General features: G+C 41.9%; 1 protein-coding gene across 1 annotated transcript; it reads right to left on the reverse strand.

The window, feature by feature from the left end:
- Positions 1–4,335: 4,335 nt before the first annotated feature.
- ELOVL6 (ELOVL fatty acid elongase 6) lies at positions 4,336–77,861 on the reverse strand. The gene is made up of 4 exons (XM_030238909.2): positions 77,654–77,861; positions 28,496–28,627; positions 8,855–9,006; positions 4,336–6,991 (listed from the first exon to the last, which is right to left on the reverse strand). The coding sequence occupies exons 1-4, from the start codon at positions 77,740–77,742 to the stop codon at positions 6,567–6,569; spliced, it is 798 nt and encodes a 265-aa protein (XP_030094769.1). The 5' UTR covers positions 77,743–77,861; the 3' UTR covers positions 4,336–6,566.
- Between the last annotated feature and the right edge of the window lie 66,318 nt (positions 77,862–144,179).

Raw genomic sequence — 144,179 nt, forward strand, 5'->3', positions numbered from 1 at the left:
ATGCCAAGTCACTTCATTGATTTGTGTATATAGGGCAACAAAGCTTTTCCTTTATAGCCTGCTTTAGCTTAACTCCAAAAAAGAGCAAAACCAGCCATGAACTGCTCTTGCTGTGCAGAGCAGGGCTGGCTGTGTGTCCATCACTCAGCAGGGGTGCCTGTCTGCACAAGCCATGCTGCTGGCAGAGGGATGGGTAGGTGGGACATTCAGGGAACAACAGATACAGGATTATCCAGAAAATGGCTGGTGAGAGATGCTGCAGAGCACTCAGTGCCATCAGTACAACAGCACACTGCTGGCAGGGATCAGTGGCAAGTGCTGCTCTGCTCTCATGCTCTCCCTGCACAGATGGTACCATGGTGGACAGGGATTCTGTTTCTTACCACAGATGCAAAGATTAGGATTCCCAAAATGTAGGCGTGTACAGCCAGGACATTTAAGCACCTGTATGATACACGCTCTCATCACACAGATGCATGTGATGAACACAAAAAGAAAAAAACCCAAGTGATACTTCTGTGTGGTGCACAAAAATATGAACTTGGCAGGGATCTGCTGGGAAGTGACACAGTAGTCATGCTGTAGTCTCATATCTGGGTAATGACTTCTCTTTTTCAATAGATGGACTTGGTGCCAGTAGAGAGAAAAAAATGGATGCTACAGATTAATAAGACACAGAGACAGATTTTATTTTGAACCAAAAGTTAAAATTTATTTGGAATATCAATATACCCCCAAAAATAAAAATAAAAACTTCCTTTTATGTAATGAAATAGCCATTTGAAAATGGTAAAATAAAGATATTTATCATACTATTCTCTTCTAGTTATTGTACACATATTAAGGTTGTTTTTCTTTTTCTGAATACAAATCTAGCTTGAGCTTTAAGGCTCCAAAAAGCCTAAAGCATGTAGTGGCCCTTTTGAGAAAGCAGATAAGTCAATCAGAGCTGCATTTTTTCAGCAGACAGGCCTGTTTGAAGCTGTCCAGGACCGGACAGAAGGGAGATTTCTCAGGAAGGTCACTGTTTCAGGGAAGTATTATTTTATACCCATTGGGAAATACACTCTAACCCCTCTTCATGCAGCATTTTACATTATGATGTCCTGGGGAGGGCCCTGGTTACCCTTAGCTGTCAAGTTAATGTGCAGATCCAATCTTATTTGTGTTGGTACAGTTGATTCAATTTAAGAAATCAAATCCTACCCTGTGGTGTTTGCTCTGCTAGAAATTAAGTCAGTAACAAGACCCTGGTCCTGCCTTTGCCCCTGTAAGCAAAAGCCTGTGTATGGTGCACTGGCTGCAAGGGAGCTTTCATGATAGCAGGATCAGGGACTTGTCCTTTGGCTTGCTTTTAATATAATAAATGGAATGGAAAATGTATTGAAATAAAACAGTGGAAACCCACCAATAATTCTGAGTTACAATTCTTCCCTTATAGAGGGGTCACTGATGCTGGGCTGGAAAATATGACTGAAGACCCACGTCAGAGCTGAGCAATGCCCCAGATGGTTCATGTCACCACTAGGCAAAAAGGGAATTTAGGTCTTACATCACCCTCTGCAACTGGACTCCAGTGGGCTGAAACAAAGCTACCTGAAGTCACTGGACATCTCACCAACAATCTCACTTTGAGCAAGCATTGGAATAAGTCCTGAACTAACGCAGTATCGTCTGAAATTGGTTTTGACTTTTCCCTTGATCAAAGCCATCTTCATTACTTTATGTCTGTGTTTACGGTTTCTATACAAAGATGCTGTACTTCTGCTTCTGGTTTTGAAGTACACAATGGGCTACGACTACTAGAGATATTACAGCACCACTGCATTGTATCTGGCACTGCTTACAAAGGTTGCTGTTTCACAGTCACAATAACTGTCCTCTTATGCTCTTTGTTGCCTGGAACCATCTGAATGTTGCCTGAACCCTAAGGTACCACTGTTTTCAACTAAAATGTCCCATGTTTTTACTTTCAGATAAAAAGAATAAAGTACACCCAGGACTTGAACAAGTTATCAAACCATGGATGTTCCTCCAAACAAATCCACAGATTTGTTTGGAGGAACATCTGCAATCAGGGAGCGACTGCCTAATTAACTTCTCCAGGAGGGACCCCTACATGGAAGCTTTATTCCACCAGCCACCCCATCCTGAGCACCCAGCACTGTGCAGCCCACCCTCCTTCCACATTGCCTTTCCTCATCTTGGAAAGGAGTGAGTGCTCACCCTGGAAATACTTTGCCCTGGGATACGGAATAGATCTCCCTCTGTGTCTCTCCTGCAACTTGTGTGCAATATTCCATTCCTGCTACCTTGCCTGACTCTTTTGAGTGATTCCTTTTGCACACTTTGGCCCTTATCTTGTAAAAAACCTGAATCATTTTACTGTGAGATGCTGGTGAGAGGTCTCTTTTGGAGCCAGCTGCTCCTAGTTGGGTGTTATCGGTGAACCCAGACATAAATAATTTGTGATTCAGTTACAGAAGGTCTGTAAGAACCAGGGGTTTCCTTCTCATCACAGGCAGTTTAAGGAGGCTGCAGAATTATCCAAGCTTTTGTTCTTTCACTAACTAGTTTAAAATATTTTCCTTAAAGTGTTCAATACACAGAAGTACTTTTAAGGAAGAGCCAAATTCTGCTGGCAGCTGCCTAAGCATAAATCCATACTGACCTTTCTGGTTTTATTTCAGTACATTGGATGAATGCATCAAAACATAAAACACAGACATTGACCCCAGTAGAGTGACCTCATCACCAGTGGAACTTTCCTGACTTTAACAATGGATCCCATAACAGCATTTCTAGCACCTCTCACGGCTGTCACAGGTCCTATAATCCTGGGTAAATTTATATGAATTTTAGGTTCCCCATGGCATGTGTGAATGCAATAGATTTACAGATGTCTTTAAAATAATTAGGGAAAAAAGAGTTCTGGTACTGGACAGAAAGATCTGAAAATATGACTCCAAGACTCAAGCCAGGGGAAATAAGCAGGACCCAATTAGCTCTGTTTGTGTCTTGTGGCTCAAAGGCTGGAACAGCAGGAGTACTGCTGAGGTGTCATTACATGACAAGCTCAGTGTTTAAGAATTTGGGAAGTGGATTAAATGTGATGCCTAAATGTGATGCACGTATGTTTCAGGGGAAGAAAAGTAAGAAAAACAATGTCAGCTGTATTTTGCCTTTGTGTCAAATTCTGTAATGCCAGTTAGGCCACTGGGCTCCAGTGGGAAACCTCAGAGGAAAAGCCCAGTGGTACAGTGGGCCATAGGACCTGTGCAAATGTGTGTCTGATGTTATAATTTCCTGAAGCAAATGGCAGTGTCACAGCCAGCTCCCAGGGTGACAACAAATGCTCCCTAAGTTGTCACTGTGCCTTACATGTCTGATCCTGCTGCCACATCCCTGTAAGCACGCTTGTCTGCAGCCCAGTCACCTGCCAGGATGCTCCCTGCATTTGGTGCTCAGCTTCCCCAGCACACCAGGGGCACATCTGCACTGCCTGCTGAGGTCACTCTCACAAGGCTGGTTGGTGACTGCACTGGAGCTGCTTCCCAGGCAGCAGGGAAGCTGCAGCAGGGAAGTTGCACCAGGGAAGCCGCAGCAGGGAAGCTGCCTCCCTCACACCCAGCCTTGTCTGGGAGGGCAGTGGGCATGATGAGGAGCAAATGCTGGGAATGTTGCAGAGGTACCCATGAGGGCTTTTGGAGATGGGGAAAGAGCAGGTGAATTTCTTGCTCTGCTGAAATCAGTGTTGGCATTGCCAGCATTGCAATCCAGCACCTAGAAATGTGGGGGTTTAATCCCATGCAATTAAGGAAAACAGAGTATGAAAGAGGGCAGATTGTTGTTTGCAACCCACCCTGCTTCATGCCCATGTTAAAGTTGGGCAGCAAGTTCTTGCCATGCTGTGATGTCACTTGTCATCAATAAAGGTTTTGAGTCATGAGCCAGAAGCCTCAAATTGACAGGAGATATGCAAGGCCCCTTCCCCTCTGCTCAGATAAAGGCAGTCAGGCACACTGGCTCTGTTAAAAGCACAGCAAAGCCTCCACTGACTTCAGGGAGTCCAAGAGGTCTGCTCCAGCTTCAGCTTCAGCCACTGGACCACTTTCCAGCCCCTCTTGTTCTGTCTGAGAGACTTAAGACACACGGGACTGAGACTCTAAATGGCACAATGGTGGGCTCCTACTAACACTTTATCAGCTAATTGCAGTTAACTTTAATTTTGCCTTTTCCACTCTTTACCAGTCTTCTTAACCTGCTTTTTAGCCAGGGCAAAATTAAACATGAGGAAAAAGGCTTATTCAGCATTATAATTATCTACTCCCAAGCTGTATAACAAAATGGTTTACACATTTAATTGGTTTTGTCTAATATTTCCACGTATACAGTAGTCCTATTAATGAATATCATAGCTTCATTACTGCATATCACATTTTGCAATGGTTCGTACCATAAAATAATGTCAGCACATCAATAACTTAAATAACACAAATGTAAACTCATTTTCTGCTTGTTATAATTACGATTTGAGCCTGAAAAGGCCTTTGATTTGTAAGACCATTCACATAATATGGAATGTAACTTTATTTGCTTTTCTTTTGTATATAATGAGACACCGAAAGCCCTTGTCATCTCTTAACAGGATACTAAAGCAGCTCCGTTTCATGAATGACAGCACAATTAAAGCTAAAAATCATAATTAAAAAAACCCCTTTGTACTGTACAATCTCAAATTAAAGCAAGAAAGATAATGACAATCTTTTGCATTAGCCAGGAAATGTGATTCTCTGCCACTGGGCTGTTTTTTCTTGTTGACAATTCACAGAATGTGGATATGGGTGTAGTTATAGGTGTGTGTATATTCTATGCAGAACAGCAGTCCCTATTTTGTTGATCTAGTTCTTCTAATTGTTTAGTTAAACTACCTAGCTGTTACAATTTAGAATACTACATTAACACATTTAACATCAAGTTTACATACTTGCGTCTTTGAAATACTAGGAACTTTTACACATTTTATTTGGCTTTGTAAGGACTGGAATATCACAGATAATGCAATCTACTTGTCTTTGAAAGAATATGGCTGTTCTCAACTAACTCTCTAAGGTTCAGAGTGAAATACATTTCTCTTTATATCTGTAGCTGACTTCAGAGAAGAAAGAGCATCTTCTTAAGCAGTCAGTCTGATGTTACAGTACAGATTCTGCAGAGATATATTTATTTAATGAAAGATTACTCTCTCTGGACTTTAGAGTCAAGCTGTTGCAGCAAAATTACTTCATTTAGACTAATTCTTTTCTACACAAATCTCAAGAAAAACCTATTCCAGGTATGTTTCGTAGTAGTATCTCCACATGACCAGAGGAGGGCACTTTGAACATCTTTGCACTGCCCAGGAGGCAGATGCAGAAGCACAGTGATACCCAATGTCGCGCAGTCCTGCCACCTCTCCCAACTCAGGCAGGCATTCTCGTGTCTGCAAAAACACAGAATCCAGATTGTACCACAGGGCTCTGTTCTGAAAACAGTGGGCAGATAAATCACTCTCTTCTCGCTAACTGTGATTTCTCCCGATTTCCCCCATTTAATTTGGTGTTGCTGCGGGCTAAACTAAGAGCAATGGATAATTCCTAAAAATCTTGCGAGGGGAGCTGTCTCCCTCTCCTTTCTGAATATCCCTCCGTTATTAGCCCCTGGTATATTAGCAAATATTGATTGATTTAACCCTCTATGACTTATCCTGCTTCAGAAATTCCTTGCCTTTAACTGAAAAATGCACTTGGAAATGCACTCTCTGAGATATGTATTGCAACAGTGCATCTTTTCACATAAAACTCTTGTAAAAATACTGCTCCTTTCTACCTTCTGAGGGAGGTCACTCTGTATCCCAGATCTGCTCTCCTGGCAGAGTACATAGCAGAGAAATCAATCTCTTCTCTTTTCCATACATAAACACAGTGTGGAGTTCAGCCAGTTTCCATGCAGGAAACATCTTTTTGGGCTTCATTTTGGCTGAAGGTATTAACCTTCTATGGAAAAGATTTTAATTCTGCAATCCTGTTGTTATTATAGACAGATTTTTTTTTTGTCACCTCTGCTTTTTTTTGTTTGTTTGTTTGTTTAATGCAGAGAAATTATTAGAAAGGATTTAGAAACCTTTTTTCTTTTTTTAAATAGAAGTCTCTCCTCCACCTCGGGGAAACACACTGCTTATTAAATGTACTTTTTTCTCCCCCCTTAACATTATTCCATTTCTCTTTTCTTCTCTCTTTTTTTCTTTCTTTTTCTTGATTTTTCTCTTCTTTTTTCCTTCTTTTCTAGAGCAGAGAGGTACAAGAAGGAAGTTGCCTTTCATCAGCAGTCCTTTGAGATAGAGTAGAATTCAGTGAGTCCTCACCATGATAGGATCATAAACTTACTGGGTTAAACCATGCTAACTTTCCCTAAGCTGCCAAGTTTTAGCTGCACCATACATTTATGTGTTTCCTTGTGCCTTATTTTTTTTTCTTATAATTTTGTTTTTCTTGATGACCCTGAGCTATGGCTTCTCGTTTCTACCTCTAGTCAACCTTCCTTTCTTTTCTGGTTTTGCCGATATAGGCCTCAAAGAAAAAATGGCAGAAGAGCACAAAGTAGCTGAGGTACATGAGAGAGGACCAGATGATGTTCTGCACGTGGGAATGGCACTGGCCATGCTGCATCCAGGAGAAGACCAGGTAATTGATCACGCAACCGATCAACATCTGAGTGATCTGCGACAGGGTGATGAACATGGCGAACTTGCGCGAGACCCTGAAGCCGGCAGCCCGCAAGGCATAGTACGAGTACATGACGGCGTGCACTCCGTAGTTCATGGTCATGAACCAGCCCCCGCCAGCCACCATGTCCTTGTAGGAGTACCAAGAGTAAAGTAACACAGTAATGTGATGGTACCAGTGTAAGAAGATGAGCTTCTGCTTCCTAAGAATAATGAATATTGTATCACCTGTAATGAAAACGAAACACACACAAAAGAAAAAAAGAAGAAGAGGGGGAGGAAATGAGAAACATATCAAACAATTCCATAATTAACACAGTGCTCTCTTGCCTTTGCTGGAGTATGTACTACTTTAGAGCATGAAATCCACCTCAGCTCTAGATCTGAGGGCCTGTCTGAGAGCCAGTTTGGCTCCTAATCCCTATGCAATCTTTAGCAAACCAATGCATTGACATTTTCCCGTATAGATAACCCCATCTGAAAACTCCACAGGTTGACTTGGTTGCCCTTTGCTGCAAACATTATCCACAAAAGTCTGGGGTGAGGTAGGTAGATGTATGTGTATCATCTCTTACTGTGAGACTGCCCATTATATACTGTGACTGGAAGAGAAATGCAGCTTGACAGAGAGCAGAAAACCCAGAGGAAGCAGCACAGTGTCCTCTGGCTCAACTGTCTACGTGCAAACTGAACCTGGTTAAAATCAGTAGAGCCTTTTGAAATAATACACAAAAAAGCTGTTGCATATGCAACTTACCATAATGAAAGAGATACTTCCAGGAAGAAATTTGGGTTATGTTGAAACATTTCTTTTCTGCAAATCAATCTCACTGTTGTAGAAAAGTATTATTCATCTTTCCTGCTTTTTTTTCTTCTGTCTGCTTTTCATGATTGCAATGAGCATCTCAATTAGCTACCTGGATATATATGTATGCTACTTGTTTTCCACTGTTATACACACAGTGTTTCCAAAAGGATCCCTGAGATTTGAACCGGGGGGCTTAGTTTGATGTGTAAATATCCCAGGAAATCTAAGACTTGAATGTTAGTCATGGATGGAAGCAAAATTGCAGTGTCTTCACAGGGTCTGTAATAAACCGTAACGCTGCTGTTCACTTCATTAACTGCAAGATGTTGACTCATATTTTAATGAGTAATCATACGTTCAATGTATTGTTGCTGTGCAGTTCTAGCTGATGTTCCCCATTTTTAACAACTAAATTTCTGTGGGTTTGCAGCAATTTAAGCAGCAGGAAACCCAGGGATCCTGACACAGTAAGGCAACTGGTGTCTGTCTCATTCTAATTTTAATGCTGATGAAATTGCTGTCCTCTAATTTGCTGAATTAAATTACCTGCTGAAAGGTACAGTCTCATTTTTTGCTGTACACCTGAACACAGTGTGCAGTCCTTTGGTGTTTAATAAGGGCATCCTCTGGAATGAAAGTTGGAGGGCTGCTCCTTTCCATTAAAACAATCCTTTCTTACACTAATAAGCCATGGATGAGAACACATGAAGCCTGACTTTCAAGTTGGCTTTCACATGGTAAGTACCCTTATCTAGAAACCGCTGGAGAGATTTAAGTTTACAAAAATCAAGACTGGAAAAGCTAGGGATATTATGGGAAATTGGTTTCTACTTGGAGGAAGCAGACAGTCACAGCTTTCATAGTCTAGGGAGGAAGCACCTTACTGCTCATAATTGTACACTTAGATGTGTATTAAAGAACGAAAGCTGCAGAATGGAGGCAGAGCCTGACTCAAAGCTTCTTGCTGACACAGCTGCTCTAGCCCACCCTCCACTTCTGTAGGGTGTGTCACTGCTGATTATGCCACTCCTATTTGCCTGCAAGTAGTTCAGGAAAAGGTAAGGACCAGATTGCTTTTACTTCTTGACTGCCCTGCTGTGTATAATCACTGCAGTTTATTCCTGGGCTAAAACATGTAGTTTGGGCTTGGTTATGCTTACTCAGTTTTTCTGAGACGTAAATGGGATTTTGACAGTGATGAGACCCTTCTTGTGCTTTCTGCATGGACATTTCTTCTCTAAAAATACACAAATGCTTATGAGAGAAAGAGAGAGGGTACTCACCTAATTCGGGTGCTTTGCTTAGCACAAATGCATATGCCCAGAATTTGCTGACAGGTCCAATGTAAAAACTCTGGTCACACACTGACTGTTTCAGGCCTTTGGTCATCAAAATGTACAGCATATAAGCACCAGTTCGAACAGCACCGAATATACTTTAAAAACAAAAAGAGAAAATTAGGAAAGGTCAGTGGACATTTGAAATCACAATGCCGTCACTTCAAACCATTATGAGGAAAAGGCCAAAACGTTGCTGAAAGAGTAAGTTTGAGACAGCTTGAAAGTTGAAGAAGCTCTGCTGGCTTCTTGGAAGTTACTCTCAACTCAGACCTGTAAACTGGACTGCAGCCACATCTCCTGGTGCAAGTCTAACATCATGGAATGCTAACATCAGTGTTTTTTATTTCATTACGACAGGAATGATCCTTCAGCTTTCAGGAGCAGGGAAACATTCTATTTCAGCTCAAAACAACATGCAGAGTTTTAATGCTGATGGCTGGGAAAGTACAACAAAATGGGTTGACAAAATGTTGTATTAGCAATATAATCAGGACCAATTCACTCTTCTGGTTTCCTCGGAGTTTCCTCTCATCTCTCCCTGTACATGCTACATCCACAGGAGCTCTGAGCACAGCCATACCTAGGCACACAGATTTTGATGAGGAATCTCAGTCAGAGCCAGTGTTTTGGAGCACATGCTTGACTTCATCCCTGAACAGATCATTGTTAACAGAGGAAACAGGTGATTAAATCAAGCTGTAAACAGCAGATTCACCTTCACCTCATCAAAGTGAGATGCAAGATAACAATGTTCTGTAAATGAGAAACTTCAACAGATTAGTAGTATTAATTACTGCAATTACAGAGGGGATAGGTTGACATCCAGCTCATATCAGGAACAAAGGCTTCTGTCTCACTAGCAAGGAGCTCTGCAGAAGGAGCTTTGTCTCATTGTTTCACAGCAAGAACATGCCTGCCCATTGTCTATTACTGCAGCTTGGTGCCCTGCATAAGTTGTGATGAATACTGGGTGAGGGAAGTAGCTTTCAAAAAGAAATAGAGCAAAGACAGACACAATCTATTTAGGGGTTGAGTATATCTTACTTTATGCCTACATCATACATCCTCATCCCTCTACCCAGCTCCATCTTATTTCCCCTCTAAGTTCTTTGTGACCTTGACCTAACCTGGTTCCCACTCTGCCTCACTGTCTTTCATGATTATTACATGGCATCAGGCAAAACAACCCACCTAAAGCTGGTGTATAAACACATGTGGGTAATGCAAGCTACCATTTATGCAAAGTGTGTGAAAGAAGGAACAACTCCTCTGAAACTATAGATTCTCTGTTACTTGCCCTTGTCTTGTGAAGTCAATATTCTGTAAAAAACTACTGTTTTACAATCATCAAGGCAACCTCGAAAGCTGAATCTGATGGCAGTTTTTATGCTTCTTGGTCAGACTAGATGGTTCTAGCAAGCCTACTGCACATTAAATCTGCCACCTAACTAATATATAATATGCACAGAATATTCAGATTTCCAAATCTGCAGCATTGCTACACCCAGCCAAATCTGCTTGCTGCTAAGGAACAATGCAACTTGCTCTCCCCTGTCCCCTGCATGGAATCTGCAGCCCAGTGGAGTGCCACAGTGCCTGCTGCTCTTTGGATTGTCAGTGGCACCACAAATGAGGCTCTACAGCCAGGTCATACCCACGGAGGAGTGCTGCATCCTGGCTCCTGCACCATTACCTTCTGATGCCTGAGGTTTCACTGCACCATAAGGAAATTCAGACGACTGTGCGCACTTACAAAGCTACTATTATTATCTGCTATTTGCTCAGTGGTATTTGCTCATTGGCTCTGCTGCCAGATGAGTCTTCTTGTGCTATGTGCAAGTAAAAAACCATCCTGCTGTGGTTTCCAAGTGTGCTGAAGAAGTTTAGCCGAGTCTGTGTTTCCCATTAGCATTGCCCAAAGCAATGCACATATTCCCAGGCTTAGGCAAGGGAGCCACTGCAGTCTCCCACGTTCACCCACCCTGCATGCAGAGGAGACAGTGGAGAGATCTGAGCATCCACACAGCTCATAGTGCATCCTCTCCATGTAGGGTGGTTTCCTCCCAGAAATGTTCTCTCAGCACACTTTTCTCATGTCTTTCAGGTATCGGTCATTTAAACTCAGCAGAGTGCCAAAACCTGCAGGAAGAGTTTTGAAATGAGATACAACTCATTCTGTGTCTTCTCTTTGGTGTTTAAAACAAGACTATTTTTTTTCTTTTTTTTTTCTTTTTTTTTTTTTTTTTCTCAGGATCTGCATTTCTCATTCCCAAGAAGACAGGAGATCCTGACAGAGATGTGATCTGATCACTTCCTGAGGCAGTGAACTCCTCAGGCTAGCCAGGACATGCTGCTGCCTGCTCCTATGTTTTGGGTGGTTGCAAAACTGGGTGGAGGAAGATCAGGCAGAATACCTAATGATACACTGGTTTCTCCCATTAGCAAGTATCTCAGCGCTGACATTAAAATGGGGGAAGAAAAGGAAATTTAAAATAATGAAATCAAATAGCTGCAAGCAATATGTCTTTCTCTATAAAGAAGCCGTATTGCTTTTCTAAAAAATTGTTTGCTACTAAAGTTTTAAAACCAAAGAGAATTCTGTACCATGAACAAATCTGCAAATAAGAAGAACACTTGTTGGAGCAGCAGGCAAACAATGATCTAACTGTGATTGGGTATGGACACCCAGGGATCTAACTCAGACTGATAACAGAGCCACAGAGTGTGTGCCTGGGGACATTACAGTGTTCCTTTGCTGTCTTTGAGATTATATTAATGTAATTCTGCCTGTCTTTCCATTTTGCAGCTACTGCAGAGCTCTCCTTGGAGCACACACACACACTGATGCACACTCACACACTTTTCTAAAATTCCACAGGATGGTGACATCCTCTAGTTCCATGACTTTAGAAGTGACCCCAATTACAGTACTACACAGTGCGAGTCAGACTAATCTGTATTTTTTTCCTCAAAATAGAAATCAAGTTACCTTTTCCCATAATTCACCAAGGAATGCTTTATGCAAAAGAAGGATAGCAAACTCCAAGTAACTGATTCAATTACCTAAATAGACATCATGAGCAGGTAGAAGCTTATGAGAAGCGGTGCATGCCAAAACACTGCCTTGCCAACAAGTATGCGCCAACTGAGACTGAAAAAGATCTAATGCATGCCTGCAAATGTGTCTTGGAGCCAGAGAAATAAGCCTGCTTTCTGTGCCTCTGCCACTTAATCTTGTTTGTTCTGTAAGTAAAATCAACCAACAAATTTCTATCTTGCAAAGGCATGATGTGCAGCAGAGTGATGACATTGCTTACTCAGTAAATCACTTCTGCTTCATTCTGTCCTCGCCCTGCTCTCTGCTGTAGCTTTTGTGAGGTATTGAAGTGAACTGCTTACCAAAGCAGTCTGTCTGGTGGGAATCATCTGCAGGGATTTTCAAAATAAGGTAGCAGTGAATTACTGTACAATTACAGTCTTTTACAACTAGAGAGACTGATCAGAAACTGCATCATCTAATGCAGCTTTCTTATCTATTCAGGCTCAAAGTGCCCTACATTCTCCTCGCTCCAGGCAGTGACCTCTCTGGTAAGTTAAAAAATTGATATTTTACTGTCCATGGTATTATCAAAATATATCCATGGGTAAAATACAAATGAATATTTTTCCATCTCAAACTTGTTTTCACACGGGGGTTGGTGGGTTGACCTTGGCTTGCCAGGTGCCTACTAAAGCTGCTCTATCAATCCCCTCCACAACTGGACATGGGAGAGAAAATATATCAAAAGGTTCCTGGGCTGAGATAAAGGCACAGAGAAATCATTTACCAGTTACCATTGGGGCAAAACAGAGTCAACTTGGGGAAATTCCTTTATCACCAATCAAAACAGGGTAGCATAATGACAAATAAAAACTAAATCTTCAAAACACCCCCTGCCTTCTCTTCTTCCGGGGTTTAGCTTTACTCCTGAATTCTCTACCTCTTCTTCCCCACTGGCGAGGGGAGGAGGGGGATGAGGAATGGTCCTCCTGATACCAAAACCTGGCCACAGAAATCCAGTACTCAGAGGGCCTCAAAACACATCCCATGCATGGGTTAAGTGCAGAATTAAGAAGGGCTGGAGAGCTGGCTGATGGGAACACAATGCAGGTGTTATTGTATGAAGCCTATTGCTACTTTCTGCTGTCTCCATCCTACCTGCCAGTAGGGAGTGAAGTATGTTTTTGTCAAAAGTCCAAGTGAGTAGCAGGTACCTCAAGCCTTCAGACCAACCCCAGGTGGCATTTTAGCAGGCTCAGCTCCTCCTCACAGTGGAGATCACTGCACATTTTTGCTAGGGCTGCTTTCTATGGAGACCCATCCTTGCACTTGGCTCCTGACACCTCTGGACACCCCAGTCCAGCATCAACACTGCAGAACTGAGCAGGGAATGTGACTTCCAAACAACAACAAATTGACAAGTGCAGCACGGAATATAGCAACGTGTCCTAAAGGATAATCACAGAGTGGAAGGTCTCTGCTCTGGTTTTAATAAAACTTAACCAAACAAACCATGCAAACTTTATATACAGTGCCCAGCTGGTTCAACCAGTTTCTGATGTGCTGGACTACAGTGTGTTGGGCCAGTCCAGCAGCAAGCCAGTCAGCCACCCAGACAGAGCTCCCACAGGTCCAGCTCCAGCTCCCAGCCTGAGGCCCAGCTGGAAAAGAGAAAAAATATTAATTCTGCCCCAATCTGCTTACAGGGTGACTCACGGGAGTTCTGGCAGGTAAGTCTGTGCCCTGGAAGCACAAGGCCATGGCAAAAAGCACAATGTCCTCCTTTGTGAAAGCCACATTGAGCAGACAGTGGTCCTGGGAAAGCAGCTGAGATGACCACACTGACTGCAGCCTGCTTGTACCATAACAGCAAGAAAAGCAGGGAAGCAGGTTCTTTAGTTGTTTGTTGACTCTTTTTTTTTTTTTTTAATTTTACCATGTGAAATATTTACAGAGGCAGAACTCTGAAATGTCTAAAGGGCAGCAGGTGAAGAATGTGAAGCTTCCTACACCTTCCTTCATGACCAATCAAACCATGTTCACCTTCCTGTTCAGGTCAGCAGCAGTACCTTGGCAGTCATTCCAAGCTTCCCCCTTCTGCTGCTGAAGAGTTATCTCGTAACACAATAAAAAGGCCCTTCTGTGCCCTTCTGATTTACATCCCACAGTCCTCAGGAGAGAGGAAGGAGTTGCACTGCTTCAGCACAGGAGCGTGGGAAGTACAGTGACCCCTCAGTCTGTCAGTTCCAAGCAGCAAGAAGGTCCTGAGAGCACACCTGGAGACAGCAGTACCTGTCCAAAGGGGCAGCAGAGTCCTTCTGTGCTTAGCCAAGCAACAGAACACACACAAACCATGAACCAATGCTGGGATAATGCAGGGAGGAAGCATGTATCAGGAACAGCTCTCTGAAAAGAAACGTGGCTTCATCAAACACTGCTGAAGTCTCCCACAGGACAGTAGTCAAAAGAGTAAAGAAACTCAGGAACTCCTGGTATTACAAAGCACCAGGAACTAAGGTGGGTGCATCTCCATGTCAAAGAACACCTCACATCATTCAGTCGTTCACTTGCTGTGCTTTTAACTCATTCCTAAAAATAAGTTTGTATTTTCAACGTGAGTGGTAGGTTTGTTCTGCAGTTCTCTGGAAGCACTTATAGTTTTTCTTCTCTGCCTGGTAAGGGTGAGCTTCTTTCCAATCACTCTCTTCTTCTGCAGTCTCAGAGTACCAGCCCATCAAAGATGTGCACCACAAAAATAACACAGCAGACAGGGCTAGGTGACAGACCTCTTAAGAAACTGACAGATTCTGTTGCTGGAAATTAAGCTGTTTGTAGGAGATTTCTATTGGTCTCCCATAAGACCCTGCTTTGGCCATGTGAGAAATAACAGCAGTTTTGGCTGACTCAATAGACACTGGGGCACCTCCAGAGGATGCTGGCATTGAAGGGGGTCCTTGCCAACCAGCAGAGGAAAGGGTTTTTTCCAAATTTGTATTATTTTTTCCTAGGTGACTACAGATAAAGTTGGCAGACCAGTGTTGGGAAATGGCCTATTCCAGGGAGGAAAGACATGATGATAGTTCCTACCTAGCAAACAGGGCAGTTCTGGGAAATGTGCATTTGTATGGCAACCACATACTAAATATATATTTACAGCTGTACTGTAGAAAGATAAACCTAAACTCTTACCTGTGTAGACAGGTGAGGTAGTCAGATCACAGTGTGCTTGCTGTATTGCTATTGCTGTGGTGATTACACTATCAGCTCAGTGGGAAAGATGGAAGATTTAATGAACCATTGGCCTGCCCCTAATCTAAAATCTGTCTTTATATCTCGTGGTAGTTTCAGGTCCTCTAGGAGCAGAGCACTCTGTGAAACTTCCAACCTTAATGGCAAAAAGAGAAGGCAGTCAAACAAAATTTTAGCAGTTAAATCAGAATGCTTCTGGGAGTCTGCCCTCATCATCTGCAAAAAAAAAAAAAAAAGAACTGCATTTTTTTCAGTTCTCCCAGGATGTGGCTATAGAGAGGCTAGTTTCTTTTTAAAGTTGAGCAATACCAAAAGGTAATGTCCAGGTTAAAGCATTTATCTGGGTAACAAGTGAGGAAAGGATACACTACAGTCTGTTTGTGCTGACCAGAATTATGGACCAACAGTCTACTGACTTTTACTGGTGCCTGGGTTCAAAGACTATTGTTCCAAAAACTTTTGTGGGTAGACGTGCCAGACTGTTTCAAGGCTGGGAAATGAATTAAGACCACAAGAGAAGCCTCCTTAAGAGTCTGTCTGACAGAGACAGCATTCCTTCCTCCATTGATAAGGGATGGTGAAAAACCTGGTCACACACTAACCTTCCAGTGTACTGAAGCAAAGGACAAGTGAGAAATATGTTTCCTGGCTAATTAAGTTTCCCTAAACTTTTGTGTCCATGGGCACATGTTTACAGGGTATCACAGAGAGAATGTGGGTTCTGTGGGCCCCACTTTCTAGGGGATTGACATGTGCAGGAACATGGTACAGAGGCAACACAACCCACCAGGAACTTGCAATTGTTTTGATCTTATTTCTGATACCCAAGCTGCTCTTGGGTATTTGTGGATTGTCTGGTTAGATTTCATTGTAGCTGTTCCTCCACTTTTTTTTTTATTGATCACCTCTTATATCTTGTTATGACTTTTTTTTTTACTGATGGACATATTTGTCCACATCTGGCCAGCTCTGCAGGGGGAAGAGAAGAGCAGCACCAACTTCACTGGACAATGTGAAATATATGATAGTGCAGTACTAAAAAAAAAAAAAAAAAAAAAGTTGGATTTTCCAGAGAGGAAAAAATCTTGGAACAAAAAAATCTATGGAACACATCTTCTAAAAGAGAGAATGATCCAATTATGCCTACAAAAATCTTAATATATAGTGTCACAAAAAGGTTGTCAGACCACCTAAATGTTATCTCAGATGTGACTCCTCTCTTAGTTTGTCTTGATGGTATTCAATAAAATGTAGGTTACATAAATTCCATGAACTGCCATAAGTCCTGCATCTTCCTGTATTTCAAATGGTGTAGAAACTAGATGGTTTCTTTAGACTTACCTTTGATTGCAAAATCATGGTATTTGTACTGTATGATGAAAAGCTGATCATTAAGCACAAATTAAATGTGACCAATGACTGACTGAAAGCTATCATTTGACTCTTGTTTCACATAGTGACCTACATGGCATTAATGGCTCTTATTTTGATTTCACAGAGTTAATGAGATCTGTTGTTAAGTCACTGCAAAATAACGAGCCCTCGAAACTCACAAAATACAGCCTAGAAAAGGATCTGGCACCCAACATCCTAAAAGGTCAATGTGACACAAGGGCAGCCTATACAAAATATTCATTTGTATTAATAACTGACTCGAAGAACCAGCTTTGTAAGTCTTTGCCTAGTTATTAAAAATATTTTGTTAGGTTTGTGGGAGAGTGTTTAACTTTCCAAATTAAATTAATCAGTCTCTTGGTCCATGAAGGATACACAGTGATATGGTACTCACAAAAAAGTCTGAAAAGAATGGTACTGAGTATTGATTTGGTCACTCTTAACTCTAAATGTGATATTTTTGAGGTGTCTTATTAGCATTTAAAAGATAGGACTTTGTAACAGTGAGTTATGTTGAAATCCTAGAGAGACACTTGTTCAAATCACAGCTGCTGAACTCAGCCCAACTGTAATTTTGCAAGAAATGGCAAACAAAATTAATGCAATTAGGCTATTGTTTCATAGTCTTTCAGCATTTCCAAAGTGCTTTCAAGCAATGCCAAGGTTTGTGATGAAGAGGGAGACCTGATCCTGCAGAAAGGCTGTTGTTTTAAGACATTTGTAAAGCATTTCTGTTTTACCTCCTAGAACTGATCCGGGTACCTCCCCAGAAGGCTCTGCCTCCTTACTGAATCCACTTCAGATGAAAAGAGCACCTCCATTCTCTCCACAGAGCAGACCTTTCTCTGCCATTCCAAAATCTTGGTCTTCTCTGCTTGCCAACAGCCAAGACCTACCACCTCCAGCCTGGGCTGTCCCAGAGTTACCAACCTAAATAATATTCAGGCCAGCAACTGCTTTAGGTCAGACACTCCTGTGTGAAGAACTGCTAAGTACAAAGCTGTTCATAAGCTGGGGTCTATTCAGGTAACTTCCTTCCGACTTCTGTCTGTGTTGGCATCTCCAAGGCCCTTAAAATTTTATGTAGGAATTCCTCACAGAATTTGGGAGGAATTTTATGGCCTTTACTTATGTGATAGCCTTGTAAGGTGGTTAAGCATAAAACCCATTTCAAAGAGAGGTGAGGCAAACTGAATTTTAATTGTCCTGTCAAAAATCTGTATCCGAGTTGGGATAAGAAATGATGTGCAACTTCATGAGTCCAAGGTTGTGGGTTCAATCCCCATATGGGCCATTTACTTAAGAGTTAGACTTGGTGATCCTTATGGGTCCCTCCCAACTTGCTTAATCTGTGAATCTGTGAGTTGTGGTTCACTGCCCTACCCATGAGGTCTGTTTGATGTAAGCAGAAAGAGGTCTGACCTCACTCTGTATCACTGAAAACAGCATAGCTGAAAAAACAGTAAACACACTCCACTAGGAGGAATTTTCTTCAGAGTCCTTTGACCTACTGCAGATTTTCTTTTAACTTTTTTGAAGTTGCTCTCTAAACCTTCAAGTCCAAAGTCCTTCATCTTAATTACCCGAGGTACACCTATACCTGTCAAGATAAATAGTTTATAGGCATAAAAGCTATTGGCACACCTCTTAACAACACTTCATTGCTTGTACATTTGATATTTTGGCAGCACACTTTCAAGATCTAAAAATACAGAGTGATGTGCAGAGACATACAATGCAAATTTACGAAGCTGTGCTGTCCTAAAAACACCCAACAGCTGAAAACATTCTGACCTAGCCTGAACACCAGATGTGCCTTCCACAGAGGCAGTCAGACCCTTGCCTTCCCTCTGTTTTCCCTTAGGAAAGGACGTTAGGCAAACACCAGGGTAGATTTGGACTGACACAGCTGGACAGAAGTGACAGAATATGTGAACCTACGAAATGAGATTCAAGGGCATCCATGCTTCTACCTCCTCCCCACTGTCACGCCTCCTGAGTTTGCACAGGACCAGACTGCAGCATCTGACCTTAACTGTAGCAGAAAATACTTGGATTTTCTCTCTCGTGGAAGTTTTGCAGCTGTTTTAACTACTGTCATTGTTTTGCACCAGTCAGCTCCAGAATTAAATCAGGTACAGATCAGAATCCATGAGGGGGTGCTTTACTGCTTGTGACATGAGCAGATAGAAAAGTGAGGTGGAAAATTCAATGGCAATATTCTTAAAAACTCCTTTACTTATGCCTTCAATTGATAAAACTACAAAAATGGAGTTTTAATCCTATTCATCAGCAATGGAGTATGTGGAAAATCCATTTTTAAAAGGCTTCTATCCAGCCAAATCTATGAAGGAAAAGCCTGAAGACACAACCAGTTTGTCAACTATGGACAAAAACAGAACCCTAAACTTTCACCCTAAAATGAAAAAATCTGATTATTTCTTTCAGAGGACTGCAACACTTCTTTTTGTATGCTTGGGATTTAGGACCATCATAACATTACCAAGCACCTAACCTGAACTCCCTTCTGCTCTACATTGTTTGCATTTTACTGGGGAAAAAAAAATCACACTGGCAATAATTTTCTCACATTTTCCTTTAAGAAAAGTAGTTTTGGGCACAGATGTGAAAAAATGTTACCAAGTTTTCTCTGGTGCTGATGAACTATCTAACTATTTACATGCACATTCTATATCTAGCAATTTTAATGTAAAACTGTCAAAACAAAGAAAGAAGTTTTTGCCACCATATTTTACCCCTTGTTAACCGTGTTTAGACAACACCTTATTAACTGTGTTTAGACAACCATGTGCTCAGTTACTACAATTCAGTTGCAGCAGATAATTAAAAGCACAGGAACAACAGGAACAACTCCCTCATGCCTGTGTCCTTCAAGGCCTAGCCTATATATAAAATAATTTGGGACCATTATTTATTCTTTTACAACAGGCAGGAAAAATAAAAAATAATGGAATAAGCACCCTGGTTCCATGATACACTTTTTTCTTATGGTAACTGAACACCTTTAAAAACACTTATTCAAAAATTAGCATGACAGACATTTAACAGCACTTATTTTAATCTCATTCTTTAAAAAGAAGACAGTACACATCCTTTTCATCCCATGTGTCTCAAAGGCTACAAGGTATCTATAAAATGACTAAATCATTATAATCAAGAGCACTATTTTCACAAATGTTTCCGACTAGAAAATGTCTTTAACTTCCTAAACTGCCTGAAAGCTTGCAATGACTAATGCCTTTGTTCCCACTTGCAATTTTACCTTTCCAGTTGAGAGAGGAGATGGAATGCACTATTAGAAAATGTTGGCTTTCTCTGGGGAGGTGAATGTGATTACTAGCAATGGGCATTCTCCATGGCTCTCCTCTGCTCTAAGCTCCTGTATCCATGCACTCCACCCATCCAGCCCTCTCCTGCTGGAGCTCTCTGATCCCTCCACCCATCCCGCAAGCAGGTGCTGCCTGCAGTGCCCTGCTGCTCACCCGCTGTGCTGCTCTGGCTGGCTCCATGGCCATGCCATCTACCTGGACTGCTGAATGATGCAGCTAAAAGAGTCTCTCCTCCATTTCTTAATGACATGATTTCATTGCTCTCATTCATTGTGGGGAAAAAAACACTGGGAAAGGCGGGAGTCTTTCCAGCCAGCCTTGGCACTAGAGAGTTCAAAATGTAGTGCTGTGCTCTGAGCAGCTCTCTGCTCTAGGAAGCCACTGAAAAGGAATTCAAGACAGTGGTTGGCATCTCTGATGGATCCTGTTTTAAATATGCTCCTTTACAGGGTGACAGAAAATCCCAGGAGTGATTCCAAAGCTCAGAAATACACAGGCTATAGTTGAGAATAGAGCAGGAACTGTACCAATGCTGTATGAGGTACCATTATGTTTATTACAGACTCTTTTCTCTATAATCCACGGCTCTGAATAAGAGAAATGGGTCCCTCCAAAACATACACAAATGCAAAGGCATGAAAACACCAAGAATTTAACAAGCCCCAACAGCGAAACCTTCCTTCTGATGTTTTGCTGCCCAGTTGCTCCTCAGCCTCTCCTCCTGACCATTTCCTAACTGGAAAGGAGAACAAATCAATCTTGCAGTTCACTCACACAGTCATCCTTTATCAGACTTGAAGGTGAAGGAGACTCATTCAGGGTGAAGTCCAAGCCACAGCAATGTTTAAAAAAAAAAAAAAAGGTAGGAATAGGGGAACTTAAGGAATAACACTTTTTTTTCAATATGGTGCCTGCTTATCCTAAAACCTGCTGGTTAGCAGTACTGAAGTACTTTATAATGAGGTTCTCTGGCTCTCAGGATCATGTGTGTGAGCACAACTTGTGCTGATCTTTGCAGTTACCATCAGTCTTCTTGGCAGAAAATTTCTTGTTGAATAAACTCACACATACTTTGAGGTTTGGGCTCAATCCTATCAAAACCCCAAAGCAAATTTGAGAGAATTCCCCTTCCATTTCTAAAAAAGATCCCTAGCACTGAACCAAGCACACAAGCCTTGCTTTTCAGACCTGTCTACTGTAGTGATCCAGATGCCTTTCTAGAAAGCTTTTCAATGAAAATCAACTGAGTTTTCAGATGGGACCAAAATCTGAAGTCAGGCCAGCTCTGACTGATTTAGAAATTGTGCAAATATTTTACAGGGCTCCAAGAAATAATATATCATGTGTACAGCTATATAGACCCATAAGCATATGCATGCATGCCTGGGTGGTGTTAGGATGCCATGTGATAAATTTTGGGGAAGGTAATGAGGTCTATCAAAGTGATGACTTGCTCTGTGGTTTCCAAGTGAGGGCAGTTACTGTGCCTCCTGCATCTGCCTTTTTTTTTTCTTCTCACAATAAATTCCTCAGTGTGGGGCCACTCCCTTCAGCCCTTCCCTCTTGTCAGAAGATTTCTTAGTCACAACTCACCTGGCTACCCAAACCATTTCTTTGTCCTTTTTATTGACAAAACTGGAAGGAAAGCCAGACCTAACTTATTTCTTCCCTCCCCAGGGACCTTATTAAGCAAAGCAACCAGTAACATCTCTGCAGGGCTCCCGATCAATGGACACTGTCATCTGGAGATTTTAATCACATTAACACCACAGCAGAGGAAAATCCACCTGACTCTCCCTTGCTAAAGCAGCAAACTCAACAATTCTGCCAATTGCTGCAACTACTACTTGTAAAGCTTATTTGTATGTGGGGAAAAAATCAATCTACCACAGGTATTGCCTTCCAGTCTCTCGTCATGGAGCCTGAATAAATGTAGTTTGATTCTCCAGATCTGCCTTCCTTATGACTGGGAATAGCTATATTCAGGCAATCCCAAGAGCAGAGCACAAAACCAAAAAATCAGTAAGTGAAGCTTTGTGAGCTGCTGGAAGAACTTGTTAAGGACTTGCAGATCCCTACCAGTAGTCTGTGCAACAGAGGGAAGGATAGCTGGTAAAAGTGAAAAGAGTTATTCTTGCATGGAGAGCGTTACCCAGAGCACTCAGCAGCTATGCAAGGCCCACTGGGTTTTGGCAGAGATAAGCAGGGAGCAGTGGTCAGGCTGAAGGGCAGCTGCACTCAATCATCGCCTGAGAAACACCAGAGGGACACTCTTGTACCCATACACTGCCAAAAATCACATAACTCTTTTCTTACAGAGAATGAAAAATAATTTTCCAGCTCTAACCATGCATCCTTGCATAGCCTCTTGGTTTTACCCATTCAGTGTGCTGCCACCTGACATTGCTTCCTGGTGATCTAGCACATGGAGGGTAGGAAACTGCAGGAACGATACTTCCTGATGAAAGTTGTTACTTGTTGAGCAATACCATTACTAAATAATAACTGGACTTTGGTGTAGCTGAAATTCTCTGGCACCATGTGAAGGCTGCACACTCAATGAGATATTTTTCTTTCAAGAAGTATTTCCTAGTTCTTGGATATTTATTTTGACAAGTTTGGACTGTGGCTCAACTACCAAAAAGGAAAAAAAAATCAATTTTTGACTTAAGCCTTGTGTTTGGTGCAAAGTCTCACAGGAATTAAGGAATCCATCTGAGGATTTCTAAAGCAGCCCATGAGGATTCATAAGCACAGTGTGCCTCTTAAGCAGTCCTTAATGAATGCATCAGGGGCAGCATTTGCACTTGTTCCTGAAATTATTCTCAGCATCCAACATCATCTAAAGGCAATCTTAGAGTAAGTACAGAATTGCAGTGATTTAAATGATAATCCAAAAAAGTGGCATTATCTAGTTCTGCAGGATAAATTAAAGATACTTACAGGATCAAAAGTATCAAGTTGGCAGAGTAACAGTCATGTATAGCACTGAAATTTATGTATTCAGGAGTTTGAAATTATCCTATGCAAATAAAGCCAAACAGTAATAAAGTGAAAGATTTAGCAAAGAATCAAACCAACCAATGAAGCTGGCCATCAGTAAAGCTGTAAAATTGGCAGATAACAAAGGAAGAAAAATCTAAGTTATAGGGAAACACTAGCATTTGACAGAATAAAGGAGGCTTAAAGAAGCTAGAAGTTATAATACAGTTGTAATGAGCTGCTCAGATCCATAAATTTAATACCAATTGCTGGCCTGGAGCCACTGATCTTTTTCATTCTGTCCTCATTGGGGTGATGCTCCTGCAAGCACCTAAAGAAGTTCACACTTCAGGGATTCTCCTACAGCTGGCAAATAATGTATTTTTCTTTTTTAATCCAACAGCCTGGGGGGAGGATGCTGGATGGCACGGGCACAAGGAGACACATTTGCTTAGAAGAAGCTGAACTTGTGACAAAACCGTGACTCTGCTACACCGTGGGCCGACACTCGTGCACAGCCCAGCCCTGCGTGCGAGCCCTGCTGGCTCTGGCAGGGTTCACTGACAGCCTGGCCATGGACAAAGGGCTGGATTTGACAGGTCATGCAAGTTAACACCTCTCAGGGCTGTATTCCTGCTGCCTCCAACAAACACAAGCTGTCAGGGACTTACTCAGAAGGAAACACATGGAGATACCAGTTCCCCAGGGATTTCTGCATGGAAGAGGCCCTTTTACCACGCTCATGAACAAAGTGTTAAGGCTGAATACAATGCAAAGTGCCACCACATGGGCAGAGAACTTGATTGATGGATTTGATTGATTCCTTTTAAATTAATTATATACTTTCTCTCTAGTACAATTCTCTGCTTAAGCCACCAGACAGATGTTCTTTATTCTTCAAATGTGCACTTCAGTCTGGTCCCTGTATAAAACTGAGAAGCAAAATTTCACTCTCAGGGGCTTTGCTTTGGGTATTACTCATGCTGGGTGGTGGGTGACCTGTGAGGGCTCCTGAGGCTGGGACAGGGTGAGCCCATGAGAAAGGTGTAATTCAAGGTGATACACTGAGTGTCAACACACTCATTGATTGTGAGAGAGGGGAAGGAACAGGGGCAAAATGCGCACAACAACAGTTTTTCAAATGATGTGCTGAATTCACTTTGCTAAGATGTCCATTTTCCAGCAATAAAAGCAAGCAAGCTAAGTCAGAGAAAAGAAAAGGTCTTAAAGAAAGGAGGCCCAGCTTAGCACTGAGAAGAGATTTTTCATAATAATTTTTAGACAGTCCTATCCATATCTCCTGCAAAGTAGAATCAGCCAGGTCTCACAGCTACTCTTTGGTTTACTTCTAATTAGGCCTGAGTAGGTAAAAACAGTAAAATAAGCTTTACATTCAAAATTACTTTGATGGACACAGGAGTCTACAGGAGTAACAGCAGAGTGAACAAAGGGGTGAGATTTCAGGAGATGGGCACAGCATTTTGTCACATGGCATCAGTTACAAATCTGGGAATAAGGTTAGTTAGAATAAATAAGGTAGATATTGGAGATACATCTTCTTGGCAGTTCTTTGTGACAGTCTATTGTTCTTAGTCTGTACATTTTTATCACCTCTACACAGTTTTTTTAATGACAGCTAGCATCTGTCTTGCACTGTGTAAATTCACTTTACACAATGCTGTTTCTCTTTTCCTACTGGAATTACAATAACTTATGGAAAAGAAACTTTTCTTCTTAAACTGTTAAATCTTATCCAATGGATTTTTGTCTTCTCGTCAATCATTCTGAATTTCTACTGTTCACCCAACATTCAACTTCATCTCCAAAATGGTAATTATAAAGATGTTTCTTTATCTGTCATGTAAGAAAATCAGGTAAGTATGTAAAGATGAACATGGTCCTATAGAAATAAATTGTTAAGTAGGTGTATATTAAGCCTTTTACTGATTTGGGTTCTGAGAAAGGTCCTGAGAATAAGCATTACAAATACTTTACAAATATAGGGAATGTTTCACTTTGAATTAACTCACTTTTAAATTTATAAGTGAGAAGATTATTAATTCACCTTAAATGTGCTTATTAATTTTAATGTTATTTGGCAAACATTCCTCTTTTCAGTAATTTTCTCTTTGAATGAACTGTCAGGACCTTATAAAATTTCAGAGTATTTTAAGATTTTGATGTGCTGCTCAGCAACATGTGAAATTAGGTTGTGTTTAAATCTCCACAGCAAGAATCTGTGACCAGCAGTTCTTATGATGGGACATAAATCTCAATCATCTTTGATCGATTTTCCTACTTACACACAAAAAATTAGAATGTATTTCAGAGTCACAAATCCAAGCAACTGAAATATTTTCTTTAAATATATGCTTTGTCTTTTCTGTTTAATTCAGCTCAGAATTGAGCTCTTCACATAAAGGCATGTCTCAAATTTCCTTGTCAGGAGCCCTCTGTGGCTACAAACCCCTCTACACGTGCTGCCATGCTTTCAGTAGGAAATCAGTCAACACTAGTTCTGTAAAGGCAAAGTGAATCACCTTCCTTTAGTGTGTCTTTTTGGGGTTGTCTTTCAAGTATAACACCTGTAGGTAAGGGAATTACTTTGCTTTTGAAGCTCTGGTTAGGTCTCTAGCAAGCAGGTAGCAACCTTTTAGCTACATTTGATGCTATTCCTATTGCTTAGAGAAAGTGGAAGGAAGACATCTGGAAACCCTGTACTGACATCTACTCATTTCCACCACAGCTACAAAGCATAACTGGGTTTGGATTAGAATCTAAGTGATCTCAGGAGATGATAAGAGCATTACAGTGGTGTGGCTTGGCTAGATGAAGAGATATTCTTCCTCTCACTGCACCCACCAGCCATAGGCAAGCTTAGCCTCTGCCTACATATGATTGCATCATGTTAGATCTTTTAGCTTCTTTGCCTCCTGCATTGATGTGACAGCACTCCCTAGGGAATACAACCTTCTACTATTATTAGTTTGAGCCTTGACCCTGAAACTTCCGTTGTAAGCCCCTTAAGGATGCATAGGAAAATGGTGCCATGCTGCAGTCCTCTGTGAAGACGAGGAGATCCAACATGTTCAAGCTCCTTGAAAGAAAAGCTACCCATACACAGACTCAGTGGTCTATAAAAGGAATTACAAAAATCCATCCGAGGTGTAATAAAAACATGAATCAATGAATTTTATCCTTCTGTGAGTCCTGGCCTCAGCTTTGATAGACTCCAAGTAAAACATTCAAAGAATGCCCTGACTTTATGTTCTAAGTGTCATGAATATAAAACTGGCAATTCAGGTTTGATGTGTTTTGTCCCCAAGAAATATTCAGAAATACAGGACTGACTGTCACTTTAATTGCGTAGGTGAAACATCAATGGCTTCCTTGGGGTCTATTGGGACTGAAGAAAGACCTTCTGTAGACCTTCTGCCTAACAGCAGGTTCCTGTTAGCACAGAGCAACATGGTTCTGCTTCCCAATGACCTCAGTACATAACCAGGCTGGGTAAACACACTTAATTAAAGTGTAGAAAACAAAAAAAAACCAAAACAGAACAAATCTTCCATGACTGAAACAAGTCAACAAACCGGCTAGGGACCAGAAGACCAAACCAGCCCAGCAACCCCAGTATCTCAAAATGATTTCTCAGCCAAAGATTTCAGGAGATTATGTTTTCAAAGTGGTTTCCAAATGAAAAGCAAGATTTACTGTCATTGCTCCTACTAAAGTTTTCAGTGACAAAATGTTGAAAACCAGTCAATGCTTTCAAAGGGAAATAAAGCTGCTTTTTCTCTCAGAAATCCTGTCGGCTGCCAGTGTTGACACAAAACTTGCTCTTGACCAGGCTCCTGAATGCTCAGCAAGCTCAGCAGGGTGGTGTAATTGTTTTGTTTATTTATAAGCGTGGCGAGTTTCCTACTGTAGCAGCTACCACATTTAAATGATCTTGGCAAGGGTGAGGGCATACAGGATACCTTCTGAAGAAGGACCATGTGATTGCCTGGCAGGCAATTTCCTTTTCTTTTAAAGCCCAAAACACATCTTTTCAGCCTCTGCTAAGTGTTACTATTTCTGAGGATATTTGAAGCAGGTAAAATGGTAGGAGTGATAAAAGGTAGATAAACAAGGAGTCCAGAAAAAAGCCTCACACTGACCTTGAGGCAGAATACTGAGGGCTCTCCAAGAAGGCTTATCTTCCATTAAAGCAAAGTGATGTAAGACACACAGCCAGAAATGCAGCACCAAGTGCAATCAAATGAAAACTACAAATTTCCACAGTGTTAGAACTCGCTCTCAAAGTTATCCAGACCACTATAAGTTTTGTCTGCTCTGAGATATTCTTTGATGTGCTGATGAACTATTAAAACCAAGCCAAAATAAAGTTCTTTTGTTAGAAACCCCTAGCTATTAGAAATACAATTTGTTTTCCCCTGCCAGAGTATTGGAAAGTTTCAAAATGATACAATTTTGGAGAGCAAAAGGAAAAGCCATGAAAAAATCCAAACTTCCCCATTCCTGCTTTATTTCACTCTGTAGAGTCTCTCAGCAAAAACTATTCCCATCCTGTGAAAAGCAATGCACCATTCACACCTGCTCAGTAAGCAAACATGTTTTACATAGTTATGAAGTAATATAATCAGTAAGTATTATACTGAAATTAGAAAGATACGAGAAGCAGTGTCTGATAATGGTTTGTGGGTGGTCTGTATGTTGTTCAGTGAGCTCTAACTTACAGTCCCAATAGTCCCTGATGTGAAGGATAGCCCTCAGGTTATCTGTGTACTGTTACTAGTAATTTGTACAACAATTCGTGTGTTTGTAAGGGCTATTTTTATAAGCATTTGTTTATTCATTAATTTATCTTCAGCCTCATTAAAAATTAGCATATTAAGCATATAAAGTGGAGTTCATATTGGCCAATTTTACTTCTGACTTCAACAACTCCCAACAATCCAAACATGACATTCCCCATACTAAATATGGAGTCAACACATAGCCAAGAGATGTGCGTCACTAAAAAACAGCCTTTCCCTGTGGAGCTACCTTTTTCCTAGAGTCACAAGCAATTTGTGATGGAATAACCAGAAGTCAGCTCCTGATATCAGTTACAGTGGTCTAATTGACCTGTCATCAAAGCAGTGGCTTTTGTTTTACCTCACTGTAGTGGGGACCAGAGTCCTGACTAAATATTCCATATATACACACCACATAAACATAATACTACTAGCATGCAAGACAAGACTAACATCTTCATGTGTTTATTGCCATTTGTAGCTTGCATGGCAAATGTATTGCAATGGTAAGCACTTTTTCTCATGTCCTCCTGTATTTTCACCTTTGTTATCGATTTCTCCCCCCTTCAAACGCTCTATGATCTGCTAAGGTAAAGGGGATAATTTCAGCGTTACAGAGCAGATCAGGACACAACCCTGAATAGCAGAAGCAAAGAAACGCCACTTCTGTGTGAGCCTGTTGCTTCATTAGCAGTGCTGCTGTAGGTGAAGAAGCCCAAACCTCTTCAGGGCCTGGTGTCAAAGGCAGGTGGTGTGAAGAAGTGCCTACCTGAAGACGGCGAGGCTCAAAGACCAGAGCACTAGCGGCTTCCTCAGTTCAAATTTTGCTCGTTTGTTCATTAGGTGCCGACCACCAAATATAAAGGCAGCGTACAGAGCTGAAAACAAGAACGATTTCTTCCTGCAAAACAAAACCAAAAAACACCTGTCAGATGTTTAATTAGTATTAGATACAAAGCAGAGTCACATGCAGTCATCAGTCATCACTGCCAAGGGCTTGTGCGCTTCCTTGAAAGGAAACTCTTTCAGAGACATTCCTGCATCCCAGCTGAGCTTATCATTTCTGTATGAAACTACATGCCTGCACACACTCAGGGCTGGGTGCAGGCAAAATTGACCCTGGGGAACTTCTGGAAAAGGACAGACAAATTTGGCTCCCAGTCTTCACCAGTTTCAGAAGACTGAACTTCTGTGAGGAATAGAATAGATATGGCAGAGCCCAGACACACTTCTGCAAGCAAAACATGGCTGGTACTTGTACCAGCTGATCACATTCTGTGCCTCACTTATCTTTTTCATACAAATTTTTACTTCCTGGAGGATCCTACCTAAGTGGCAATTTAGTTTCCCACTGTTTCCCCTAAAAAGACACTTAAAGATCGTCAGCACTGCAGCACACCATGATGACCCTCACAAGAAGCACAGGATCAGCAAGGAGAGGTCAACAGCCCCATTAAGCAGCAGGACCATGCTGGTTGCCATGGCCCTGTGGCATCGCCCTGCCCGTGACTGCTGGTTCAGGAAATCCAGTGCATTTGCTGAAAGGTCAAGCAGAGCTCTCTAAAGGAACTTCAATTATACTCTTCAAATTGCCAATTTTATTTTTAAAACTGCCTGACAGTAGTCCAGCTCAGCAATAATCACCAAATATTTTAACTCTGCTACTATAACTCGTTTTAAATCAACCATTAGAGGTCTAAAATAGACTAAGCCTGGGATTCCTTCCCACACAGCACAACATCATACTGACTAAGGCTTAATGATGTACAGCATTAATGGTGGCCTAACTGGAAGGGCATCTATTCAAGAATAGAATTTTCTCTACATAATTTATCATTACATTCACAAATATAGGGGGGACTATGGTTTTGAACCAGGAGCTTCTGGCTCCTATTGTACACCAAGAAAGAATGACAAATACTCTCAAGAAGAAAGGTAACTACTTCATTAACATGACTGAGAAAACATCAGCTACAGGCTACAAGACCTTTATTTCTTTCTGACACTGGAGGGTAGCAGTGGCAGACAGGCCTATGATCAGGGCATGGCACACTGCCCATGCTTCCCATTATGGGAGAGAGGCTCACCCATATTGAGGTCTTCAGAGTTTTCACAGGATTTTCAACTGGATGTTTAAATACCAGTATGTTGCTACGCCTCAAGATAAAAACAAGTATGTGCCATGGTGTCACTACTGGCACTACTAGATGCCACCTCTTGGCTCCTCCATTGTGACTGGCCAGCTGAGGTTACCCCATGGCAAGGAATCTGTCCAGCACAGCACAGCATGGTCCTGAGGGCCAAGCAGTGTGCACAGCACAGCATGTGTCTGTGCCTCCTCAAGGCAGCTGGTAATGGATCACAAGACCCTCAATGGCCAAGGGTCTTCCTGGAAGGTTAAGAAGAACTATGAAAGCTGCAGCGCATCTGACTGGAAACACAAAGAAAGCACATGCAACCTTCAATCAAGATGAATGAATTGAATTTTATATAAGTTGGAAAGCTAAGTAAAAACTAACCCAAGACAGACAGATGCATATAGTAAGCATTCTGCAGCATGCCATTTTCTGCCCACTGAGAAACTCTGTTTCTACTGATATATTAATAGCTCTGTGTTTGCAGGTAACTGCATGAAAATACACCTAATGCTCTGAGAAGGGAGGACTCATGCCTGTAATCCAGTGGGTAAGCTTTAGCATCCATGCTGGCAAAAGCCCCAGGAAGACCCAGAAGCCAGCACCCTCTCCCCTTGTGCATTGAGATGATCTATTAGCCAGGTTGATGGTTATCATGCCCACGGTTTGAAAATGACAAAGGGTCGGCCCTTATTCATAAAATACAAGAAAGAAGCATTTATTTTTACTTCACTGGTCAGGGAAGGGACAGAATCACCAATTTGAAAGCATGACTGCCTTTAACTAGGCTGGACGTCAGTAAATATTTGTTAACCAGTCTGGGTAATGATGAACCACCTCAAGCTTGCTTGTACTGAACCAACTAACTGTTTACACAAGATTTATGGGTTGAAAGATAGAAGCAGGCTCTTAATATGAGTCTGGATTGCATTCCCATCTCCTTCCCTCTGCAGCCTTTGCAGCAGTGTGAAGCCCAGCCCACTGCCACCCTGGGTGTGGGTGAGGTCTGTCTTGCACTGATCTCCAAAGCAACTGAGAGCAGTGCAGATGACATCCCAAGTAGTGCAGGGGAAAAGAGCGCCATGCAGTGCTGCCATGCAGCTGCCAACACAGCACAGCCCAAGCAGGCTGGCAGAGGTGGATATCAGGATTCAAGAGCAGTAGCTAGAAGACACTTTGCAGGAAGGCAAGATGGAAACAGTTCAGTTCTAGATCAAACACAGCTGAGACTTCAAAGTAATGATTCAACTTCAGTTCCAGCTCAAGACAAGAAAAGCAGTCTGAATGAGTTAGCAGTTCAGGTCTATGTTCTGTCTCTGTCCACTTCTTCCTGAGCCAGATCATCTATATATTTACATCAAGTAACATTTCATTTGGCTTCTTATTACTGAAACTATCTTTTGTGAGTTCAATCAATTTATTGAGGTCAATAGTTATGTCACAGTAATTAGAACAGATAAATTTTAGGTCGCATTAAAGCTTTGTAATGAGTACAGCATTATTTTCAATGCTGGTAAATGGTACTCCCAGAGTATGCAGCTTTGTATCAGCAGTGGCAGCTTTGTATCAGCAGTGGCAGACATGGCAAGATTTGACTGCACACATGATGTGAACTGCAGAGAGCAGCTGTAAGCAGTTTCAGACAAGGAAGGACACAGTAATATTATCTCCCATCAGAGGTAAGCACAATCCTGAATAATGATTAGGCTGATTTTGAAATCACCCACTGTTTTGATCCCTGCTACTTTTTGCACTCAAAAGACTTTGAATTTTCCCCATTTTTTCAGCCAAACAATGGTTAAAAGAACTGGACAGGCCAGGTGATAGAGTTACAAAGGGGTTGCAGAGGTATGTACTCTTAAGATAATCTGATAAACTGCATTAGACTAGTATTAACAAGTTTCCTACTAGTGTTTTTATGATCATTTTCCCAAAGGTTCACACTACAGTTTGGTGCTGGGCTAGTGACATAAAGCAATGGCAATCTGACAGAATTCAATTAGGTCTGGTACGATTTTAGCCAAAGGAGAGCAATATTAAACAAGCATTTTGAAAGACAGAGGTTTGGAGTTGTTCTGTAATGTACCTTTTCAAAACTATTACCTTAAGAGAAACTAAATTAGGCAGAATGATGACCAAAAAAAATTAACCTTGAAACTAAAAAAATAAAATCCTGCAAAGTAATTCAGTAACAGACTTGCATCAATAACTTAAATGTTAGCACATTCATATGTTTGTCCTCAATTCAGTTCTGCAGGGTAACACAGTAGACATAAAGACAGGGCTGCCAAATCCTCCACAGTTTTCTGGCATTTCTGTTTCTCACAGTTGTCTCCCACCTTCCTACATTTTCAGACTTCAGGGACTAAGTACTATCTCTACTGAATACAGCTCCATGTTCCTCTGACAAAAGTTGCCAGCTCTTTCCCCCTTTACAGGTTTCTGGAGAACCTATTAAAAGCTCTATTTGGGCTTACTACAAGAGAGGAAGGCAAGAGGGGCTATGGGCTAAAGATGTGGGACAGATCTTCCAGGACAGCAGCAGAGAGATGGCTGTGTCAGGAGGCAAAGTGACAGGAAGAAGCTGGGAGGTGTGATGGGAGAAAGAGAAGAGAAAGAATGAACAGTAAGCATGGCAGCTAATGATGGGAGCTGGCAGCCATGAGATGGACATAAAACTGGGACAGCATGGAAGGCGAGGAGGCTTGAAGTTCTTTCTGTGCTGGAATCCCTGGAAGGATGCTTCCTGCATCCATGGGCATGCCTGTGGCAGAGGAACAGAGACAGGAAAGAGGAAAAGGAAAAGTATAGCTGAGAAGAGGGAGGCAGAAACTGAGAATGATAGAGAAAGACAGAAAAAAAGCTTCTCCTCATTTCCAGCCAGGGAGTCCCATGCAGGAAATCCCACTGAAAGCACCATGGAATGACAAGAAGAGATCAGCCACCCCAGCCTCAGGCAGGAAAACACAACACTGGGAAGGGGTAGCAAATAATCCAAAGAGGAAAGCAATTGTAAACAAATGGCTAAGGATTAAGAAATCCTGACTTCCACAGAAGCACTTATTTATAAAATGCTGAAAATGTAAGAATTACCACAGTATTCTAAAATGAGGGGCCAAAGCCTGAGAGCGAGCCTGATGTGCAGCAGCGTGAGACATCCCCCTATCTCTGATGCAAAGTGAAATAGCCCTGAATATTGCAGTACTGCTGAAGGAGGTGGTTTCAAGTCCAGATGCACTGTTGCCATTTTTTTCCCCTGAAAATAGCAGCCTGAGTCATTATTGAAGAGTTCTCTGATGTTAATGAGGAAACTGAAACAGATATATATGTATGTGTGTATGTGTGTGTGTGTATGTGTTATAAAATTGACTATTTCCACAGGATTTTCCTTAATCATTAAGGAAAGTCCTTACAGAAATGCCCAAAAGACAACCTTATCATAGATTGTTTAACTATCTTTTATCATGTAATACAGGATTATCTGCATAACAGCCTTCAGTAAGGGAGTAGTAAAGTGGTGTTAGCCCCCTCTTTCTACATTCCATAGGATTTTTAAAGCTTTTTTAAATCAAGATTTATTTACTTTGCACATTCAAGGCTCATTTTTAAATTCACTAGCACTTCTTCATCTGTTGTAAAAGGAGCCCAACGAGTTTAAAAAAAAACCCACTGCTGTTGCCAGAGCAGACTGTTTCTGGAAAGTAAACAAGCAGTTTCAGGTTCCTGACGTTTTTCTCTTGGCCTTCTTCATCACCATTTTATTGATGTAAAAAAAAAAAAAACAACAAACCAGATTTACCAAAAAAAAAAAAAAAAAGGAAATAAAATAATGTCTGGCTATATGAAATATAAGGGAATTTTCCTACTGCTTTCTCCCAGCTTTCAGCAGAAAATAACAACAATAACTTGTGTTTATAATTGAAACTGCTAACTTGAGAGTCTAGATCAAGTGCTTTAACCTGAAGCCATGTGAATCACACAAGTTACCCATGTCCATAGATCAGGCACCAGGGCTGGTAGCCTTGGCAAAGTTACTTTCTCTCTAGTACTTATTTAAAAATCACACATTCTGTATAAAAAAGGGTGTGAAAACACTTCTCAGTCTCTCAGTGTTTCTACCTCAGAAATATTGTCAAAGCAAACCTTTCTGTCTCTCTTCACCGATATAATTTTGACAGAACCAGCAAGAAGAGTTCCAATGTGTGGATATGCCAGATCTGTGTATGAAAATATAACCTGTATTCCTGGCTTAGATTTGAGTTCCTGCAGCTGCTTCCCATTGACCAGAGCAGCCTTCAAAACAGAGAGAGAAGGACACACAGAAAAGGAAGACCTGTCTGATACACACATGCCAAGAGTCTGATTTATTCCTGCAGCTCAATACCCTTTGACATTTATATTTAGCACAGCAATGAGGACACTCACACACACGCAGGTGATTCACTGATGATGGTCTCTGACGTAAAAAGCCATCAGAGAGTAACCACAGACATATCTCATACCAATCATCTGATCCCTTCATTTCTAAAGCCTGTGTCTCAAAGGCCATTCAGCCTCCTCATGATAGGTACTGTTGGATGTGCAAGTCTGTGCTTCCCCCAAGGCTGGAGCAACTCTCCAGGCACCTCTCTCCTGCCTGAGAGGAAGGAAAGAGGGGTCAGGGCCCTGGGAACACACATGGGCCAGGGACAGTTATTTCCCCACATGTGCCTTCTCTCTGGGGCGCTGTTCCCATCACCCAGTTTGTATCATTACTGCCAGACACTAGTTGTGTCCCTGCCCCAACCCCTTAACCCACACAAAGGAAAGAAACATGGGGCCAGGAGGCTGCCAGAATGACTGCTGTGGGAACTGTCCCAAGCACCACATTGCTGAAAAGGATGGAAGATGAGGAAGACGTGTGTATGCACTTTTGCTCTATGAGTGCCAGTGGCTGAGCTGAGGGGCAGCCTGAAGACCAGACCCCCACTGCCCAGATCAGAGTGCTAAAGGTGAGAACTGCAGGGGCAGCAACCTCCAAAGAGCAGAGCAACTATTTTTTTGTGGTATATCACCAGCTCATAGCCTGTTCTGGTCCAGTGGAGAGAGCCCCAGTTTCACCACCAGCCAAGTGTCCCGGGGGAGCAAGAGGCTGATCCCACCTGAGCCTCTGCCCACACTGCATTCAGTCAGACCCAGGGGCAGGAAACCACTCCTGCCTTGGCAGGGCAGCCAACAGCCCTAAAATTACAGAGAGGAGAAACAAGGGCACGGAAGTGTGGGGGCATGGGGGAAGGTGGCTCATGTCCTGCACCTCCCTGATGGTTGCATCTGTTTCGTTGAAATGTTTGCCAGTAATTTGTAATACTTATGTTTGTAAAACACAGGTGGTAGAGAGTATTAGCCACACACCTCAAATGTGGGCAGCTAGGGACAAAGAAAGCAGCAAAGTTTTGTTGTTTTCTCCATGAGGGGGAAATTATAAGAAAAGCATAAGGGTGGGAAAACAAAGTTAAAATTCAGGAACAATTAGGGGTTTTTTTCAGATAGAAGGGGCAAACTCAGCTCTGAAGCATAGTCCCCTGTTCTTTATAAGCCTCATACAGGCTTGATGGAACAAAGCATAAATCTGTAAGAAACTCATAAGATACAATCCCAATTTAAGCCATGTCACAAGAGAAAAGAACCTCTCAAATAGAAAGCACTTCAGAAAAAGACCCCAAAACAAGTTTCAAAACTTTGGGCTTTGAAACCAAGTTGCCGAAATCATCACTGAAGGAAAATCAGCTTCATCTCTGGCTCTGCCCCGGACTTCCTCCGCTTAAGCTTTGAGTGGGGACCCACCCAGTGGAGATGGCAGGTGAGTGTGCTTGCCATGACAACAGCCATCCCTGAAGTTTTCACCTGGCACAGACAACAGCGGAAGTTGCAGTGGGCTGGGTGACGGGTGAGCCACACCATACCCTCCTACCCAGTTGGCAGCCCAAGCGACACGGTTCTGCCTAAGTCAAAGCCTGCACCACCCCATCCTTAGTGCCACCACACATCCCAAGGATGGGCCACATCCCAGGGATGGCATCTGCCCCCACTGTTACTGACACTGATCACAGGTAGCAACCATTTTTGCACAACCCCCTCCAAGATTTACAGGGCCAGTGCTAAGACTTGAATCTAGCCCCACAGGACCCTACTAGAAAAATTATGACCATCCCTGTCCCTGCTAAGAGCCTTTACAGAAGCTCAGTGTAGTCAGAGGAACTCCTTGATTGGGAGCCTCTGCTAAATCCACTGATAACACTCTGACAACATGTATAGTTCTTGAGACGAAGATTTGGGGTTGTAACAGGTGACAAGTCAGAGTGTCCCAATTCCACTTGGTTTTTCCTGGCTTTGCTGAGACTTTCAGGCAGTTGGTGGAGAGATGGCAGAAAGCAGAGAAGCCAATGTAGGTCATAGGCACTGCAGTTCTGATGAAAAGCTACAGTACTTTCACTTTTAATTTCATCAATGTTAACTTAAACCTCTGGCCTCCACCATAAAAACCTGGAGCTAGTAAACACAACTGCAACTGAACTTGGGGACTACTAACCTACATCCTCCCCAGTTGAAATCATTCTGTTTGTTCCTACCTCTCACCTGAAAGCAGTTAATGAAGATGCTAATAGAGGTATGTCATACAGACAAAGCTGAAAATAACTAGATTTCAAAACTGCTTTACTCCTTTGATCTGCTTTATCTGATCAAATTAATCAATGGTTATGACATTTCATAATTTTACACTTAAAGGAGTACGTCAATGTAAATCCTTCAAATCCAAGAAGATCCCTGAAGAAACTCAAGATGTTATTTATATAGACAGGTGCTGCTTTTTTAAACAGTTTAGCAGATAGATATTTGTTTATTAAACAGAACAAAACGCAACTTAACTAACAGATCAGTAAGAATACTTTACTGAAGACGCCTTTGCTTGTGCACCTGCAGAAAGCCTCAGCACCACAATGGCAAGTTCAGGTCCCTCTACCATTGCAAAGGCAATTTGTAACTATTCTGGGAAAGTGGTGGATCTCAAAAAATATTTAAGTAAAAATAAAAGCAGTCATTCAAGCTGAAGCATGGAAAATGGAGGGGTTGCAAGCAGTGTGTGATTTTTCTATCTATCCACCCCAACAGACATTCCAGAAGACATTGCTCCCTTCCAGCCTTCTGCAATACAGCCCCAGAAAATGATGTTGCTACAACTGTCAGTGGATTGCAAAACACAAACAAATAAAACTGTTCTGATTTCACCGAGAGCGTTCTCAGCCAAAGGAGTCATGCATGATTTTCCCATAGAGCAGAGAGCAATGGTAGAAACAGGACAGCAAAAAGTAATACACAATTAAGACCTTACAGCCAGGGCTTGTTGATCACCTTATAAAAAGCATCACCATATAACTTTTCCAGTGCTAGAAAACATTAAATTATCCTGGAGAAAACCCAACTAAGGGGATGCCTGAAAAGCATAATAATTTAGAATAATGCTCTGGGTCTGGCCAGGACAGGCTTAATTTGCAGTAGCCAGGAGGGGACATGGCTGGGACCCAGAGGTTATTCTGTGCCACCACATGTCACTGCTGAGGTCGGAGGTAAGGGAATGTCTTCTGGGAAGAAGGGGGGTCCTCATGATCAAGTGAGCATGGCAGGGGGAGCTGTCCAGCCCTGTTGGCTGCTGGGGGTTTTGTGTGTGAATCTTTCCTTTCCTGTACCTTCTATCATTAGTATTGCTGCTACTACTGTTTGTTTTCTCTTCTCATTGCTCATTCCAGTAAACTGTTCTTATCTCAACCTGTGGTGCCTCCAATTCTCCTCTGCAGCAGGGGAGTGGCCAGGAGGGGAGTAAGTGAGAGGAGCATGGGTTTTAGTGGGAATTCTAAACTGGCACATACCATTCCTAAACCATGTCAGATATACACTTACTCCCCTTTTCTTCCCCACTAAAAACCTAAAGCCATACACATGAATGAGAGCAAGCCAGCAACATCATTTGGTGGCCTAGTTTTGATTAAAAGAGGATACTGGTACCAGTGACATTGCAGTAATGGAATGGTGGAATAAAATGTCTTGCTTTCAAACTTTCTGAAAGTCCAGACAACCTGTGGAAGGGAAGGCAGCAAATGGAACTCATAAAAAAGGAGATTTTGGTGAAGAAGCAAATGAAAGAATCTTTCAGCATCCCTTCCTGAAGAAAAATCAGGTCATCTTGAGAACAACTGCCTGCTCTGACTGGTCCCACAGTAGTTTTTGGTGCATGATGTCAAGGACTGCTTGATGTATACCTAATAGAATCTTCAAGGACATGTGACCTTTGTCTATGGGTGAGAGAGCAAGTGACAAAGGATGCTAATGGACATGCTGCAGTGAAGCCAGACCTAACTCTTGACCAACTGGAAACTGGCAAAATCCAGAAAAAAAATGGGGCAATTTTTTCATAATCTTTTCATTTACCTCTCTAAAACAAAGAGCTCTGCCAACAGCCATTCTGCTTCTTAATCATTTGGGAATCAGGTCAGAACAAACAGAAAGGTGTTTCAGCAGAGCACAAAACTTGCAATAGAAAGCAGTTTGGAGTAGCTAGGAGGCAAGTTTACATGCTGCTACCACCTTCCAGCACAATGCTTTGCCACTTGTCCAATGTGTGCACTGGCAGGGAAGGTAGCATTATCTGATTATGCTGTCATTACCAAATGGCATTTTAGTGAACTAAATCTCACTACTACTTACTGAAGAGTTTCTTGCTTTTCATTCCCAGTGGAGGATTCAATACCCAGAATGATCTGCTAATAAATTTCCAGGTACTTTCAACCTGTCACAATTCCCATGTGACTGACCATGACCTACAGCTTCTCCATTAAAACCAGAATTGTTTTACTTGAAATCAGTCAAGGCAGTATCTTTAAAACAGACCCTTTCAAATGCAAAGGTAGAGGAAAGCTGGCCTGAATCCAACTAATAAGTCTTTGAGGAGTATATTAAACACTATGAGAAATACTGCAAGCAATAAACTAGAGGAAGTAATTTTCCAGTTGCTGTCAGAATTTTCAGGATTTGAGGTGGACAAAATTTAAGAAGCAGGATGACATTCCTAAACCTGTAGTGGAAAAAATGGGAAAAAGAATGTAGCAAGAGCTGGACAATCACCAGCACCTGTTCCTCAACTAAATATCACAGCCTGGCTATTTTTTGACCATTTCCTGCAGACATCACACTTGCACTCCTGAACAACTCCAAAACAATTTGCATAAATCAGCAGGAGTGGCACAAAGCAGTACAAAGTACAAGGCATTAATGTAGCTTATCTCCATCCTGTCAGCAATATGGTTGTGACAGCTTGTTCTGCCTTTCCACCTCTGCCTGCAGTGTCATGCTTGGCACAAGGCCCTCTGCCTCTCTCAACAGGTGGCAGGACCCACTGAGTCTCCCAAACTAAAGAGTCTGAGTCTCTCTTTGCTTCCAGCCACGACTGCATTCTGCCCTCAGCCACCCCCTCACCTAATGAGATGGGATACTAAACTGCTTAGCTGTATTTCACTTTCCATCGCAGCATAAGAAGACCAGGTTACTGAAGGATTAGGAAGTGTAACACGAAAGTGTTACATATACAAAGAGAGTTCCCTGTCATAGTTTCTGCTAAATCTTGCTCATAGGGGACTTGTTAAAAGACAGGAGATGCCAAAAGGAAAGAAATCACAGACAAACAAGGTGATGAATCTGGATTAGGGTGGAAGTGGCTCATCCAAGAGAAGGAAAAAGAGTATTATGAAGAGAGAGTAGTGATTGACATCCAGCTCTTCTGGGCAAGCAGACAAATAGAGCATGGAAGGGCATAAATATGAATAAATTTTTAAACAATTCGCATACATCCACAGTCAGAATTCAATGGCTCTGGTCACTAAGGGACAAAAAGCAGAACCAGATTATTGCAAGTGAATAGGAGAGCTGTTACCATGTCAGTGATCCTGCTTCAGATTCTTTTCAAACTGGAAGCAGCCTCCCGTGAAGGTAAAGAACTTATTTGAGTTACCTGACCTTGGTTTGTTCTCAAAAGTCACATAACCAAAATTTGTTTTACATCTCCTGATGTATTCCATTTGCTGTTCTTTTCTTCATTGGATTGTACACCACTGTAACTTGTGGATTTTGCTCAAATTTCCCTCCATGGTAGGTTTACTAACTTATGGGTGGCCTATAGAGGTTAAAAAAAAATCTGTTCCAGTCAAAAGCCAGGCTAGTTCTACACTAATTTCTGTATCACACAGCTACCACAGTAGAACACTCTCCACTCTCACCACCTATGCTTACCACTTTTTTTTTGTGGGGCTTTTGTAAAGTCAGCAGTAAATCTGCCTCCTGTATCTGTCCACTGTTTCTCTCATGCTATGATCAGATGACACATTGAACCCATTTGCATCAGTATCTCATTCAAGGATGCTCTATTCCCTTTGCAAACAGAACACAAGAGTCCCTTGGCCCCTGTGTGCAGGATTTGGTGGGCAAGAGAGGGGGAAGAAGGTGCTCTTCCCAAAGACATTGTTTTCTCAGAGGATGCCCTGAGGTGCTCCAGTACTTTGCAACTCTTCTACCAGAGCCCACCAGCTGAACAAAATCAACACCCAGGCACTGGTCACCCTCACTGCACCTGCACCTGGTGGCCCCATCACAAAACCCACACATGCAACTGGGAAATATCTGATGCTTTCTTGCTAAACCTGCATGATCCAAGCACCTACCACACTCTCTGGGGTGGGGCACTCCAGTTTCTGGGCATTAAGTACACATTAACAGTAGCCTGTTTTTATGAGTCCCTCCTTGGGACGGTAAATGCAATCTATCTCTTTGAGGTTGGTAATGATCAACGCAACTGCACATTTGCCACCCAGCTAACCTAACTGCCTGGAGAAAAAGTTGCACAGCTGTGCATTCAACAAGCTTTTCCACTTCCATGATACCCTAGAGCAAATGGCAGATTGCTCTGCTTTTGGTTTTGTTTCTTCTGTTGCTGTAGTTTGCTTTGAGATTTATGCATGTAAGCACGCTATAAATGCGTATTAGAGACTTCCACAATTATTCTGCATCTGGACTGACACTTCACTCCAGCCTGTTTTCCAAACGGCAAATAGGAACTGAAAGCCAACGGGAAAGAGTTTACTCACATTTTAGGGAGCTATGCCAGTGATTCCCCTTCTGCCCCATTGCAAGGGGTTTTCTGCTTTATCAAATTTCTCCAAATCACTGGGACTCCAGCTCACTAAAAACAAAAACATTTGAGAGACCTGGACCTGCACCACCACCAAGTGACCACCAACACAGACACCTGTGTTTGCCTGCATCCTGGCTGTGGTTCTGCTGTGTTGCAGTCAGCCTGTACCTGCACTGATAGCCAGCAGCAATGGTCTCAGGCACAAGCTCTGCTTTGCTTCTTTGGGGCTTCAGGCTGCTGTGTCCCAAAGTCAGCAAAGTGCAGGGGTGCACCAGCTCATGTGGACATGTCCAGTGCAGCCCATCATTCTGGTCCTTTCCACTAGTCTGAATCACCAAGGTGACAGCAACTACAGAGGGACAAGTAACAGAGAGAAACCTCTCAAAAAAAATAATGGAGTCCTCCGTCTTTTTCCAAGAAGGAACAACATTCATGCTCAAAGTTTTGGTTTAGCATTTTCAGTCCTGTTGGTAGAACAGGTTGGGCCAAGCAAAAACACAGTTAGTTTGTGATTCACTGCAAATTTTTTTTATTTCAGCCTATAGTTTATGTTTTAGTCGCTCTACCTGTCTATCAGCAAAAACAATCAGCAACTCCTCGCCTTAGACATTTAGCAATCTCATAGGATCCTGGTGTTGTTCAAAGACACATCAAGCCTGCAGTTGCAGAAGTCTGTTCTTTTGGGAACTGAATTCTCATAAATACAGCTTTGAACTTCTCATCCACATTTCTGGAAAATGCTGGATCTGTGTTACAGTTGCCACTGCACCTATCCTGCCCCACCCCTGGTAGCTTTTGCTCTAAATAAAACAAGGGTATTAATGTGGCTACAAATCAGATGATGGACATAACTAGACTTTAGTCACAACTGTACCAGTCCTTACTACTTAAATCAGACTGTGCTTCCTTGTTCTTCTGTCTTGGTATTTAAACAATGTGCTGATATACACAAATTCCCTAAAGCACTATAACACACTTTATTCATGTCTCACATGTGCTTGTTTGCTTGGTGGGTGTGAAGAACAAATCCCACTTCTACTCCTCACTCACTCCAGTTAAATAACACCAGCACTACGGATAAAAATTAAGTACTACTGATAACATGCTAAATGAGCCTCATAAATAATAATCAAAGAAAATGGATTTAGTCACAAAAGAGGTAACTAGTTGAGAATGTGGCACCATGTAATTGAAACTTAACCTCAGTGCTAAATTTGCATTCACAGAAAGACCATAAACTTTAAGTAAAACTGTATTCAAATGACTTGGCTAAATTTGTTGCTCACAGGCTGTTCTAGGCTGACACCTTTCTGAGAAGGCTCATGAATTAATTCCATTAGACCTTCTAAAATGTATTGATGACAGGATGTGTTATTAAGCAATGGTTTGGGAGCTCCTTGAGACCAAGAAAAAGCTGGTAATGTGTCTGTGTGAATTTAGTGGCTGCACTGATCCAAAAGAGCAACAGTGCAAAAACATTCTCAAGCAGCTGCTTCTCTTCCTCACCATTGTACACTGAAGCACTTTAAACCATACAGTTGTTTAAACTATAGGAGTGGCACATAAAGCACCCTTCTGGCATATATCCTGCAGCCAAAATGAAAATGTGAAAATCCTGACACAAAACCTAATCATCCTGCAGCTAATATAACTTGAAAGTGACAGAATAGTGTCTTGATGTCCCTGCATTGCTTAGTCTTACATGCTAATGCACTTTGGAGAGAAGAGAGAGCAGTCCTGGAAAACTGTCTGCATCCAAAGCTCCACAAACCCACCAGGACTATGGCTCCTTCACAAAAGGAAGGCTTCTCCACTATTTAGTTGGTTTTCCAGCAAACTCTGTGAGCTTTCTGAATGGGGGCAGAACTTTAGATCTAGAGCTGCAGTTCTTTCCTGTCACTAGTCAAAAGCTTTTCATGAGATGTTTCCATGACTTCAGGTCAGCAACCTGCAAGGGAGCTCATCCCAAGTGCTCCCACACCCACTGCGTCTTAGTCTGCCTGGAAAAAAAAAATCTCTGCTTCCCCCAAATTAAACATTTTATGGAGAGGTAAAATGGGCTGGGGAAGTACTGGTCTCTGGTGGGTCTGAGGAAGAGGAAGTCAGACAGGCAGTGAGAAGGCTGGGAAATTAAAGTCCCTGCAGCTGCCTGCCAGCAATGGGCATGCATCACTGCTCCCGTGGCTCCCTGGGCTGCAAGTGTGTGTCGCATGAAATAAGTCCACACCTGACGATTAAATTTCTAAATTGGCATTTCCATGTGGTGCCTGGGGGCAAAATATAGGGCTCTGTCATCTTTCCTGGAGCTGTCAATACTGGACCAAAAAAAACTGGAGGAAAAATGTGGAAACAAAAAGGTGGTGGAAGGAAACTAAATTTAGGTCATGCTGTGAGTTGGATCAAGCAGCTACAGAGTGAAAGCAGGTCCTTTTCTTTGCTTTCTTTCCCCGCTCAATGACAGACTCGTTTAACAAGACTCTCCTTGGTAAATCTTCTTTTGTAATTAAGAAATGAAAAGGAAACATGCTTCTCTGCATTAAAAGAAAAAACAAACAAACAATGCAACTGGTTTTTGTAATCCATTTCCATTTTCAATACTAGGAAAAGGTTTTGCTGCCTCTGCTTAAGTACAGTCTTACTTTTCAGCCTTCTTTAGTTTGGGAGGGAGAGGAGGAACAAGCTAGCATCTTAAATGACTAAAGATTTCCGCATACATATTCAATGATAAACACTAACAAAGTAACAGTGAGAAACAGTTTCTTGCACAAAGGCTGGGCAAATCTATCACAACAGACACAGTGGATGGCTGATCTCACAAGGTCTAAAGGATTATCTTGCTCCTTGGCCTGCACTAACCATTCGTTTTAATTTTTTTTTTTTTTAAGTATCTTTTGATGCCTTACATAGGCTCACACAACTCTTTCCTGATTCATGTCTATTTAAAAACCCTGGCAGGTTGAGTTTGCTCTCATGCAAGAGGGAAGGTGGAAGGTACATAATCGCTTCAGTTTTCTTGGCAGCAGAACAAACCCACAGACGCCAGCCACCACTAAGTGTAGGCAGGAAGATGACTCCCCGTCATTAGGACACCCATACTCTGGGAGACTCTGCTTTCCAAGTGCAAAAATGTTTGTCTGCTTCAAAGGTGGGGCTTGTCAAGTTTGGGGAAAAAAATAATTAAAGACTAGGTGATGGGCTGCATGACCCTTCAAGCTCCTTACAAAATTAAACTGGGCTTGGGCACTCCTGCCTGCACCCTGTCACCTCCTGCATGGCTGTGCTGGAAGTGATTACTGGGAACACAGACCCAGGAGAGGAAAAGCTCGGCACTGCTGGGTACAGCTGGGTGTGACACACAAAGGTGGCAGACAAGTCTCACCTCTACCCTACAACAGAGTAACTCTGCAAACAGAAGCATGCAAGCCTAGCACCTTTAATTTGCAAAAGCTTCTCCTTTGCCTTCCAGCACTTGCAGTGCCAACCCAAATCCCCCAGGCTGCAAGGCTGGGACTTGTTGAGCAACACGTACACAGTGAAACTCTGACTGAGACTCCTGCACAGCACAGCAGCATAAAAATTATATACAGCCCTCCTCTGGGGAGGAAACTTCCTACAAACCGCATACCTACAAGAGCTGCAGAGCTATCAGCAAGGAAGGCAAATCGAGAGAAGGAAAGAAGGAAAGGAAAAGTTTGCAAGCCTTAAAAAACACAAAGATTTGCTCTTGCACAGCAGCCTATCTGCTCCGTCATCTTCTGCATCCTTGTACACCGGTGACAAAGGATGGTCTCTATCTCCAGGGCCCCTGAAGACAAGTGCTGTCTAAACCACTCAGACACAGAGACCAGGACGTGGGATGAGGCTTGAGAAAATCTCATTACTCTAGACCTTGAGATGGGCTGGAGTGGCTGCAGTGGCAGTGGGATCAGCAAGGATCCCAAAGTGGTGCTTGTCACGGTATCAAGTCTGCCTCCAGCACAGTGCTCTGCAGACCCAGGGGTTTTGGCTGCACTGGTAATAGATGGTAGCTCAACCTAAAACTAATAAATTAAAATTAAGATTCCTTTGGGGCTGACTCATAGCAGAAATGTAGTCTTTTACTGGCCTGTGCTTCCCTTCCCCCATGTGCTTGCCTCCTGCACAGCAGAACAGTGAAGAACTGCAATTTACCAGTGAACAGGCTCCCACACCTCCCCAAGCTGAGCCCAGCTTTGCTCAACACTCCAGATCCCTGCAGCTACACAAACAGTTTAAAGGGCTGCAGTTTAGAAGGCAACTCAGAGCCAAATGTTTAAATCCCTTACTCAAAAAAGCTCACTGAGCAGTACCCCTGCACAGATTCCTCCTTCTTCTATTTGTTTTGCCAAAATGCTTTGCTGCATCAGTGCATTGACTGAGCTGACAACAGTGGGTTCCTGAGAACTAAACAGTAAACTATTTGCTAGTCCATTCCCAGCAAATATGTCACTCGTAGTAAGAGCATGTTTTTGTCTGGTTTGGTTTAGATCAGTGGTATTTGTTATGCATCACCACAGAATAGAAAGAAGATAAATATTTCAGGGTTTGGCCCTACACTTTGTGTGCAGAAAGGAGAGAGAAAGGGAGCCTGGCTCTTAGTGATAACGGCATTTATCTGAGCTCAAGACTTGGTAAGTCTTGGAAGTTTTTACCAACAGATACTGACAAGTCTTTTGTAGTTTCATCCCCTTTCCCAAGAGACTCCTTAAGGACAGCAAGGCACTGCACTGACAGCACTGGGCAGCTCAGCCATTGTGGCAGCCAATGCCAAAAGGGCTGACAGGGAATTAACTGAGTCACTCTCTCATTTCAGTTCAAGTCAGCCCAGGTCACAGCTGAGGTGATGTAGAGAGACCTGCACTGATCAACCTGCAAAGCTGGACAAAGGGCTACCAAGCTGGTGTTTGCTCCCAGTGCTAAACGTGTTTTTCCACATAATACTCAATCTGTAATCATGCATGTATCAAGAAAAAATAGAATTACAGAACCTTTGAGGCTGGAAAAGACCATTAAAATCATCGAGTCCAACCATTAACCCAGCACTACCAGGTTCTCCTCTAAACCATGTCCCTTAGTGTGACATCTAAATGACTTTTAAAACCACCAAGGACAGTGACTCAACTACCCCCCAGGCAGCCTGCTCCAGTGCCTGTCAACTATTCCTGTGAAGACATGTTCCCTAATATCTAATTGAAATCTCTCCTGGTGCAACCTGAAGTCATTTCCTCTTGTCCCATCACCTGTTTGGGAAGGATGCAAAAAGGATAGAGCCAGACTACTCCTGGTGGTGCCAAGCAGCAGGATGAGAGGCAATGGGCAGAAACTGGAAGACAGGAGGCTCCATCTGGGAAAGAATTTCTTCACTACAAGGGTGACTTAGCACTGGAACCAGTTGCCTAGCGAGGTTCTGGAGATATTCAAAAGCCATCTGGACAGAACCAGAGTAACATGTGCTAAGGGACCCTGCTTGAGCAGAGAGATTGGACTAGATGATGTCCAGGGATCCTTTCCAACATAAACCACTCTGTGAAAAAAGACCACCCCACAACTCACTCCAACCTCCTTTCATATAGTTGTAGAGTGTGATATGGTCACTCCTGAATTTCCTTTTCTCCAGGCTACACAACCCCAGCTCCCTCAGCCACTCCTAACGGGACTTTACCCTCTAGATCCATCACCAGCTTTGCTGCCCTTCTTTGGACACACTTGTAAATTAGTGCAACTTACTGGGCAGAGAGGGTAGGGAACAACCCTTGCTTAAGGCATAAGCTGGCAGAAAGCACCTATTTCTCTATCTGAGAAACATAACTCAGTGACTCCAAGCCAAACATAAATGCTGCAGGCAAAGCTGCTCTACTTCCTGACAAGGAACACACACATTTGTATCCCGTCCTTTTTATCTGCACAGGCCCCGTGGGAAATAACAGACAGAGGATGCCAAACGCTGCCAAAATAGGTGGTGAAACTGCACAGAAGCCAGAAAAGATTTCATCTCCCTCTGACTGCCAGAGAAACACTTAGGATTGGTGCAAGCTTAGGGGCATCAATGAGAAATTCCTTAAAATTTCAGAGCACTTTGAAAAAGTTGCACATTAATTGGTGGACCCTGTTTTTTGACATCCCTAAGTCAGACAACAAAACTCAACAGCTTTTATGATCTTATTTTATTTCTTAGTCCCCCAAGTCCCTACCCAGTGCTTTTTCTTGGTTAAGCAAACTTTCTTAAGGGACTTAGCAGCTTCCAGAAAGATTTCTCTTTCTGTGTGACTTATTCACAGGCAAAAGTGTATTGAACCTTATTCCCTTTCCCTGGGGTTTCTTGCAGTACCTCTGAAGAGTTTTATTCTGCCTTTTCCTGACTGGATTGGCAAGATTACCACTCCCTATGTGGGTGTGTTGACTATATCTGTATTGCTTAGTAAGTGAAAAAGAAACAATTCAAAAACTATTCCTCATCTAAAAAATTCACACAGCCTGGCTTTCAAGAGTGAATTAAACAAAGGTATCTCAAGGGCAGAACTACACATCTGACCAAGTTCCTGCTGTGGTCAACCACAGGAGTCAATCCAAGGCATTTACAGGCTCTGCATCCTTACAACAGGAATTAGCTGGGGGTCAGAAGGGATAGACATCAATGCAGTCTTGCCTTCCTGCTTCCTTGCAAGACTCCCACTCACTGCAGAGAGGCGGCATCATCCCTGGTCCCACTACAGCTTAGCTTCTTCCCCAGAAAAACTGGAAGTCCCCAGGCTGCTAAAGAACATTCCATCCAAAGTAGGAGCAAGTTGCATTCTACAAAAGAAAAAAAACCAGTTTCTCTCTTTCTATTAATCTTTGGCCTGTACAACCCAGCTGTGCCCATTAAAGTTCATTTCACTGAAATCTGTGGCAGTGCTACAAGACTGTAATTTGCATTGGTGCCAGGTTGTCTGCACTGTGAATCTGCATTGTACAACTCCATTGTACACCTACCCTAGTGGAGGTTTCTCTAGAGTAGGTGTGAAGAACAGAAATAAAACCAGAACTTACCAGGAGCAAAAGGAACTGAGTTTCATCTTTGGTTTACAACAGCTTACTGGATGGAGCATGTATGTTACATATCAAAGTACTACCTCATGAACTTCACTGTAGGTAACTTTGAAGTATCTCAATTAGTTATCCAGAAGTAAAATAAATATGTAATTATATTTTCTATCTCTGTATCATCTTCTTAAAACTTCAGAGACCCCCACCTCCTGTAATGTCCTGGAGCACAACAGTTTGCTGGAGGCCTGCTTACAACACAAAAATCAGAGACAATAGAGCCAAGAGGGAAAACTAAATTTTTCTGCTAGTTTCTCACACCTGTGCAAAATGCTACAGCATTATGAGACACATAAAGACATGTCAGTACAGACAGATTGACATTAACAACTCCCCACATACAGTACTTTTCCTAACAGTGGACTGTTGATAAATGCAGCTGACTTCTGGCCATAATTACTATATAAGGTGGTTGGTCTACTTTAAAGGCCTGTGTAACCTCATTACTGCTCACATTCTTCTCACATGCTTTTTTACTTCACCCCAGAACAGGCCAGTGCCATTTTACAGACTGTGTTACAAACATAGGCCTGGCCACAGTGTTACCTGTACTTTTGAGTCTCTTCTGTGGAGAAATGCTGTCCAACGGCAAAACTTCGGAGGAACAGATGTAAGACATCTTCCCTTTTCTCTCTCCTCCCTGACTCACTCTCATTATACCCACGTCTCTCTATATCCAAACTAGTCTTGATACTAGTTTAGTGCATTTAGTTTTACCAAATGTGAAGGTTGTCAGTGACAACACTCCTGCCCCATTACCTTCTTACCTTGCAGAATTACCCTTCTTACCTTGCAGAATTTTTAGTGTCTGTGGGAGAAAATAAGGCACAAAATATTGCCCAAGAGCCCGCCTCTACTCAAGCGCACTTCTGATTATTCACTTCATTAACTGACTGCATTAGGGAGCTGCAGCATCAAGCACATCTACATGTAGGGCACATCTACATTCTCCCTTTTAATACATCTTCATGATTTGCAATGTATTTATCTCATTTAGAAGCAGAATAACGTTTCCTAACACAGACTGAATTTATTCAGACGCATAGAAGTCAGCTGTCTTTACCACTGACAGATGCACTTCAATGTAATTAGTTCCATGACTATTAATGAAATAACTCATTTGAACTTTTGCCACTAAAATGTTAATGAGTAAGACCAGATAGTGGCTTGGTAATGGGATATAGATCCTTCTACAGTTTGCTAGTTTAGATCTGGCCCATGTCCACCATGACCAAAGGTCATTACTACCTGAAGACTATTTGATAATCCACACGAATCAAGCTGGTAGCACTAAGCCCGTGCTTAGCAAGAAACAGCCTTATCATTTCCTCTCAGCAGAAATGCAAAGCTGAGGAAGGTCACTGCTACTTTTACACAGCTGTGGTCAGAACATTTCAGACATTAGGACTGTTCACCCAGCATCTTTCACCAGCAATGAATTCAATGAATTGAAAGAGAAATAATTGGAGTTGAAAAACCTTGTGGATTTGCTGTGCAGGACACCATTAGCCTCTCTGACTCACTGTCACAGATTGTTTGCTTTTAGCATGCTTGTAAAGAGAACAGGAAAAAATAATAAATACTACACCCATAAAAGATCATACTGCATCTAAGGTTTACCTAGTCACTCATTACGTTCAGAAGTACATTTAGGGATGAGAACAATGTTATTCCTGGTATATTGTGCCCTCCTGACAGCCCAGCAAACCAAAATACACACAACTTTCAGCAGTAGCCAACACATACTGTGTCCACCCCTTTAAAAATTTATTCTTTTCTATTTGGTACTGATACAATTCAGCCCATACATAAGTACATACTAAAATTAATAAATTCACCCTGAGAGCATTCCAGTGCAAACGTTAAAAGATATTGCGACCTCTTCACAGACAGTAAAATGTGACATGGAGGTGCGACAAAATTATTTGCTCAAGGACTTAAATGCACTGGGACTTACTACATTTTCATAGGGAACTTTAGGACGGGTAGGCACACCATAATTACTCAAACAGAAATTCTGAGCACTCAGGCTGGGAACCCTTCTCTTGTGACTGCATATGGTCTTGACCAAGGTTATGTGCCTCACTAACAGGATGTTAGTGAGACACATAACCTTGGTCAAGCCCACACAACCTCAACTCCAGCACCATGCTCCTTCACCTTGCCATCTAACTCTTGCTTTTACATGGAGTCACAACAGACGTACAATGACACCCTCCTCGAGGACTGATTTTGACAAAATAGGCAATGTATGCAATAAATGCAATTCCCTAGCTTACCTCAGCTTTACCCTCCTTTAGTCTCCTAAGAACAGTTTTATTTGGATTTTCTAAGAGATTAATGGTGGGAGATCTCATAAATCCTCACCATTGTTTTGCCCACGGAAGATGAAATTAAAACTGCTGAGTGGCACCCAGTCCTCTGTGGATTGGACATTATGATCAGAGCACTCTTGCTAATGTAGTTACAGGCTGTAGCCTTCCAATGTTCAAGGGTGCAGATGCAGGATAAATTAAATGCTTGCAGGATGGTTTTATTTAATGAATTTTTAAAAAATAATGATCAATACTTAGCATTTACTCATGCTATGTAGGATAGTAATTCTAGCTCACCCTTTTTTTTAAGAAAAAGGATTGCAGCTTGGGTAAAAACCAGTCACTGACCTAACTGGGAAGTTGTCATATATTTACATTTACATATATATGACTGAACCTCAGCAATTGGCAATACATGAAAGAGCCAAGAACAATTTTTTGAGCTGTGTTGTCTTAGATGTCGCAGGGAACAGTGACTGTAAATGCTTGTGGCCAAGATCTTGGCGGCCAGTCTGGCTTTCAGAGCAGAGCTGCTCAGTACCTTTTGCAGACTCTCATAAGGTGTTTCTGACTAGGAAACTCTTAGGGAGATATTATAACCATTAGTCACTTTGAAAACCTTGAGACACAGTAGATATCCAAGCATCTCACTTTCACATTACATGGTGCAGCCGGAACTCCATGGATACTAGCCCGCTCACAGGCAGTCTTTTCCCACCATTTCCAGATTTCACACAAATACTGCAGTGGAGTAATGAATGCCATGTGTTAAGATTCAAACAAATAATTCTTCAATTACTTAAGAACCCTCCAAATGTGACACCACATAAACAAACATAGCTTTCTCTAAATTACACATGCACCCTTCAGTAATAACCCAGCTGCTCCATGCTTTCACTTGCTCATCTCCAGCTGGGTTATGAAGTCACCCCTGCAGTTCTTGCATAAACCTACCTGTGCACAGACAACCTTCCTAGGTAAAACCCTTAACACTAAAAAAGGCTCCAACCAAAAAAACCTTTGACACACTAGAGTGTCTTGAGTGGCTAGAGCTTTACTCTAGGAAGCCACACCATCAGTCATCTTAATTACAGCTACATTCAAATTATTTGTTTATTGACTTTAATAGTTACTCTAAACAGATTGAATGGCAGCTTCCAAAACATATTGATATTACAAAGGAAACAGAAGAATTACCTCAATGTAGCAAAACCAAATCTGTCTGAATTCAGAGACTTGACAGGAAGAATGTTCACTTTTAACAGCACTGCTTGAACACAAAGCTTTGATTCTCTAGAAGTGGGGCACTTTATTCTGTATTTATATTTTTCCTCAGACAGAAAGGTACGACACTGTTGTACTACTGACAGATCTTTTTATTGTTTGCAATGATAATTTCTTTTTTTTTTCCCAAATATTTGGGATTCTTCTGAAGTGGGATCTTCTGCACTTCACAGTGACATTCCTGAAATAACTTTGAATAAGAAATAATGAGCCTCCCCTTACTTTACAGGTTCTCTAATACAACATAAGCAGCTTTACAAGGCTTAGCTAGTCTCTGCTGACCTAACTGCATATTTTACTCCTACAATAAACTAAAATAAGCAGCCTGCTTCCACAACAATTGACTAATTGACATAGTGCTTTTGTTAGTTTCTTAGTAAAAAAACAATCCTAGTCTTTCAAATATCAGGCATACCAAGTAACAGTGGAAAAGATTACTAGAAAGAGAGAGAGAAGGACAGACACACACACACACATCTCAATAAGCAGATCAGTGTGCTATGGTTGTTATGTGGGTCTGGTTTTGGTTGCTGGGTTGGTTTTTTTTTTAATTTCCAGCCATTTAGGGTGGTTTTTTTCATTGCCTCTGATTCATTTTCTCAAGCAGACACTGCTCAAATCCCTGTTGGCTGCTGTGTTTGAGCACTCTCCCATCAGTGCTACGGTGCTTGTATGGGATGTGTCTGCTATAGAGTCACTGTGTCCCTACAGAGAGCATGAGGTCACTTGCTGCTGGAGCAGAGCACCCACAGGGACTGCCCAGAGCTCAGCTGGACTGGGGAAAACATCTTTTACATAAGGCACAGGCTCCTCTCTGCTGCCCACCATCAACTGTCCTGCCTCTGCTCCAAAACTAGCCAATAATGGGCTTTTTATTAACATAAGCATTTAGGAAAGACAAGCTTGCATAATTTACTATCTGGAACATCTATGTCTCTTGCACTAAGCAAAAGCAATACCTACACACACCCTATATACACACTGTGTGCATACTGATATTGGCATGTATGGGGAGCAGAGGGAATTTTATTGGAACAAACCCCAAAACTGCTTTCTCAGACCCAGCCCATCATACCTGTGATGGCAGAGAGCATTGAGATGCGATATCCCCAGTCCACTTCTTTTGTGTTTGCCCACAAAGGAATCAGCAAAGAATGCTTTTAAATTGTTATCATTAAACTCTCAGAAATAGAGCCTTATGAAAAAAAGAAAAAATAGGCAGCATTCAAATCAGTTCCAGCAATGGGGCAGAAAATTGCATGTTGATGCAAACTTAATTCACAAGGGTTTAATATTTTTTTCCCAAGTATTTAGTTCTATTTTGTCTGAAAATTTGGTTTCTGAAACCCAAGTGGCAGTTCTGAACAGCAGTATTTGATCGAAAATTCTGTCATCCCCTGGCTTTACCCACTGCAAACACTTATTGCTTTCAGAAAAAAAAAAAATGGTTTGCTACCCATTCCAAAGCTCAGTGGCCTCAGTATTTTTAGTTTCCTCAATTTCCTCATTCTACCTTCACCTTCTGGCTGAATAATTTGGTCAAAGGTATAAGTAAACAAACATGACAATCCAGTGGAAAATTAAAGGCAATGATATCTCTAAATACTGTTACATCCACAGCAACAAATAAATAAAACTAATCTAATAAAACTATACAGGTAACAGACTGAACATACATTTAAGTTGACCCTGTGAACAACAATGAGCAAGAGTAAAGAAAGGGATGCATCTCATCTCCAGCAGCTGTTTATGTGACAATGAGTCCCAGAATGCCATCATCAACACTGGGAACACATGAAATGGTACATATGAAGAACTGTGTGTAGCAGTTAAAGTAATACCATTTCTGAACCTTTTTTCACTACTGAAATTCCAGAAATTCTACATCAAAGGCTTCTTCCTAGGGACTGATGAAAATATATGCTTTTTCTAAAGATGTGATTATCACAAGAACTGACAGAAAACACTTAATGAAAGGACAAAATTTTCCTAGGTGCCAAAACATTTTACAGTAGTCTCCTTATGTAGGTTATTAATTTGCTCCAATGCATAATCAGGCTTATTACCAGCCACAAATGCTGTGCACAGGACTTCACCTCTCAGGCACAGACCCTTGCTCATCCTCCCTTTATGAGATGGGAGAATTCTTCAGTGCTCAGTATTTTCTTTCTTCTCTGGTGCTGACATGACAATTTTGGATTAAATCATCAGATAAATGCTTACATTTTTCCTAGAGGGCATATTCTGTGAACCTTGAATCATCTGAGAGCTCTTTCACAACTTTTCCATCTCTGCAATAACACAGTCAATGCTGGATACATAATTTTTTTTTTTTCGATATCCAAAGCAATTTTTTTACTTTATTCCATGTTTGTCTCTTTGGACATTGGCTCTAGCATGTTCTGTGGAAGGAAAAACCTGACCTGTCTATAACAACAACCGCTGATGCACTGGCACATTCTCCAAAAGAGCTGTTTGAAATCAAAGGACCCTCAAGCATACTGGATGTACCATTACACATGGGCTGTATGTGCTTGATTTCTCTAAAAGGCACTTCACCAAAGATTAAAAACAATCAAGAAAAGCTGGAATTTCCTCCTTCTTGCTATAAAAAACTAATACCAAAGCACTCAGAGGCCGAGAGGCACAAGACTAACTGCAAAATGGTGAAGCTACCCACAAATGTTTCACTGGAGGTTATTCTCAGCCCTTGGGAAGAAATATGAAAGCAGACAAATTTAGGATGACTACACCTAAAAGCACCACCTGACACCTTAACCACTACCTCAACAGAAGCAAGCACCACAACCCAGAAGAGCTCCAAACACAGTGCAGCTCAGCACCTGTTTGACACGTTTTACATAACTTTCTTGGAATAAGATGGCTGAAGAATCAAAGGTAATGCTTTGCAAACAACTCACTATGCAATTTTGAGGTGAAATTTTAATTGCACAAAAATAAAGGCCTTTGGCATTATCATTACAAAATCAAGTTTATCTTTGTCCTCTCGCCTTGTTTGAATTGCTCTGGATTGTGCAAGTGAACACATCACCAGGTTGTGCAAGTTCCAGCAAGGTGACATTTATTCAGCAAATAGATTTAAGAAACTGATCTTCTAAAACATCAGATGCATGAATGTAATTGTTTGTTTTCCTGTAATTATTCTAGGCTGTAATTTAAATGCCATCCCTCCAAATACAACTACATTAAAAAAGTTAATTCTGCATCATGTGCTTAGGTTCAAAAGGTATTGTTTTCTATAGCTATGGATATATTATCAATACAAATTCATATTTCATGTTGGATGATCATAAAATGCCCATAAGTGCATGTATCATCAGCTAGCTAAACCGACAAACCAACATAAAAGAATTTATTTTAAGTTTGACCATGTATTTATTTTTACTTACCTTTCTGTGGCTTAAAGCATTTTTTGGCAGTAATCCCCATGCTGTGTCATTTCATAGTTTTTCCATTAAAATTGCCTTTCAAAAGTTTACATGTATGTGTGCATCCACCCCTACAGCACAGCTACATCTTCTGGATAATCCAGATGAATAATCCAGCAAATATCACAAAACCCTATCGATTTTAATTGCAGACTTACAGGAAGAGTTTGAGAACAACTGCCTGCATCTTCCTCTGGACCAGCACTACAGAAATCTGGAAAGATCTTATTCATCTTGGGCAAATCTAGAAGCTTTTACCATATATGCAGTCAAATTAATCCTTTGGATACCTCAGAACTAATGCATCTCTGAAGGCAAATGAAAGAACACAATTCTGAGATCTTCAACAGCGATAAAGCTTGCCAGTGGCATCGGGATGAGTTTGATAGCAATGAAACCTAGCCTTGCTCCTTCTCAGTCAAGAAAATGAACATACCAAGCAGTTGCCAAAACAAAGCCAAGACCAATGTTCAACTGCTGCTCTGCTTTGGTTACTGCTATTAATTATGCACAAATTCCTTGAACTTTCAAGGGGTTATGGATACCCTGATGTCGTAGTTTCATTTTGCTGGCACTCACTAAACTTTCAAAGGACTTGCCTGCCTCAGACAGTCTCTTCTGATTTGAAGTCATGTCACTACTATTACTAGGGCAACATGGCAACAAACAGAAAGCCCCAAGGCAAGCAGTGCACTCATCCCAGAGCTTAGAGGATTATATATGGCCAGGTTTATTTGTGCAACACGCACAACTTCATGTGTGACCAAAGGGCAGGGGTGTGTTCCCCAGCCATACAGAGTGGCTACCTGCAACCAGCAGAAGCTATAATCATGAGGATACTTCTCCAGGAATGCCTGAAGGGAGGATGATGCCAAGCCCATACCACGCTGTCCTCCTCCCACGGCTGGCAAGAGGGTCACAATCTCTCTGCAAGTCATCTTGCATAACTGAGGACTGAATTCAGCCCTCAGTTTTTTTAGACAGCCAACTGAGCTGAAACACCATTCCTTACACACAGCAATTTGCCCTAATTGCTTCCAAGCAGGTGTGTGTGTTGGCATGTGTGTGAGGTAAAAACAGCCACAGAATCACAGAGTCAGTTAGGTTTGGAAAAACCTCCAGAATCATGAAGTCCAACCTTTGAACACCACCACGTCAACTAGACATGAAGGCACAGTCTTGGCACCTATGTCACTATGGCACCTCTTGTTCTGTCACTTGTTGCCCAGGAGAAGAGGCCAACCCCCACAAGACTGTACCCTCCGTTCACATAATTGTACAGTTTCTCCAGGCTAAATAATGTCAGCTCCCTCAGTTGCTCCTCATAGGATTTAACTCTCTGGACCCTTCACCAGCTCCACCATCTTTCTCTGGACTCACTCTAGCACCTTAATACCTTTCTTGTAGCGAGGGGTCCAGAACTGGACACAGCACTTGAGGACCTCATCACTGCCCTGGTCCCACTGGCCACACTATTGCTGGTACAAGCCAGGATGCCATTGCCCTTCTTGGCCACTGGGCACACGTGACCTCATGTTCAGCTGGCTGTTGACCAGGATCTCCAGGTCATTTTCCATGGGGTCACTTTCCAACCTCTTTTTCCCCCAAGTCTGTTGCACTGCCCAGGGTTGTTTTGGATGAAGTCTGGGACTCAGAACTTGGGTCTTGTTGAAGCTCAATCAACACACCTCTCACAACCAAGGGTGCAATTAAGGGGAAATTTGCAAATGGCTCAGCCCACAGTGTTGCACAGGAAATGCAATGGAAATAGAGCGCTGGATTTCTTCTCCAGTTGTTTCCTGTTTACATAGCCCAGCACTGAAGAGACCCTATAAAGAGAAACCCCATAATTGCTAAGAGCTCCCCAGGTTAATCAGGTCTGCAAAGAAAGGTCCAGATCATGCTTCACAGGCTGTTCTCTTCTTCTCTTTCCAATTCTCTCCATCCTGGATTGAAAGAAGAGGTTAAAAAATACATAGCCCTTTTCTACATTAAGCAAATTTAGTTTTAGCTACCTTTACACTTTGGAGCCATAAGTTATACAGCAAATACCTTTTGGCCTTACAGGAAATGGCAGCTTGAAGGTCTTTACAAATAAGCTAATTTTTTAAGCCTTTGCAATGCTGACCAGGTTTTGGTGATTTTTTTTTCCCCCTGGACTCATTCTCCAGTCTTCCTGCTTATTTCCCTGCTATTTTAAGTGCCTAAACTACACCGAATTGAACTAAATCTAATGTAGAATTATGTAATCATTCTAACAACTGAAAAGTACAGGGCTAGCTGATTCATTCATTATGATCTTCTAAAGCGACTTCAAAATTTGCCTTCTGTGAAGACTGTGAGTGAGCCTAAAAACATTGCAAACCTGTGATTTTTCTCTCCCCACATAGACACTGAAGTGCAAAGAAGAACAGATGGATCTCTGCACAGTTCTGTAAGCACGGGAATGGGGAAAGAGCATGCAGTGTCTACATGAGTTTGCAGTTTGGACTGTCCATCATTCTTCTATTGATAATAGGTAGTAAAGGGACAGTATTGTCATTCTGTATTGGACACTCTAGTCTAGTCACATCAACCTGGAAGGTTCCTGCATCACCTTTTGTTACTGAGGAATAGCTTATGTAAATGTTAAGATATTATTTTATCACCTTCTGAAAGATCACCATTTAAATACAGAGTCTGTCTCCACAGTTAACTCCAATTGAAGTCCTGTGCAGAGCATCCAGATTCCCACACATCACATGTTGAAGTTCCAATGCTCTCAGGAATTTGGCTATCTGATTTTGCCTTATTTGATCTATCAGAAAATTGGCAAAACACTGCTGTGCCTGTATTTGGTCTGCTATGTCTGTTGTGTAGTAGGACAGTTATTAAGGCCCCACCTGTGGAGAGCAAAACCAAGAAACACTAAATAAGAGAAGAGAGCCTTCGTGTTTCAAGGAAAATTATTTTATAACTGAACAGCAATTGTATTAGAGATCAGCTGTTAGTAGAAAAACATAACTCTAGATAATAACCAAAAGACAACAGTGATCTTTCTCTAGAGAGCTCTTTCTGCAAGGTAAGAACATTACATCTCATTAAAGCCTGTGCTTTTTTTTTTCTTAAACCTTTGTGCTTTTTGGTTCTGGAAGTCTGTACTTGATACTTTATTTCTTAACTTGACTTAGAACTTGGTTCCGATTTATGAATCTACTTGCAGAAGGCGACAAATTTATAATCCTGAAAACTCTGCTAATATATTCCAGATCACATTGCTAAAATGACAGAAATTTAAAAATTAGGTCTTCTAAATTAACCTCTTATCAGACTTAGGAATGTTACCCAAGTAATACCAAAAATGTACTGTACATAACTGAATAAGTCACAGAACAGTACTATATAGAAAAGAACAGGAACAGCATTGTTCTATATTTCACTTAGAAAAAATAACCCTAAAAGGTTTTAAATCTTCTCTGAATTCAAAAAAATCAACTTATATGAACTTTAAAATGTACAGTATGTTGCAATTTTAGACCTAGTTCACATTCACTATAAGAAATCAGTAAGAATGTAAATCAAAGATTTCCAACATTCAAAAACTCTAATATGGTTGAAACCTGGGCCTGAATGTTTCACTTTCTGCATGCAGATTTTCTGCATCTTCACTCTGAGGTGAACTGGAAGCAGCTTCCAGAGTGAGAGAAAGGATACTACCTCATGTAGGACCACAGCCCAGGCTGGTACCAAGTAAAATGCAATGATATAAAACACAAGAGCACACACCATGCATAGTGAAATGGAAACAGGGATTATCCCCATGTGTCAGTGACTGCAGGCACAATAAAAACAAAACAATGCTCATTACATCTGCTTTTGAGTGGTGCCATAAAATTGAGATACTGCATGATGCTACTCAAGGATGCCACTATTTTCTACTCAAGGGTGATAAAACAATGTCTGACATTAGAGTGACTGCAGCCTACTGGATAACACACTAACATTTGGTGAGGAGTCCAAATACAGTTATTTGCCTAACCTGGGTTAGAAATAAGACTACCATTTCAATGCATTTCAGTGTCCAATGGGATAAGTGATTTCACTGAACTGTTACCTAACAGCACAACAGACTCCTCTCTCTACAAAGCCCTTGACACATTACAGAGGTGTTTATTGCTTCTGCTTACAAGCCAAAGATCAAAAGATATCTTAAGCTAAACAGATCATAACATGAAAAAGTGAGAGGCAAGCCATGAAATTCATACGGACAAAGCACTGACACCAGGAACCAAAGACTACAGCTTTGGTTAGATGAGTTTCTTCATACATGCCTAATCACTGAATACAACCAGGGAAAGTGCTGTGTTTATGAACTAATAAGCAGCCAGGAAGAATTTAGACAAATACTAATTATGGTGTATTTATGGAAAACCATAGAATCACAGCATGGCTTATGTTGGAAGAGACCTTAAAGATCATCTATTTCCAATCACCTTGGCTGTGGGCAGGGACATGTTCCACTAGACCACATTACTCAAAGCCCCCTCCAACCTGGCCTTGAACACTTCCAGGCCACAGCTTCTCCAGGCAACCTGTTCCCAGTGCCTCATCACCCCCACAGCAAAGAATTTCTTCCTTATATCCCATCTACACTCAATTTAAAGCCATTACCCCTTCTCCTACCACTATATGACTGTGCAAACTGTCCCTCTCCAGCTCTCTTAGAGCCCCCCTTTGGGTACTGGAAACCCGCTCTAAGGTCTCCCCAGAAGCTCCTCTTCTCCAGGAAGAAACAAGTCAAGATCAACCTGTTTTCACAGGAGAGGTGATCCATTCCTCTGATCATCTTCATGGCCTCATTTGGACCCACTCCAACAGGTTCACGTCATGTACCCCAATCAGCACTCCCACGAGGTAACTTGTTGTAATTAAACAAAATTTGTCATGTGCAAGTACCTGCAATACATCCATAGGGTATCAACATCCTCACTGCTTAAGACTCAAGCAGATATAAAGAAACACTGAGATGGATTTACTCATAAACCAGTCAAATAAATAAAGTCCAGGATTTGCACACATTACCTGATGTTATTAAACAATAAAGTCCAAGATCCAAAAAAGTCAGCAGACATGTAGTGCCAACATACACTAAAGAAAACAAGAGACAGAAAAGCTTGACACAATATTTAGGAAAGTCACATTGGGATAATCTTGTAGGAGAAACAAGTATTCATATGGCCTCGAGTCTCTTCTCTTCTTGAGTTAGCATTCCTTTATGGTTGCTCATGGTATAGAAAAAACTTGTCCTTATGGCATCAGTGAAAGCTTTGCCTGGGTTTGCTTCCTGAAACACAACAGCAAAAATGCAGCAGCCACAGGTAAAGACTTACAAACTGCTTTTGTATTTTTCTGATACCAGCCACAAAAGATACCACCAGTCAAATGAAAAGCACTGTCTCATTGTGTGGCTACAGCTGTACAATTGTGAGTAAATCAGAAAACCATCAAGAGTCTTTACATTAAAAACGCAACTCTGATTCTGTTTTTTTAGAATAAGGTGTACATGTAATGTAATTTAGTTTAAAATCTGACTTAAAAGATCAAAATGCCTGAATGTCTGAATGCTGGAGTACCACCAAATCCTATCTAGATTACTTTTTAATCACTGCAAATCAGGATAGAAATTGCCAGCTAGTAGAAGGCAGATTAAATGCTAATGTAGTCTAGAGACTTTGAAACTTAAAACTGAATTAGTGGAGAAGCACTTTTAAGCCTAAAGAAAAGATATTTAACTAACACAGAAAAAAGTAGTGGTTGATACTTATTCTGTTGTGCTTTAGCCAGCATTATGTTTCTCCCAGGGATTCTGAAGAGGGCTGAAAGCATCTTGTGCTAGGCTTCACTTCAGTGAACAAGGTTGCATGGTCTGTTGGGCAGCTTCTTAGGCCTCCTTGGCTGGTACAATATTTTATGCCTCATTTGAACCAAACCAAATCTTTTTCTTTCTCTCTCAACCAGCCTTCCACCCAATGCCTCTGCCTGGCAGACACGTACAGGCACCATTTTCAAAATCAGCCAGTGATGCTGCTTACAACAACCGTATCAGGCTTCTTTCTGCAGATGGCTTTCAATTTTAGTCCAAATGCAGCTACAAAGTCTATTTTGGTTAACAGCAGCAGAAAGAAATTCATCCAAGTATGTGGGAAATACAGGTACTCTTTCAGAGAGCCGACAAATCTGACACTTCAAAAAGTATCAACATACAGTGTAAGCCAATAAGTAGTACTGGATCAAACAGGAATGCTACAAGGTCTATTAAAATCATTAAAATTAACAACTTGGACTTAATAACCTCTAACTGCATTACGATGTCGCAACAGGCTTGTAAAATAAACAGCTGGAAAATCTGACCTAACTATCCATATAACTAATATATGGATATTTCCTTGACTCTGCCTGCAGCCTAGAGCACCTTCCGGAGGTACAAACCTCCTTCTTTATCTTACAGAAAAAGCCAAGTCGCCAGGGGAAGGCATATGGCAAAAAACTGAAGGGTCAGCAGTTTGGAGGCCAACCAGGGTGGGAGCAGGCCTTTAGGGTTTCCAGGCTACTGGGCACTCTAGTAAGGCAACAAAGCCTTCTCCTTAACTCTCTAAAAGAGTGGATTTGAAAGCTGGGTGGCAAAGTCCTGGTTTCCATTTTAAACTCTGCACTGAAGCAGCTTTTCATCCCAGAAATGCACCATCCAGCTGCACAAAAGAACGTAAAACATTACTGGGAGCAGGTGCTGCAGTTTGGAAGTGGTTCATCTGTGCCAGCACCACCGCTCACCCAGTCCTGTGAGAGTGTGTCACACTGAAGAAAGAGTTTACAGCTCACCTTAGGCAACAGAAATGAAGAAATATTTCAGTAGAGCAGACCTCACCAGGATACGCATTACCACTAACTGATAAACATAAGGCATCATTATTAAAGCCCTCATATTATTGTCTGTTCTGGAACTGGCCTCTGTTCACTTGGGCAATATAAATCTAAATATATTACTTGCAAATTGGTCATGCTAGATGCTCTTTGCCAGTAAGTATAACACATATTCAGAGGAAGCTGGGAGAGAGAAGATGGGCTAATTTAATGCAAAACAAAAGCTCTGCTCATCATTTAGTTCTCACCGTATGGGATCAAGGTGCCAGGCGCTGCTTTTGAGACTCAGTAAAAACAAGTGGCTTTCAGAAGGATTTGGACAATTTTCTTCCCTTTGTCAAAAACTTCTGCTTTATTGCCCCACACAACGTACTGCAGGTGTTCCAAAGCTTTATCCCACTCCAGTGGAGTCTGGGTAAGTCCATGGCAGATGGTAGGGCTGTATTTCTACTACTGGGGCAATGGATTTCAGGCACACTGCATGGCCCTCCAAGTGAAAGCAGACTGTAGCCTGCTTTCTCCTGTCAAAGGGACTGAGAAAAATGCATTAACAAGTGTACAAAATTATATGTACAAGCACACATTTGTCCTGATACTGTTTGAATACATACTCGGTCCATTATGTATTCAGAATCAATGACAAAAATGTAAATGCTAAAATGAGTAAAGCTGGGCACAAGTCCTCAGCATTGCCACTGAAATGCCTGGAGGGCTTTCAGAGCTTGATTCAAGGAGCTGACAGTGATTTCCACTATGAATAAACAGATAACAGAAGATACCAGAGAAGCTGCATGTTTAACTCCCTCCAGCACTTACAAAAGTCACAATCAAAAATGCCAAGATTTTTCTGAAGTTTCTGTTTGCAAATGCTAAATATCACTGATCTCACTGAATCTGGAATACTGAAACCTGCAAAAAGAAATCCTATAAATACTGTCTAACTTGAGAAAAACAATCATGCCTAAGAAGAACCAAAAAGGCAGCCCTTTCCAGGCTAAAGCTCCTCAAAGTGTCCAGGCACTTAGAAGTCTGGCTCTGCTCAGCTGCTGATGTGCAGAACCAGCACAGAGAGGCTGCAGCTCCAACTCAGGGAAGGTTTCAAAGGCACCATGGAAGCTGGATTCCTCTTGGTGCTGTTGGGGAGTGCTGTCTTTCTGTACCTAGACTGACACAAAAGTGGTGAGCAGGAAGGAGAAGGCAGAGGGGCAAACAACGTGTTTTGTTTACAGCAACGTGGCTGCAAGGTGGTGCTGTGTGGTATGATCTTTTGGGAACTCATACATAGTACTCTTTGAACCATGAGGAAGAAGCTACTAATTAGTTCCCTGGTAATTGGCCATGCAGTGTCCTTGCATGAGGACTATGTGAATACACAGAACATCATCTGCTTAAAACAAGAGAAAGGAGCATCATGTGATGACAACTTAATGAGATGGGCTTCAAACTAGAGCTAAACAAGCTAGACAAGAAAAATAAATGGTGGCTTGTTTAGAAGCCATCGAGAAGACAAGATGGCTGCAATCACTGTGCTACTCATACAAAACGTTTAGGAGACTGGGATTTAAAGGGAAAGAACTTGAAGATATAATGTCCTTGCATAATAATCTGGACCCTCAAACATTTTTGGATCATCACTTAGGATCACTGGTATTTGAAAAGACATGTCAGAAATGAGCTGTACCTCCAGAAGTATATGGACATTGCATATCAAAACCAGGCACTCTTTGAAGTGGCAAGAGACATGGACACTAAATGGCTCTGGGTGAGAGATGGAAGTGGGAAAGCACGCTGGGATGTGAGGAGGCAGGGCTGGCAAGACCGAATGCAGGTGGTGGAGTGAAATGCCAGGCAGTGATGCTGGGGATGGCCCTGCCCAAGAACAGAGTGTCCCTGCACTCCTTCCCATTCCAGGGGTCTTCAGACCCCTCTATTTCGTTGCTGGTATTCACTTGTGGGTGAACGATATTAACGTATGTCTCCAAATGTAAATACCTCCCACCGACACAGGAGCCAAACACAAACACGATGATTATACAGCGTCTGGGACACAGCCCTAGTAACAGAGATAAAAATCAACACATCCAGGGAACAAGAAAGAAAAGGCAGTGCAAGAGTGAGTCAGCAAATGTAAGCAATATGTTAGTCAGGCAAGCATTTCTGAATGCACCACCAGGCTGCTCATGCTGCAAAGTCACAGCCCTGATAACCTGGAAGACCATCCTGGTGTGAGGGCCCCTATCCTTTTGCAGAGGGACCTCTAAATTTTCATACTGCTTTTGGGAAGGCTTTAATGTAGATTTTTTCCACTGCCCCCACCCTGCCCCCATCCTTAAGCCTGAGAAAGGAAAAAATCTGCGTCATGTTTAGAAAGACAGAGATGCGAACATGGAAATCTGGCAAAGCAGAGGAGGCTGGCTGTGTCAGGTGTCACAATAAAGGCTGCAGGTTTCCAGGATTAGCCAGGTCACTTTGCAGGCCATGAAATGCTCCACTGAGCCTGTTTAGCCTGTGGTTTGGCTCTTCCTCCTGCCAGCCTCCTTTTCCTGCAAAAGAAGTGACTAAGTGCCTTAGAGTACTGCCATGTGACCATCAGTGCTGAACCTGTGCAACCGCCATGGGGAATGGGACTGCACCGCTCCTCTCTGGGACCACACATGTGACAACCCACTGCACAGAGTCCAAGGGACACAGCTACAGAAAACAGTGAGGGGGAAGAAAAGGTGAGGCACAAAGCCAGGCAGTTTAACAGAAGTCACTGGATTTCACATCATCAGCAAACTTATTGCAGTTTTTCTGATCTAAATCCTCTTGCTCCACTACTTTGAAAATGCAGGCTCTAATTAACTCACAAGCTGGTGCCTAAAGGATACTTGCTTTTGTAAATGATATTTATAAAGCAAGAGCTATTTAATACCTGCTTAACATTTATCCATAACCTTCAGAATGTCTCCTATGAGTCAACACAGCCTGACTTCAAATGACATCTTTCCCTTTTCAGTTCTGTAAGGCTTTCAGCAGTGTACAGCCACTACCCCAGAGCACGGCAGAAGGCAGCCTAAGCCACTGCTCATAATAACTCATTCAACACTGGGTAGTTTTATGCTGGAGGAGGAGCACTTGCACCGAGAGAATTGCATCTAAGCCTGTCTCTGGGAACCAAGCCCTTTTCAGTTTAGTCTTCATGCTTTCTAGTGATCTCCCATATTTAATCATTTACTCCACAGCCAGATCCTACATTTAAAACTCTTCACCGGTATTTCTGCAGGAAGCCTGGGGGATGGTGGCTTAGTCCAACTTCAGCAGCACTCAGATTTCTGTCTGTACCAAAGCTACAGGTAATCGTAGAGCCATCTCATTACTCATCCACAAAAATTTACATCCTCTTCCCATTCCCAACATGGATATGCCTCCCACTGATTTGGATGAATCCCAGGCCCCAATTTTAATAATGAAGGAATGTCCTTGACAGTCTCTAGCTCTCCAGATGGGTGCCTTACCCACTCACTAAATGAAGCAGGTCAAGCAGGATAGTCTAGGAACCACACCACAGGGCATTATCACAGCAGGCTGTGGGATCCAGTTAGAGAGGGATGTTTGTTCAGTTCACAACTTAAGAGTGTTCATCCCCACTCATGCAGCCACAATGAAACAGCTCAGACTGCACAGGTACAACGTTTGGGCACACAAGCACCTAAGCATAGATGTCACCGTGAGTACTACCCAGGACACATCACCTCCATGCCTTACTTCCTCCAGGACTGCGTTCAGGACAGCTACACAGGCAGCCTCCAGGCAAGGCAGCTGGAGCTCTGTGGTAGTTTACTGCCTCTGCTGGCCCCTTCCACTCTGCCACAGGAGATCACAGTCCCAGGAGGAGTCATGAAAGGCAGCTCAGTTTACCCAGCTGTGGCAGTGCTTCCACATGTGCAGCATGGCGCCAAAGTTCAGCCCCAGGAAGCTACTCCACTGCCAGCAAACTCAAAGCATCCCACCCAGATATCATCCCCTTGTGCAACTTGGCTGACCAGAAGGCTGTCCCTTTTGCCTCACAGACTGGCTGACATTCAAGAGAGAGCAATTGATCCAGAAGCCAGGAAAAATGCATGATGGTACCAAGTTTATGTCTGTACATGCAATGGGAGACTCTCCAAAGTTTTGGGAACCAAAGTCTTGCTTTCTTTTACTGTCACACAGGACTTGAGAGCTAAGATGAGAGACCTCTGCTGAAAGGCAGTGGAAATGGTCATTTTCATTTGGGAAGATTTCCAGCTGCAATGGCTTCAGGCAGCTCTCAGAGCAGCCCTCGTGGCCGTGCGGATCCACCACTTTCAAGGCATCCTTCCTGTTCTTAGAAATGCTACATTACTGAACTTTGTGTCATTAAAGCATCTAACTCACCAGGAATGTGACTGTGGGATTCTGTCTTGATCTTAGCAAAGGGAAAAAGGAATATTAAAATACTACAACTCTTCATGGCAATACAGTGAACACAAGTGTCCCTCTTTCAAGATGTACAGCTGTTTTACAACATGAGAACTACCTGAAACTCCATCGAGTCAAAACTCATTCTTGAAAATTTAAACAAGGTAAGTTGGTTAAAGATGTCTGAAGCCAAATTCGTATCCCCTGTAAACAGATACAACACTATTTAGTTTATGGAAAGGAGTCTAACTCTGCCACCAATAAATATGGATCGTAACTAAGGTCATCAGGACACAGCCTGTAAAGACAAAATGCTGGACCACAATCATAAAAGCATAGGCAAGATACCTGTGGTCTGTCAAAAATGCCCCTCAATCCTATATGCCATTTTATTGGAAGCAATGAAAACTGGACACAGTACCTGAAACAGTTCACCGAGGCACAGCAAAGGACCACCCTCAGCAACTTACACACTTAGCATGCCTACCCCAGAGCCACCAGAATTTATATGGGAAGATGCTCCATGGCACCCCAAGAGCTGAAGTCACAAGAACTGCTAAGCCAAGAACATTTGGAAAGCCTGAGGTCAAAATTTGCATTCCCAGCTTTAATGCCAATACATGATCAATGCTAACAGATCCTGTTTTGTTACCCTCATCCAATTTTCCTCTCCATCAATGGCATGCCACTACAGAAAGCAGAGGAAGGAGCTCTGCTTGTTCACCCCACAGTAAAAAGCTGTGGTAGCTCTTCCAGTTAGGATTTCTCTCTGATCTCCAGATTGCCCATATTATCAGCCTGGTGCATTTTTTTCTAAATGTAGGCACAACTTCTTTTCTCTTCATTTTCTCACATCTTTCCAATTATTCCATTTACAGTAATGACCATTTCAAAATATGCGAATTGTCATAATTGTTTTACATACCAGATGCTACATTACATTTAGCCAACACTCATAAGTTTAGGAACTAAACACTGAAGCCAACTGCCATTTTACCGTGGACTGACTTCAGTATTTTTCCACTTAGTGACAGGGAAGTGGCTTTTAAGAGAGGCTCCTTTTATACCAGTATACCATGGGGCTGTGGAAAGGTACAAGCAAGTACTCTTCCTTGGTTATTATTGCCTTATTCTAGAAACCAAGTGATTTTATTAGAAGATGGCAGTGGGACTACCCTGATGCAGTGCTTTTTATGTTCAGCCAGAGACAGCTCAAGGCCAGGTCTGTGCTGCCCAGCTCCACCAGCCCAATATGCACCAGCTGTTTCCCACCATGCAGGGTGTTCTGCAGAAACATCCAGGCCCTTCCCCAGCCAGCTGTGCTGCTGACTTAACTGCTCCTAAAGGGGAAAAAGATATACACAAAATGAAAGAGGAATGGGAAAGGGTGGGAGAAAGTTAAAACCAAATAGGTACCTGAAAAAAGAAAAAAATGCATTATGGGGGAGAAGAAGGAAGAAGGATCAGGAGAAATAACTATGGTCTAGTTTGCTCCCTGAGTCTCTACATTTGGTAAGAGAAGGAGTGGTTTTACAATAAAACTTAGTTCTCTCAGCTGCCCACTTCCTGATGACTCAGATACCTCACATAGCAGGCACCTGTGGTCAGACAAATGCCATCACCAGTGCCTGCAAGATGCTCCTAGGACCTGACTGAATGATCAGTAATAAAAATTGTCCGAATCATCAAATACCAGAATCTTGGACATTAAACAAAACATCCCAAGCAAACATAGCGGGCAGAATCAAAACACATCACATATGGAAGGATCTGGGAAGCGCACCCACTGTATCTACCTTTTTTTTCCAGGGGCACCATTACACAAGGACCACTCTCACAAACATTAGGGGACTGGTTTTCAGAATCCTTCTTTCAGCAAAATGTTTTCCTTTATTTCCTAAGAAGTGTGAGCATCCTTGGTACAACAGCCTTGAGACACTCAGGCTCCAAGAGTTACAATAGGAATAGCTGGTGTTGAACCTATCTTTCAAACAAAATTTTTAAATTTGTCCATGATCTAAGCACTGATATAGGAGAGGAGCTCTTGGAAAATGCTGGAAAGCTTATGTGAATTTCTTAAAACTGAAAAATATGCATTTCAGTCCTGATGTTAGAAGTTAGCGAACAAGGACACTGAAGATTCCTTTCAATGCTATAACATTATTCTTCTTCATGGTCTTTGGCTGTTTGGAGCCATTCTCTCCCCAATGGAACAGAAGCAAAACTCCCCACTGGGTCACAGAGGTGGTGGCAATCTAGCAGCACAGATCTGGCTGTCACAGTCCAAGCAATAATTTGTCTAAACTTTTAAAAAATAGTGAGTTTTGTCTGCTTGCAGTACTAGTCTTAAACTAAACCCAAAATTAGGGGCAAGGCAAGAGTTTTTCATTGCATCCATGGGCAGTACCTTGCCAAGAAGGCATCTTGCCTAGTATGAAACTCCCAAGCAAGATTTAAAAAGAATTATTTAAATCCACAGTACTTACAGAGTTCTAAAACAACAAATAATGGCATAACAAAATAATCTGATCATCTGTGTACACTGCCATTTCAAGAGGCAATGTCACTTCAAGACAGTTGTGTGACCAAAAATAGCATTTTCATTATCAGACGTGATCAAAATAGGATATTTAAGCACATAGGAGCAGTCAGGGCAGATCAAAGGTTGAATTAGGCAGCATCTTGTTTCAGACAGTGCCAACAGCAGTATTTTATAAAAGCCTATAATGGGGAAATGCCCTCACAAAATAATGTAAAGGCAACATTATGCCTCCTGAAATACTTCAACTTGCTAAACAACCTGTTTCATCATGAGTCTGAAATGAAAGCTGCACACTCTCATCAGCAGCTCCACTTCGCACATCTTACAGCTTCTGCTTTTACCTAGGAAAGGCAGTGGAATCACCCATGGTTTGGCTGGGTTTGGACTGGATGCTCATGAGCATGGAAGATGCCATGAACACATGCAACAGGATGGATCCTTGTCCACAGCTGGTACCAGGGCTGAGGTACAACAGGGTCCAAGGCAGCTGGCAGCTGCAGAGCTACTGTGCCAGCAGAGCAAAAGTCTTTGTGAAAGTTGAGGTAGACAAGAGCATCTAGGCATCCATGTGCTGGACAAAACAGCTCGGAGTTTTCTGCTTGGCTGTCAAACCAAGGTGAGGAAATAAGAAGGAATTGAAATGCAAGGTATCTACGTAATCTCCTGCTAATAACTAACATTTCTTTTGCTTGTGACCTGCAAAGACATGGAAAAGGAGTTAGACAGCCAGCTCCACCAGGGAGAACAAAAAGGAAGAAAAGTTACGGCTTTCAGCTGCCTGGAGATGATGTATGTTGGCAACAACAAAATTCCCAATTATGTTTACAGAGGACCTGCATTCAGAAGGGACTTCGAGGGTAAATTCCCAATTAAAGCTAAAAGGAAAATCACATAAGGAAAAAGACAGACCTTCTAAACATTTGCTAATAAACCCACTATCTGAATGGCGCAGTGCAACAACTTTGGCATCCCACTTTTGTTTATACTTAGGGGATTTTACTGCTATCTTAAGTAGCTCTTAATGGCCCTAAATAAATTTTTTTTAAAAGAAAAAAAAAGAGAACTGAAACCCAGGAAATTTTATTAGTCAAAAGATGAGAGTCCTCTTTTTTCAAAAATTAACTTGGCCCATTGTTTCTTCCCCTTAAAACATTAAATGGCACTCCCTGGGATTGCTCTTTCCAAGTGTATTTATACTACTTATGGCTCAAGACATATAGAGCAGACATTTGGCCTTAATAACACTCTTGACTGACCTTAAGTTTTATGTCCAGGGGTAACTGAGGCTATTAGATACCAAAATCAACACATTCAATCTGATGAGCTCACAACCTGGATGACGTCCAATTCATTTTTTACTCAGTTTGCAGACTTCACATACTGAAACTAATTACCAACAAATTTTAAAAATTCTATTTAAAAGCTATCATCAGATGTTGATGCCTGATGTCGTATTGGACTATTTGAAGGAAAGTTCCTTTCATAAACTTGCAACTAAAAATGATCTGGACTCTTGCAGTTTAATCACATGAAACCAACACTAAACTGTCTTGCCTCTAATATTACAGCAACTCTTCTCAGTCCTTGGTTACCACAATCAAGGAGACAAACTTTGCCCCATATGCTTGGCAAGAACAAAGTATTCTTTGCTGCTAGTACAAGTGTAAAGGTGCATAGCAATAGTGTAAGACCAATATGTTTTCTGTACTGCTTTATTGTAGTTACATACAGGTCTTACCACCTCAGGATCACCTTTGCGACATGGCAGAAAGTAATTATTCCCTATTTCACAGCAGAGAAACTAAGGCACAAAGAGAAATTTTCAGAGATTACACAGGTCCTAATTTCCATTGAAATGATGGGATTTAGGCACCTGACTGATGCCCAACTTCTAAAAAGTGGCTATGGCTGCCTTCAGTTTGAAGTCAGGCTCTCCACATCCTCAGAGATATCATTCCCCTGCATGCTATGCACCCTAGAAACCACTGCCTGTGCTCCACAAGGTCCAACTCCCCTGGCGTGAGTTAAACCACTGACTTACATCTCCCCCTCTTCTTCCCCACTCTGAACACCACCAGCTCTTCCCACAGGAGGTCAAAGCCTGCCCAGCAGATGCAAGCTCTGCCCAACATTTCATGGCGTGTCTGCTCTGTGGGACCTGGGTTCCTTCTCCAGGCAAACTGAGGCCATGTTGTTTCTGGAGTCCTTCCACCTTGCTCCTAGTATGTAAATAAAATTCACACAAAAAAAAGTTTGTGTCCTCACAAAAGTCAACAAGTCTTGCAACTGATGGTTTGCAACAGAGCACACAGTACAAGGCACACCCTCAAGGGCAGTATCAGGTGCCATTGCTACTTTGGCTCTGAAAGCAATCATAATATTTGCAAACCTTGCACACAAACTGATACAGTTTTCTCCTTCTATTAGCCCGGGTGCAGCCACAGCATCACTGTTTCCTCCTTTGTTGACAGCTTGAGAAATGTTAACCTAGCTGTTCCTGCAGAGCTCCCCATGGGGCTGCACCAGCCTTCCCCAGTGAATCCAGGAAACCCCAGGAGATGTGATGCTGGGATGCACACAGGAACAGCACAGCTTGTAGTAGCAGCAGTCTGGGACACTTTGGTGATGGGGCAGCACAGCAGAAGACAAAACCCTACCACTCCAATCCAGGGCAAGGCTCAAGTGGGCTGACAAAACTGTTGGTAAGAAAAAAATTACTGGGTAACACTACAGAGGTAATGTGGTTACACAAACATCTCACATGTTAGTATAGCCTAAGCCAGTAAAAAATTTATTTTATATTTCAGACTAATTTACAGTTAAAAATAATGTTTTAATCTCTGCTCTTTTCCATTAAAAGTAAAAGCAATTAAGTTCTTAACAAAGCTTTCCAAAAAGTCTTTTGGAACATCCACATCCTTGAATGTCATATTCACTTCTAAAGATGATAGCAAGCTCCTAAACTACTCCTGGCTCCACTCCTATAAGTTTATTATTCCCAGAAGTATGTGGTGTTTCACAAAGTAGAAGAGAAGTTGTCACTCTGAAGAGGTTTAAAATGATGGAAGCAACATGATGACTGATACATTCATACTCTAGGAACAGAGGTAAACAAAAGGCCAATGCCTATATTTCAGTGACAGGCTGACTCAAGAAGACACTGATGTTTTTATCTTGAGGATGACATTTTGGTAGCCACCATATTTTAAAAATTTTTCTTCCCCAAACCCATGCAGACAGAAAACACCTGAACTCTGAAAGGACATCTACTGTTATTCCTCATAGACTCCATTCTTTTTTTTTCAAAGAGCCAAAACCCTGTGATACTCCAAAGCATCAGGGCTTGGCTCAAAAAGGCCTGCAGGATGAAAGAAAGGCAAAGAAGTGGGATCCTCTAATCTCTGCCATGCACTGGTGGCTCTGTCAGCTTTATGGCCAGTTTTTACAAGAAAGCAGGAAAAATCCAGTCGGGAGAATGACATGTGGAAGAGGCAGGCTAAATGTTTGGGCCAACTGAATTCTGCTCAAGTCAAACAGTCTCTCTGTTCAAAAGAACCAATTCACATCTTCCCTTTGAGTCCTTGCTGCAGCACAGAGGAAAGTACAGGGTGACTGCAGCATCCCTCTCTCCATCCTTCACTTGGCATCTAGCAAGAACTCGGGGGGGGGGGGGGGGAGAAAGTAATTTACATCAGTTTTTGGCTGCTACGCACATATGCCTGGAGAGATACGCTCACAGCCTCTCACTCTTGATTTCTGCATGAGGTAAGAGCAGCTTAAGTGGATGAGGAGAGCTTGTTCTGCATTTAGGAAACAAACCTGTCTAGGACGATGGTGCTTGTGTGAATTATTAAAAGGCAAGTGCATTTACAAATCCAAATTAGCTGACCCTCTGCCCTTCCACATTTATCTCTAGTTTTGACATGAAAGAAAATCACACCAAAGGACAAATTTCTCCCAGCACTGGCTCCATTTTCTGCCTCTGTCACATAAAAGTTTTGGTAACAAAAGGTTAAAAAAAACTTCCTGCACAGATGCTTTCTTTCAAATACATAAACAGTTATCCTCATCTAAGGTCCACTAAGTTGATTTCAAAACTGAGTTGTCAGATACCAAAAAATTCTCTGCAGTCCTTATGCAGTCCTTCTCTCTTTACTGAATCATTACTTCAGGTAATGATAACAAAACCAGCCAGTTTCTGCAGCAGAGCCCAGCAGCATAATTAGGAAATAACCAGTTTCACTTTCATCCTGCTCGTCCTCCTCCCAGTACTACCTGTGAGCATGCTGCCAGCTGCCAAGGGTTAAACTATGGCTTCTTAGGAAGCAAAACAGGAGAGGAATGAGAGAGAGAGAAGCGAGGAGAGCATGCCCAGGGCAGCAGCTGGCAGGAGGACACCAGGCAGGGGCAGGGATGTCCGGAGCGCTGCAGCAGCCGGCAGAGCAGCAGAGGAAAAGTTTCTGTGATTTTAGGCAAGCCCTGGTGTGACGTCAGCTCTCCCAGATAATCTCAGTGCAGTCAGCACAGGCCTCCTGCCTCCCCATTGGCGAGCCCCTCGTCAGCAGACATCTGAAGATAATTATTATTGGCCAGACAATTATAACAGGAACGACTGTCACTTCGTGCTGCTGCCTGAACCTGGTGCTCTGCAGCACGATGGAGAAGGACTCCGGCCGTCACTACTCCATCCAGGCATTTCTGTCACTTTGCCTTTCCTGAGCACCAGCCAGCTTTTTGCTGCCTCACTGGCTGCAGCTGGGAATCAGGATCTCAGTGCTACAACACTTTATGCTGCATGTCTGACAGAACATTTGTGAATTTTCTCCACTAATATTAATATACTTACCCACAAGAAATATAGGATTAGAGTTGCATTATTTCTCCTGCAGCAGTTTAAAGAAAAAAATCCTTTGCAAACCATTTACTTCATATCACTTCCCTCTTTGAAGAAGTTTGGGAGGAGGTGCTGAGAGAGTTTGATTTGAGAAATCATTTTAAGCAATTATTTTAATAAACATTTGACTTAATCCTGAACATACTGAAATCACACCTCCCATGATTTGAGTACAACATGACAATATCTTAAAGTGATACTGTATTTTACATGCAAAGCTACTCCATGGCACTATACTTAAACATGTATCAACAACAGCTTTCCCACAATATAAAGTATAAGTAGTTTCATGAGAGTAAATGGACCTGCTGGTTTATAACCTCCTGAAATCCCACCATTGTTAATTTAGGGAAGGCAACTAATTGGCAGCTCTTATCATCAGAGACCAGCAGGCTGCAGGTCCATCTTTGCAGTCTCCAAGCTGCCTCCCTGCATGAGAACCAGGCAGTCTGGGGGCTATACTGTAAAGGTGTAAATATAAAGCCAGGCATTCAGGGAGGCATGAAGCCCATCCACTCATAAGTATCAGGCAACAGACTATTCATTTCTCCTCAAAAACAGCACCTTCTTTACAGCACTGCTAATCCAGGCCCAAGCTTTAAAGATGTCTCAGTGCCATGTTTCAGGAGAGGGTCCTCCATCTAGTGAAGCAGGACCACCTGGAATGAAGCAAGGAAGAGCTCATTCACTGCCATTAGACCAACAGGCCCTCGGATGGGATTTTCAAGGGCAAATGGCAGTAAGGAAACAAGCCCTGGGATGGGAAAGAAAAGACTGGGTGCCAACTACTGGTGAGGGCAAAGGACATACACTTGCCCCAGGGAGTGAAGAACCTCAGAGGAGGCTCAAAGGACCAAGGCAAAGAGGGGCAAGCCTCGGCTGAACAGAACCAGACCTTGCACCATGATCCTTCCTGACCAACCATACCAGTACCTAGGGCTGTATGCCACAACCCCTAGGCTTTGAGTTCAAGCTTTTCCAGCTTTAGGCTTACACAGTTTTAATTAAAAGGGCATGATGGTGCTTTAACCCACTCAGAACTCCGAGGATATGTTAAAGGATTCACATCCATCCTCAAACTAGGCTACATCTTTATATGCAACCTAGTCAGACGTTTCAAAATCTAAAAGTAAGGGTCAATTCCTTAGAGCCAATTCATGCCCCCTAACACCCCACAGCCTTTTTTTGTGCGTGTGCATATTGTAAGGTAACAAGACATAGTTCTGAGATGAGTAAAATAGCAAATGCCACACCTATAGAATTTGTTTACCTTCATGTAAGACATTGTAATAGTATTGCACCCTGATTTAAATAACAATTACAGTATAAAATCCTGCCAGTCTTTCCTCAAGCATGTCCCCCGCTCTGTCTTCCTGCTCAAAGAGCAAAGGAACATGTTTATCCCTACATACTACTACCACCTGACAACTTCATCTCGGATGGCTCTTATGTTAAGGATGTGTACATTAAGGCTACACCTACGAAGTGCAGGAGCCATGTACTCTGCCATTGATGTCTGCATACATAAACCTATTGAGTCATCCTCAAAGAAGTAAAAAAAGGTGCTATATTTTACCAGTTCAGCTCCCTGCAAAATCCAAACGATTGAACAGGACCTGTTTCACTAAGCAAGAGCATTTCCTCAAGATAAATATGTACAATTTAACCTGAAACTTGGAAAAGTCTTCAGCAGCATTTTTAGGAAAAGCCTGCCGCAACAGAAACTTCGGAGGGCACAGCTCTATTTAATGTCCAAAAACATTCCCAGGACACAGGAAGATCATTCTCCTTCACTTTCACAAGAATCAAAGACATTAATTCATCAGTTCCCTCAGAGAAGGTGAAACTAGACTGAAAAGCATGCAGACATGTATGATTGTGCCTCTCTAGCTGTACAGCAGCAGTGTAACACTGACAGTCTCCTCCTCTGAACCAGGAAAGTGGGAGCCCAGCGTTACGGAATCCCAGCTGACGACCTCTGCAGCACATGAAACTGCCAGAGAATTTTTCAATAACACTGCTTAGTATTTATGTGGTACCTGATATCTTCAAGGCACTTGGTAAACATTACTTAAGTCATTAAAGCACCTCATAAGGGCATTTCAGCATTATTACCTCCCACTCCCCTGGTCTTTCTTTGCTGGGGAAACTGAGGCCTTGGAGAGGTTATGTAATGTTCCCAAGGTCACATCATGAAGCACAGGAGACTCAAGGAGAAGATGCAGGAGTGCTAGTTGCTAGGCATGTTCTTTAAAATAAACTGTATCTCTCCTAGGTTATTTGATTATTTTATATACTCATTATCAATTCCTCCATCCTCTTTCACGAGGATGTCCTATTCTGATGCCAGTTTTCTTCTGGAACATAGACAGAATGGGAAGCATCCAATACTCCCAGCCCAAGAATATCTACGTGGTCTCCTTTTTCCTGAATGAGTGACACTAGGCACCCCTCAAGAGGTGATGAGCTCACCTGCAGAACAGAGGGAGACATACATGCACTTAAATGGTAATTCTAATTATACTGCCCAGACAAATCACTAAAGGATTCTAGCACATCCCTGGCTGAGATCCACCTAGGATCCTGGACCATTCTGTCCTACAAATGTAGACACCAAAGCCTGGGCCCAGAGGCAGTCCTGTACTACCCCTGTCCCATGAGGGTGGCATGGGGAAGGTCCTCACTCAGGAGCTCCAAAGGGCACACAGCCACGCCAGGGGAGGGCAGTGCAAAAGCTGGGGGCTAGCTGGAGAGAGAGACCACAGGAGCAGCAGAAAGGGCAAGACTGGGCTCTAGGAGAGGGCGGTCAGGGACAGTGCACCAGCAAGGCACAGGTGAGTGGGGGCAGATTGTGAACACAAGGCCCGTGCTGGTGGACAAAGCCAGGACAAGGACTGGGGCAAGGTGGGCAAGTGTCATAGAGATCCCGGCCCCGAGGACAGCTCAGAGGGGAGAAGGGGAGAAGGGCAGCTGGGGCGCTCTCTCCATCCTCGTCTCCCTGCTACCGGCCAAGGCCCAGGGATGCCCCCGGGGCAGTGCCTGGCAGAGAGCAGCCTGCCGGCACAGCCACTCCCCTTCGGCGGGCCAGGCTGTGAGCGTGGGTCCCCATGCGGGGCCGTCAGGCTTCGGCTCGCCGCCACCCGGGAAGCCCCGACGGGTCCACGAGCAACCCCGGTCCCGCAGCGGCTCCCCGGCCCCACGCACACGCCGGGAAAGTTAATAACCGCATGGCTGTAAATGAAGTTTAATAAGAGCTGGGGGAGGGGAGGGGAAAGGCAAAGGGGCTCCGCGGGGAGCGCGGGCAACTTCTTTGAACGAGGCTGCCGCGCGGGGAGCGGTAGGGTCGGGCGAGGATGGAGGCGAGGGAGGCCGAGGGCAGAGCCGGGGCACGTGTGCGGCTCTGCGCCGCTGGGCCGGCCGGGGTGCGGCGGGAGGGGGCGGCGGAGGGTGTCGGGCCCCACAGGGCACCGCACCGCGCCCGCGGTGGGATGCTCCGGCCTTGTAGACCCCGCCCGGGCGCGCAGGTAGCCCCGGCGGCAGCGCCCGTGTGCCCGCGCACGGCGGCGCAGAGCCGAGCCGCACCGCGCCGGCCGGGCGCAACCCGCGCACCCGGATGGGCTCAGCGCCTCCCCGATCCGGGCGAGCGGCGGGGCCCGGGGACGGCACTCACCAGTTTTCCTGCATCCACTGGATGGCCGCATGCTCGTTGAACTGCTTCTCGAATTCGTATTCCTGCAAAGTCAACACTGACATGTTCATTGGCCCGGTGGCTGTGGAGCCGCTCCCCGCGCCGAGATGCTGCCTGCCGCCGCCTCGGGAGCCGGGCCCCTGCGCGCCCGCCGCCGGAGAGCCCCCGCCTCTGGCCTGGCCCGCCCCGCCTCAGCGGTACCCCGGGTTTAGCATAGCTCCGCTCCCCTCCGCGCCTCTCCTCCCGGGCCCGCCGGTCTCCTCCTCTTCTGCGGCCGCCGCGCAGCGCCCGGGGGCGGCGCGGTCTTAGTGCCCGCCCGCCGCCGCCGCCGCCGCCGCCGCCGCCCGGGACACCCGCCCCCCGCCGCCCCTCGCACAGCCCTGACACTCCTCCGTGTACCGCGCCGGAGCTGCGCTCATGGCAGGGAGGACCCCCCCCCCCCCCACACACACACACCGCAGGCTGCAAAAAATAGCTACAAAAATAGGAAGCCCCCACCCTCGTGTTGAATCCATGCCGCAGCGCCCTGCGTGCACTTGCGGACCAGCCGGGAGCTAAGAAGCACAGGCTCGAATTTAGCCAGAAGGGCAGAGGCATACCCTCCCCCAGTAGAAGCCTACACCCCCCGGACGTGTCCTTTTTTGCATTTAGATCCCAGCGCACCTGCTGCGATTGCCTCCATCCCGAGGGAGTGGGCTCTCGGCCCCCTTGCCCAGTCAGGTCCAGTTTGCTGCGGGGACGGGGGCTGTAGCTGAGTATCCCCATGCTGGGGGGCACCGTCCTCCTCAGCAGCCAGGCTGCCCCGAGCTCCCTACTGTGCACAGACAAACGCTTTTGGATGTTGCAGTATGCATGGGGCTGGTGGAGCATGGGGCAGAGACCTTAAGTCTAACCATCACCTGCTGAGCTGCTCTCGCAGTTGGGTCACACGCTGTTTATGTAGCCTAAATTTTCCTTCCCGTCTCATCTGCCACTTGCTGATGTTTCCAGCTGTGCTCTTCTGACTTCAGCAGCATCCTGGATGTGCATTGCAGTACGAGCTGAGCTAAAAGAATGGTCCCAGCCCCCACTAAACTTGGAGTCTTAAGGCAGGAGGAAAACAGGGTCAAAGAATCCAGCGTAACTAAGCAGGTGCAGTAAGGTCAGCACGCTTTTGACTTTCCTGGACTTCAGTTCTCACTGACATGGAAGTTTTTGGTATCATTAGACCCAAGCCCTGAGAAAATGAAAAAAGAGAGCCCTCAAGTATTGGGACATCAACAGCTAACCAGTCTGATGATTCTGCTTGCAACTGGACTACCACACTCTTCAGAGTCATCTTTTTCAGCGCATTAGCCTGGAGGTCTGAAGACCTGCTCCCTTACACTGCCAGCTTCCTAATTTTGGTGTCAGAGCTGGTAGAGTGCACAGGATGAAGTTGAAGGTTATGAAATGTTATGACAAGGGCTTCTTTAGGGTTAGGATGGCCATGGGGCTTCAGATAAGGTTGACTATTGCCCCTGCAGGGTTTCTGTCTACCTGGGAGCTCAGCTGCCAACCAGACTTGCAAAGCGTCCGTGTGGCATTCAGCCTTCATTGCAGAGTGCAAGACGTCAGGTAGATGGTAAGTCATAGCAAGACTTGAAAATTTACTGTAACAGTTTCAGAAAATGCATAAACACGTTGGAAATACAAAACCCTACTGAGATTCATGTGAGTCTCAAAAACTCACTGGGGACTTTTCCAAGCTTTCCATAGCTCTCATGACTTCTGCATAGGTTAAACAATCTGCAGTAAATCTTACTTCCTTTCCTGTCCTGCTCTACCTGAAAATTTCCTCTAGCATGTTACTATCTACAAGTTTATCCTCAAGCTTGGGGTCACTTGCAAAATCTGTGTGGAAGAGCATAAAAACCTTAGCCTTGAGGAGTTTGTAGGACCTGCTTCTACTTGATTAAACTGATCTCAGTCAAGAACAGTAAACAAAAACATGTAGTTTATTTTAAAGGAAAATAATTTTCATATAACCATTTTTGAAGTAATTTAATAACCTCTCACATAAAAGCACAAACTTGAAGTGAAAGTAGGAAATGTCTCTCAGGAGAAAGGGTGTGGGGAGAATTATGTGGTCTCAAGAGGCAGGGAGTACAATGTTAGTCCCCCTGTGCTTGTTCAGGTGCATACTTCTATATTGTTGTGGGTTTTTATAGGGTGCCCATCTCATTTAGTTGGTGGATAGTTATTGAGCATTACTTTTTTATTCCCTTTATCTAGCATGTCTCCTAAGGCTGTGTAGAAGGCAGGTAAATGATACATTTTCTACCAGATATATGTTTATGCTGTTTCTGTTTACCCAAGACCTTTTGGTTGAATAATGCAAGCAGCTTCATTCAAAATTTACAGATAACTCTCTAATCAGATTGGGGACCTTACCATTATCATTTCTGCTACTAAGCAAATACTTTTCCCTCTGTGTCATAGAGTTAATTTATTGCAAAAACCATTAGGCTTCTATTGCTGTAAGAAGTAATTTTGAACAGTTTTCTTGCTGATATACAGCTAGGTCTCAACTAAACTCTTAGCAGCTGCTGGAAAAGGAGATGCTATACTGCTGACAAGTCAACACAAGGTATAGTAAGTGACAATGAGAGTTGACATTGTGATTTAAATGTGACATCGATTACTAAAACACACAAAGACTTGAAGGAGGCCTGTGTGCTCAAGAGCTTATTTCCAGCTGTATCAATTAATGCATCAAATGTCTGTGATTTGGCATACTTGAAATGAAAGCAACATGCAATAATGGAAGCCATGGAAAACTGGGTTCTTCTAAATACCCCATAATTTAGAAACAACTTAGTGATGCTCTTGGATAAGGTAATGGCAGTTAGTATCAAGAATGAATGGTACTAACACAAAGATTTCATCAAGTGCCAGGCAATGAATGAAAAATGGACAAAGGGCATTTATGTCCATCCCAAGTCTACCTGGCAACTCAGGCCTGCAAATTGTTTGTGCCTCTGCATTTCTCCTATCTCAACCATGGGCAGCTGGGAAGCTGCTTGAATGGATTCCATGCAAAGTCTAAGCAACCCTATGAACCAACCGTTGTACACAGGAAGTAATAGCATGTAATAAATTAATAGTAAACATTAACCTGAATTACAATGTTACAAGGAAATGTAAAGCAGGATTATTGTGTCATCTTTAAGGCTTGTAAAATAGTCTATGTCTCAGTGTACTCCCTTCTGTCATGCTACAGAACCCAGGGACTTCAGCTTGATCACATGCTGAGAAGTCGCCTGTGTGCTCTGAAGCCACCTAGATCTGAGCTCTTCTGAAATATTTTTAGTTCAGCTCATGCCAGTTACCACAGAAAAGACGATGGGCAGGAGCAAGCTGCAGAGTACACACTAGGCCTGGGCAGCAGCTCCAGGATGCAGCCCTTGTGGGTAGCTCAGATGGAAATCTGCCCCTCCTCATGGTCAGGGCTATGGTTTAGACTGGCTCGATAAAAGCTCACTGTTGAAAGTGGGGTAATTTTATCTTTGTCTTCACATGGTTTACCTCCTCAGCCCTTCTCAGTATTTCCTCCACAGCCATAAGAAGGAGAAGCGTTCTTCAGTTTGATGTGAAGCTCTAGCCTGTGGTTTGTGGCAAGAAGTGGAAAATATCTGTGGGTTTAGATCACATGACATCTTGTATATAAAGCACAATCCAAAAGCAAGATCTCCCTCCTTACAGCCATTTCCATATAAATCACCAAATTTGTATTCGCTGTCTTTGCACACACTAGTAGCAGTTCTCAGCACATCCCAGATGGTATTCATTCATAGGCAAAAGACACAAGTCTTTTTCTGCGTTATCTGCCAGTACATCTGCAGACCTGTGGATTGTTTCAACCATACAAGCTGGGGAAAGCACAACACCAACAGTGTCCTTTCTTCCCTACAACCTTGAGTAGGATGACGTCAGTAAATGGGAGAGAAAATAAATTGACTTTCATTGTTCAGAACTCCACAAAAATAATCTGTTTTGTAAGGCAAGGAGGCAGGATGCAGAAGCAAAAGACGAAAAAGTTCAAATATGGGCACATAATTTTGGAGCTGGATGCCTGTGCTGAAATACCTGTTTTCATGCTGAGGACATAATAAAGGTCTATGGTAGAGATTGGAATAGGAACTGACTTATGGTATTTAATGTTCCATATATTCCATATAATCTATATATTTTCTTGACATTCCTGTGTACTACTTTTTAATTGAATTAAGTTAAAAATGGAAAATATGGTTAAAGTAATGGGGTCTGTGCAATCACATTCTACAGACTATTTTAATTTTGCATTACAGTCCAAAAGAGACAGAAGCAGAAAACATGGTTTCAGATGCCTAGAGCTGATATTGCTAGTGTCTGTGTAGGTATGCCTGCATTTTGGGTAAAGAGTGAAAAGATGTAAATATAACAACAAGTGTGTGTACTTCAACCTTTACCTTCCATCCTTTTTTATAATTTAGATTTCTTGAAAACATGCTTCTGCATATTTCATGGTCTTGGAAAGTGAGCAAAAAGCTGACAGGTGCTTTGATAAAGTGGCCGCAGAGCAAAATTCTGGGCATCCTGAAAATCTTGTGGTGGGGTTTTTTTCTTAATGATTTCACCCTCTAGCAGTGAGATTGCCTGCCAGCTGTGATTAGCAAAGTGTCATCAAACAGGCATGGACTTTACACCTGTTTCTGCTCTGTTCAGGTTTAACTGCTTCCACAGCCAACGCAACTGATACTGCTATCACTCCTGAACAAATCAGTTCACTCCCTTCCCTAAAAAACCCTGATAATGCAACAGTGGCATTGCCAAATGTCTTACAGGCTCTATACCAACTGTTTCAGCTTACAGTACAAACAGATGTGATTCTGCTGCAGAGTTTTGTGCCGTATCTTGCAGTGGGTCTGGAAATACCGCTGGTCTCAGCAGGGACTAGATGTGGTGGCACATTTGCTGTCTGAGGCAATGGATTTAGAGATGGGATTTGGAAATGGTGCCCACTTGCTTCCTGTTTGAAGGTGAAAATTATCACTTGGGCTCCTTCACAGCAGGAGTAGGATTAATTCCTGTTAATTATTGCTTATCTGTTAAGGTTATGATTACTTACGGCTGATATTAGATCAAATGTGAGTGTGCTACACAAGTGCCATGTAGAGATTACCAAAATAAAGGACAGGACTAAGTCATAGGTATGCTGCATAATCTTCCTGCTGCTGCTGAGATCATACAGGTATGCACAAAGGCTCACTGATTAAAAAGAGGAAAAAGAAGGTCTCGCTCTTCCATGTAATAATGAGACATTTAACCATATAAATATTTGATTATATTCACTTTTAGGGAATTATCAAAAAAGTAACAGTGCCTCAAATAATGCCTAGGCTGATTCTTCAAGACTGAAAATGTGGAATGATTGCTGAGCTTTTCTCTTGTTCTTTCACTTCATCAGACAGACGAAACCCTGCAGACAATGAGGAAGGGGATGCAAAAGATGAAGAAATCATTATAGTCACCTCCTCTGAAACCTTTAGTTCTCAATAGCAAAGTCACTTGCTCTGTGCCATCAGGAATCTGTGCAAGAATATTATAGAAAAGAACTTTACTTTGCATTTTAGAGATGCATGCATTTTAAAGTACAAGAAAGAAATGCTTTAGTGAAACAGTTGCACAGTTGCACAGATAAGCTATTTTTAAAGGGCTTCTTTTAATTTTTAAACACATCTTTGAACATCTTCTGCACATGTATTTTTTGGCTTCACAAGTACTTTTTGTTGGCATAAAAAATTATCTATGATAGCATTAGACTGAATACATGAAGAAAGGAGAACAAATTATGATGCTAATAAAACTACAAGGAGGTCAGTGGGGTCAAGGGTAAGTTTTTGTATCCAGATGTATGTTAAATCTGCTGTCACTGTTTCAGAGGTTTGGGGAAGCCTGTGTGCAGGCTGTGCCCCTGCTACTCAAGCCTTGGAGTATCCAATAACTGAGCAGTTTCATCAGTGTAGCTGGAGCTGTGTTACATCATGGCTGAGGACCCTTAACATAAGTTGCTGCAGTCTCAATTCATTTTCAGAGAAATAGGTGTCTGGTACTGCTATTTGAGATATCCTCCAGTATTCTTCTTGACCTCCAGCAGCTGTTCCCCTAAATCTCATGTCCTCTGTGCCAGCCCCAGAAATGTGCTGGATACCCTAGCCTACCTACCCGTGGATGCAATCACCTGCAGTTGGGCACATAACCATGCCTGTGTGCCTCAAGCTGTTTGCATTCCAACAGAAGAGCCACAGGAATTACAGTTGTTTGGAGGATGAATGCTATTTGGGGAGTGTTCCAAAATAACATGTCATCTTGCTCTCTGCACTCCAACCTATTGCCACACTGGCAGGAAGGCCTGGGTGGAAGGGCTGAACCAGCCTGGTTGCCACAGAAGGGGAGTTTCTGCTCCTTGCTCTCCTGTTGGTCATGCATTCTCCCTGCTTCTGCAACCCTGGAATTCCCTTGGTCCCTCCATCAGCTGATGCTGCTCACTACAGTGGGTGGGTAATTCATCTAAAAAAAAATAAAAGTAAATAGCTTGTGCAATGAATTGTGTTGGCTCCCTGACAGGTCAGGTCTGGCCCATAGAAAGGGTGAGTAGTGTCCTTGGTGGTGCAGCTAGAACTGGGATGCTCCCTTGCATTCTTCTAAAGGGGCCAAGTGAGCCAGCAAGTTGTAGCGGCCAACTCTTGAAACATCTCCAGGGGCTGTGGGATGGGCAAGGAAGAAAGACCACCTGCTAAGTATGGCAAGGGTGCTAAAGTGTGAGGTGTCAGTTCTCTCTGGGTTTTATACATTACTGAGCAGACAGGTTGTTCCTCAGTTTCAGCTATCAGCTTGTTTTAATCTTGTTTTCCTGCTTCAGTAGTGATCTATCTACCAATCTGTAAACTGGGAAATGCATATTGCTACAGCCAGGTGCTGTCCAAGGATAAGCCCTCAGCACTGCAAGCTTACAGCAGACACAACTTCTCACTCAGAGAAGCAGAGTGCTTGAAATAGATTAGCCATGGGCCAGCTATTCAGATCAGAAAGGGATAGGTTCAGGTTTGCTCAGCTTAGTTAACTTATGCTCAGTGTGGGAAAGGGCTCTGTTTAAAGTCTGGCTCTAAATTGGAAATGAGGGGTTTCAGAGTTCTGGTATGAGGGTCATATATAAGTTGTCATATGGACATAAGGTAGGATGTTATTATATCACTTTAAGTAATATTAAATGTGAAAAAAAGGATGATAAAATCTGGAACTATGGGGTTTTTCTCCAGCATTTTCAAAAGTACAGATAATGGGAAAGATCCATTCAGGGATAAGAATTACCTTCCCATAGGAAGACATAGAAATATACCACTGTCTTTGATCCCAAGATCCTTTTTCCTGTCATTTCTCTCTCCCTTGTCCAGGACAGTCCAAAGAAGAGAGACAAATTTTCCAGCATGCTTATATGACTATACAATGAAAGTTTGAATACACATATGTCAGATATGAGCACTCATCAGCATGAGGAACTGACCAGAGGAAGATTCTTTGCATTTCTATCTGTGGCTCTTCACTAGCTTCCTTAGGAAGGACAGCAAATCAGTGTATCCGAACACTGATTTGTTCAAATCAACAGCCAGAAGACAGGAAATTTCATCACTTACTTCTTAAAACTTGTGTCATGGCATGATCTCTGAAGGTCAAAGTGCTGATTCTTTATTACAGAAATCAACAGAATATTTGTTGGGCTTCAGTCAGGCCCCAGAAGCAGGCATGTGCAAACACAATTTATGGTTACATGCCAAACCTGTGAACTTTATGGGTTTTATTCATTAAGCCTAAATGGTTCAATGTCAGAGTTTCCAAGATGCTTCTGAAAAGTCACTTCTGTGCTTCATTTTCTCTCTAAAGAGCAAAACTCTCCCATCACAGCTGATTCAGAAGGCTAAATTCATTACTGAGGTTTAAATGTAGGGAAAGCCTTAGAAGGAAAGTGTTTATGTACAAAGCATAATTGTTACGCTGCATATTTGTTACATACATTGTCCACATAATTCAAATGTGCCCTATTCATAGTGCTCATAGTGTAAATGCTTGTCTGTAATTTGTGGTCATCAGTGGAGAAAGACCTAGATGCCATAGTGCTGTAGCTAGGTGTTAATTGCTGTCATGTTGTATAATATGACAATTGCACTTGCCATGATGCTCTACTGAGACAAACAGAAAGCTCAAGTGTGCTTTCAGTCATGCCACAGAGGGAGAGCCCCAACTGGGGAGAGCACAGAGCTAAAATGAGCACTGGGAGGCATCACAGGAAGAAGTGGTCCCTGAGCTCTCCCTTGCACAAGGAAGGCACATCTCCTGATTTGTAACTCCCTGAAGGATGTTTATCACTTTCTCCTCACATGTTGGCTGAAAGGGAGGAATGCCCTCCCTTTGCTTTGGTCCCTTTGTAAGGCTGAACAGGCTAGCAGTGAAGAAAGGAAGCAGAGTTGTCCCAGCTCAGAGAGGAAGGGCCTCCATGCCCCACTACACCTCGGGCCCATGGCTCCCTCTTGAACTAGGCAGAAAAGATAGTTACAGGTTAGAGCTGGTGGATTTTCTGTTTCTTGCAAGGCAAGAAAATTTCTAACCAGGTAACGGTCAAATACCCCTGAATCTAGAACCTGAGTTTAGTGGGAAGAAATGGAAAACCTCAGCTGCCAGCTTAGGAAGCCTGCCTGATGCCCATATCCAAAATAAGATCAAATATAACACTGCAAAAAAAACCAAAAAAACAAAAAAACCCAAAAAAACCCCAAAAAAACCCAAAAAACCCAAACAACAACAACAACCACAAAACCAAAAACAACCCACCCCCCCCCCCCCAAAGAAAAAAACAAAAATCAAAAAACAAAAAAAATTACCCCCAAAAAACCCACCCTAACATTCTGGCTGTGCTACTTTCCTTTAACCTGCCCAGGTGCTCATATGCTTTGGTGCTAAAAGCAGATGTTGCACCTCTCTTGGAAGTGGCAAGGACCAGGGTGTTTTTAGAAAAGGACCTCAGCTCCTCTTGGGGTGCATCTGGGGTCAGCAGGAGCCAGTTCTTCTGGGCATTGAGACTTCACCAGCCTTATGAAGTTCAACAAGGAAAAGTGCCAGATTTGGCACCTCGGATGTACATACAGACTAGGGAACAAGAGGCTGGAGCAGTGCTGCAGAAAGGGAGCTGGGGATCCTGGTCCATGGCAAGTTAAGTCACTGAGCCCCGGCAGCCAGGAGAGCCAACCCTGTCCTGGGGGGTATCAGACACAGCTGGGCAAGGGAGGGGATTGTCCTGCTCTGCTCTGCACTGAGATGGCCTCACCTCGAGTGCTGGGGGCAGTTTTGGGCACCACAATATAAGAAAGACACTGAGCTGTTAGAGAGTGTCCAGAGAATGGCAATGGAAATGGTGAGGGACCTTCAGGGGAAGCCTTAGAAGGAACAGACTTGGTCTGTTCAGCCTAGAGAAGAGGAGACTGAGGAGACCCTCATTGCCATCTACGGCTTCCTCATGAGAGTAAGAGCAGGGGCAGACACTGATCTCTTCTCTGTGGTGACCAATGACAAGGCCTGAGGGAATGGCCTGAAGTTGTGTCAGGAGACTTTTATGTTGGATGCTAGGAAAATATTCTTCACCCAGAGGGTGTTTGGGCACTGGAACAACTCCCCAGGGAAGTGGCCACAGTGCCAAGCCTGACAGAGCTCAAGAAGCATTTGGACAATGCTCTCAGGCACAAGGTGTGATTCTTGGGGATGGCCCTGTGTAGAGCTGGGAGTTGGTCTGGATGATCCTTGTGGGTATCTTCCAACTCAGCAGATTCTGTGATTCTGTGATCTCTGCTCCCAGGAACATCCTTCTGCTGGCACTGCCTCTGCTGCTGGTCCAGCTCTCTGCTTCTGCTGGGTGGCTGTGCCCTCTGCTGGAGCCTGTGTTTTGGACACTACTGGGTAATGACCAGACCCAAACCCAGGCTTGGACAAAAGTGCCAGTCAGTGCTAAAATCCAAGTAAGCATTCCACAGCCCCCCTCCCAGCTGCATGTGTCCCTGAGGGCTTTCCCAGGCTGCTGATTCAAGGGATAGGGCCGGTAAGAGTTCTCCCCCGCTGGTTTTAAGGTCCTGTTTGTTGCAATGGTGCCACTGTTTGGTTTGGGATAGACAGTGAATAAACCCTAAAGCCAGGCACCTGAGCTCTGGTGTTCTGGTCCCACCTAAATTTTAGTTGCAGAGCACAAGAGCTCTCACTATTGGTTCCTCTCTGCTCCAGTGGAAATTTAATTAGTTCCTGCAGTCTATACATCAATTTCCAGCCTGTTAGCAGACTTTTTTCCCCAGCTCCAACTCCATTTCTCTCCACTGAATAGATGGATGGCAAGCACCAACCTTAGGACTGAGAAACCCTGATAAGTGGGCCCAGCTGCTGAACTATCTTTTAGTGTTGCTTCCTCCTCTATTTTGCAGTGACAATCAAGACTCTTGCACCAAGAGGTAATTAGGAGGTTGGCTCTGTAAGCTATGGTCTGTGAGAGGCTTTTGTCACAGCTTCACTGGATGTTTGAGCTGTGCTGAGCTTGTTACTCCGTACAATCTTTTGTACTGTCTTGAGTATTGTTAGGCACTTGCAGGCTATTTCCTGCTGCTTCCATGCAGGGAAATACAACTGAATTGTATTGAAATAAATGAAGCAGATACAGCAAATAAGATGCTGTGCTTATGTGACTTATTATTTATAAACCTCAGGGGAATGAGCCTAGTGAAATGTGTTCTACCGAAGGATGTCTTACTCTGGAAAATATTAGATAGGAAGAGGGGCGCAAGATGGATGAAGGTGCTTCAGGAAACTCATTTGCTAATAAGAGACAGATTTGGAGAAGGATCAGAATTACTGGGGCAGATTTTTAATGAGGGTCAACCACTTTGGCTGTGTGGAAGTCAGTGGAGGTAGGGCTGTTGACATCAGCTGGTTCAAGTCTACTATGAATTCCATCACAGCTTTTTCCTCTGCTGACAGCAATGTAGAGAAGAACTCTATATCACCTCCACATCCAGTGCAAACATCCCAAATCACATTTTCACTCAATGATTTTGCAAAGTCCCCCGAGAGATCAAAATGAATAATAAAATGTGTAACTGACTTATTCTTTCTGAGATGCCTTCACTGACACTTTCATTGATCTGCATTTTGGGGCTAGCTTCTGCCCTCACAATCAAGAAGGGTTGTGGGTTCTCCTTGAATTTGCCTTAGAATTTTTGAAGGGAGACTCCTTGATACGGAGATAGTGCTCCAGCAAAGCTACTACTCATGCACACGCACAATTACTATGGTCTCTGCAGTGATGGGAGAGATTTTGCTCCAATTGCAGACCAAAACTGGAAAACTTTCCAATATTACTGGCATTCTGGAATCTATAAATAAAAGCTTCTAGACTGACTTGCTGTTGCCAGGCTAAGGTGTACCTTCAGGAGCCCTTAAGAAAGTGCTCTATGTGTCCATGCTGTGGTTGGGGTCTAGACAAACAGACCTGTCCTGTCCACAAGTTATGTAGGTCACAGTCACTGTTTTGCTCAGATAAATAGGAAACACAGGCATATTTTTTTCATATTTGTTCTTCAATGTTCTGATAATAGCAGTCCTTTAGGAGTTTTTCCTGGTGGTTTACTTCAACAGGCTTTCTAGTTTCATTTCATTTCCCAATTTAGTGACCTGAAATGTGCCACCCAAAGCTTGTAAGTCTTGATTTTGGAATAGTTGAAGGGATAAGGATGACAAATAGCACTACATGCTGCATAGAATAAATTACTACTCAAAAAAATTTTTTAAATAAAAAACCAAATACCAAACAGAGCAGAAAGAAATCACATCTTTCTACCCATCTGAACACACATGCCCCAAAACCTTTCAACTGAGCTTGGCATTTTGTACTTCTACACCACAGATTTCTCTCAGCATAAATACATCCCTGCTATAACTCCAGTGACATTAATGACTGCCTTTCAATACGTTTAACCTCAAAGGCCTGATGCACTTGTTGGGATCAGTCCTGCTCAAAGGAGATCCTCATGATTTTCAGTTTCAGGCAAAGTGATCAGACTGGCTGTGAGACTGTGCTTTTGATTTCTATCATCTGGCTGAACCTTTGGAAATTTCCTGTGAAACGCTGCACCTGAGTGCATTCAGAATAAAGCCCTGAATTTCCATAAAAGCTCCTAGACTGTGTGTTTCAGCCCTTACTCTTTTTTTGTGATGGCCAGGAAGATGATCTGGAATCAAATCAAGTCCCTTTTGAAATCAATGGCAAAACTCCTTTCACGTGTTTTCTCTGCAGGGAAGCCATGCTTTGAGCTAAAAGAAAAATAGCAGGGACAAAAACCACCGAGGTTCTACGAAGAGTGGAGAGAAGGGAAACTGAAATAGAAGGGGAATTATTTTTGGGAAAGAGTTCGACAATTATATGCATTCAACTTTGTCACCACTGATTTTTTTGTATAGAAATAATGAAAAAATAAATTTCTTTTTTAGGCCTGTGTTTTAAGTTACTGTGCACCTTGCTTTACCATACACATTATTGAAGGTAAACAACATTAACCCTCAATGTAAAATATCTCCTAGCAATTTGTGTACTGTGACCTGTTTGTTACTCTAAAGTAGGACCAGAGATCAATTCAGTACTGTGTGTGCCTATATGTACCATGACTGACATGGACATGCCTTTCATTTTTGACAGCTGAAACTAAGGACAGTTTTCCTGCTGCCTTTCCAAAGGCATTCATCTGTAATTCCAGCCTGGAAGGTCACCACCCTCTTTTTCTAACAGAATCAACTCTGCTGCAAAAAGCTGCTTTGTAGCTCAAGCAGCAGGGAAGACTGAGTCAAAGTACAAGCATGATGATGAAAATGCAGGGTTCAGGCTTAGCAGCACATCTGTAGCCCCAGTCCACCTGCTGGCCATAATAATGTTTATGTTTCTTCACATCTGTTTCTTCACTATCTTCACATTTTCAAAGCCTGGCAGACAAATGTTCCTCTCAGTTAAGGAACTGGTTGATTTCCCCTTCATTCAAATAATTCATAAATACAGGTGACATAAGAATCTTAACTGTAAAAGACATTTTAAGGGCAAGTCCTACTATATAAATTATAAGCATCTCTCACCACCTAGATAAAACATAATTCATGGATCTTCTGGCAAGATTTTTTTAATTTGTCCAAACCCATGTGTATTTACTGAAATCAAATCTTCAAACATTCAATATGTCATTTTTTAGCACCTTTTCTTCAACATCTAGAACTATTTAATATCAGAAATAGTTTTCATTTAAATAGTAAGAAGCGAAAAAATAAAAAGGAGTCCAAACTTATTAGAAATAGCATTACAGCCAGACATCCACATGTGGGAACTATCTAGGTTACAGCATGAGCATAATTGTACCATAAACTTTAATTATTAAACAAAAAAGAAAAAACAAGACTGGATTAAACTTTGTTAGCAAATGCAGATAAATGTAATGGAGAATTCAGTCTCAAGTGATCATGAATTCAGCTGAATCAGGTTGGATCCCATGTTTTCCTCTGCCCCGATAACTTACTTTAGGGTAAGCCAAAATTTCATCTCAATGCCTTTGAAACCTAAAGGTTCAAATTTCCATTCTGAAATTTTTTTCATTGCTTTTTCAGCTTATGAGTAAAATTAAAGACCTCAGTTACCAGAAAACTAGAGAAATATTAATTTCGTGTCCCATTCTTTATCTGGGGAGGAGAGGTAAGGAAAAAAAACCAAACAGATTATTATAAGTCAACTTCAAGCTTGTTGCTTCTATTCCCAACCTCCCTCTGGCCCTAAAGCTCTGGCCTGGGTCTCCCACTGTATCACTAGTGCTCCTACCCTGCTTTCTCAGTTGCCTGTGCACATCCCAGGCCCTTCCTACTACCCTGGATCTTTCAGCCTGTTCTGTAGATAATACAATGGGAAGCAGTGACCGGTGTTACTGCAGGTCTCCTTTCTGGTTTTTCTGCTCTCTCTTGTGAAAAGGAGTCTTTTTCTTCTTTCTTTCCACGTCAGAGTGTTGGGAATAGGCACTGGCAGAGGCAGCAGTGAAATGTCTCAGCTCCCCTGTACACAAACAAACCTAATTGAGCCTGCATACAGGTACAGCTATAATTTGTGAGATGTGCACTGAAGCGTGCAGACAATGATCCTGGCATCTTAGCTGACAAGCAGAACAATAAGGTGTTCTGTGCAGCTTGGATGACAACAACTTCCTCAGCTCCACCAGAAAAACAGCAACTCAGATTTTACAAAGCAGGGTTTTACTGCTGAAGATGCCAGGCTTTTAAGAGCTACATGAACACACCTGGGAACTGACAGAGCTGAAGTACTGCTCATTTCCTACTGCATTATTATGAGATACTCAGTCTTTAAGGGTTGTGTTTATGTGGAGTCAAAGAGTTAAAGGTGTGTGTGGGAAAACAGGCTTTTCTACTGCATGAGGTATTCCCTTCCAGCAAGGCAGTGAGGTGTCTTTAAGAGCCTCAAATAGGACTGAAGGCAAATCATCTGCCTCCAAGAAAGAATTATCCAAAGCAGTATGCATGATCATGCTGGCCTTCAGAAGTGGAAATGCAGATCTCTTCCAGCTAATCCCTTCCTTGCAAATGCAAGTAAAGCCAGTCATGGTGACCTCCTGGACCTGGACATTTATCTTACCAGAGCCTGGATCCCAGCATTGACCATGTGTGCCAGCAAGCAGCTGTCACACAGTCATGAATTCTGGCCACTAGTAACTGGGATTATCTTTAAACCAACAATTTACAATGGCAAGATTTTCACTCCTGTTGTCCCCTGGAAAATGACCTGGAAAACCTAAAGTTTCATAAGTAAGTTCAGGGAAAATACCAAGGCTCATCAATGGTGAGGTCAAGGACAAAACCTTCATCCAAACTTAATGGAAGCTGGTCACTGTGGGAGGCCCTTCCTCCTCCTGTACTTTGCACTGCACACTGTTATGTGTGACTTTGTAAGGGACAATCAGTGTGTTGCTGAATTGCTTTTCTAAAATTTTAATTTCATTAAGGTATTCTGGTAACATTTCCCATCCATTTTCTGTATTCATTATCTTTCCATTCCCAAGTAATTTAGTTAGTTACAGCAATGCCACTAAGAAGGAAAAGATCAACACTTTGATCTCAGCTTCTTTTATCAGGCTCAGAAATACATATTCGATCTAACCTACCTCTAAGGAGAAAACAGTAGCAGTTAAAGGTAGAAATCACAGTCCAAAATGTCCTCTGTCTCACCCTCTGCTCAAAGGGAAGAGGGGAGGTCTGCTCCCCACGGCCACTCAGAGCAAACACTGTAATGTGCTGGTTTTAGCAGCAGCAGCAGCAACAACAACAAAACAAAAAGCATAGCATTCCTGTTATACAAATACTGTATCCACATAACTTTGGCAATAAAATGCTCAAGCCTACCATGTGCTCCTCTGGCTAATTATGGGTGATCTGTGATAAATTATGAAAATTGATGTCTGCTGCCTCAAGCATAAGATATCATTTCTTCTGAAGGGCAATTCTGTGTGTCTTAACATACTAAGTCTCAGCATTTGAGTGGCTAGTACATGTACCTGACTGCAGGCAAGAAATTGTGTCTGCACTCTTAGTCAAAACCAGGACTTTGCTTCTTCTTGAATTCAGTCTGTCCCATGTCTAGTAAACAGCAGAATGGAAATGTTTGGCAGAGGAGGATATCTGTCAAGATATGTGAAGAATGGAAGCCCTGTTAATATTGCAGAAGTCTATGGTCTAGATTCAGTATATCTGAATTTTGCACAAGCCTCACTTATTACTTTAATTATATTATCTACAAAGCAAGCTAAACAGGATGCACTTCTCTGGGAGCAATGGTAGCTGTAATTTCCCAGGCACAATTTATGCACTTATGCATTTGCAAAAACCTTCCAGTGATTCTGACAGGAGACAGGCACTTACATTCCATAACGAGGTGGCAGCTGACGAATATTTATTTTTTCCTTTGGTACCTATCTTGTCTGCTTTAATTGGCTGCTTGGGAATGCACTTGGAAACCCAGCACAGAGTACTGGCACTGTGGTGCTCTGAGGTGGGGGTGGGTGCCATCAAAAACATTTCCTTTTTAAACTTGAGTGGCAGTGGGGGAAAGTTAGAAGATGACTGATAAGAAACAGTAAGGCCTATACATGTGATCCTATGGGGAAACTGCAATTTTCCTCTCTCCTTTCCTTTCTTTTCTGTGCTTTGCTCTTTTTTTCCTGAGATCTACCTCCTTTGATGTAGGGAGTATTTTTTATCTTATATTACATAACATAGTGGGACTGCCATACAGAATTAACAGAAACAACACCACTACCAGTAATAGTAACAACAGAAGTTTTCCTGGAAAAAAGCCACAGGCTTCCCAGAAAACTTAGTTCCCCTGTAATAAATACAATTACTTCCTCCCAAGCTGAATTTGGCTTATTTTGAAAGATACTGAAACAGGAAAATAACCTAATTTCTTCAAGCATGTGCACTCCAGTGGGAAAGTTTGCAGTCATTACCTTTTAAAAATCAGGCTATGAATTTTTCTCTCTGACAGTTTCTAATGAAAGGTAATACTCAATAATTTTAGCTATCTTCTGGTAAGATTAGAACCTCTGTGGGGAGGGCAGAACAGGAAAACTCTCTTTTCACTACAAGTTGCTGAATTAACTGAACCTGAAATGCTTTGCAAATGTGTGCCTGTGCCAGTGAAATTTAGAGAGAAAGAAAACAAACAAGGTCTCTTCAGCAGGTTTCTTGCCTGTCCCATTTCCCAGTCAGCTGGCAGCTCTCTTCAAAAGGAAAAGATGGAGGTAAGCTAGTCTGCCTGGTGCACAGGTCTCTGGCAAGCACAAATTTTGGGTACTTGTAGGACTGGAGGCTCTGGCGATGTCTGCTGTGCAGTCAACATAATCAAGAGTAAGGATGCCTTCAAGTGCTGACATAAAGGACTCCGAACAAATTTTGTTTTCCCACTTGAATTAGGACAAAAGCAAACTGTGTAATCTCCAAATCCTCAAAGGCATAGCATTACATTTCTGAGCATACGTTTGTAGCTTTGGACAAGCCTCACATTAGATTAATAAGGGATTTCTGAATGATGGTCAGAAAGGCAGAAATGTTCTCCAATGGAAAAAACTTGGCTTTCACAATGAATGCTTCCCTTGCTTGTCAGCAATCCCCTACATTCAGCATATTTTACATGAAAACACAAGAGTGCTTGTATAGGCCTGATTTCCCCCCCCCCCAATTTAAAGGTTATTCAACCACAGCAGAACAGAATTTCACCTCTGTAACAATGGCAACAAGATGACAATAGAAGTTCATTCTCCCTTGTTATTATCTTCCAGTGGCAATGCTGTCAGCATTGCTGGGACAATAAAATATCAGGGTTCATTAAGCCAGTACTAAACCTAATAGTTACAGGAAAATTGCTCAGTGAGTAGCAAGACCATGCAAATATTACTGCTAATGGAATATTCTAACTGTCAGAGAATTTGAGAAAAAATATTTACAATTGCTTTATACTGCCTCTGGGCAATGGCTACTTACTTGCATGCTGTAGTGACGAGCATGTCTTTTTAGCAAGTCCAGAGTGTAGGTGCATCAGGAATGTTAACTCAGCACAACAAGTGTGCCACCTCTCTCTGTTTCGAGGACAGTGGCATCTCGCGGTCAAGGGCTGCACAAACAGTGTGTCCCTGGTCCAGGGCCAGGGCAGATGTGTCTGTGTGTGCCTCAGCAGCTGCAAACAATCCAGGGGCAGCATGCAGAGGCCTGTGTGCCTATGAATATCACTGTGCTGGGGATGGACCTGTGAATAATAGCCACTCTAACTGCTTGTGGCAGATCTGAAAAATGAAGAAATTGTGACTGATGATGCGGTAGAAGTTACTGCTATGGAGGGAGCAGCAATTCAGCATTGTGGTCCCAGGACAAGTTTTGCCCTCATCAGTATGTAGGACAAAGCAGCTGCTGTAATCACGAGTGATGGCTGGGGATTCCTGAGCTCCTGAGGTCTGAGCAGAATTGCAATCACAGGCTGGCCTAGTTTCTCCCTCTACCAGAAAGGTGGAGCTCATACACCAATGCTTGGCTCAGTGATAGAGGGGAATATCAATGCTGAAACCCCCTAAGTGATGAGGAAACTCCTTCCAAGGACTGCTGGCCCCAGCCAGGAGTTATCCGAGTGCTCCTTAGTGATGTGCAGAGGCTGTGCGTGTGCTGCTGTGGATCACATTGTACCAAACCAGTACAGGAATGAAGCCTGTGAGCGCTCACAAGAGGAAACAATGCTTCTTCTTCTGTATGTGCTGGATCTGCCTTTGGTAGTTCAAACGAGTTCAAACCAGTCCAAACCACTCCAAACTATTTTAAACTGGTTCTAACAGGTCCAAACCAATCCAGACCAGTTGATAACGGTTCAAACCAGTCCAAACCGGTTCAAACTGGTTCAGACCAATCCAAACCAGTTTAAACCAGTCCAAACACTCCTGCAAGCCAATTTATGTAGCATATAATTTATTTAAAAACTGAAAATTGTGAATAGTTTGAAAATGTCAACTGAATTTGTTCTGTCAAGGCTGCATTTTCTCACGTGTATGAGACAGGCATTAGGTGGCAGTGTGGGCTGGAGACTTCAGCATGGGGCAACGGGCAAGACGTTCATAGTCCTGATTGCAGTTGGAAGATGGAAAGATTCTCTAAACTTTCTCTTCTGCCTAAAAAATGAAAGTGTGAGTAATGGTCCCCTGATATCTTGTGAAGATTAATTAGCTAATGTCTTCACAGAGCTCTGTGTATGAAAAATGTACTCTATGAGTACAGAAATAGTCAAGTAAAGAGTTTTTCTTTTACATCAGTTTAATGTCATACATTTTGTCCTCGATTTCTGCAGTGACACATTTGATCCATAATTCAGCCCGTACATTCTCAGCTATTCTATTTTTAGATTTCAGAGAGACAGTTTGGAATTTATAGCTAAATCTAACTTCCCAAACCATAGACTGACAGGACAGATCAGAGCTAAGTACACAGTAGTTACTGAAGGGCTGACAAAGTGCTTTCATAAAGTCATCACAAAGGTAGAAAAAAACCCAATGGGTATTCTAATCCATCTCCTTGCCTCTGAAACATTTTTATGGTACAGTTGTAGAAGCGCTGTATCTAAGATGGTGAAAATGTTGTTAGAAGTTTTCTAAGGAAATGCCCTGTCTGACAACCAAGGAAGACTCAGATTTCCAGATCAGTTTTAGATCTAATTTTCTCCAAGTTTCAGCCTTTAGTTTCCTGAGCAACATGCCTCAATCCAATCTGTGTCACTTTTCAATGCGCAGATGGGAGTTTGGCTAGAGCCTGTCCAATATCAAAATACCTCAGCTAAATTCTGATCCAAATGTATTTTGACCCATATCTGGATCCTGCTTGAACTAATTTCAGTTACTTCCAAATTGCCTTGTATTATTGATATTTCAACTCCCAGCATGGTATTTTTCTTCCCAAGAAAACAACATTAGGAGGACATCTTTACCTCGTGCTGTGCTTAGGGCCTGGCAGCTGACCTTCCTACAGGTCTAGACTCTGAATTTGTGGTTTTACATGTGAAATCCAGAACTAATGCCATCTTTTAAGCTACCATATCACACTGCAGACTCATTTCACTGACTCTGTATTTCCATCTTCGCACATTTCTTATCTTTCAGCATAGCTGCTCTGTACAATTTTTCCTTCCTTTGTATTAATTCCATCTTTTCCTCTGCCTCAATGAGTTAATTTACATATTTTCACTCTGAATCTCACACTGTTATTCTGTGCCTGTGTTATTATCCTCTACCACTTTTTTGTATCTTCTTTTATATTTCCTCCAGGGCAGTTACTTGCACTTTCACATCATCTGCAGTTCCCCTTACTCTCGCATTAACGAGAACACCTGCATAAAAACTGAGCCTAACACAAATCCCTACCTCATCCATTTTCCTTTCAGGATTAATTTCACCCTTATATGCTTGTATAAAACCCCATTCTTCTCAGACCTCCTTTCATGGCAGGGAGTTACTTGGCTTCTCTGCTACTCTCATTGCTCCACACCTTACACATGTTATTTGCCCAACCAACCCTTTTCCCTTGCAATACTGGATTCCTTTTTCAGTCTCAAACACTGGAACTTTCTTACCTCTCTCTTGGCAGCCAGTGTGCCATAAGGTGCCTGTTTACTGTGTACATGTGAACAGTCTAGGACAGTTTTCTCAATTTTCAAAGCATTTGGTTTCAGGTAAGACCCTGACCTCATGCTTGCATTTATGGCTCTGTGTGGATGCTCATGCAATTTTACTCACTTATTGCTTGAGATACTCTCTGTAGTTTTCTTAGATTCGTGGTTCCCGAGGCCAACGGGGATGATTCTGGAGCGGTACTCCCCTGTGTGGACTCTTATTAAAGTGTAGCTTTAAGAAAAAAACAAGAAAAAAATAAAGTTTTACAATTGCTACCATAACTTTTGCTGAGAGCCTTACTGTTAGGTCCTGTGCCATGCTTCTAGTTCCATTTTTCCTGGCTTCGAGGCTGCAGGAAGCCATGACCAAAACTTTCCTCCCTGGTAAACTCATGGATTGCAAATTAGGCACCCTTTAACTTTCTTTTCATAAAATACACACTAGCTCCTGGCTTGTGGGTTTTCTGCCCATAATACATATTTTCCACTTCTTAATTGTTCTCTAACCCATTTCAGTTTGCCAATATCCTTCTCTAATGACTGAACTGGACACAGATTCCATTAGTGCTCTCTCCAGTGCCAAATACAAATACCATTTCTCCATTGCTATTTGAACTACCTCTGTTTATACATCCAAGGATTGCATTAGATCGTATCCTGTCAAGGAGAAGCTTATTACCCCAGCAGCTCAAATTACCATTCCCATCCTTTAAAGAAATGCTGCTTTTTGAGATGCAGGAAGATTTTCTCCACTCATTTTTATTATTATAAATTGCACCCAGACCATGTATTTGAGTAATACAATATAATACAGTAATACAAACTGTTTAGCTTATTCTCAGTTTATTCAGAAAACCACATTGTTCTGTCTGGCTTTTAAGCTCAACATTGCTGTTGTTGTAAACCTCTTTGGTTTCTGGCAGTTAGTCAGTGATCAAGAAGCAGCCACCAGCTCACCACTCTGGAAGAAGATATGCTTGCTCATGGTTACCTGCTTAAATGTCCTGAAGACTTGTCACCCATCTTATTTTTTAAGATGTGCTTTGGTAATTTTGCGGCAGTCTTATTTAGTTTCAAAATATTATGTAAGATCTAATCAAACTCTTACCAGATGTTTGAGCACATTATATTCTCCAATGCTAGCCAAATTTATCCTTTTATCTAGCAATCTATTTCAAATATGAAAGCATCCATTTAAGCTCTTTAATAAATAGCAAGAAGTAATAATTATAAACTCATTAATTCTCTCCTCTATTTTATTATTATATCCCATTTAAAATACTTTACACAGAATGAATTTCAGGATGAGAAATAGCAGTTGAAAGCATCTGAATCATGCCATCTTCTGATTGTAAACATTGGCATAGAGCTGAAGATGCCTCTGTCTCTAAAGTTGTTTAAAATTCATCCTAGAAATATTGAGGTCCTCAACCAGCTCATTTAAAATTCTGGGCTGTTGAGAAAGCAAAGTACTCTCTCTCATTTTAATGGATATTTTAACAAAGTTTTTGTCCAATATGTCCCAGACTTCTCTGGAAACACAGTCAGACTGTCTAACAAAACTATCAGTGATGGCTCCATGTTTCAGGCAGGTGCCCTCAAGATTTCTCTCAGTTGCCACCTACCCCTGGAAGCAGTAGTCCCAATTGCATCTGTATTTCTGTCTCTGAAACTAATCTCTTCTGAACATTCAAATTGGTACTTTTTCTTGTGTATCATACTTGCAAAAGCAGCTCTCACTGGTGTCATCTTGGCAAACACTCCGGGCATCTCCCAGCAACCCCTTGAGCCTGCTTCTTGCACAAAGCTCAGTGGGGACTCTGAGCCCTCACATGCCCTTTCCAGGAGGTGATCTGCAGGGTGAAAGACAGAGGCACCTGCTCCTGGGGGCTTTTCAGTTTGATTTGAGGAGATGGGAGCTAGCTCTTGCCCTTATCCTCAGAGGACATTCCTACTTGGAGTGTCCCTAGCAGATTACCACCAGTCTGGATTTAAAATGAGGTGAAGGCTTCAAGCTGCACTCCCTAAAGCATTTGTTCACACAGCTGGGGCAAAGGTCTAGCAAGGACGCTCTCCCAGGAGTTGCTTATGGCCTAGCTGTCCCCACAGCTAAGGGTGTGTGGAGCCCCACCAGCAGCATGCTCTAGACAGAGCCCATAAAACATCTCTAAGAAATTCAGCCTCAGGGAAAGCACATTTCCTTTCCTGAACTGCACCATTTAGTGCATGTTTTCTGGTGGGAAATGAAGGATGAAAGAAAGATATAGACTTCTAAGTTTATATCTCCAGTTAAGAAAAAAAAAAAGGTTTAGATCCTGTTTCGTACATGTCTTATCCTGTTTCATACATGACTTGGCCTCTAACTTTATTCAGCAACTTCCATGTTAAAAAAACTTTCAGAAGACAAGAGAAGGGAAGAAGAGGGTTAGAAGCTTGAAGTTATTCTGCAGCTACACAAAAAATGGGTGTGAATAAATTATATAAAAATAATCCACCTAAAAAATAAGTAGAAAAATAATGTTAACCCTATTTAGACATGGTAATTCTCACTATTTGTTTTATTTATGAAACTGTAATCCTAGAACAGTAAATAGTGCTATTCTTTATCCTCCCATGAAGGTAATGTGGTAGAAAGAAAGGCATGTAGCATGCAAAAAAAAGCATGCTGAATAAATTGATCGTGTAATTAAAAGAGATTTTTTTTCATGGAGCTTATGAACGTTTTAAGACAGCATTACATAATGGAAATTTCTAAGTGTAGCTTTCACAAAACATATAGTACAATAAAAATGGGGGAGAAAAACCCCAAACCTGCTATGTTTCAACTATTTGGCACTGCACAAAAACCCTTTGTCAAGTTTAAAACTGATGGTTTCAGCTGAGACCTTGTTAGTAGGCACAACTTCAGCTACTGCAACTGAGAGCAGGTTTGTGTATGCCTGTGTGAACGGGCTTCACACAAACTCCTCATCTGCTTCTCAATTATTCTTTCTGCACTAGTTCCCAAGAACTATTTAGCAGTCCTGGTTGCTCAGCAATCTCCTGTGGTTTCCACACTGAGGTAAACACTGTCATGTGGGGCCCGAGTCTTTGCTCTCAATGTGCTAATTGAAACTTGGCTTTGGGAAGGAAACAAAATGAGGAGAACTCTGGCAGGTCAGAAACCAAAGGTGAATTTTTCTGGCTGGCCAAAAAGGTGAATTTTTCTTGCTGAATGAGGTATGTCCTGATTTTGTGCCAAAACAGGGCTCCAAGTTGAGCTGGGAAAAAATGTAAACATCTCCCACAGTTTTGGTCTGCCACCCAGCAAAAAGCACATGATTAGCTTATACAAGTAAGATCCCTGTTCGTGGCTTTGTTCATCCAAAGCTTGATTGCACCCTATGAAGCAACAATTAGTGATGGCACAGAATTAAGCAGATTTGATCTGTGAATTCAACCGTTATAATCGCTTCTGCTCAGGATTCCCACTTTTATCCATTTAATAGTTGGGATTTTTGTTTGACATCTTAACCTGTGTGGTAAGGAATACTGTAAAAGCACTTTCTCTCATAAGATGCACCGCAACCCTCTCCTTTGCTGTGACAGTGGTATTTCTGGAAGAAGAATTTCTTGCACTTTTCCTGGTTCTGTGGGACTCCACTGGCAGCTCCTCCATAGCCTTCTGCCCTCACTTTTTTTTGGAGGGTATATTCAATGAGAACACCACCCATGACATCCTTACTTGATCTGCTGTCTCATTTAGAAACTCACAAGCCTCTGGGGTCAGATGGGGTTCACATGAAGGTACTGAGGGAGCTGGTGGAAGAGCTGGCCAGGCCACTCTCCATCATTTATCATCCGTCCTGGCTAACTGTGGGGGTCCCAGATGACTGGAGGTTGACCAGGTGACACGGAGCTACAAGAAGAATGGTTAAAGGAGGATTGAGAGAACTACAGGCCTGTCAGTCTGACCTCAGTGCCAGGAAAAGTTACAGAACAGATCATCTTGAGTGCGATCATGCAGCATGTACTGGACAACTGGGGGATTGGGCTCAGCCAGCATGGGTTTAGGAAAGGCAGGTCCTTCTTGGCCAGCCTGCTCTTTTGTGACACAGTGACCTGCCGAGTGGATGAGAGAAAGGCTGTGGATATGTCTAGCTGGACTTAGAAAAGCCTTTGATACTGTGTCCCATGGCATTTTCCTGTAGGAGCTGGCAGGCCATGGCTTACACAGGTGCACTCTTTTCTGAATTAAAAACTGGCCAAATGGCTGGAACCAAAGAGTTGGGGAAAATGGATTTCATCCACTTGGTGGCTGGTGACTAAGGGGCTTCCCCAGGTATAAGTGTTGGGGCCAAATCTGTTTAATCTTTATCAATTATTTGGACAAGGGGATTGAGGTCACCCTCAGTCAGTTCACAGATGACACCAAGCTGTGTGGGAGTGTTGATCTGCTGGAGGTTAGTAAGGCTCCGCAGAGGGATCTGGATAGGCTGCATCCACGGGCTGAGGCCAACAGTTTGTGGTTCAATAAGGCAAAGTTCCCTATACTTGAGCCACAATAACCCTAGACAGTGCTACAGGCTGGGAACAGGGTGGCTGGAAATCTGCCTAGAGGAAAAGGACCTGGGAGTGCTGGCTGACAGTGTCTGAGCATGAGCCAGCTGTGCCCAGGTGGCCAAGAAGGCCAATGGCATCCTGCCCTGTATTGCCAAGAGTGTGACCAGCAGGACCAGGGCAGTGATTGTCCCCATGTACTCGGCACTGGTGAGGCCACACCTCGAATGCTGTGGTCATTTCTGGGCCCCTCACAACAAGAAGGACATCGGGGTGATGGAGCATGTCCAGGGAAGGGCAATGGAGCTGGTCAAGGGTCTAAAGAGTAACTCACGTAAGGAGCAGCTGAGAGAGTTGGGAGTTGTTCAGCCGGAGAAAGGGAGGCTAAAAAGAATGAACAATAAGGGGAGACCTTATTGTTCTTTACAACTACCTGAGAGGATGTGGCCAGGTGGGTGTTGGTCTCTTCTCCCTGGCAGCCAGTGATAGGATGAGAGGAAATGCCCTCAATCTGCACCAGGGGAGGCTCACATTAGGCATCAGAAAGAATTTTTTCCCTGAAAGGGTGGTTAAGTGTTGGAATGGAAATTGCCCAGGGAAATGTGGGACTGATCAACACTGGAAGTGTTCAAGAAACATCTAGACATGGCATTTAGTTCTATGGTCTGATTGACATGATGGTGTTTGGTCCAAGACTTGGTCTTGGATATCTTTTCCAACCCTAATGCTTCCATGATTCTATATGTAGAAGTTCACAAGCAGTCCTACTCGTTCACACATCCTGGCATATGTCTGGCAATGACAAGAAATAGGTCGTGATTTACTTCAATAAACTTGCAGTCACAGGACATACAAGAACATTTCATAAATCTATATTGATGATGAAAGGCAAAATTTATCAGTATTTTAGTTGGACTTTTCCTTGAACCTGGAAGAGGGCATGAAGACTATTCCAGCCATCTAACTTAAAAACAACAATTCAATCTAATTCCTTGGTGTATTTTCAAGCCCACCCTTTCTATGGATCTCTGAAGGCTTTAAGGTGATTGCTAACCCATCAGCATTGAGGAAAAAGACAAAGGGAAGATAGTTCTGGGAACTCTAGGCATCCTCATTTTTTTCATAACCAGAAATGCCATGTCCCTCCCTCAGCAGCACCCTGTGCAATGCAAACACAGAGTCACAAGCATCCTTTGCCTCACCTGGAATGAGAAAGAATGAAACAGTCCTTGAGAAAACTGAATAATGAAATAGCACACCTTTTCACCCAGACTACCTGTGATTGCTGTGAGAGGCAATGCTGCACACTCACACACTATCCACACACACAGACTGGTGGCTTGGAGCTGCAGCAGAAGCAAAAGTGACATGGGAACAGAGAATGGTTTGGGATTCTGTAGATCTGAGGGAACATGTGGAAGGAGGAGTGGGAGCTTTGTGTCAGTTTGGCACAGGAAGGGCAATTTCTAACTGGGACTGAAATCACTTGGAAATGCTTTTCAGCATCCAATTGCCTGAAAACAGACATAACTTCTTCCAGTGCAGTCCTGTGCACACTCCTATTTTCCATTTACACCAGAGGTAAAGGTTGAGGTGCAGATTCATTATCATTATCATTACCAATGGTGAAAGTTGCACAGCTCAGTGTTTAGCTTCCTGACAGTGATTCTGCTGCCCACAATGACAGAATGCAGCAGATGTACCTCCCTAGCTACTGCTGCAGCTGTAAAACTCTGTGTTGAAATACCCACCCTATGGCTCATGCAGTTTCTCCAACCCATTTTGCAGCATTTTCTGCAGTCCCTGATGTTGTGGGTACAACAAACAGATGTTACCCACTCTGTTGCAAACTAAGCCCTCCTGAGCCAGCTGGAGGCACCACAACCCTGCAATGCCTGTTGGGAGTGAATGGAGAACCTGTGTGATTAACAATTCATGTCTCTATGCTGCCTCTCTGCAAGAAGGATACTGAGGATTGTTGCTTACCTTTGTAGTGCTTTGGGAAAAATGTAAGCAATTTTCTACCCATCTAAATACATTATGCCTTAGGAAATTAGCTGGTGCACAGAGAATCTGATTATGCAGTACTGGAAACAGTGTCTACCCACAAATCTGAAATAAAAATCTTGACCTTCTTGCTTCTGCAAAGGCCATCTGGTGGTCAATTGGGCTCTGGTTATGCAAGTGATGAAGTACATACACTACAGAGAAGCTTCAGAGACAAGCACAGCACTGCAGCAGAGCTCCTGCAGCCCCTGCTTCTCAGCTTCTGAGGGAGTAGAGCAGAAGTCTGCTCCTCAGGCAGCAGTGAAGAGGATGCTGGCAATATTTCCAAACCAGCAATATCTGCTCACTGCCCTTGCATGCATACATATTAACTTCAGTCAGCTGTTTTCCAAAATTATCTGTTCTATTACTTGAAAATTTGTACTTCAACGGAAGCCAAAATACTGCCTGCAGTCATTAAAAGGACTGCAAGCAGAAAGGAAAGGGCCTGAGATTTGCTTCTAGGCTGGCCCTGGCATACATGATGAGAGAGGACTGTCCAAACTGAAAGGAGAAAATCCCTCTCTCACTCTCTCTCTCTCTCTCTCTTCCTCTTTCTTTCTTTCTCTCTCTCTCTCTCCCTCTTTCTTTCTTTCCCTCTCTTTCCACCCCCCCCCCCCGTCTCTGTCTCCCCCCCCCATATATATAATGGATATAACCTGTGTGGCTTAATTCCAAGCAATCCAAATTTCCATGTACTTTTTTCATATTGTAACCAGCCATTTATATGCAGCATAGCATAGTTTGCAATCAGCACTAAACTATCAGAGAAATTTTGAAACTCCTGAGTAACATATAAAATAAACAGGCTGATTTCCAGTTTTCAGTCTGAAAAGCCAGCAAGCCGTCCTACACTAGGGCAATTTGGATTTCATGGTGCACATGCTGTCCACATTTAAACTACTGCACACTTCAGTGTAGAAACCCCATCAGCACTTTACCATTGTCAGTGGGTCGCCTGGCTAAGAATTAATTCCTCATTTAGATGGCTCCCTCTCATATGGCAATCAACTTCTGCTCTCACAGCCAGTGACAACATCAGTATCAGTCCCAGCCGATAAAATCTCTTCTTCCTTTTCTACTTGCTGGGCTCTAGCTCCTGGCTGGAACTCTGCACTGCAGAAGAGACTTTTAAAAACATTTTTTTCTGGAAACTGGGTGGCTCAGGGAAATGTCAATGAATGGCTGCTTTGCTTTTCAAGCACTAGTAAGACTCCAGCTGGTCCCTTCATCTCCTGGTTAAAGGCAGCTGAAAGCAGCTACCATCTGCTTGCATAATGTTTCTCTCTGAAGACTTGGTATCACCAGTCAGTCATAAATGCCTGTGCCCATACAGACTGCATATTTCATTTTCAGCAAGCAGTTTAAGGACTCTAAGGGGCATGAAGATCTATGAGTTAGGGTTTTAGCCTATGGATAAGTAGCAATTTTACCTTGGCTGTAGCTGTATGGGAAAAATATATTGACAGTTCTACAACATAATGTCGACAGCATTCCATCTGCTGTGTAAGCAGGTAGGGAGAGAGAGCTGTGGTCTGGGCAGAAGGCTGCATGTACCACCAAACTGAATTTGTCTTTGGAGCTGTCTAGGCACAGGGAGAACAACAGTTTGGATCTACCAAGGACTTGTGCTATCTTTTCAGCAGAACAAGGAAGCTGAGTCATGGAGCTCCATCTGTGCTTTGCCAAGAGCAGTATGCCAAGGGAGATCCCAGCCCCTTCTTACATGCTCTTGCAAGCACAGTTCCTTATCTATTTAAAAATGTATATGCCCAGTACTTTACTCCTCCATTTTTAGCAATTTCTTAAACAAAAAGCTGATTTTTGCTGTTATTGGCCCAGCTAGATTCCAATTTCCAGAAAAAATTTAAAGTGAATACCACAGGGTATATATTGTGCTCCAACTTCCACTCAAAAACTTCCACTTTTTTTCTTAGTTAATGTTGACAGCTGAACTTAACAGTCAGAACTGAGGCTGGAACTGAATTAGCTGCTCTTGTAGGACAGTGCCCATAACTGTCCCTGAGAGTACTAGTGCTGGTTATGCCTGACTCCTTTTCATGTAATGAAAGGGAAATTACATTGCTAGAATTGTTGACCACTTTTCTCCTACCAAACTGAACACTGAAATTAAAGATCCCAAATTGTGACTGGATGCTGTATACAGCTGAAGGATATTGTATTAGATCACTGCCTATCGGATAGAGCTACATGCAGTTTCATGCCAATGTCTCCTATAGTGCTTTAAGTGGGCTGTAATTAACTATTAACTATTGGTTAGTTAAATATTTTTAGCTGAAATTAAATCAATTTCCCTTCTTCTCCCAGAGTGAACATGCTCTGTAGTATGAGTAGAGTGAGTACCTTTTTTGCTTTAGGTCAGTTGGGTATTTATTATTTATTCAAGTATGCAAAGAGCCCTTTTGCTCCTATAATTCCTACTCCACTGTCCTAACAAAACCACATCTTGGCTCCTGTTATACAGTCCTGATGGGAAACATGGATTTCACCCATGTGCATGGTGTTGTCAATTTAGGAATAAAGCAGTAATACTTTGGAACTGATAGTATCTTCTCCTTCCATTATAGAATTTGGCATCAAAGCTGGTCTGACTCAGCCAGCTCTTTCCATTTAAAAGTTGACCATCAATCTTACTCTTTAAAAAAAAACCCAGAGATGCTTATCATAACATTTTATCCATAATCAGTTAGAAGATGCATTTGCTTTTTCCAGGTCATTAAGATATTTGAGGCTAAGCAGCTTCCAGGTTTCATTAAAAAAAAGTCTACAAAGTATGATGGAAATTTGAACCAGTGTTAATTCCTTGCACACTTCCATTGGTGTGACTGACAGGGAGCCTGGGAGGTCAATGGTCTCAGAAAAATGCAAACACCTCTCATGCTTTCCCCTTGGTATAACTGTTTGTTTCAAAACCTTATCTGAGAAACAAACCTTACTGCCATGGTAGAAATGAATTGGATTGAAAGTAACATAAAATTAATTTTGTGCTCAAAGCACCTTGACCAACAGTCTGAGCAAGTCACTGGAAATGCACAAACTTCCTCCCACACTTTCCCATAAATATGCCTCAACACTTGACAGACCTCACAAGTAAATGGTGGATTTGTGACCTTGACTATCTCAGCTTTAAATCAGTGCCTAGCAGTACTACCAAGCTCAGTTTATATAATCAGATAAAAATAGGTGGCAAATCCTATTTACTATTAGGCAACTTAAGTGCAAAAGGTATGAAAAAATACATCTGGTCTACTTTGTTTCCTAGAACAGGTTTATAGGACTGGCTCAAATGCATGGGTGATTCCAGCAGCCATACTTTAGCAAACCTATGGAGATCTGTTAAAAAAGCAATGGAAAATAATGTGGTAAAATATTTGGCTTTGTTTCTTTCTGCCTTCTGCTAACACAAAACTGCAGCCCTGCCTGGTGACCTGCTGTCTAAATGGAGCATAATCAGAATGGAAAGATTATTTTCTGATCAAAATGGCAGGGCTCTGTTTTGCATATTTAAATTGTGGGGATTACATTTCTTCCCAGCAGCATCTCATGACTGCTAACTAACTTACTGCTCTTTCAGATTGCTGTAACTTCTCATGAGACTGTTTCCCACTTGAAAAACCAACTCAAAATAGAAAGGTACTGCTGCTAAAAATGGATGTAGGCAGGTAGCAAAGACCTTCTGGTACAATCACTGGGCACAATATACAGGAGCAGACTTGAATGTATGAATATATTTGAGTGAAGCAGGAAGGCAGTGCTAAAGGACCTGCAAAAGCATTGCCATTCCAGGTTCTGCGGCCTCACTCAATGTTTTAAAACCATCTCAGCACTTTCTTCAATTGTACTTGCTTGGCAGACATGCTGCTTTTCTGCTACGTCACTGTCACAGAGACAGAGAAAAGATGGGTTATTACCTAAAAGAAACCATTTTCTCCAGTAAAGCAACTTCATAAAAAGAAGGGCCAGTAATATGATGTCTGTAGTCTTTTTATGCCTGTATTTCTTCAGATTTTATCTGACAGCCTGCCTATAAACCTTGCCAGAATATCTGGACTCCCTTTTTATTTGGCAGCAGATAAGGCAGAGAAGCCCTTAGATTTAATATAGCTTAGAGATAAGAGGTGATAATACCCCTAAATGAAAGTGCTGGAGTTGAAGTTTGCTTACCTACCCTGACTTCCTCCAAAACTCCAGATGTAGCACTGTTATATCTCTAACAGTCCCATGGCATGAAGTTCTAAAAAGGAAAGTGATGGATTCTGCACCTAGGATGGGGCAACCCTAGATGTATGGACAGGGTGGGGAATGAGATGATGGAAAGCAGCAGTGTGGAAAGGCACCTGGGGATCCTGGTGGATGCCAAATTGAATATGAGTCAGCGGTGCTCTGGCAGCCCAGGATGCCCTGTCCTGGGGGGCATCAGGCACAGCATCACCAGCTGGGCAAGGGAGGGAATTGTCCCACTCTGCTCAGAGCTGGGGTGGGCTCACCTCGAGTGCTGGGGGAGCATCCAAAGGACGGCAGTGAAGATTATGAAGGGCCTTGGGGGGGAGACATATGAAGAGCAGCTGAGGTCACTTGGTTTGTTCAGCCTGAAGAATAGGAGACTGAGGGGAGACCTCATTGCTGTCTAGAACTCCCTTATGAGGGGAAGAGGAGGGGTAGGCACTGATCTCTGTGGTGACCAGTGACTGGACCTGAGGGAATGGCCTGAGGTTGTGTCAGGAGAGGTTTAGTTTATTAGATATTAGAAAATTGAAATTGAAATTTAGAAAAAAAGGTTATTGGATATCAGAAAAAGGTGCTTCCCCCAGAGGTTTGTTAGGCACTGGAACAGGCTCCCCAGGGAAGTGGTCACAGCAGCAAGGCTGACAGAGCTCAAGAGGCTCTTGGACAATACAGTCAGACATATGGTGTGACTCCTGGTGTGTCCTGTGCAGGGCCAGGAGTTGGACTCAATGATCCTTGTGGGTCCCTTCAAACTCAGGCTGTTCTGAGGTTCTGTGATTCTAGGATGCCACAGGACACCAGAAGCACATGACAAAGGACAGCCAATGCCCCAAAGGAGGCAGGACAGAGTGGATGAGAGGAGCAGCTGGCAGACATGCTCAAGGAAGGCTTCAGAACATGCTAGCAGGAGCTTCTCTGGTCAGCTCTGCCTGATACTCTGCCTTTGCAGAGCCTACAAAAGACCCCAATGTGTGTTTTGAATATCTGCTTTCTTGCACTTGACTTGAACCTCTGAAGCTAACATTTGAGAAATAGCTGCAAGTCTGCTAAAAAAAGTAGTGGTTTGACTGTACTGCAATTCAAACCATACATACTACTACTTCATAAGTTTATCAAAGACATTAATAAGAAAAAAGTTGTGTGATGACAAAATTGATCAGATCCTGCAGGAGCAGGATGCTCTTCTGTTTCTCTCATCTCCTTTTGGAGAAGTAACTCTGAGAGTTTTCGTATCCAAAAATAGCGCCACAGAGTTGACATAGTAGCTGTTTCCTGCAATGACCTATTTTCACCACAAGCTTCAAACCCCCCCAACTTGCATGAGCCTGGTGAAATGCAGGAGAAGTTAACTTTGAACTCAGTGAAAAGGAAGTTTCTTGTTCCAGCACACAGGTCACAGAGTTGCTCTTCACCACCAAGGCAGCTGCCACTGCCAGCTGGGCTGTCCTCAGCAGTAGATATGAATTGGTACAGCACAGGATGATTCACGACAGCTTTTCTGCTTTCTCCCTCATGTCTTCAAAGGCCACCAATGATGCCAGTAACAGGCAGTCTTTCACAGCTTGAGTTTATTTTTTCAAGTTGCTGTGTAGTCAGCTGAATGGGTGAAGGCCTCCTTCCTTCTCTTTCTGCTGCATAACTCACTTTTCTCTCCTATTTCTTTTCACCCTTACTGTTTTCTGCCAACTTTCTGATCCTCTGTCACTTCTCTTTACCTTGCTGATAATGAAACAACAATTTAAATAGTTGACCATTGCAAAGATATTCCAGAATATACTGTATCCTTGCAAGATGTGTTGCTAATTTAATGTTGTATATTACACTTGGCAATTCCATCTTTGTTTTAATTAAAGTTTAATTCCCACTATTTGTAAAATATACTATTTTTCTAACTCAACTTGTGTTCGGGCACAAGATGATATTTTGAGATATAGTTTTATTCCATTTGAAGAAATCCCAAATCTCTCTATGTCTGTCCAAAAGAATCCAGCTTAGAAAGGAGCTTAAATTCCATTTGCAAACATGCACTGTACTGTTATATTTTAAGAGAGATATAGCAGTTCTTTATGGAAAAAAAATACATTCAATATCTTTTTAGGTATTTTAATAAGATCTAGTCCCAACTGAATAAATTACTATTCAAGAAACTGAATTAAACTAAAATTCCCAACACGAAGGTTACTGGTATGGTTGACATGCCTGAGGGATGAGATGTCATCCAGAGGGACCTGGACCCATATGAACTTTGTGAGATTCAACAAGGCCAAGAGCAAGGTGCTGCACCTGAGTTGGAGAACCCCCAATACCAGCACCGGCTGGTACAGATCAGAGCAGCCGTGACGAGAAGGACTTGGGGTGCTGGTGGGTGACAGGATGGACATGACCCAGCCATGAGCACTCACAGCCCAGGGAGCCAAACCTGTCCTGGGCTGCATCCAGAGCAGCGTGGGCAGCAGGGGAGGGAGGGGATTCTGCCCCTCTGCTCTGCTCTGCTCTATTGAGACCCCACCTGCAGGGCTGCATCCAGCTCTGGGGTGCCCAACAAGGAAGGACATGGACCTCTTGGAATGAGTTCTGAGGAGGCCAGAGAACTGATCAGATGCCTGAAGCACCTCTCCTATGGAGACAGGCTGAGAAAGTTGAAGCAGACACAGATTGTCCTCAGTAAACAAGCAGGAGCTATCCCTGCACAACAACAGTGACCTCCTCCCTCACAGTTGTCCCCATGGCTAAGACCAGCTATGAATTTTGAAATGCCTCAAAACTTCTCTTAATGGAATACAGGTCAGCCAAAACTAACTGAGATCTCAGTGTTCAGGGCTATGGCTGCCCATCCTGCACATTCTACCTGACCTGCCATCTTCTCTGCTTCTGACTTTCTCATGTAGGAAATCTTCATTCAAAGCAACCTCTCCTCCTCAACAGAGCGAGGGTGCTCAGCTAAGGGAATGATTTGTTTCTGGGGTCTTGTTTCAGAATCCTAATACACTTCACTAGGTGCTCCAAAGGAGCTAAAGAAAGCAGGTAAAGAAAATCAAACTTCCCTGCAAATGTAACACATACAGAAGTAAGGCAATACAATATCAGTCCTCCCTGGGACGCCTTGAAACTCTAGATGTGCTTCAAGTTTGTTGCCTTTGGGACAGGGCAGCTTGGCTCTATGCAGCACTCAATATGCTTTAGTGATGAACATAGTGGTGCTAGATTAATGGTTGGACTTGATGAGCATAGAGGTCTCTTCCAATCTTAATAATTCCGTGATTCTATTGAGAGGTACTGACAGAGCTTAGCCCGCTGCACCAAACACAAACTACATTTGCCACTAGGGTGTTGGATGTGGAAAAGCAGAAAAGCTCAGCAGTATGCAGGCTCACCTTTTGTTTCACACAAGTACAAAAGGAAGAATTTTGCTGTATTTGTCTTTAGAGAAAATCGATTTGGAATGGCCTCCTACATGGCACAGTTTGCTCTTTGCTTCCTTGGAATTCATTTTTCTTTGCCTGTTTCAGACAGAGGATCACACTGTGCACATACTACTAAAAATACAGAGTAAGTAATACTTAACATCTACAGTCAGCTTTTTCTTTGCACTGAGGCACCCATAGGCAGACCCCTGCAAAACTGAAGGGAGATCAGACAAAAACTATCAAAATGCTGCCAATCTCTTTGTATTAGCTATTCCCACAAACACAGATATCCACAACAAAGGAAACACAAGGGGATAAACAAAGCAGTTTGAAATCCTGCCACAATACTGCACATAGGACATGACTATGAAGCTGTTATAATCATGACAGTACCATTTATCTAGCAGGGAGTTACTGCTTCCATAAACAAGTGTACTACTGAAAGAAGAGACCTGTGTCTCAAGATACTACAAAAGAAGGGGCAATTAAGAGTACATAGCACATTGCCCTCTTTATGATATACACAATTATATAATAATCAGTTATTACACAGTGATATTTTTCTCAGCCTGCTTTTTCATATGTACCATTTTAGAAAAACAATAAATAACTGGAGATGTTCTTCCCAATAGATTGGACTGCCTGAGGTTATTTACACACTAGAGATTCAATGCTCAGAAAACTTTAAATAAACTGAGCCCAAATAAAGGAAATCAAATGCACCATTAGAGGAATAGAAGAGGATTTATTTTCTCAAGGCAGTGCCCTACAGGATCTGTGCACCAATTGCAGATGTAAGTACAAAATGAACACGGTGCATTCCAAGCTAAAGTGTGCTGGTAAATGGGAGCTGCTAACAGTAGGCTGGATACATGTTGCTTCACACCTGCTGCTCTGTCCTTCACCAAGCAAAAAGGGACAGCTTTTCTTCTCAGTTCCTGCCAGTCTCACCATCCATTTGTTTTTCCATGCAAAGGATAGAAACAAGGACAATGGAAAGAACTGAACTTCTTTCCCTCAGATCTGTTTAAATTTATTTCCCTCAGCTCAGTTGTGCTATCTGCTGACAGGAAAACAAAGGGTATAAAGGAGATTGATTGGTTTTGATGTGGGAATCAGAATTAAAATGCTGGCAACTATTGATGAAAGCTTCCTGCTTAATTGTAAACTAGTGAAAGGATGAAAAGTCATGAAAATCTGCAAGACTTGCAAGAGCGTGTTGATCTAGTCAACCACATTGAGTCAAAACACTATAGGTCTTCACAGAGAAAAGGAAAATACATGTGTTTTTACTTCAAAATAGACATTTTCAACATGATAGATTCTGAGGATTTTATTCTCCTTCAATAAATTCACAATTAACATCAGATTCTTCATCTCCTTGAATCCTATCTGAGACTTTAAGTTTAGACTGTGAACACTTCACCAGTTTTCAGGAAACTGTCATTTTCTGTACAAACTCTAAAGCTGTATTCCTTAAATCTTTTGCAGATGCATCTCCTTTTGCAGTTTACACAAGCCAGGATAAGAGCTACTTTTAACTGCTGACAGGACATTAGTCACAACAAGGTGGATATTAGACTCAATTGTGAAGATTTCTGACTCCTCCTCTTTGATCCCCAGTGACCACAACATACTGCCTGAGAAATATTGACTTGGAAAATAAGAAATAGGAGGGTTATTAATGCAGCTGCTGTTTTTTCTACCATTCATAAAACAATATTGTTCTCATGAAGTCTATAATTTCAAGAACAATAAGCCTCTAGAAAGTCAAATATTTTTGGGGCTACTATGAAGAAGCCTGAACTCCCAGACAGTTCTGCTGTTGGAAAAATTCTGCACAGATGTATAGTGCCTCATTAGCAGGAATCAGTTATCTTCAGTGCCAGTCCTAGCCCAGAGAGAGTCCTGTTTTAGCAGGAAAGCAGGAGAGGGATTCTGTGGTCTAGTGAAAAGTATTGAACAAAAGAGTCCTAGCCCTTGCAGGAGCTTTCACAATAGAACCAGTCCAGAGAGGAGTGCTTAGAGGGAAGACACTGCAGTGGTTAAAGGGTGTTATTGTACAATTCACCCTGGACTGTAGATAAGATCTACAATTGGATGCATTATAACTGGGAATTTTAAAGCAAGAAGCAAATGTTTACAAATGGGGAAAAAGTGTCACTGAACTACTCTACAATATGGAAGTTGTTTAATGAACTGGGTGAAGGGATTTTCAGCTTTATACAAGACATTTTTATAGTTGGACTGTGTTTGTTAAACTTGCATTAAATTCATCTCTGGTGTAATCCCAATGACATTAGGCACTAAAATCAACCACTGGTTGGGGCTTTCCAGTTACTACAACTTAAGTTAGACTAATTTCCTCACCCTGAGACTAATCAAGGAAGCACACAGGTCTCAAAGAGGGAAAAGAATGGATAAAATGGACTTAGTGTTGGAGGCACTGCTTTTCCATAGATATTTCATCCCTGGTCTTGACACAGATGAGAAAACCAGCTCTATGGAGTGATATAAGGGTTCAGAAATAAGCAGTTTTCTAGCTAAAATTTAGTGCAGTAGATATTTCCAGATTGCTGTAGAAATCCTGAAATCAGCCTCCATAACAGAATCTGTCTGAAGAATATATTCCAACCCATTAAAAGAGCAGGAAAAAAGCATCTGTGGGTGGATCATATGGTGAATGACAGGGTTTGAACACCTTGTTATGCCCTGGTCTGCTCAGTGGGTTTAGGGGAAGGTTGTTTGATTCACTCTGGGTGGTGTGTGGGAGAAACAACAATATTCTCAAAAGCTTCAGTAATAAACTTCTACTTGCAAACTTTAGAACACTAAGGTAGAATAATGTACTTAGCAAATTTTAAAACAACATAAATACAAAGTAAGGTACTTCATAAACTTTAAAATGTAAACTTATTCAAGTTTAACTTATTCAGACATAAGGCATTAATGAGGCATTGACTGGGATATTTTAGTCTGGCTTACAATATATTTGGAGAAAAAGTTAGAAGAAGACTGAGAGAAAGAAGAAAAGAGAAAGAAAGGATAACAGTAGAAAAATATCCCCACATATCTTTCCCTAGATTTCACTTGTGTTCAATCTATTGATTGCATATACCTTCTACCCAGAAGCTTATTACATTAAATGTAGCATGCCATTCCCTCGTCCTGTATTTAAAAACAAGAATTCCAATTAAAAATAAATGTTTTATGAGAGGGACTGACTAGATGAAATTCACCTGAAGTTAATGGATACTCAGCTGAGACAAAAGAGACAGGTGGGGGTTTTTTTCCAGCTTAGGTAGCTAGAAAAAAAATAATCCCAAGACAAATATTAAATTTTATATCTGTATAGAGAAACAAAAATCTTTTTGTAAACTAGTTGCAATAATGTTAAAAGATCTCTTTTTATTTCTATTCTGTATAATAGAAAAATTCACACCCTGACAGATAGGATACCAAATCTAATGTGAAATTCCCATTCTGGCATCAAATCCTGATTTCATCACTTTAATAGAGCCTCAGTAACTTCAAGAGAACCTTAAGCTGTCTTCACAAGTCTCTCTTAGTTTCTTTGATCACACTTCAGTCAGTTATATTATGAGAACTGGTGAAGTATGCTCGGTGTAAATTCAGACTTGGCCTTTTGTACAGATTTATAATTGGAGATGAGCATTCTGGAGTGATATAAATAGCCATCACAACCTAATTGAGGACAGCCTCGGTGTAAAGGACTGAGAGATAAGAATGAGACTACACAGAGATACTCAAACTTATGATTTAAAAACTAATTAATAGAAATTTTTTTGAAAGAAAGAAGAGAGTGATAAGAAAGAAAAAGCTTTTTTGACGTGGTTTGCCACTGAGAGAACTCTGTCACCCAGATGTAACTAATGGGATTCTATAGCAAGGAGAGGAATTCAGTAAACAGGAGGTGGGTGTCACTTGGCCAATTAAATCAGCCAAAACTCTAAAATCTCAAAGGTCATGCCCAATATAAAGATGGTGCTAGGATAATTAATTAAAAATTTGAGAATTGATCTCCTCAAAGAAGCAAAAAATGAAGAAAGGACAAGGAAGAAATTACAATCAGCAGACAAAAATGTACAAAGTTTTAGGGAAGAATAAAAAGAGGACACATTAAATGTAAAATGAGGACATAAATTGATAAAAATTAGGAAAACCCCAAAGAGTTCTGGAAATGCACACTGACTTTGCAAAAGAGATTAATGATTTAATTCTTTGACATCAAAGCCTTATCTGTCCTGAGGATGATACGCTCATGGAGTTAATCTGTGGGTAAATGAAAACTTAGTTATTTTGAAAGACAGAACACTTGGTGGATCAGAATTTAATTCCAGCTCCTCACAAGTAAAATTCAGAGTCAGAAAGGGAGAAATTCCTCATAACTATTAAGGGTTACACACTTGGTTGTTGCTATTTATGTGGAAAGTGATGGCACTAAGATGAAATGTTGGGATGCAGAAGTGTGAGACTGGAGGATTTGATCTAATAGATTTGCAAGGGGAACTTTTTTAAAATGACCATTATTTTTTAAATTAAAACTAGGTCAGTTAGTTCTCTGTATCTTTAATGACTTTTAAGATACTCTAAACTATTTGTACTTGTGAGGAAGAGGAAAAGATGCAGTGTGATATTTTATGTGCTGGTGCTAAAAATGTTCACTAGTTCTATATACAAACATCAATCTGGTACTGCTATTCAGGATGTTTGGTTGTTGAGCTCTGGCAGCAGCCAGTGGATGAACTCTGGAGATCTACACCACTGCTCATCTTCTAAGAATCTGACAAGTAGGTTTTTAGATATTTGAACGATATTTTTAGGACAATCAAAGTTTTCAGAAGGAAATCACACTCACTCTGAGAGCACTCTGAGGTTATGGGCCAAATTCAGCCCTGGGAATCCTAGTGGAAGGCAGCCAGTACTTTTATTGCTGAAAGAGAACTCTATGTAAGCTTAGGAGGTGACACTGAGAGTGCTAAGCACAACGAGGAGACACAAAACAATAGTAGTTTAAAGACAATTGTACCACACCCTCGCTGTGTCACTGAAAAAACTTTTCACTGGTTTCAGTAAGTCATGATCAAAATTTACTGGACTAAATACTCCAGAACAAGTTTTGCAAGGAGAAGGAGAGATCCTGACTGTAGGAATAAAAGAAATGTTACTATTATTTACTACACCTAGTCTTAGATTGTATGGAATCTCCTAGAATTTCCTGTTCAAAGTAAATCCTACATAGCCCTAGCTGAAGCAATTCCTACTTGAGGTACCATACATCCATAACACGTGCATTAAACGCCAACATTTTTTGCAAGATGAAGCAAAGAACTGAGCAGTATCAAAACTCAGAGGTAATTTTAACTTCTTAATTACATCAGCTCAATTGAGTCAATACAATTGCAAGGAGTTGAGAAGGGAAACAGAAACCTGGCAAATGAGATGATACTTTTCTCTATTTCATGATTTTCAATGTTTCTATCAGGACAAACAGGACACACAAAAGGTAACATGTCTCTAGCCAGATAAAAATGCAGAAGAATATCCCATCATATTTTTCTATACCTGATCTACACATTGTTCTACATCTTCCTAAAGTTAAGCAGCAGCCATAAATACTTCAGAGATTTTCTTTCAGGTAGAACTTTCCCAAAGTCACCAAACGCACCATACTGGTATAACTGGGAGGTGGACTTTTCTAGTATGGACTCTCACTAGAATTTCCTAGTGGGGCATGAGCCTGAGCTTCACTTACTGCTTATAAGTCAATGAAGATAAAAAGTTCTTATTTCTTGCAGAAAACCAGCTAATCCTAAAGCCCTCTAACAAGGGCAACAAGTTGTGACATTCCATAGATGCACCATTCTGATGTGTGGGCAAACCTATTGACTGAAGGTGAATAAACCCTAGATTCTGTGTTCATTTTCACTGGAAAGATCAACTGTGAGTTATTTTTTTTCAAGAATAGTAGGTGCTTCTGGAGTTTTCTTTCACCCCTAATAAACCTTGTGGAGGAAGAAGAAAAGGTCAGGATCACTGGTGTAGAAAAGACTGCAGCAATCTAAAAAAAGAGCACTGAAGAATGGGCATGAGAGTAGCCTCAAAATATGTAAATGCTCTTCATCTGCTCCTGATTCCTCAGAGGCTGCACAAAAGGCACTGGGCTTACACTGATTTAGGAGGATGGACTAGATAACCTCTCAACCTTCAGCCCTATTATTTTCCATGAATCAGCAGAGAGAGAAACTCCCTCGGTTCTTGAGGTTCCAAATGCCCATTTTTCTTTTCAGGTGTCTAAATTATATAAACACAGGAATCTTATCACTAGACACAAACCAGACCCAGCATAATTACAACACATGTCAGTTATCAGTAGATTCTTGGTCCTGCCCCTATTGACTGTCTTAGTAGTGCAAACATATAAAATATACAATGCAAATCTTGTCATACACACAAAAATTCAGGAATAATGACTGTGGTGATTCTGCTTGTTGGATTTGATCATTGGTAATTTTGACAATCTTTGTCATCAAGGAAAGTCCATTTTGTTCATACATTTCCAATGTGAGCTAAAATGGTTTCAAAGTATCAAACAGCTACCACAAGCATCTAAAATACCATTTATTTCATGCCTAACTTCATCTTTATTTATCACACAGTACCCTATAATTACACATATTCAGAGACTTTAATAAACAGATTTTCACTGCCACAGCCATCTTCACCATAAAAAAAGATGTCTAGCTGTCAGGCTGGCAAGCTTTTCTTTCATAACAACTGTTTTTATTGCATATTGAAAATGAGACCAGCAAAGACAGGTAAAATGGACTCTTGCTCAACACATACTGAACAGAAGGGTTTGCTCCATTTTTCCTGACATTACCAGCTTTCTTCAGGCTGCACTCTCTGATCTTTTATGAAAGTCACTTTGTGATCATTTCTGGCTGGCAGTGCCAAATTAGTCTCTGTTGTTTGGTGATGGAAGACAACCTGCTAGTTCCTTGGAGAGGCAAACCAGCAGCACCATAAATTATAAACTTCCCAAAATCAAACATATACATGTTTCTTGTTTCAGCCTTGTCGGACAAGCTACAGAGATCTTTAACTTCAATTATTTGTAACTGCCTGGAAATCAGCATAAATTGTCCATATAGGAAACTTGACAAAGCTGTCGATAATGCCTGCTTCACTGCAAATCCATGCCAAACAACTTTCTGCTGGTCCAAAATTAGCAAATGGTTTTAATTTTTCATTTCAGTTCCCTTTTCAGTATTTTGGGAAGAAAGGAATGGGCCTACCATTAGGTAAAAATGTAAGTCAAGGATGTATGCATGAGGAAAGCACAGACAGCAATGAACTGGCAAGTGTAACGTGGGATCCATTACTGAGCCCCCAGGCACATATTTGACTGAAGCTACTTCAATAAAGTAAAAATGTGTGCAAAAATGTGCAAGTTAAATGTCAGCTTGCACATTTTTGCACACAATTTGTAGTTGAATTATGTGTCACTAGACTGGGAGTTTAGGCATATTAAGTCTGGCATCTGATTTTCAATAATACGTAGCAAACACTGGAATAATTTACGTTCCCATAGCACCACTATACACTTAGAGTAGCACAATTTAAACAGTAAAATGTATGAGTTTGCTTCTGGGATGCTGAATTAATTTATTGCACAGCTCTGCAGTTTATTTCTGAAGTAAAGCCTAGGCTCTCTTGAAATCAATAGGAATTTTACCACCTGCTTCTGCACAGCCCAGACTTATCCTTATGATATGGGCTTGCACAGCAGAGGAAAGGAGACAAAAAATACATCCATAACAGTTTTTGTTTCATACTCTTGGCTGAAATGGTCAGAACTTGAAGAAGCCTCTATTAGACACTGCCAGTATTTAACTTTGGTCTAGTTTGGTCTGCCACGGCTTGGGCTACAAGGGGAAATCTTCTGTGGCTCAGGAAAGCTCCAGCAGCATAGGAAAAGCATTGCCCTCCTTGGAGCAGCTGCTGCAAGAGCCCCTTCAGGGTGTGAAGAGTGCAGTACACACTGCCAAAAGAGGGAGAAAGGAGGCATTGCCAGAGCAGACAGTTCATCCCAGGCATCTGCAAGCCTGGAAGTGGCGGGCTGTAGAGATTTCCAAGTGGGCTGAGGTCTGTTTCTCACAGCCCAGATTTGGCACCAATTGAGTGTTGTTCCTTGGCAGTGTCCATACTGATTAAGATCAGTGAACAGGGAAAACAGTCCTCTCATCCCTGAAAGCAGTTTCTGCTCTGCTAGGGTTAAGCAATGCAGAGAAGATGGATCTCGTGTAGTTTCTTTTGGGAATTACTAGCACAGCTGCCTGAGTTCTGTTCCTGTTTTGTGTTGCTGAGAAGTCTCTCAGCAACACACAGCTAGTGTAAATGATGTGGAAATGCTCCTCCCCATGCAATTACAGGCCTTTTAATTACTGTGATATAAGCACTTCCACACAGAAGCACTGGAAAAGCTGGTACTACTTGTAAATTTCCCCCAGGAAAAATCAGCCATGAAAATGAAGCCATTTACAAATTCTGCCCAGAACTCTATGTGTTCTCCTCCTAGGACATCTCACTTTAAGACTATAGAACACATACAGTTATTCTACCTAGACTATTGTATTCCAAGGAGCTTGTGGTCCATGCACTGGTTACCCAGAGCAGGCACAGGCACATGCTGAGCTGTGCCATACTGTGCTACACATATTTCTTGGTCTTCTGGATTGTGCTGTGCTCTACATGTCCCATAAACCTAAACTCAACAGGAATGGAAAAGCTTGATGATCACTATCACCTGGAACCTGTCATGATGCCTCAACATAACCTTGTCTTTATCTTGAAAGGAAGCAGCTTACTTTACTTCTAAGAAAATCCTATCAAAATTTGAAGAGCTCCATGTCAGTGAATCTCAGTCCTGAGGGGAAATCTGCCCAGTGTGCCATGACTCAACCATAGGCCAGTCTGAAGCCATATTTGTCTCAAGGTTCTCAGCATCAGAAGGGACAAAAGATTTTATAACTTACAAAGTTATAAAAAGTGCTGAACAAAGGTTCAGCACCTTTGGTGCTGAAAAAACACCCCTGGTGTAAGACAATATAGAGAAGGAATTTTGACATCTTTATTTTCTCCTATTACCTAAATACTCCTGGCGGCATGTTAAAGAAGCTAATAAATGCTATCTAGCAGAAGCAAGGATGGGAGGATTTAACCCTAAACACTGCAAAATAGCTGACTTGCCAGACTGTTTGTCTTTTTCTTTACATCACATTTCCATCTGCTTCTTTGAAAACTCATATGCTTATATCCAACCAGCCAATAATCCCACCCTGCACTTTGAGAGCCAAAGTTACCCAGTAACTCAGGTACTCAGGTTGCCCACAGTTCACTGAGATCAGGTTTGATACCAAAGCTTTCATGGAGCCAGACTGCAGGCTGCAACTGTGAGAGCTATCCTCTTCTGAAATACATCCCATTGAACTTAGCAACAATACAGAAAGAAATACAATGTGAAATTATAAACTCCTAGTCAATCCCAAACCTGTGTGGGATTTGCCACTCCAGTTGCCTCTCTGTAAATCTATGGGGCCTGATCAGATTCATCCAAGGGTATGCAAAGAGCAGGCTGATATCACAAGACCTCTCCCAATGATTTTTGAAATCTTGGGAATCTGGACACATCCCAGTGGACTGGAACCTAGCAAACATTTTCCTAATTTTCAAGAAGGCCAGAAGGGAAACTGGAAACTACAGGCCTGGAAACTACAGGCCTGTCAGTCTCATTTCAGTGACTGGTAAAATTATAGAGAATATTCTGGGAGCTACTGAAGAGATAGACATTGATCTCTTCTCTCTGGTGACCAGTGACAGGACCCAAGGAAATGGCCTGAAGTTGTGTCAGCGGAGGCTTAAGTTGGAGATTAGAAAAAAGCTCTTCACCCAGAGGGGAATTGGGGACTGGAGCAGGTTCCCCAGGGAAGTGGTCACAGCACTGAACCTGACAGAGTTCAAGAAGCTTTTGGAAATGGTGGTGGGATTTCTGGGGTTGTCATGCACAGGGCCAGGAGCTGACTTGATGACTCTTCCACCTCAGGATATTCTATAATATTTCATGATTCTATGAAAGAGGCCTTTGCTTGCAGGGGAGCACAGACAGAATCATCTGTGTTCATTGAAGCTGTCTGAATGTGAAGGAGAAATGGCTGTGAGCTCATAACAAGAAAGGAAAAATCAGAGAAAAATACATCACCACATGCAAAATTAACAGCAGATATATTGCTATATGAACATGTATCCTGAATTAGAAGGTACCAACTTGACTTCCTGGAAATCTGATGTCAGCCCTAGTTGCAGCTCACTTTAGTATGTTGCATTTAAAGTACTTCCCTTGTACTTGTAAAGGTTGTCTGAGTCCCCAGTTCAGAAAAGACACTGAAATATCTTGAGGAGACAAGTTCTTGATTCCTCAGCCAGGCAGCTGAAATTCAGGCATTTGTAAATGAGTTTCCTGTGTTGTGCCATCCCTCCTGTCCCTGCAGGCTGTGATCTGGGGAGCTGGCAGGAGAGTGCAGCTGGCAGAGCTCCTGCTCCCTGAGCATGGGAGCGAGCAAGGCACCCACTGGCAGCTTCGACACCTGCTAACTGGGAACAGAGCTCTCTGCAGTGATGCAATATCCATCCTATCACTTGCAAAAATACCCACATCTATATCTGTGATAAAGCTGAAGTCTCGGGTTTCTTGTAGTCGCTTTTCTGGTGACAGCTAATGCTGCTTATCATCCCTGTACACCTCATGCCCTAAAAGTTCTCTGAACAGCAGTGGATATGAACTGCAAATTCTCTTTTGCAAATGCACTGGGAATAACTTGCTGAAGACCCTATTAAAGGATATGACCTGTGGTGAGAGAGGTACCAGTTTGGAGAAATCTGCTTTGCTGTAATAGATTCTCAGAGCTGCTTTAAAGCAGAGTCTAAGATTATTGCTTTCAAACATATAGAGTTTATATATTACTACCTGTTTTTTATTTATGCTTTTGGCATAGAAGTGCTAATGCACAAATTGCAAGAAATCCTATTTTTGTCAAAAAAAGAGTCTGAGCAACAGTTAACACTTCTCAGCAAATAGGCTCATACACAACTCCTGACTATAAAAAACAGTGAGGAGCAGCAAGCAGTTGGCCTTAGTTTATTCTTCAAGAGATTGTATCTGGGAACAAATGGCTTTTCAAAAAGTAGGATTTTCAGGAAGCTTAGAAGTCTTAAAGCAGGCTTTTCTATTTTCTATCTTAAACACAGCACTGCATTCCTGCTCAAATACATGTTAGCACAGCTGAGAAAACATGCTTGATAAAAAGGCATAACCCATCAACTCTAAAGATGGGATCAGGTCTTAGCATATGGAACTGAATTAAGGAAAAAAGCTTCCAAAAATATTTGTAGGAGACACTGACTTTCTGTTCCTAATCTTCTTTCAAGGCTTATCATGAATCTCTTCTTTCTTGCTTATTTGCATGCCTTTCAGTAATTACCTCTTTCTACCATTCATTTTACTGCTAAGCTCCATATTATTCAGTATAATTTCCCCCTATTATTCAACATAATTTCTCCTTATTATTCATCTAGGGTTTTTTTTTAATTTCCACTTTGTGCTTGAATTTTTAAATGTCCTTATGACTCCTTGCAGCTTTATTCTTCCAGGCTGCTCACACCCTGAAATGTTAGACCTGACAGTTCAATGTGCCTGTGATCGTCCTTCTCTAAGACAAGATGTCTTTCCTTATCCTCCCACCTTCCCCACAGGTGCAGAACATTGTGAGTCTTTTCTTATTCCCCTTCAGAGAAGAAGGAAAACAGGCTGCCTCTTTTTTGAAAGCAAGCTAACAGGTACTGCTTGTGTTTCTTCAGATACCTCTGCTTCTCCTGAAGTGATGAGCATCCCAGCAGGACCCAAGTCCTTGTCATTTCTTTTGTAGTCTCTACTGCTTGGAAATCATCCCTTGTTTCAGCACGGAGGGAAGAAACACTTCTGCTCACAGATGGCCAGAGGGAAAAAAACCAAACCACAGTAGGATTAAATCTACTGCTTCTTACTTAATTATTTTAAGATTTGAGCAGTTGGTGCTGCAAGAAATCAGCCACATGACCTCTTGCCTCCAAAAGAGCCTTTTGCTTCCAAAAGAGTTTCCGCTTGAGCGCTGAGCACAACTTCATCTTCAAGCAGGAGTCTGACTTATCAGGTTTCATAGTAATAAAATACTTTAAAAGTCTCTTTTCTGCCTCCTAGACTGTCAGGTAACAGCATTTTGCAGAGGTAGGTGCAGAAACAAGCAAAACAAGCAGACATTGAGTGGCTTTGTACTGAGCTGTTGTGAAAGAACAAACAGCTTTTTTTGAACAGACTTCCTGATCTATTAGTCTTTCTCGCCACACACAGACACACATGAGAAATAACTGTAGGCTGCCATCACTCCTGGTAACACAAGGCAAATTTATGCTTGGACTGTTGGACATTGTGTTATGCAATGTGACACCATACACATGCCTGGGAGAAGAGTTTAGAGCAAGGAACATTCTGGTATTGAAATTTGTCTCAGTTGAAGAGGCAGAGAACAGAGAGGTCAGCAGAGCAACGCAGTTGGATGTAGCTGCAGAGGTTACTGGTGACCCCTGGGACTGGCCAGTCAGGCAAATTCCTGCAGCACTCAGTGAGGGACAGCCACCACATCTCATGCAATGCATAGCAGGAAGCTTTTTGTTAGTAACAATGCAACTCTTCTGGTATAACGTTCTCCCCCTCTGCTTCCATCACATACATCACTGGCTGCTTTTACATAGACATACGTGTTCTCTTCCATCTTGCATTCTACTTAATTTCCCCACTAATATCAGCCTGGAGGCTTCAGATTCATATGCACTTAGAAGTAGTCTTAAAGCTAAAACTTTGTTATGTCCAATATTAATCCACTGAGATTAAAGTAACCAGTCCAAAAGTCCTATGTAGCATATCAAACCAAACTTTTAAGTCCGTAGGCAACTGCAAAAGACCAGGAGTTGAAAGCATTGTTATGCCAGGAAAGGGCAGGAAAACTTTAAAGGGGAAGAGCACAGGCCAGAAAATACATATTCCTATTTTAAAGCCATTCCCATCTTAGGCATACTGAGATACTAGATGTTACTAGATACTAGATGTTACTAGATATGGTGTCATGCAGATGGATGCACACCTAACGCCTTCCAAACTCTTTGCATCCTGTTGCTAGGTGGTTACAAATGAAACACATTAGCAGTATTTACAGCACAGTGCAGTCATGATCTATCAAATGAGGTAAGGTTCTGGGATGTTCTGCTGTCTTTGAAGTTGTCACAGTGTTACCCCTGATGCTTCACTGTACCTTTCCTAATATCACAACTGTCTAATTGCAGCCAGAGGGCACTGAGGAAAAGGATCCATGACTTTGTCTGGCATCAGCTGCTTTCTATCTAGCATGGTGCAAGCCTTCTCTTACTTGAGAATTCCTGGTATTACTGGAGAAAATTGAACCAGAAATATTTGTAATTCTAAAAATCTCCAGAGTTTAGGGCTGGTTTTGCTGAGTTCACAAAACTGGGGTTTAGGCAGCCCTAGCAGGGGAATGAAATCATCAGCATGCTTACTGAAGAGTGTGTTTTACACCATCTCTGAAATGGAGGATAATGAAACTGACAGGAGAGGGAAATCCATGGTGTTAAAAATAGGATATTTGTGTACATTTGAAAAGCCAAAAAATAGCTGAGCTCATGATTTCCCCTCTTGATCTGTAATTCCCACTGTTTATGGACTATTTTAATTTATTTTTAAAAATCTTGCAACCTTATAAATATAGCTGAATCCAAAGTCAGTCTTTGGAAAATTTACTAGCATTTAAATGCTTTTGAATCTCAAGTGACTTCCAGATAAAACACTTCATCCATGTCCCCATACTTTTATTTTCCTGAAAGTGGGGCTGATATTTTCTCCCCATGATAGATACTAAAAATTACCTTTGAGAGAAATCTTGTTCAATGCTTAAAAGTGTGGCTTGGACTCTGGAAACAAGCATTTCCATTTGTATTCTGCTCTACTACAGGTGAGCCTTATGATGTTGGGCTCACATTTGATTGTTCCTTGGCCCATTTTCCCCTCTCCAAACTGAAGAAAATTATATTTTCATGCTTCATAGAAGAGTTATGAGCATAAATTAATTAATATTTATGAGGTACTAAAGGGATTCTGATGAGTACCATAAAAAGGCAGACTTATAAACAAAACCCTCTCTGTGTTCTGCGTTTCCCCTGATATAGCTGTTTTCCTATACTTTTTAAAGCAAGGACATTTTTTTCCAGAGTAATATTTTTTATTTGTGACATTTCTTGATTTTACTTGGGAACAATAAGTACTTGTACATTGCAGTTCCAGCAATTATTTTTATGCATGATATGCTGTATATGAAACTTTCAGTGTCCTTTATAGCCAAACAGAGCAGAATAGTTTCTTTTAAGATTTATTTTTAAAGCCTGTGAAAAAGCACCAGACTTGCAGCTGACAAGGCAGAAGCATAGCACCTCTACACATAAAGCAGAGGGAGGATGGGAAGCAGAGAGAAGAGCATCATTTATGATTATCATTCAGTCCTCAGGAGGGCTGACTCATGGCTGAGACTGCAGAATAAAACCCAGTATGTATAAACTCTGCTTTCTTACTCCATCTGCACAACAGAGGTTTGCAAGGTGTCACTGAAGTTATTTTCAAGTTTAGATGACAGCCAAAAATAAACAAATCAGGCTGATGTCTCTCAAAAGAAAGAAGAGGAGCCTATTTTTCTCTTCTTGATAGTTTATGCTTGAACCACTTTATTGGCATAAAACCCAGGAAACCCTTAGCAGAATTTATCCCTGCTGAGAATTTTAACACCAGCTTTGCAAAGGAAATCATGTGTACAAGTTAAGTTCGTTTGTTGACTGAATGTATTTATTTCTTTAGGAATATTTATGATGGCACCCAAACATTATGTAGAAATGAGCCACTCAGTGCTGTTCTAAAATTCGCATAGGAAATATAAGCTTTCAAAACATGCAGGGAAAGAAATCTTTTTACTACTGTTAAAAGCAGCTTTAAAAGCTTGAGAGAAGAAAGAAATTCAAAATCTTTTCCTATGCTTGAGCAGTATTAGGAATAATAGGAAGCAGTGTGACACCATTCAGACAAGCAGACTGTTTAAGTAAGCTCCTAGTCAGGGGAATTCAGTCAGCTCTCCAATTATCCTTCCCTCTAAATATCACTGAGCTAGATGATAAAGAGCCATAGAAGGAAGCATTTTAAGCCACATACTGCCCCTTGCAGGTCAAACAGAGTCCATGACAGCTACATAAAGCAAGGATAGAAGCACAGAAATCCCTTGCCATGTAATACAGATCTTCAGTGGGAGATTTGGTCCAGCCGCTCTGGAAGAATTTATTTGACATCCTTGAGAGAGAGCGAGTTTGAACAAAGTTAGCTTTGTCACCAAGGAGGAAGTTTTTAGCAGAAGGCATATATCTGAGAGTAACTAAGATTGCATGTTCAGGTGACTGGCAGCACAGCAGGATGTCCTGGTTTTTCCCACCACAGATGTAAGCGTACAGAAACATCAGCATGTTGAGTAAATGCTCTTGGATGACAGAAACCACCGAGGACACAGCATGTGGTCAGCTTGGGACTGTACCAGGGTGAGTCCTGGCAGTGGGGAAAGACGTGTGTACTTTAAAACCACCTTATTCACTCCTCAGGGTTTCTCTGGCTCCTGATGCCAGTCCATGCTGCCCTGGGACAGGTCTACACTGCAGTGAGAGCAGCATTGCCTGGGGGGTGGCTCTGCTGGCAAGAGGTTGTGCCCTTTTCTTCCCCTTTGCTGAGGCAGAAGTGTAGATTTGGTCATCTAGGTTTCTGTGGCCATGAGTTACTTTTCTATAAAAAAAGATGTCTCTGAGGCTACTCATGCCAAGGGCTTGACTCCTCACCTGGAGGAAAAAAAAAAAAAAGAAGTTCAGGCTGCAGAATTTTTTAGACACCATGTACAGAGGCATCAAGGGAGAACCAACAGTCAGGAAGAGAAGAAGGGCAGCAGACCTGCCATTCCCTGCACACCATGGCTCCTGGAGCCTTGGAGGCAGGCAGAAGGGCTGGAAGGCAGCACAGTCAGGGTGACACTAGTTCAGTGTGTTCCACTTGGCATGCTCCCCAGGCTGTGGTCCAGCAGAATTCCACCTCAGGAGGCACTTTCAAGCTGCTGTCTGCATTTGAGCAGCACCCCCCTCCAGGGCACTTGTGCTCTGCAAGTTTTGAAAAATGAAATACAGGAATGTTGGCCTCTGGGTCTACATCTCAATTTGTATTTGAAGGGAAGGGGATTCACAGACTTTCTGCTGAGCTTGGAGAAGGCAGGGAATGGAGAAAAATTAGTTCAACACATATGTAAGAGGTGGCCTTCATCTCACAGCAGAGATACATTCCTGCTGACATTTAAAATTAATGATTTGTCAAGGGCACTGGAATTATTATTGTTATTATCATTACCTAAATATAATTTCTGGCACATCTCTATTGTGCCTGCATGATATCATCACAATATACCACAACCTGGGCTGATATAAAAAGCAAAAGTAATAAGAAGTGAGAGATTATGAAAATACTAATCACTTTCCAGTCAGTGAGCACTTCAGCAAGAGAAGATCACCTGGGATTTGTGCTCTGGCTCATACACTGCTGGACTCTGACCCGCTCAGACAAGTGGGCAAGAGAATTTTTTGACCTTGTTGAAAAGGTGACTGAACTGTCTTGGTTTTGGTTTTTAGGTACAGGGTCAGTTTATTGAACTGTTTCCATGAAGCATTAGGAATAGATGAGAAGCTTCCCTTAGAAGGGAATATTAAACAATGGTATTGACTAAATTAAGTGGAAGTGAAAAAAAATTGTGTGCAATTAATGGAATATACTCCTTAATGGAAAATATAATTACTCTATTTTAGTAGCAGATTATAAACATTCATTGACAGACAGATAATAATCATAGAACCTAAGCTCAAAGTAATTATTTACTATTTTAAGTTCTTTACATTTTTGCAATACTTGTAATTAAGTATTTTGTTTTAAGCATTCTATAGCAGTTTAAAAAATACATATCCTATATATTTGTATAGGATTCTCCATGAATCTCCATGAATCTCCCTGAAAATTCTGGTATAAATTTGCTAATTTATAACATAAATTAAAATTCTACTGAAAAGGTCTGAAATTATTAAAAAAAAGAAAATGTGCAACAAGTACATGCATACAAAATCAACTTGGGGACTCAAAGCATTGTGTATCTCCAGATTTATTTTGTTTGTTTGTTTGAGTGTAGTACAGAATTTAAATGTCAAATTTTGGCAAATCTATATTAGAACAAGTACAGCAGCATCCTAGGAAAATTAAAAGCCTAATAATATTCTGTATTTGGGCACTTCATCATTTTCTACCTATTTGTTCCCAGAACAAATACAAACTTGATGTCTAATTGGAATAAATGTATTCAACTATTTCTTGAAAAGTCTTGCAAGAGTAGAGGAAAAGGATATTTGAATTCAAAAATCTGAATGATTCAAGCTAACCTCACTTCTACTTCCAGGACAGTCAGCTCCTCAAAGCTATAGACACCTGTCACTCAGGCAATTAAGGAGAAATAAGCCACAGCCTCAGCATTTCTCTTGAAGTGCTGAATGTAACTCTCTTGTTAAGCAGGACACAGGCAACAAGCACAGCACTAAGTTCCTCTAATGAGCTTCAACTGCTCTCAGGTATCTCAGACCATGTCTGGTTTGATGTCACAGTCATCAGAGAACCGTGTCTGATTTTGGTGACCAAAGGGTATGGGAAAATCACAACAGACAATTAAACCAAACCTTGTTCTGTAACCTGACCATAAATTTGCTTTCTCAGAGCACGGCTGAACCATTTAATTCTCTAGAACCTACATTGGATGAAATAGCTTTCTACTTGCTTCATCTCAGAAGTTAGCTCCTTCTCATATATTTTGGTTTAGGGTCTACATATTTGGTGGCCTTAGAAATTTATCAAAAGAAAATTTTTATAAGTTAAAAAAAAAATCAAGGATTTTGACCCCTACAATAAAAAACTATTGAGAAAATTTTAGGACTATTAGAAAAACTCTAAACACCTGGAATTCTTCTGTCAGGCCCTTTGGTTGGTAATACAAATAAAAGCACAACTGAATCATAGGAGGCTTCCTTCTGGTTTTGGACAGCAGTTACCACACCTTTTTGAAAAGGGTACTGTAGGCACCTGAGAAAGTGCCCTGTCCCATTTCATGCATGTTCAGGTCACACTCTCAGATATTTATTTTGATAACTATCTTTGACCTATCCAGTTAAAGGCATCATATAAACATTTAAAGGCAACCAGCAGAGCATGAAGTCTGGGACTGTGCAGGGCTATCAGTTCAGAAGGATGTGGTGTTGGTTTTATTTCAAGTCTCTTAGATACTATGCATTACTTAGCACACCGGTTCCTGATAACAGGAATGTCAAGTTCAGTTGTATGACAAGGAAACTTCTAGCCTTCCTAGTTTAAGGGGTGAGTCTGGAATTCAAGTATAACTGGAAGTTTCCAAAGACAAAGAGAACCTAATATATCCCAGCATACTATTCTTTTCTAAGCCAGACCCATGTTGGTTGCAGCTTGAACCCTGACATTTCAACATTTGCCTCTTCAGGCTTATTCTTGTAATTCAGTTTTGATTTGTAATTACAGAATGGATAAATTTTGTTCTGCATCCAGCAGAACCAGAGGACTCATTTGCAGCCAGTGTCCCACTGCTTCTCTTTTTGGACTGAAAGAAAACCAAGTCCTCTGATTTCTTCTCCTGTGCAGTTAGCACAAGAACACAAGCCAAAGGCTGAATCTCTCTGCTGACAGCTGGTATGCCATCTCCAATATAGACATACCAAATCTATCTGGACTTTTTCAGACTTCTGAAGAGCCCTTTGGGTACAGCTCCACCATGCTCCTCCATGTTTGAGATTATGGTCCCTCAAATCCAGCTTTGCACCAATGCTGCTTCATTTGATCTCTGTTGAGGCTCAGCTAATATGCCTGACAGGACCTGAGCTGCTCTGAGCAGGTTTGCATCTCATTTTTCACTCACGGGTTTAGCAACTGCAATGGAGAGCTGAGTGTCCCGGTACTAAATTCAGTCAGGTACTCAGCACCTCCTCTCTCAGACACTGTTTTTGAGGCCCCAGATGTTTAGCTCTTTAAAGAACAGTACAGTGTCCTTTTTATTTTGTTCCTCTAGTTTTAAATCCTGTATTAATGCGGTACTTGTTGCTTGGCCAGCCAAATAAGACCGTGACCATCATAAGTCAACAGCTTGGAAGCCTGGGGTTTAATACTTCATATAAATTCTGGCACCACTCAATTTTCTCAACAACATGTTCTCAGAGCTAACTGAAATTCCAAGGGGGAAAAAGGTGTTCCCATACATTAATGGGATATGGAAAATTCTGGTACTGCCTTTGACAAAGTTTTAACCAGATGTATAATTCTTCTCATTAGCAAACTGAAGAGGTAGGCATTTTCTGTTACAGATGCAAATGTAACATTTGTATGGATCAGTAAATACTTTTCCACTGCAATGTAAATAGGCTTGACAGTTTGAATCTGCTGCAAATTTCAGTGATAATTATGCAAATGTCATACAATACCAAAAGAAAGCAGTTTCTTGAAATATTAAGGTGGGAATATTTGTTATTATAGGAGATACATAATATTCAATGTGTACTGACCAACAAATGACTATGACAGCTCTATTCTGCATGAACAGTAAGGAATGCCCAGTGCCATCCCACATACATGTGGTCACAATAATTATGACAAATCATTCTTGTTAGTCTGCCTCCAGGGGTATGGTTGTGTAGTCCACCCACAGAGATCCAACAGCTAAGTGTGCACTGCCATGTAGATTGCCGAAATATGCCACTGCGTCCGGACCACCGTATGCCACAGAGGTTGCTATGGGACATACTCACTGTCATAACCTGAAGGAAGAGGCATTATCTGTGACAAAAGCATTTTTCTTTTACTGGGCCTTTCAGAGTTCTCAGGGAAATTCTCACCTCATTTATATGTCTGCAGATTAGCAAGGGAATTCCATATATAACGTTTCACTATGGAGGGTGATGAAATCGACTTAGTCCAGTATTAGAATTGTAACATTTTTGCTATTGTAACAGTAGGCCTTTAGCCTCACTCTTTTAGACATTAATATCTTATATGACTACCAGGTCTAGACTGGCATGGGGCACTGCCTCTGCACTACGGGGAAACCCAGTGTCTTCAACTGGCAATATCTGGGGATACACAAGAACTCTGCTCAGTCCTTTGTGACAAGGGACCCTTGGCAGAATGAAGGATTCATGGCATTTTGACAATTTTAAAAGGTAGCTTCTTGACAATGCATCAACTGTTGGCTCCTTTTCAGTATTTAGAGAACCTGGATTTCTCCTGACAAGGTCACAGTGCTGCCTATTTCAGGGACATACCACTATGAGTCCATCTGGAATACCTACTAAAGATCTGGAAGCCTAGGAGGTGCTAATAACCCCTCTGAAGATAAGGAGAATAATTTTCATTGAGGTCTGTGGAAACAAAAGCAAAAATATACCTGTAATTCCTTTTCAGACCCTTTCATACCACTGTGATTGGGATTCCAGGGTTTTAGATGAACCCATGATTGATGGTAAAAAGGCTGACCTCTACATCAGGCCATGACCACAAAGAAAGTGGCTATAAAATGAGTGATGTGGATGAAACTTGTGCAAGCCCTTAGTCTGCAAAATCAGAGATTGAAAAGAAGAAAGTGGATTGATAAAGAATTAGACCCTTGCCTCAGAAAGTTTCCTGACATCCTCTTTTATCTAAATTGTTTTTCACCCGGGGAAGTTGGTCAAAGGTTGACACACTAGGGAAAGAGCAATAAAATATCACATAAATCAAATAATCTTTATATGATTTAATTCATTTCATTCATCCTGTTAATGATTATCTCCCTGGCATCTGATGTCAGGAGCAAATTACACTACAGATGAAATCTCTAATTTCTGACCTGGTCTCACCATGCCCTCTTTATTTCATAGTGTTACAATAGTACAGGCTATTCCTAAGATGAATTTCCTGCACTTCAGTTAAAGTTGTTATAACTGCATTTAAATTTTGTAAGACTGACCTGTATTACCAATAATAATGATCTTTAACACAGGAATATCTAAGAAACGGGACATATTCTGACTAAATCAAACATCACTGCATCCTTTAGGCCTAGAATACTTGGTTTAGACAGTACAGAAAAATTCACTTGATGCCATGAATATGTATCTAACCTCCTACTGTACAGAAAATATCCTTCTGCATCTGCAAATCTCTCTGTATTCATTGTGCTGTAAGTGCATAAAGAATCTAACAATAAGCTTTAGTATGGCAACAACTGTACAAATTCAAAGCTCTGCCTCCAGAAGATTTTCTTGCTACCCATTTGGTTTCAGTGTTAACATTTCCCTCAGCCAGTCTAATGTAAGAGAGAGGGTAGCATTCAAGAGGAACACAGCATCACACAAGGGCAATGGGTTATTCTCATCTCTTGAGAGAGCCCCTGTTTTACCTTTTCCAAAGGAGTACATTCAGTGCTACTCCAACGCCCTACTAAATAATCAGCAGCTGAGTTTTGTTGACAAGAAGCAAAAAGGCCCTGTACCTCTGTGGCACTCACCTTAGTTCAGAGATCATGCTCCCCTTTGGATAGTGACCTGCACCAGCAAAGAGTCTCCTCAGCCCCTTCTCAGCCACACAAACAAATTCAGCACTCATCTTCTGCGGCTCAGATTTTCAGTGAATTCAACTCTTAGGCAGCAGACGGTCAAATAAATACCCTTAGGATCATGCAGGATCTATTTTCTTCTTCTTCTTCCTTCAGCTGCTGCATTTGGGTGTCAGAATCACAGCCCCCAGAGAGGTCCTTTGAAAGAAATTATCTATGTAGTCCTTTCTTCCTGCACATACCAAGAGCTGAAAAATTCCCTCTTCTCCAAGTCATGTTGCTAATGCAGTGTGTGCAGTGCAGTTCCCCTAAAAGTGTCCCCCACACATAGAATTCAACAGGTCCTCCTGCACCTGTGCAGCTTTTCTTCCTGTGGCCCTGAGGTCTGAACATATCCTAGAGATTAAAAATTTTTTTCCTCCCCAGAACAGATGTCTCTAGTTATGTGGTGTACTCACAGAAGCTCTGCAATAGCTATGTCTTCCACATGCTTTCAACATCCTTGCAACTTCCAAGGCTCCCTGATGAGCAGCTATTCCTGTGAGCCAATCCAGCCACTTCTGCAGCCCAGCAGAAACTGGCCTGTGAATTCATACGCTCTTTCAGCTTCACTGATAGGAAAAGCAGAGTTGGGTACCAAAGCTGGGAAGTCAGTTTCTCAGCTGCTGTATCCAACTCTCTGTAATTTCCTACTGAATCAAAGCACACTTCATGGTGATTTCTAGATCTACAAAGATCACAAGGCTACAAAGAAGGAATTCTGAATTCTTATTCTCACTCTGACACATCTCTCCTGGCTGCATTGTTATGCTGTGATGTGATCAAGTAGTTAATTTGAAAAATATTAATGTTTTAACAAATTCCGCCATGATGATGATGGTGATGATGATAATAATAATAATGTAGGTGACTCTGACCACCACATTATTCAGAACTGGTTTGAGTATCCCTATGCAGCTTTGTCCAACCCACCACAAATTATCACTAAAGTGGGAGTGCTGGTTCCCAAGTCACAGTATCGGTAAGAAGTTGAATTCTTTTGCTATGCTGTTCCATCTATAATAGCAATAACCATGCTGTAACTATCACATATCTTTCAAACAGCTATCTATGTAATTTTCATATCATGTCTTTTACTATCCTTGTTTTTCTTATCTGTGGTGCGTGTCTCATCTGTAATTTACATCTTTGCAGGTGCCGCCAGGCTAAAGGTACTTAGAGTCTCTTAAGGGAATCTCTTGCTAAGCACATTTCTATTTGCAACTTCATTTTTACTGTCCTTGTTTTGACATCGTTCCTGCTGATCATAGTAATCAACATTTTAGCAAAGCTTCTCTTTTTATTGCTCCTTAGATAAAGTCCTTGTTCAAGACTTCTTAGCAGTGTTAGAAATGTTGAACCTCACCTGCATTGCTGTGCCATGCTATAATGCACACTAGCTATTTCAACACTCGGCAAGAAACAAAAGCCCCTTTTTCACCTCTGTGTCAGGCCTTGAGTGTACTACCTGGCCCTTGAGCCTACCAACCTCACCTCAGATCCATATCCCTTCCTGTTGGGGCCCTATTTAGGGTCAGGTTGGGCTTTTTCCTTATTCACTTCTTCTAGCTCTGTCATAGCCTGTGCCTGGGCAAGGACTCTCAAACTCTGGACAGACTTCCCAGCTAGACCTAATCCCTGCCTCAGCACTGTTAGCACCCAGGTGGTATTCTGGTGCTCTCTCAGAAATCTCCCTCTTAAGGGTGGGGACCTTCCTCAAGGGATGGAAAGTTTTTTGGTCTTATAACTGGGAAGTCTATGACTTTCCCTTTGAGGAATGACAGCTCCTTGCTTGACATCAAAATCAGCCTACTCTGAAGTAAACTGTAAAAACTGTAGAAAGGAAATAATTAGGGTTTGAGGAAAAACTGTTAGTCCTGAAGTGTGCTAAATATCTGTTCTGTGGCCACACAAAGTTTTGCAATCTTTCCATTAGAGATGGAGTAGAGACTGAGACTTCAGTCTTAAATCTATAATGCTTCCAGGATGAAGAAATATTTGCAGGAATACTTATCATGCAGTCAAACTCCAAGGCTATGCTCTGTTTTATTGTACAATATAACATTTTAATGCTTTGTCTTCAGTTGACACTACTTAAGAATTTGGAGTTCTCATTGGCTTGCTTGTTTTTAAGTGCCTTGGATAGAAGTTCCTAATCTCAGCTTTCATATTCTGAGCTGTAAGATGCCAGTAATAGTGTGATATCTCATGATGCTGCCACATCGTACCATGGAAAGACACAGTAATTCAAAAGTCACATTGCTGCACCAATTTTACAAATGGCTCAAAGGATGTTGATTCCTCTGTTTATAATGTTAATGGCAGCTCTCATACCCTTTTCTTTGACAGAGAATTATCCAGTGAAGGATATTGGGAGGAGGTTAAATACTAATCCAGTAACTTTCTGGTCATGGAAAATGAAGCCTTGTAACATCTGTCTTCCACCCATACATAGTAATAACAGGAAAATATCTTATGGGAGCACTGGATTTAATTTTTGTTGAGAGGTTACAGTACCCAGGTCTCCTGAATTGTGAATGTTTTTCTAATAACTCTCAATAAACTTATAACAAACTAATTCTTTTTGCACCGAAACTTCAAGAATAGGAAAAAAATGCACTGTTCTAACCACCATTAGCATAGAATTTAGAAAAAAAAGGCACGGCAAGTAATTTCATTACTTTACAGCAGCACAAGACATGTTGCTTCTATAGAATGAACAGTGCTGCTATTCATGGCACTCTTTCCTTCTGCTCATTGCTCAGGCTATACTCTCACTCAGTATCCTATTAGCTGGTCAGTTTGAACATGAGTCTTTCTTGATTCGAAATCCTTCTCCCAGTAGAAAATTAATCTACTTACTATATTTCTGATTTACTAACCCAGAGGAGCAGCATGCTTTGCCAGCTTGGAACCCAGCATTTCATGATAGGGCTATACTACCTTGTGTGCTGTCTGATAAAAAAGACCTGCAGGCTCTTCCTATTAACACCTCCCTAACGAATGAGAGTTTAATCATTGTACTGCCCACCAGTCAGAAACTGCCACTAAAGAGAATACTTTAGCTCTGGGCATGGACCAATGCTTCTAAGCATCTCCACTAAACAACTCGCTTCTGCAAGTGCTCCCTCCTGAAAGCTCATGCAAGAAGCATTAACACTGCCCGCTGGAAAACACCCAAAATAAGACAAAATTAAGGTTTTGACAATAAGTACTGTACAGCTGTATTGTTGACCAGAACTCAGAGATTGAACAAAGGCAGTCATGGCATAACAGAATTGAGGAAAAGACCTTCAGATGACATAAGAAAGCAAGTGAGCAATTGTCCGTCTCACTGCAGTGAGAGCAATGAGCAGAGTCAGCAAAGTGTGAAATGGAACCTCACAGTCCTGCGCTGGATAGTGCAGCTCTTCTCTTAGCTAGCACCAGAATAAGTACTGAGGCCCTGCCTGAACAGCTTAACTTTGGGTGTCTATATATCATCTTGTAAATGACCCTTGTGTACATTAGGTTTTTAAGAATAACCAAATTTTTCATTACAGAGAAGTAACTTACAGATATCAGGCACAAGCACTAGCACAGTTCAAGTTAAGTAGCAATGAAATGTTGGAGTCTGGCTCTAAAAACAGCTAAGTAAAAAGAAATACCATAGATCAATTAATGCAAAAGTACATTTGGGAACCAGAAAAACTGAGTGCACCTCAAGTATTAGCACCATTAAACACCTAAATTCAGAATGGGATGGCAGGGAAACATTATCATTCTGCCATTCCTATGAGAATACAAGTTACAGGAGAGGTCACATAGATGCATTAAGAGCCTATCACGTTTTTTTTTTTTTTAAAGAGAAAAAAAAAAAAAAACCACCACTGAAGGATGTACCTAAAACCACAGAAGTTATCAGACACATGCTGGGCAATCTCCCAAACAAAACAGCATTTAAAACTTGGGGCCTCATTTCTACTGCTTTAAGGTTATTTAGCTGAAGGCCACTTTTCCAAATCTTTCTGTGGTAATAAACATTTATATCAGTCTATTTTTATACTCCCTTTTCTGTATGTGAGAGCACTAATGTTCTTTCTGTGCAATTCAACAACCATTAAAGCCACTCCTGATGAAAGAATAAAGTCCAACTAGATGTAATATGATAGAACCATTGCTAACATTTCAAAATGTACTGCTGAATCCTGAGTAAACTATTAACCTGTTTATGTGGAAGACTAATTGCAATATCATAGTACAGAAGCCCCTCTGAAAATGAATACACAGTTTCCATTTAAGCAATGTCATGCACTTAGAACCAGCAAAATACTGCAAATCTATCAGCCCAAGTCTAAAACAGTACCTCGACATAATTTGCAGAACCAGACACATTGATTAGGGCTCCCTCACTGCCACTTTCATACAGCTGCAAACTCATTTGTTCCATACTTCTGGGCAGAAGAAGAGAACAGGAGAGTTAAATCCGGTTGTCCTCAGGGCAGCATGGATGGGAGGAGTACAGCCGGACTTTTCCATTCCAGTCTGAGTGACTGACCAACAGTGGAGAAGATTATCTTCAAAGTGAAGCTAGTGTGAAGAAAGAGAAATTTTACTAAAACAGGAGGAAATAATTTTGTTCTCCACACCTGTTCTTCATTGGCATGAAAGTGAAACATCTGTTCCTATTTATAAATGAGCAATGAAGCTGCCACAGAGTAAGACAATGGAAGCTTGTCCTCATGAGAATAGCAAAAGTGCCTTTACAAGATAGGCAGCTCATGAAATTCCACATTCTAGAACAGGAAGGTAAACCATAATCTGATATAAAAATCCCTCAGAGCCATATTTCCAATGCTGCTGGGGTTATTTAACTCACATTTTGGAATTTGATTATATAAGGTGTAGAAATAATCACACAGCACTGGGAACAGGCATAAACACAGGTCTGGTCCTGGCTGCTCTTACATTGATGGGAGATGGACATGAGAGGCTGCACATGGAAAAGGAAATTGAATCAGAAGTATTACACATCTGTCATTGAGTCAGGCAGGTGCCAAAAATAAACTAACCAAAACCAACCATATTTCTTCATGAACTGCCCAACCAGGGAAATATTTTTAAATATATCCATCCTCCACTGCATGTATATAGAAATCTTAATGATCAGACCTCACCTTAGAAAGCAAGTTCTTTTAGCCATCGCCTCCTTTGACCACTCTCTTCCCAGAACTTTTACTCAGAGCAGTTGAGGCCATTTCCTCTGCTCCCTGGTCATTGCCTTACTTCACCTCTTTCTTTCTCTAAATCCTAGCAGATCAAGGGATTTAGAACTGTATTTAAGAGACTAGTTCATTCTGTTCCCAGGCAGAAAGGGGCTTTAGTGATTTGCTGAATAAAAGCACTTTCTTTCCCTTGCTACAATGATTCCTGACACTACTAAAGCTGTGGACTTGTGCTGGAAAACACCTGAGAGGGTGAATTTTATACTTTTTTCCCTAATAAAAGGCACTGATGTGTGAGGGGCTTTACTGGCCACAAAAGAGAAAGGCGAATGCTTAGAGAAGACATTATATTTAGTGTTGCAGAAACAAATCAGGAGATAGTAGAAACAACGGTCTGTCTGAATTGAGCTAGTACTTGATTAGCAGAGTATGATCAGATAGTATTCCTTACTGGGACAGACAGTACCCCATCAGAGGTATAATAATCAGAGGTACCATAATCAGAGAGCCTGGGATATAGTGATATAGGGCTGAATGTGGGATCAGCACTGCTTGGAAGAACTGCTCTAATCCCTGCTACACTGGATGATTGTGCACTGGGTGAGGCTGTGGAATTAGGGATAAATTTTATTTTCTAGAGGAATGATGGAGCCCTGCATTCACAGTCATCAGATAAAAGGCACACAGGCATAGAGAGAATTTGCTTGGACACCACTGCTGGTCACGTGCATGACCTGAAGCAACATAACAACTCCCCTTTTCTTCAGGACTTTTTCAGTATCTCTCAGGAGACAAAGAGTCCTGAGCCTTACTATACTGCAGGTAAGGGCTGGCACAAGGTGAATGCAGAGACCTAGCTAAATGTGGCAATGGCAGTAATCCAAATGATCAGAGAAGCATAACCAGAATATTTCTGTTAAAATGAGGGCACAAGCCTGCAAGACTAGATCTAGTCCAGGGAGCAACACTGTGTTTCATAGGATTCCAGGAGTGTGAATATGCAGCATGTAATACATACAGGCTTTCAGGATAACCTTGAAATGCATGTACTGAAATCAGCATGTACTGATTTTTCTTTCTACTACTTACATTTTCTTGTAAATTAAATTGCAATTTTATTGTTTTGGTGTTTTGTGGTTTTAGTTGGGTTTCTTTTTTTGTTTTGTTGGGGGGGGTCATTATTTAATTTTTTTTATTTTCTGGAGATTCAGTGCTGAATTGGATGCTTGAGTTCACTAGGAAGCACTTGAAAACCAGGGCTGCTTGTTAAAATAGTTCATGTGAATCTGGGAGTCTCAGATGAGTGTGTGCCAAAATAGTGCCACAGGACAATAGGGAACAGCTTGTGCAGCATATTAAACTCCAGTGAGTCTGTCTGAAGGCAAGGCTCTGAACTCTGCTTTCTCTGCAGTACTAAATGTGCAGCTGTCTGTTCGAGGAAGATAAGAAAACCAACTCCATCTTGGCAAAGCAGAAAAAGGCCTTTCTATTTCTCCATCTAAAACATTGGTAGGTTTTTCACCTGGTATAGATAAAATAGTACTATTACAATGTTCCACATGGTCAGAAGCATTCCTTTGCAATCTAGATGAAATATTCCCAGAATATCAGCAATTCACATGGGACAATGAACAATTGGAAAATTAGGAAGGAAGCACTAGGGGATGGAAATAAACTTCACTGTTCTTTTACATTTACACCTCTGTTACAAAGACAGTACAAAGACAGTTTTTTTTTCAGCCACTTGTTATTATCTTTAGTTTCTTCTGTTTTTCTCTCCTGTGGTCCATGTGAAGATCCGAACATCTTCATCAGTAACAGAGATATTACAGACCAAAATACATGAAAGGAAGAGGGTGGCATAGCTTTAGGAAGAAAACAGCTGGCCCTCCAGCTGGAGTAGACAGACTCAGATCTTGCACAGAGATGCCCTTTTAGTCAACTTGATGTAGAAATTTTTATATACAAATAAGAAAATTATTACAGTTTTGTCTCTGAGATTGGTTTTTGTTGACATGTACCACTGTAGTAGTGTATCTTCCTCAAAAAACTGATTTTGATTCTAAAAGTCATGTTTAACTTACAGGTGTGAGAAGGATTTCAATAGATTGCACTTTGCTTTATTGTTATCCTAAGTAAATGCTTCAGAAACAATCTTCTAATCTTGGAAAAGTAAGATATGGTCATTGTAAAACTATGCTGAACAGTTTGTCCTTTGACTTTTCAATCTTTAGACCGATTCTTCACTATTGAAATACATTGTTGACTGCATAGATATGAGTTCTGATAATTCAGTTGGTGGTTGCTTTGTCTGAGAATCCAAGAAGTGCTCTTCTCAGCAGACATTTTAATGGAATTATTTAATTTAAAAGAACTTCATTTGAAGTTGTGTCATTATGAGGAGGAAGCCAACAGAATAAGAGCCTGTCAAGTAATATGAGTTATCTGCAATCCAAATTACATATATTGGATTAAAAATAATCACAATGAATAGCACATGCCTACCTGCCCACATAGCTATGCTGACATAAGAGTGTCCTTACACTTCACTTCATACTCCCCGTTTCATTTTTTAGAGCCCTACTTTTCTCTTGTATCTAAAACCAGCAGATACAGTCTCTGGGCAAGGACCAAGCCTCTGCTCTGTCTAAAACCATTAGACTGCTCTTGAATGTACGTACATAAATAGGAAAAAGTTCTGTGAGGAAGAAGCATCAAACATTCTATGTCTAAATGTTGCCCTTAGATCTGGTAACAAACAGAGGCCTTCAGTTCTCTGCTCCACTTCTTGGTCTCTCTGCAGTGAATAGAAATTATATTCTCAACTTCAGAAAGAACCAGAAACAGCCTAAAAATAGCATATACAAACTGTGTTATGTGTTTGCAAAAGACATTAGGACAGAGGCTGAAAATATGGCATTTTTATTCATATCATGCATCTAAATTATGGACATGTATCCATAATTTCTATTATTTGGATGTATCATTTCTGTTTATTGGTATTTTTTGTGGTTTTTATTTCCAGAAGATCTTGGAAGGAAGTTCCAAAGGTAGGTTCCTGTTAAAGTCTATCTTTGGCATTTGAGAAAAAGGAAAATAAAAATGTAAATTATAGTAAGAAAGGAAAGAAGGTTCTGCAGGAAATAACTGGCTATACATCCTGTAATCTATCCTGTAAAACACCAGTATTTAAACTTCCCCATGGACAGCAGAGGCAGCAATCCTACAAAATTCAAAGTGAATTGGTGCATGTGATCCAATCTCATTTGGCATCTGATTATCAGTGGAGAAGGTCTTGTACAAGAAGTTAAAACCTCAAGTAGAATCCAGATAGCCCAAGAGACGAATAGGTTATTTCCTCAATGGTAAGCCTCCTTCTCTTCATTTGGTTTTGGATATAAAGGATGCAACTCCTTATTTGGTTTTAGAAAGAAGACTAAATACTCATCATCTGTAAGATCTCACATTGCTGTGTTTCTTTGATTTTGCTTGTACCACTTTTTCTTCAATGCACTCTTTATCCAGCGCTAATGTTTGCTGGTCTGTTTATTTATGTCTTTGGGAACCTTTTCTGCTGCACACAAGCTCAAAGTAATCAGTTATATACCTGAAGAGTAAAGGTGTCCTTATCTTTGTGTGGGAACATCTATTATTTTGAATGCTGCTGGTCATAATAAAAATTAATTTAAATACAAGGACTTACTGTTGGCCAAAAAAATGTACTCCCAGATCAGCTTGGGGTTGCTAAAACAGAAAAGAATAATATTCTTACTATGGGAAAGCATTTGGCTGATTCTTGCTCTGAAGGACTGCTTTTTCCTTTAAAATCAGGGGCAAGTTCAGAGGCAAAAAAAAATGAAAATGAAGCATTAGTCAGCCCAGTAATGTGGTATTTTCCACAAGGGTTCCAGGATGAGGGAAGAGACGAGAAAGTTGACTCCATGTTTCAGAAGGCTTAATTTATTATTATATGATAGATAATATATTGAAACTATACTAAAAGAATAGAGGAAAGGATTTCACTAGAAGGCTAAGCTAAGAATAGAAAAGGAATGAAATAACAAAGGTCTTCTCCCAGACCGAGACCGGCCGGACAGGTGATCTGTGATTGGCTCTTAATTGGAAACAGCCTGATGAGGCCAATCACAGATTCCCCTGTTGCATTCCACAGCAGCAGATAAGAATTGTTTACAGTTTGTTCCTGAGGCCTCTCAGTTTCTCAGGAGGGGAAAAATCCTAAGGAAAGGATTTTTCATAAAACATGTCGGTGACACAGTAATGGTATCTGCTCAGCCTGCTGTGAAGAACGTGATTCCCAAATGACATCAAATAAATAGTGGTCATTTCAGAGCGCCCTTCCTTATGTGACACCTCTTTCAGGCAAACGTGCTATCTGGTACTCCCAGTGCATGCACCTCACCACACCTCACATACACCCGTGTTTGTGAAAGCGTGTATGAGGAGTGATTTAGGAACTTGCCTGGGAATCAGTCCACTGATCTCTATCTCCTGCTCCACCCAACCACTGCAGCACCTGCTGCTGGTGGGTGTGGAGAGGTAAGGACTGATGAAAATAGAGCTAGTCTGAGTCAGGGAGACATATTGTATGCAGGGCAAAACAGATGGAGCAAATGTGGTGGAAGTCCCAAAGACATAGCTTGTTCTATTTCCATTTTGCATTCAAAGTGATTTAACTCGGAGGGAGGAAGGGAAGAGAACCATATCTCTAACTGCTGGCTTTCTTTAATCCTCCGATCTCTTCATTTGGTTTGAAATGCCCTAATACAACCACAATCCTGTTTGCAAAGG

The sequence above is a fragment of the Serinus canaria genome, chromosome 4 (assembly GCF_022539315.1).
Source record: "Serinus canaria isolate serCan28SL12 chromosome 4, serCan2020, whole genome shotgun sequence".
Classification (NCBI taxonomy): domain Eukaryota; kingdom Metazoa; phylum Chordata; class Aves; order Passeriformes; family Fringillidae; genus Serinus; species Serinus canaria.

Bases quoted from the DNA above. Each gene is read 5' to 3' on its own strand.
- ELOVL6 (XM_030238909.2), bottom strand. From the start codon at position 77,742: ATGAACATGTCAGTGTTGACTTTGCAGGAATACGAATTCGAGAAGCAG. The intron at 9,007-28,495 runs GTAGGCACTTCT...TTGTTTTTAAAG, and splicing joins TTGAGCCTCGCCGTCTTCAG to TATATTCGGTGCTGTTCGAA. The intron at 6,992-8,854 runs GTGAGTACCCTC...TTTTCATTACAG, and splicing joins AAGCAAAGCACCCGAATTAG to GTGATACAATATTCATTATT.